Genomic DNA, 144,179 nt, shown 5'->3' with positions numbered 1-144,179 from the left:
GGGAATATGCTGGGTCACAATACAAAGGGGAATTGAGGTTGCAGATGGAATCAAGGGTGCAACTCAACTGATGGCCTTAAAAAGGGGGATTATCCTGCCTTGTCTGGGTGGGCCCACCGTGATTAGAAGGACCCTTAAACGTGGGAGAGGAAACAAGAAGAAAGGACCAGAGAGATGGCAGTGTGAGCAAGACTCAGCCAGGCATTGTTAGAGGAAGGGGCCTTGAGCCAAGAAATGCAAGCAGCCTCTAGAAACTGGAGAAAGCAAGGATAATGGGAGAGGTTATGCATGTGTGAACTAAGAGATTATATGGGAAATCTCCATACCTTTTGCTCAATTTTGCTGTGAACCTAAAACTACTCCAAAAAATAAAGTCTATTAAAAAATAAACCAAAAAAAGTAAGGAGATGTATTCTTCTCTAGAGCAACCAGAAGGAACACAGTCCTGCTGCCACCTTAATTTTAGTCCAATAAGACCTGTGTTGGACTTCTAACTACAGAAGCATAAGATAATGAATTTGTGTTGTTTACAGCAACTAAGTTTGTGGTCATTTGTTACGGCAGCCATTGGCTACTAATACAGATGACCATACACTTTATCATGCAAATCCAGGCAGCTTTGAGAGTGAAGGGGGTTCTATTAATAATTTTGCCAGAAAAATAAGGGTAAATTCCAAATGCACTGGGAACATTCCACTTACTGTTGACATCCCTTTGAATTGGGTTTTCTGACATTTGTGGCAAAAAATATCCTAGATAACTATAGCAAAAACACCAACACATTCCATTGGCATAAATTCATTCTTGAAATGCCTCAATTTTAAGACATCAATTTTAACAGAGCCAACACAACAGGAATTAGCAGCTACCTCAACCTGGGCACCAGCTACAGTTGAAGAAGGGCCCCATCACAATTCGAAGAACTCAATCCTGAAGTTAGCTCAGAGTATGGAGAAAAAGGAAAAGAAAGAAAGAATCAGTTCCCACTTTCAAAAAGTTTACAATCAAGCTGGGAAGACAAATGTCTCAGAACTTAAGGGCCTAATGAACTGATTTCTAGAAGCAGCTGTTTCTTGGCAACACCTCAAAATGTTCCTGCGCCAAGTTGTTTCATTCCCCAAGAGACAAGGAAAATGGAAAACCTGGTATTTTCACTCAAGTATTCCCCTGCCTAGTCTAATCATCCTTTCCCCGAATGCTGTGGGAGCTCCTTTCCCAAAATGAGCTAAAAGAAATGAAGAGCAAAGGTTCATTTTGAAAAGTGAGATTAGAAAGAATTTTATAGACGAGAATGACAGTCAACCATCAAATACGGACACACACACACACACACACACATATATGATTGTGTAAGAATCCCACTTAAAGGAAGTCTGTATTTAATGCAATTCTTTATGCAAGAAAGTAAGGATCAGCACTGAACGGAGTTTAGGGAACGTGCCATGGGTATTTAAGTGGAGAACAGCAGCAGAAGAGGCAAGGGCTAAATGCACAGGAACCCCAAAGGAATTAACTCAGATTATCTATGTTTGAAGGAATTGCAAGAAGAAAGAGGCAAATTCCAAGGCATCCAGCTTGGGAAAGGGATTCCATTTCCTGGAGCCCCTGCACACAGAACCATCAGCCTAGGGGACCATCAGAGAACCCTGTGGCTCTGGACACACTGGGCACCCATGGGTGGAGGGACACCATTGACCAGAACAATTTCCTGCATTGAAAGAAACAAGGAAAGATTAAAAGCTCTGTTGACTTCAGATATATGTAGGAAGAGATTCAACCTCTTGTCACAAAATCTGTCAAAAACCACAAAATGACTTTTTCTTATAATTGATTTGTTCAGGTGTATTAGAAGATGTTTGGAGAAAAGAGAAATGACCCTTTAAGAGAGAAGACAAGTCTGCAAAAGTCTGGAAACAGGTTGAAGAACAAAACACTGAGATTGCTGGGCAGAGTTAAATAAAACTTAGACATCCCAAGCTAGAAAACTTTTATACCAAAGCAAATATGTCCATGGAGAGCATGGCCTTGGATTTGGCTCCTGATGTGCCTTGCTTTTGTGAGAAAGGAAGCAGGGAGCATTAAGGACATGAATATTGATTGATGGGGAAGTTGAAGACCTGGTGTAATCAGGCCATCTAATTGAGTCAAAAAGATCCATCCTCTCCAGCTTAACTCCCACCTGCGCCACCACAAAAGAAACCACAATTCCCATCCAGTTAATGACTTCTTCACTTTTGTAAAGAAAAATGGCTCTGCTCCCTTCTGAATCTTCTTGAACTCTCTGTAGCTTCCAGCCGTTGATCAATAGCTATTATCTTTCTCCTGCTTCTGAGACATCCTCCCAGTTTAGTCAGACTCGTTCGTTCATTCATTCATCCAGTAAATACATATCAATATCATAATTAGTGCCAGGCCCTAAAGGAAGATGAATAAGACCCAGTCCTATTCACATACCAATGTTGCACACTGTCCTTGGGCAACTGAGCCAGAAAGTCCAGCTATATTTGTTTGGATTCACCTTTTCTATGTTTTCCCAGTTGCCATCCTAGTCAAAGCCCTCCCAATGTCACTGGTAGGCGCCTTTCCCTATCTGTTCTTCATATAGGCATAGTGTAAATTTGGCTCCAACCAGTTTCCATCGTCCCCAACTCCAGAGATGCAGGTATGCCTTTCTCTTGCTTAGGAGAATAAAGGACACCTCAGTTTGCTCCTACCAAAAGGTATCTTCCTTGCCCATGTCTACTGACCAGGTTAATTCTTAGGATCTTAGCTCAAAACTCAAGAGATACAAAAAGTGGCCTTTGGCCAGCCCCACTGAAATTATTATCACTCCTGTTATGCATGGTGTACTCTGAACACTTGCATACATGCTTTTTAATCTTCTCTTGCTCATGTCTTGCTATTTAATTGCTCTATGATTCTGCGTATTTTGGCTTCCCCAACAAAGTTGACTTTTGTTCAACAGTCTCAAAACATCTAGTATGGAACTGTACTCACAGTGCAACATTTAAAATGTTGTTAAACAAATATTTGTCTTGCCATTAATTAAATGTGGAAAATAAATTTTCCTCTCTCTTCTCCAACATACCACAGTGCTCTCTTACTCATTACCATGGCAACAGCAGTGTTTCAGACTCTTCCCAGACCAAAAAAAAAAGAAAAATGTCCAAGAGTTATGTTGAGTTCACAGTGTCTTCCATGAGTCCTCTTATGACCATAGCAAATTTGAATGCATCGCATTTTCATATTCATTTCTTTCCTCTTAATATTCACAACCAAAGTGTTCTAATCCTGTCTACCCAAATGACATGCCCAAGTCCATCTCCAGGAATTGGAGACAACATCCACCCATCTCATCCACTGGGCTCAGCAAATGAGATGCTGTGTTGAGTGCTCTGAAGATGGCCACAGCAATGTCAAACATGGAGTGCCTTGGACAATTTCACTCCACATGCCTCCCTCCCTACCCAGCACCCTCCAGAGCAGCCTGGAGTGGCAGAAAATCACAGGTGGCCTGTGAAACCAGGTGGACCTCTGAGTTTGAAGGCCAGATCAGTCACTTACAAACAGGGTGAAATGGGTAACATTACTTAACCTCCCCAAGCCTCAGTTCTCTCACTTGTGAACTGGAAAGAATGCTGCCTTCATTGCAAGATTATTGGCAGCATTAAATGAGGAAATAAATGCCAAAGCTGTAGCTTTTCAATGTTAAGTCTCTTCCATCCCACCCTCTCCCTTCTGCCATAATACCTCCCTCACTCTCTGCTTCTCTGAAGGGGCACAGTGGCTTCTCCCTGTCCCTGGGCAACATTTTTATTTCCTGATATAAAGACTTATTTTTAAGACAAGCATCAGAAAACCTAACTCAAACTAGTTCAGCAAAAAGAGAATTTATTGGGTCCAAGAGCTGAGAGGCCCTGGGATAGAACCAGCCACAGACCCAGCAGCACTGGGGCTTACTGTGTCCCAGGATCCAGCCCCTCTGCTGTTGTTGCAGCAATGTGTACAGCTAGTATTACAGCTCTTGACTTGGGAAAGAACCCAGTGGCACACAAAGAGTTGGAGAACAGTCTTTATTCTTCCACAGCAGGCTCAGCGCACCTAGTGTTACAGATGTCTTCTGATCTCCTGCCCCTTCTGCCTTGGTTTCCTCCTGCTTTTATACCCTTGGTAGGGCTCAAAAAGCATCCAATCAACTACAAGCTTTAACATCCAATCAACATCAGCCTTTAACATCCAATCGACAACAAGCTTTAATATCCAATCAAAATCAACCTTTAACATCCAATCGACAACAAGCTTTAACATCCCATCAAAGACAGTGGAATTCAAAATTTACCCAATCAGGATCACACAAGCAGCGTGGCCGGAAACAGGCAGCGGCATGCGGCCAGGCGGGCTCTCTGCCGGGACCCCGGCCCAGCAGCGTGCCCTCCAACTGGCCAGGCACAGCGCTGGACTGCGGAGCAGTGGGGAGGCAGCAAGCGACCGTGTCTGGATGCCCAACATTTTCCGTATCACTGTGGCTCTTAGTAGGCTCTGCTCTCCTCTGTGTCTGTGCCTTTCTCCAATTCCATGTGGTCCATAGGGTGCAGCAGCTCCTGCCTCACAGCCTCCCAGGTTCAAGTCCAGCTGGAAAAGCAGGCCTCTTTTCTTTTGGGGAAGCCTTACCTTAACTCTGACTGGACTAACTAAAGTAGATCATGGGCACATCCCTGAAACAATACCTGTAGTCAGGGAATACGAGGCTGGAAGGGCCAGGCTGACAAGCCAATACCTGCAGGAAGTACCACATCAGTGCCCACCCTGAGTTTAGGAGATAGGATTGATAAATTAAGATGGCAGCTCTCTGCTTTGAGTTGAGAGGCTGGTTAGAGTCCAGCATTTTAGCGTCTGAAGGCCAGCAGAGGGATGCTTCTAAGGGGAAAGCAGAAAGAGGACCCTGGAAAACCCAGGACAACTTTTGAGGGCGTCACTATTTGCTCTGGCCCAATCGTGTTGATCTGGGTCATGGTTAAGTGAACAGATTCTAGACTGTCTCCCGTTTCTTTGTGAAAAAGAAATAATTGTGAGTCTTAAGCAAGTAAAGAACATAAGACAATGCTTAGCTCTTGTGAGCACTCAGGAAGAGTCCTCTGTTACTAGAAGCCATAGGGAAAGGACACCCACGACACTGCCGTGGGCAGTAACATTTAAAGCCATTCTTGTGGAATCCTCTTAGGAGAAACAACCACTGAAACATGGCAGTCCGAGTTCCCAAATTTCCTGGGATGTGAGCACAAAAACTTTGTATCTTACCAAAAGAAATGTAATTAAAATGTAGTTAAAATAAAAAAATTTAAGAAGAAAGGATGACTATTTAGCTTTCTAGTTCTCAGTTGCCTGTGTTTGCTTAGCTTTTCCATGAATGTGCACCTAACATGCATTTCATTAAGCAAGGGGAAGCTAGAGCCAGCTAATTGCATACCTGGTAGCAGGATTCATTACGAAAGCCCCTTAATCAGATGGTTAGCTTGAGTGATTCCCCCTTGGAAGGTGACCTGACTAGTATCTAAAAACACTCACATGTTCCAGCTGGGTTGATGGAGGGCAGGAAGTGTAACCTTTGACCAAGCAAGTGGTAACAATGTTGCCCTTTCTGCAACCAAGAACCAAAGGAATTAAGATTGAGTCAGTCACCGAGTAGATTGCATTTAGGGTCACCTATAAATCTCTCTAAAACAGTTACCAAAATGTTTACTTTTCTTAGTAATTTAAAACTCATGGGAAAAGGCTTTGTGCCAAATATTGAAAAAACAAATTTGCTTCCTTCCTCATGATCCATTTCACCAGTCTCGCTCTTTACTTCCTCTTCAAGTCCACTTTCCCGAGCACTTTCTCAATATGATAATGATACTGCAAATCATGGTTAATTCTTCCACAAATTAAATCTATTTCTGCCCCTTCAGTGAATTAAGCTGAAATTATTCTTCAATGACATACATGTGTGGATGACATTGAATTTCTCACATACTAAATAAAGCTGAGATAATGAAAATTCGTTTCATGTAATTTACTTTAAATCATTTGTTTTCCACTTCCCCTTTAATAACATTCAGATTGTGTTTTTGCAATGCCACCAAGAATTTGAGTGGGACCAGAGGGACCCTATTCTGTGGTTGTGCCTGTTTATTGTTATGCTGTTTATTCTCAGGGGGGGGTGGGGGGTGGGGGGGTAAAAGGCTTGAATGGAGATGTTCTTTGGCATTTACATTAAAACCAAGTAAATGTGAGTACTAAAGCACTCACACCTGCTTGGCTTTGTCCTGTATGGTAAGATTTGGCTGGTGGAGTGTAAAGATTTAGGTCAGATTGTAACTCCTTGCCGACTGAACTTCCTTTCTCAGATGTTTCAGCATTGACCAGGACTACTTAAAAACTGATGCAAAGTAAATGCAGCTTTGATAATGCTTCCTACTTTGACACGACATCACGTTACCCTACTCAAGCAAGGTATTGATTCAAAAATTGGCTTCCTGACTTCTAAGTAATTGTCAATTCTTTTTTTTTAATGGAGTTCCTGTCTACTGAATGTACATTCCCTTTTGTTTCTCTGCTTCTATAACTGAGGTACATTCTGAATCTCTCAGAATTATTCTTGTATGCTTAGGATGAAAGAAGGAAGGAAAGCAGATGGCACTTGGGTTCATCCCCAGGAGCTGTCTGTGCTGCTTCACGAAGATTCTCTCAGCCCTTCCTGCTCTCACGCTACCCCTACATATAGATTGATCTAGTTGTAAGAGAGGCGACTTTGTTTTCATATAGCAAAAATTTCTGCTTGGATTTCAGATTTGTTTTATTAGGATGGTTCAGTTTCATCTACCTCTTCCCCATAAACACTGCTGTTATGTTATACAAATATACCTTGCCTTAAAATTTCACCTAATAATCTGAACTTTAAATACATTTTCAGGAACAAGTTAGACATGTGTGGATCTAGAAAATACTAGTGACAAAGAGGGAGATAACCTGAGGGTCCTGGTTATGTCCCAGGATATCCAATTTCTGTTTGCTTGAGTCACTACCAAGAAGCTTGGGATTATCTCTTTAGTAGACACCCAAGTAGACGAAACTTTCTCTGCGATGAAAAGAAACATTCTCTGCCCTTAAAAGTTATAGAAAAGTAATGGGGGGGGGAACTAGAGCACAATAAGCTACAGTGAGTGTTTCATCCAGGCTCTCCCACTGCTGCCCCTCAGACCCGCCCTCTCTGCCACGGAAACCTGCTGCACGGCTCCTGCGGCTCAGGGCCTGGAGGTCAGTTTAATATTACTTCTCTGTGGCAGTGCTTCCGCATATTCACTGTTAATCATTTGTTCAGCAGTGCTTCTTGGCTGCTGGAAACATTGGCCTCAAGCAACTGGGGCCCCTTCTCTGGGCCCCACAATCTAGAGAGTTTGCTCCAGCCCCATTCTTCCATGTCTACATCCTGCTCCAAGTACCCAATGGCCCCAAGGAGGAGGCACAGGACCTTGTGGTCAAGTGGAGGAGGACAGAGCTTGAGGATGAAGCCGGGGTGTCCAGTGTGGGAAGAGAAAGGGGGTGACCCACAGCCCAGGGCCTCCATTTGCAGCTCTGCCTCAGGCCCCATGGGCCAGGCATTCAACGGCAAAGAGAGATGGTCCCAGCATACCTGGAGCCTCCAACCTAGCTGGGAAGAGGTGGGGAAGAAGTGATGAGAAGGGCAATGGGTTCTGCAAATGAGAAGAAGTGCAGGGTGCAATGGGAGCCTCTGACACTGGGGGGACAACCAAGCTTGGCTGTGGCGGGTGGAACGGTAGGGACGTCTTCTCCAGGGAAGCCCTGCCCACAGTCTCCCCCCTCGAGTCCCACCAGGTCACACACTAGGACTCAAAGGTGCAAAACCTGTAATTTACTTTATTAGGTAACGTTTTTTCTTCTAATTTTAAGTCCTCTTTTCCAGTCAACTCACTTTCTTTCATATTCCCCTTTATTAACACATATTAAATATATTATGTTGAGATAGATATCGTTCTCCCCAGTACATAGATGAGGTGACTTGCTCAAGGTCATAGAGCTGGGAGTCAAGCCACACCTGAAATGGGAGACAAGGTCGGGATTTACACTCCACAATTTATGAGAAAACGAGTAGCTTTCTTTATTTTTAAAAAAGGATCTTGCTCTTAAGACACCACTCTGATGACGCTGGAAGAAAAATGTAATATCTCAGACAGTTGGTATGAGGGGTAATGGGATAAAGTATTTAAAGCACATAGCAGAGAGCCTAGAATAGGGTAGGTTTTAGTAAATGTTAGTCATACTTCTCTGTCCTCTCATTAACCTTAGAAACTCAGCCTGTTTTTACAAAAACTTTTGAAGTAACAGAAAGAAATCCTGTATTCTTCACACTCAATAATACTCTGAGCTACTTATTATGTTTTCTACAAAGATAGGTACCTAATAATAAATACATGCATCGTATTTAAGAGGGAGACAGAAACAGAAAGAGTGAGAAATATACTCCTTAAAGGTGAAAAGAAATATAATTAATGCCAATATCGCCATCCATACTTCTGTTTTATCTTCTACTAAATTTCTATTTTCAAATCAGACAAATGAATTTGGGACCTGAAATGGTGTTTTTGGAAAGATACTAAATAGAAATCAGGTGGTGTTTCCAGAGCTAGGGTTGCAAACAAGTACACGGATGTGGAAATGATGAGTATTGTGACACTCAGGATTCCCTTTAAATTTGAAAATGTCCGTCTTCTGTTGCTGTTTGGAGTGTGGCTACTTGCATGTTTCACTCATTTATCTTTGTTCCCTTTCCGGCTCGTACCTTCCATACTCTACCTCCTAGTTTTACTAAAAAGCTTCCCAAAGATGAAGTTCTAAGATAAAGAATAAATTCTGGAATTATATAAACTCCAGTAACACTGAAGACATGAAAGTCCACAGAATCATAGCTCTCAGTGGGTTGATAAATAGCACTTTTGTTCTCACGTTGGGTTTCTGGTGTGTTATGGTAATGTAACATGCCACCTTTCTAAATTTACTGTCTCTGCCTCCTTTTATTTATAGGGAAAGACACAACCAGTCATCTGTATTTTTTGCTTTGTGTGGTTTGGGGGAGAAGGTGGATCTATAGGCGTACAAATGTGTTATGTTCTAGATAATGTAGTAAGTGCAGTCTAATAAAGTTTTTCTAACAGTGGCATGACTACCTCCATAAAGTAAATTTAAAGATAAAAGCAGTTTGGAAGTTTGTTTTTAGCTGTTGAAAAAAATAACAGAAGCAGTAAATAAAATGCTAGAACAAATTTATATTTAAAAAAAAATCACACCTGTATTTCTCCCACTCACAAGGCCACTTTCACCACTTTCTGTGCCGTCTTTGTCACATGCATGCATCTTACAAAGCAATCTTCATTTAAGTGCCATTGTGGATTTTGGTCTTTATAAACACATCCTCAGGTTTCTACAGAATAAATAAATTTTGTTCATTTACCATGAGCTTATATAATTTAATTGCTATTAGTAGTCTAAGCCACAATTATTTCTCTTTTGATAGCCCTGTCTTCCATTTTTAAAATAGCACCTTGGAAACTACATCATAGCTCAGAAACCTTCCAAGTGCAATGGTCCACTTTTATGGATGGGGAAACTGAGGTTCTAAAGAGGTCATGGGACTATCCAGAATTATTCTTGGCAGATCCAGTACTACAACCCACTGTTCCAGAACTCCAGATGGTTGCTTTCTCTGCCCGGCTGCCTCCTGCCAGCCCCCAGCATCTTTCTTCAGCCCAGGGTGGATGTCAGAGTAGAAGGGGAAGTCACAGAAAATTATGCAAATCTTGCTGCAACTGAGCCACATCAAAGAGCTGCACCTGCCTCTCCTGGAGGTAACTATCTGGGATATCTCTTGGCACTCTGGGATAAAATGGGCCTGCTGGGGACTCAGAGATATATGAGTTTTCCAGAAACAAGAAGTCAAACTGGGAAGCCAAGTCCCCTATTCATGAGCTCTGTTCTTGACCAACTGGATTCATGCAGGAAAGATTGCCTCTGACAGAACTAGTGCCGTTCACATGGACACAGGACGCGCTTTATCCCAGCGCACGACCTGGGCCTGCAGAGCCCAGGGGATGCTTTAAGAAGGCAGAAAGCAGAGAGCTCAGTAGGCCTGGGTCTCCTGGCGAGTTCAAATTTCCGGGAGAGCCAGCTGAAATGGTGGTCCTCTTAACTGGGTTTTCAGCTTCCCAGCTGTCTACAAGGGAACCAAGAGCACCCGCCCCGCTTTGCAGCAGGCCCCATCGGCCTTCATGTGGAACCATGTTTAGTAAAAGCTGAGCACAGCTGCATTTGAACTGAAGGCCTGGTAATCTGCACTAGAAACGTCCATATCCCTTTACAATCCCTCAAGCCTCACCGTCTATTTGACTTGTTGCTCTTAAAGTTTCACATCATTTTCCAAATGTTAAGCCACCATTTCAAGAGCATTATTGAGTCTAAGGAAGAAAGCAGACCACTTCTGCGGCTCACCCACCCCATAGCTGGCAGACATGGCAGTTTAAGGCCTCAGGGCTGGTTGCTCATTTGGGGGATAAGTCTGCTGGTTAGCTATAAAGAAATCAACACATGAAGAAATGCATTAGAGAACACCTACACCCCCATCCAGACATTTCTTCATGAAAAAATAGTGGCATAGCCTCCTACGAGATGTCAGATACATACAGATGGCTTCTTCTGGATAATCAAGCATTTGTCAAGAATGTTACACAAAGAAACCTTTAGGATCACAACATTATTACCGCTGTGCTGCCAGCAGCATTTGTTTAATATAAAACTAGCTGGCAAAAAAAAAGGAACATCATCTTACTTTTGCTTCATGAGTAATATTGCCCCTCAGTGCATGTTCTTAGAAGTTGATAACTCAGTTATATGCTTAAAAATATGCATCTGCTTCTTAAGCCTTCATCCTACCAATATATGATTATAAATGCTTAGTAAATCATATATATGTTCATTAAGTATATATTTTTCTACTAAATAAAATAAAAATCATATGAAATCTGACACAATTAGAACTTCTCCATACTTCAGAATTTTTTTAAAACTAGTCTTGTTGTTTTGACCACTTGCTAGTATAATACTTTATGAATTTAAAGATACCAAAGTGTATCTACAATCTGACACAACTAAAATTCCTGGAACACCAAATGATTTGAGTTATTCCTTCCATCACATTTTCAGAAGTTCCTGAAATATGTTTGTGTCCATTCTTCAGTATAATACAACATATAGTATAATACAATTTGCCCTAAAACACAGGTAAGATGGGCCATGTTGCTTTCTGCAGTATTTCTATATTATACTATAAAAAGATTTTTCCTTCATTTCTATAATATCCAATATTGTATTCTAGATAGAGAAAAATAAATAGCATCTTTGTGCCCATATTGAGGAAACTAAGCATTCTTTTTTTTTCTTTCCCATTTTCCTTTATTTACATTTTTTTAAATTTTTTAAATTTATTTCATCATATTATGGAGGTACAAATATTGTTAGGGTTACAAATATTACTCCTGCCCCCCTCCGTCCCCCCAATGTGTCCAATCCTCCGGTGGTGTGCATCACACACGTTATGGAAGCATACACCCCTTTCCTCCTCCCCCCTACCGCCTGCCCACCACCCGATAAAAAGTTTTGTTTTGATTTTTTTTTTGACATTTTGGTTACAAAACTAAGCATTCTATGATTAATAACTATATCAGACCACTATGAAAGTCCCTTTCATTTAGAAAAGCAAGCATTGAGAGATACTATAATATCAATTACAAATACTTTATGGAAATAATTGGCAATATAATTGATAATTAATTAATGTCATGAATGAACTGTGGATTGGGGAGACAAGAAATTGTAACTATTAGAAGGTATGGCCTGATACTGGACTCACAGGGGATACTTGATAAAAATATAGATTCCCAGATCTTTCTTTGGAGCTCTTGGATGGGGCCAAGCAATTTTTACTTTAGGGGGTGCATCAGGCTATCCTTGTGACCAAGGAGGTTTGGGAAACACTGCAATAGACTGAAATAATCCTGCTATGTTTTGAATGTGTTTCCCAAAGTGCGTGCGTTGGAAACTTGATCTCTAATGTTGGTGTTGAGAAGTGGGACCTTTAAGAGATGTTTAAGTCATGAGGGCTCTGCTCTCATGAGTAGATGAATGCCATTATTACAGGAGTGGGTGAGTTATCTCTGGAGTGGGTTCCTGATAAAAGGATGAGTTCAGCCTCCCTCCGCACCCCTTCTCTCTCTCATGTGTACTATCTTGCCTTTCCACCTTTCACCATGGAATGACACAGCAAAAGAAACCCTTCTCCAGATGTGGGCCCCTCAGCCTTGGACTAGCCAGCCTCTAGAACTGTAACAAATAAATCTCTATTCTTTATAAATTATCCAGTTTGGATTTTCTGATATATTATAGTAGCACAAAATGGACTAAGACACAGCCCCTGAGAGTGGTAGTAGGAATGAAAAAGAGGAGGGTAGAGATCAGACACACTTAGGCATTAGAATCACTGTGAGTATTGGCTATAACATTTATATTTCTTTGTATTTTATTATGGTACCATTACTCTAAAAAGGGCTTAAAATATATGTAAAGGCCACTGCAGAAGCACCATAAATTCCTGATAAAGCTTCTTTCATTAAAAAATAAAAATCTTTTACTTTCAGGATTCCTAAAAGGGGAAACTCTCTTAACTCACTTTAGAAATTTTCTTTAATTTTTATAGGAACAAAGCAATGGCACATTAAATGTTATTAATTGTCCAGAAAATTTAATTCAAAAAATATTTTTAGGTATTTTTAAGAACCCATGCCACATCCAAGGGCTGTAGAAAATGCAAAGATGGAGTCCTTGCCATCGATAAACTTTCAACCTAAAGGGGAGAGAAGGTTAAATCCCGACTAAACCTAAAGAAGGATAATGTTAAAAAAGGTGTGGGGGGGCGTGGAATTAAAGATATAAACTGCCATGGAGATTCAGAGAAGGAAGAAATTATATATCGTTCAGATATTAAGAAAAGTCCTCATGAGAAAGTGTTATTTGGGATGGTCAGAAAGACAGAAAAAGTGTTAACAGATATTAATATCGAGGGAGGACATTCAGGTTAAAACAAACTGCATGAAGAAAAGCCAGGGGAGGGAAGGCACAGTGTGGATGTGGATGGGTATTATGCCTTGTCCAGTGTGACTGAGAGTCCATTTAGGATGGGAGTGGGTTAGCGTGCTTTACAGGACATCATATCACCCAAGCTAACGTAGGTGGCCTTAACTCAAGGGCAGCAAAGAGCATTTAAAGTTTCCCTGGGAGTGACATAATTGGAATTTTCTTTTAAAAATGTATCTAATGATCAGGAGAATGAATTGGAAAAAAGGACCAGAGGTAGGGAGTTTCAATTTTATGAAGGAACTCATGTTTTCTGTACATTCAAGGTAATTTCTTTCCTAAAGTTGAAACTCACAAATAGTTAAAGGCACTTGTTCCCAAACTTCAGCATAATCAGAACCATCTGGAAGGCTTGTTCAAACACATATTGCCACAATTACATTTGGGGACTTCAACACCCCTCTCAGCAATTGAAAGAACTACTAGACAGAAAATCAGCAAGGATACAGGGGAACTGAAAAACACTATCAACCAACAGGATCTAAATGATATTTATAGAATTCCACCAACAAGAGCAAGAACACATTCTTTTCTTTCTTTTTAGTTATTTTTTATTTCAGAATATTAGGGGGGTACAAATGCTTAAGAACACATTCTTTTCAAGTGGCTGTGGAACATATGCCAAGGTAGACCATATGCTGAGAAATAAATACAAACAGTGACAAATTTTTAAAAATTAAAATCATACATATATGTTCTCTGACAATAATGAAATCAACCCAGAAATTAATAACAAAAAGACAAGTAACTCTCTAAGCACGTGGAAGTGAAACAACACATTTCAAATAATCTATGGTGAAAGACAAAAATCTCAAAAGAAACTTTAAAAAATTAATAGAACTAAATTGAAAGTGAAAATGTGACATAATAAATTTGTAGGATGTAGCTAAAGCAGAGCTGAGAAGAAAATGTATGTTTATATTAGAAAATAGGAAAGTGTCGAATCAATAATCCAAATTTCTACCTCAAAAAAAAAACAAAAACAGAGAAAGAAGATCAAAATAAACCCAAAGCAAATAAAAAGAAAGCAATAATAAAGAAAAGAGAAGAAATCATTGAAATTGAATACAGGAAAACAATAGAGGAAATCAATAAACAAAAAGCTGGTTTTAAAAAACCCATAAAGTTGATAAACTTCTAGCAAGACTGATAAGGACAAAAAAAAACCATGACACAAATCACTAATCTCAGAAATAAAACAGAGTTTCAATATATTAATAGATAATGATGGGATACTACAAACAACATTACGCTCAAAATTTGCCAATTTAGAAGAAATAGACCAATTCCTGGAAAATAGCAAACTACCAAATCTCAACCAAAATGAAATAAACAATCTGAATTTTCCTATAACCATTAAGGAAATTGAACTTGTAATTTAAAAGTTTCTTAAAAAGAAATTCCTGGGCCTGCATGGTTTCACTGGAGAATTCTACCTTACATTTAAAGCATAACTAACACAATTTTATATATTTTTTAGAAAATAGAAGAGGAGGGAATAACTCATTTTATGAGGCCAGTATTACCCTAATACCAAAACCAGGCAAACAGCACAAAAAAGAAACTTACAGATGATTATCTTTCATGAACTTAGACATAAAGATCTTCAACAAAATTTTAGAAAATTGAATCCAGCAATATATTTAAAAAATTATATATCACAACCAAGTGAGATTTATTCTAGGTATGTAAGCCAGGTTTATTATTCAAAAAATCAAATACTGTGGGGCTGGGCATGGTGGCTCACGCCTGTAATCCTAGCACTCTGGGAGGCCCAGGCGGGTGGATCATTTGAGCTCGGGAGTTTGAGACCAGCCTAAGCAAGAGTGAGACCCTATCTCTACTACAAATAGAAAGAAATTAGCTAGACAACTAAAAATTAAAAAAAAAAAAAAAAAAAAAAAACCAAACAATGTAATCCAACAAATCCTCCAGCTAAAGAAGAAAAATCATATGATCCTATCAGTTGACACAGGAAATGCATTTGACAAAATTCAATACTCATTTGTGATAAAAATTCAGCAAACTGGACATGGAGGAGAAATTTGTCTATATCCCAATTGACATAGACAAATATCTGTTAAGATAAAATGTCTTTCAACTCAAACACATGGCTACTCAACTTGGTCCTAGAAAAGACAGAATCAAATAAAATTCACTGGGAAAGGGAGATAGCCTCATCTGATCTGTATCTTAAAATGAATTGACCCTTATGAAACACCAGGCAAAAAAAACAGCCTTTGAAAATCTCCTGTTTGACCAATGCTTGGTGATCCAGAGCTTCACAGTTTTATGTCTACCACCCAAAAGAAGGGTACCCATGATCTCATGGAGATAGAGGCCAATTGTAGTGCAGTGAATAAAATGTTATTTTCTTTTCAGTTCCTTTCTCAGTCACATTTCATGTTCTCTTCTCAGAATGTTTATCAGCACCAAGAGCCATATTTCTGTTTGAGTATCTGGCAAGTGACTCCCTGCTGAACAGGCAGGAGAGAAGCCCCATAAATCAGAGAGTTCTGCAGTCCACATGCAGCCTTTCTGGCCGGTGGTAGGAATCTTGAATATTCTTCAAAGCTAAGTACTTCAGAGCAGCACTTTTAAAAATAAAGATCCAATTACCCAGAGCCAGATAGCGTTAAAAATACCCAAATTCCCAAGTGAGCAGGATTCGAAGGGGCTGTGAATCACTCCCTTGGCTTCCTGAGAGCCCTAATCAGTGACTGACCCAGTGAGTTCAAAGAAAACTTGCCTGTCTGCAATGGCAGCCTTCTCCGTGAGAACAAGGTACCCACCGGGCCACTTGTGGAGGCAAAAATAAAGTACAAAATCATCAGTCTATAATTACCAGTAAGAGATCAAGACAATTCAACATAAGGAAGCTTGGCATACCTGCAGCACTTTTACTCTTAAAAATGATACTTTGGAACATGAATAAATTATTCTGAATAGTTGAAAGCCCTTACTACTCAAGGTGTGTTTCTTACATGAGTGGCAGTGGCTCCTCCTGGGAATCTTCTGTACAATGAGACTCTCTAGACTCACCTAGACCTGCTCAATCAGAATCTCCAGGTTTACAAGATCCCAGGTGACTCCTGGGCACATAGCAGTTTGAGCAGCGTTGCTCTAAGGACAAAGGTAGCATACACCTGTTGACTGCAGTCTGGGAGCTGCTGGACAAGGAGTGAATGGAGAGGCCATATCCCAGGATGACTGGGTCACCACCACAAACACTGCCAGAACAAACTGTAGAACTAAGGGTGCTGAGTCCAGGCCTCAACAATTAGGAAAATTGCCATAAACTGTGCACTGTTCCCTCATCAAGTGTCCATGAAGGCTAGAAAGCTCTGAGACTCAACCCTCAGTTCAGACCTCCTATATCCCTAGAGAAGCACTAATTCAACTGCATTTACTGTTTCATAATTGAATTTCTTATTTCTCAAATAACAAGTAGTTTGCTAATTTGCAAAGGTTTATTGTTATTGGAATAACTAAACAACTTACTTACCAGGTGAAGTATTCTGAAAGGACTGAAAACTTGATCAGGGAATCATTGTGCGTATTGCTTATTCTTTCTTAGCTTTCAAACCTCTTGTTATTAAAGATGAAACCACAGGCATTCACTGAGCAGAAAGAGAAGAGGGGAGTAGTGATGGGCTATCGAGACCTTACTGGGGTCAGCACGTTCCAGATAGTTGAGTTTGGGATATTTAGAAGTTTCTTGGTGTCCTACATTATATAAGTCTTTATGTAAAATAAAGCTTATGTAATAATTATAGTAACCAGAGTTGTATTTTGAATAACTAAAGCTTAGGTTTTAAAGACAGTTTTGGCACTCAGTTTAAAACACTTTAATTGCACAAATATTTAAAATAAATACTGGATGATGATTCCGATATAGGATAGCAGTGACCTTGCAACATCCTCTTCTTTTGACAAGAAGATAAATTAGTTCTTCTTTCCCATGGATAACTATTGTGTAAAATATTGGGGGAGCTTTTCTTACTTACCAAGGAGAATTGAACACCTGCTATTTTGCTTAGAACTTTGCAAGAAACAAAGTTGCATGTGCACATGTGCATCCTGCCTTTCAGGAACTTACCATCTAGATGAGAAGGCAGACCTACAAACATGAGATATCTTTCCCAGGGACAATTAATAGAACTTTAACTCAAGGTGTCAGGGGGCAGATAAAAGAGATATATGAATCTGGCTTACAGACTAGAAGTGCTACTGACGGAAACTAGAATGACAGGTGAGGGAAAGAGAGGTGGGTTGTGAGTAGGAAAAGGATGGACTTGGCTTTTGACCAAGGAGTGGAAGATAGCCGTGAGCCATGGAACAATCCAAGTCGGCGTAAAATTAGGTGTGAAATGGACAATTAGTACCACAGGAAGTGAAAGGAGGATATCAAACAGAGTAGTCACTGAAGGAATGAATAGTGACCCAAAGCTTCATGAAGGAGTTATGACCTGTATTGAACCTTAAAGAAAGATGAATTCGTTCAAGGTGAAGTAGAGTTGGATAATGGAGGGTTTTGAAACTTTTGTAGACCTGTTAGCTTGGAATGGAGAGGAAATAGACACTGAAGATTTTTTGAATAAAAGTGATTAAAACAGTGCATAGGGATTTGGGAGCAGGAAAAGTTTTTGTCCAAAGCTTCCAGAGTTAAAAATCCTTCTTGGGCATAATTGAAATACTCGTGAAAAAAAAGGACAGAAAAAAGATATATTTTAAAAGAAAAATAGATACAACGTTGAGTCAGACTATCAGGGTGCTAGAAAAGGAGAAAAATGAATCTGACAAGATGATTGGTAGTGCTATTGAGAAGGACTAGACATATAGGTAGGGAAAGAGAGAAGGATTGTGAATAGGAAGATGGTGAACTTGGTTTGGGACATAGCAAGTGGGAGGTGACATTGAGATAGCCAAATGGAAATATGTATGAGGCGGCAGGACCTGGAGTAGAGTGGGGAGGGTAAGGCATCCGAGGTATCAAGTTTAAGATGTGGACTTTCAGGGTCTCATGTGGCACTAGCCTGAGAATGATGCCTCCTTAAACTTTGCACCTGAGACCTCAGTTACTTCTTCCGAGTTCCTGCTATACTGGGCAGATAGCAAGATGGAACTTGAGCTTAGATAAAAAACAAGATTGGAGATACAGTCTTTCAGGTAAGCAGCATAAGAACAATTTTGTATTCATGAAGTCTTCAAAGTAGACACCAAAGAGATGGAAGGGCATAGAGCTGAGCTTTAAGCGAGTCTCTCTTAGAAACCTGAGAAGAAAGAACAAACAAACAAGCTTAACGTAAGAAGGACAACCAAAGAGTCAGGGATATGGACATTTCTGTTTAAACATGGTAGGTAACAGATGCTCTTATGGATGCTCTTACTCCCTTCCAAACCATTACTTAAACGGTAACTAATGATTTTTTAACAGAATTTACTCACAAGGATTATGAGAACAGGTGGAGAGATGACAGTAATAAAATTCTGGAAGCTGGAAATCAGGTGGACAAGTCATAACTGTCTGGGCACAGTCAAGCAAACAGAAACCAAATCCAGCAATGAGGAAAGCCTGAGAGCAAATATAGTTGCACCTGAGAACCCTAAAAGGCTCAGGAATTGGAGTACGTGATACCTTTGGAGCTGGGGCTGGGGGGAACCCAAAACAAAAGGTTGGTTAAAATTCTACACACAGTGTTTTTTGTAGCTGTTCTATAAAAAAACAGATCTCCTTCTCCAGCCAGCATGGTTAGGCAATATGCCTGGCAGAATTGTAGAAATCTATTCTCTAGAAAGTTGAATTAGAGTGAATTTGAACACAGGAATACAAGTCGCAGAGGAGCACATGATTTCCTTGCTAGAAACAGAAGGAGTAAGTGAAAGTTTGTACACAGAACAGTATCCTTCCCCAGTTTAATCCCCAAAATGCTGGGAGCCTGGCATATAGCTCCCAGGCTGGATTCCTCTCTGGAAAAACTGACTAAACTAAAGAATAACCAGTATATACACACACTGCCCTAATGAAAGAATACAGCTAGATCACCTAATTGTGAAGCCTAGTGGGAACTTGGGCATACAGATGTGCACATGCACACAGCTTCCAGACCACACAGAAACTCACTCTTATAAAGGGACAGACAGCTAAGGCTCATTAGATAGTAAAGAAACATTTCTAGCATAAAAGATAGGGAAGGAAAGAAGGGAAGGAAGGAAGGAAGGAAGGAAGGAAGGAAGGAAGGAAGGAAGGAAGGAAGGAAGGAAGGAAGGAAGGAAGGAAGGAGGGAGGGAGGGAGGGAGGGAGGGAGGGAGGGAGGGAGGGAGGGAGGGAGGGAAGGGTGGGTGGGTGAGACTTGGAGAAAATAGAAACAATGTAAAAAAAAGGGAAAAAAATGAGAAACAAATAAGATCCTCAAAATTATGTTATTTTAAAAGACATATTCAAAAAGCAGTAAAGGGTTCTTGGAAATTATGATCACAAAATGGAAAAAGAAAACAATAGACTGGTTGGAAGATAAACTTGAGGAAAATTCCCAGAAATCAAATTAAAAAGGTAAACTATACGAATGTGAAAGAAATAAGATGAAAAATTTAGATAATCTGTTCAGGAAGTCCAACTTCTGAATAATAGTAGCTTTACAAAGAAAGAACAGGGTAAGAGGTGAGGAGGAAATCCTCAAAGAAATAACACCAGAAAAGAGCACTGAGAAGAAAAAGACACAGGTTTCTGTCTCAAGAGGGCTTTTCAAGTACCCAGCATAGTACATGAAAAAAAGTCTGATATCAACGTTTATGATCATGGAATTTCAGAACTCTAGGAACAAAGAAAAAGTCCATGAAACTTTGGGTGCATTCAAAGGAATGCTTAGGAAATCTTAATGGCGAAACCAGAAACTAAAAGACAATGAAGGCATACCTTCAAAATATTGAGGGAAAATTAATGTCATAGGAGAAATCTGTTCTCAGCCACACTATTAATCAAATGTAAGCATAGCATAAAATCATTTTTGGAAATGCAAAGACAAAAAAAAAGTATCTCCTCTGCATCTCTTATTACAAATCTAATAGACGAGAGGCTTACTACCCCAAAGGATGGTAAAATAAGAAAGTTAAAACAAGAAGAAGATAAGGGATGAAGGAACCAAGGGATCCAACGAGAGAGAGGCAAAGGGAATCTACGAGATGATGGGATAAGGAGCTTCTAGGGCAACTAACAGCAAGCAGCCGATAAGGTAAAGAGAAAGGTAAAAATTAGCTGGGTGTGGTGGTGTGCCTGTAGTCCCAGCTACTCCAGAGGCTGAGGCAGGAGAATCGCTGGAGCCCAGGGGTTTGAGGTTGCAGTGAGCTATGATAAGAAACTACACTCTAGCCTGGAGGACAGAGTGCGAATCTTATCTTTAGATAGATGATAGATAGACAGACAGACAGACAGACAGACTCTGGAGGGCCATATCCAAGAAAAAGGGTACCTGATTTGTTTGATTGTCGTTAGAGAAAATGTATCTCTCTTTCCAAGATTTGGAGATAAACTAGAACAAAAACAAAAACTAAGCAAATGAAAAGGAGAAGGAGAGTTATTAATTCCAGGGAAAACAATAAAGTATGCAATAAAGGAAATGGTAGGGCCGGGCGCTGTGGCTCACGCCTGTAATCCTAGCTCTTGGGAGGCCGAGGCGGGCGGATTGCTCAAGGTCAGGAGTTCAAAACCAGCCTGAGCAAGAGCGAGACCCCGTCTCTACTATAAATAGAAAGAAATTAATTGGCCAACTGATATATATATATAAAAAAAATTAGCCGGGCATGGTGGCGCATGCCTGTAGTCCCAGCTACTCGGGAGGCTGAGGCAGAAGGATCACTGGAGCCCAGGAGTTTGAGGTTGCTGTGAGCTAGGCTGACGCCAAGGCACTCACTGTAGCCTGGACAACAAAGCGAGACTCTGTCTCAAAAAAAAAAAAAAAAAAAAAGGAAATGGTAGATATATAACTCAGCTGTGAAAAAATTTACATAAGTCATAAACCTTGAATATTAGTCTAAGCAAAATGAGTGAAGACAGAGGAAAAAGACTGTGGAAGAAAGCTAACCTTCATCATTACAAGTAGCAAACTAATAGATAACACCTGAAGTCGGAAAAAAAGCATTTTTAATAGCAGTGTAAGGATGTGTTCAAGAAAAGTAATCACAAATACTAGAAGAACAAGTGAGAAAAGTTAAAAGAAGTTGCCATTGATGAGGACTCAGAGAAGGGTAAGATTGAGTCAGAGGCTGCTGTTTATCAATTTTAAGTCTTCAAAATAATTTGCCTTTTAAAGTAATCCCTATGTATGCATTTATAAAAAATTTTCAAATAAAGAGACAAAAACAATAGATTCAATATGTCAAAATAATTCATATTTTAGAATCACATATAGTTATGATAGTGAATGCCTACTTCAAATCTAATGACAAAACTTAATCTTACAAGTTTTAAAATTTCATATTAATGTACTTTTTTGAAGAAGAAAAATAAGATGATTACGATGGAATTATATAGCCACAGCATTGAAAAGTGGCTTCAAGATACATAGTTTCAATGAAGTGAAGTATGCTTTAAAATCTTAAGCATTTTCTTTTCTTCTTTATAACATATAATCACTCTTTGCCAAGTATGTGTTCATTCTTGTATCTAGAAACAACACTGAGCAGATGACATATAAGCACAAGATCCCCAATGCTCAGAGGCTTAAAAAATTCATTTCACATGTTTTCCAGATGTATATCTGGTAGAATCCTTCACTGATTTTTTTTCAATTCACTATTTGAATAGTTTTTCCCATGTGTAGATATATTTCCAAACAGTGGCTCACAACACATTTCAACTTAAACACATAAAATTTCCGTGGGACAGAAAACTGCACTTTATTCAAACAACAGATTAGGGATGAAATAGTGATTTTAACGTTGTTTTTGACATTTAAAAAGGGCTGAAATATTTTTATCCCTCTGCTGCCTGTTGTTTCGCTAGATACCTAATAACTTTGAAGAGAAGATCCCAGCGCATATACACTGAAACCCTGTCCAATGCAAAGTGATATTTTCCTTTCTATTTTTCATTTCTGCATGCTGGTTCCAGTCAACGATATAATCATTTTCTTTTATTGATTTCCTTATAAAATGTATCCTTGTTAGATTCATTGATGACTATACATTACTGAGGCACCTGATAAAATTTCACTGTGTTATTACCGCTGCTCATGAAATGCTTTTTGCTGGATGAAAATAACTACTTCTCAAAGTGAAGATGAAGCTGGGCTTGATGCAGAATTCTAGAGAATGGAGTCTTTATTTCAAGCTAATCATCAAGAGCTCCTACCTTCAGATCAGTCCGATGTTATTATCTGCTGAGAAGATGTGCTGTAATTTGACCCAGTTTTCCAATTAAGAAAAAGACGAGTCTTCCCACTTTAAATACTTAACAATTCAAAGCCTCAGCTCTTCAAAAGAATTCTGATTCTTTCATGACTGGTCTGAGCAGTGCACTTCCTAAAACCCTTTAGTCAGTCTCTGGTGGTCTGTATCTGATTAACTTGAATTAATTTGGGCCAGAAGATATGTTAAAACAACTCAAGTCAAAGTATGATTTTGCATGTGCACAGTTATATATGTTTCCATTTTTATTTGGGAGTATTATAATAAAGTACAATACCACCCAGTGCTCCTTTTTCCTAAGAAATACTGAAGTGATCTCTTTCATTTTACCTGAAATTCCTAAAGCACCACACTGATAAAAACAATAAATGACACATTTTTTAAAGTTTATTCAAAGGCTTTGGATTGTTCCCAGAAAGTCCAGCCTAAAAGGACATAAAATGTTAAAACTATCACTTAGAAATTTGATTTGACACATTTTTACAAGGTAATTTACTTTTCAGTTAAATTTTATCTCAGCTTGTGCTGTTCCTAATGGAGTGGCTCTTGGAGATACTGTTTTTTAAAAATACAGTTAAATTTTTTTTCTTGGTGGAAAATGATTTTTAAAAAGCAATTTCCTATTTAAAGTTAGAATGATTGATAATTTTAAAAAGTATTCAGACCCTCACAAAGATTAGATGACAGCAAATTTATGGATAAAGCTGATTTTAAAAATTAGGTCACTGAAAGTTAGTATTTCTTGCTACATGAATAATGATATATGATACTGTGACACTTCCTAATTCAGTCTCATCTGAATTAGAGAATATTTTAAATCAATGTAGTTTTATTTCTTTAAACCACACACAATAACTCATTTAGTTATTGAGTATGGCACTGCTAATAAAAGAGTAGGGATCTGGTTAACAAAAAGAGAAATAATTCATAATTATCATGTCAATTGTGCATGACTAGCTGCTGCCCCAGAGTTAAAATAGCATGTCCACTCAACTTTCCTCTTTTGGAGATTATTGGCAAATCCTTTCTCCAGTCTAGAGGTAAGAGCCCATTTCTTGTCTTGCTAATCAAATCTCTTCAGACTACGGAGGTTTCATGATAGTGTATAGGCAGCATATTGGCTAGATTTTCAAATAATCTGACTTGTGTGCCTGCTGCTTTTAGCTTACACTGGAACAAGTCATTTGCATATCTGCAAATAGTAGTGTCCCCACTTGAAAAGTGAGGCTGAGGGTCTATGCAAGTTCAAGGGAATAGATTGTTAAAATAGAATTTGATCCTAAAAAAGATGACCAGGCAGAGAGCACATTCCTTCATAAATCATTTTGAAGGAGTTCTGACCACAGTAACATCCCTCTTGGCCATTGTAGCAAATGAGTGTAAACAAAGCTACTCTTTTAGCCATTCTAAAAAATATGCACTTAGGGACTTATAAACAGCATATTTTTACTCATTAAATCATTTTTAAAATAGGCTGTGAATGACAACTTAAAAGTGCTTAAGAAAATATTATTCATTCTGAAAAGAGTAACTATGGCTGAGAATGCAAACTGGTCATTTGGGACCATTTTAACATGACAAGCAAGAAGAGGCAAGGGCCATTGGCCTCCTCCCTCTCTGACAAGCCAAACCTCCTTAGCCTTGGCCTGTCCACTCTGAAGTTGGGTTGGGCCATCCACGGGGGCTTTTGCAGCCTGGACATGAGCAAGATTTTTGATTTGAGCAATGCAGAAAATCACAAAACTAAAAACAAATTTGCAGTAAAGAAAAAGAGTGTACTTTGTGTTCCAGATTTTATTTTAAAACATTTATTCAGGCATCTCTATGATTTCAAGCACCACAGCCCAAAGGCATTAAACTGCATTGAAGCTTAATGGCCTGAAAAGTTTCCTTTTGAATTAAAGCACATCCAGTTACAAAAGTGAGGGTGGGGGGAGGAGATGGGGGCATCTGCAACTAATCTGAAAATCTTGCTTCTGATCCTGAACTTTGAGCACATAAAAATAGCCAGCATAGTGCTTTCAAATCAGTGGGAGAGAAACATTTCTGGGAGCTGTGTTTCTACCCCAGTGTCCAGTTAGGAGAATGTTCCATCAGTGAAGTGAGGTTTACATGGGTGTTGAGAAGGAGAAAAGGTAACTTACAACAGCTCCTTCAGGCCCTGTTACTCTCACCAAGTGATTCACTTGCTGTAGGTGCAGATTCTAGGACCTTTCATTTTGTAGATGAAAGATGTCCTTGTTTCTAGACCAGTGGAAACCATTCCTATTCCAAAATAGGAATGATAGACTAGGGTCAAGGTAGAAACTTTAAATTTCCTGTTTACATGTACAATTTAGATCATCTTTAATTTTCCGTTTGGCTTAGGTAATATACATGTGATGTACAATGTGCATGTAATGTAAAGTACAATAGTACATATACATCCCCTAAATCTGTGGTCCCTAACCCCTAGCCGCAGACCAGTACTGGTCTGATATGAACCTGGCCTCACTGCAGGAGGTGAGCGGCAGGCTAGTGAGCAAAGCTTCATCTGTATTTACAGCCGCTCCCTATCACTCGCATCACTGCCTGAGCTCTGCCCCACCCCCTCACTGTTCATGGAAAAATTGTCTTCCATGAAACCAGTCCCTGGTGCCAAAAATGTCAGGGACCACTGCCCTAAATAAATAAATGTCTTTATGTTCGGGTACCCAATCATGTAAATCCAGAGGCAACTTCTCCAGACTCTATACCTGGGGCACAGCCTAGGCTGCCCCATGAGATGGGTGAGGACTGAAACTGGAAGTTGTTCCAACTCTTATTCCATCAATGAATCCCTTGAATGCTGCAGGCACAGCTCCCCCACTCCCCTACATCCAGACGGGAGAACCTGATCAACAATAGCTCTACTCATTTGGATTTTCTGTGATGCATTTGCTGTTTTTCCTTTCCTTTTTTTTTTTTTAAGTGCAACTGTGCATTAGTAACAATGGGACTATAACCAAAGTACAAACAGCTGGGTCCTGTGCAAATCTTTATTATCAATGTTCACTGTAAAATATGTGTATTTGTGTTAGTGCAAAACAGAGTCACTCATGTGATCACGTTCCATTCAATGCCTTATTTATTATAATAGATTATCTCATGCACAGAAATAGTGAAATCCTGTCAAAGTGTATGTTTTTAATATCAACTTTGATCTATTTTTGAGACCTATCTTTGTCTCCATGCAAACAGGATATCAAGCACAGCTTTTCTTTTGTTGAGTGCCAGTATTTCCTCTTTTGCGTGTACGTCACCTGCATGCTTGTTCAGTGAAAGGAGAATGAGATGTTCTAAGATTCCAAGTTCAGGATGTTCAAAGGAAGAAAGAGTAACACAAACTACCATTTAAAAATTCAGAAAATTTATTTTAAAATATCTAGATAACAACATTTAAAAGCAAGGAAAAACCTCCACTCTCCAAAAATTGTCACTTTACATTAGGGATGCCAATGATCATTGCCAATAGACATTGTATTTGAACTTTTTTTGCTTTTAAAAAATTTACATTCTCATAAGGTTTAACATCTTGCTTTAAAGATAAAATGCCTAGCAAAGTCTTCCAAAGCTCAAGGAAAACTAGTAACAGTCAACATGATCAATTTGCTGCATGGGTAACGCTTTTCCTCAGTACCTTGTCCTCCTTGCAGGTGGCCAAACACTGACAGATCCCTGTGTAATAAACTCTCAAAGCATGTCTCGTGGAGACCCTTATCAGATCTTTCTTATCTTGGAGACCATAGTATATGATATATGATTGTATGATATGTACTAATATATATTTAAATAATTATGTATGTATTTGATTTAATATTAATTGATTTAACAATTATATAATGTGTATTTGAATAATTAATTGTACTTTTCTGATTTTAAGATAAAGATATTGTAGACTGACTTTTCTGTTCTGCAGAACAGAAAACCACCCCCAAAACACAAAAACAGAAATACCAGCTCCATTTGTGATGAGAATAGGAGTCATATGAAATCTCCAGCCATAATATAATCACATGGAAAGCAGGTAGATAGCAGTAACTGAGTTAACTGAGCGGAAAGGGTAAAAGTCGAGTGCCTGACGAGGAGAAGCCAGCCAACAGAGTCCAAAAACTAGGCAGGCCTCAGAAATGGGAAGCACCAGTTGCTGTGGAGGTAGGAATTAAATGCCAGGTAAAACCAGAGTATTTGGCTGAAATGTACATATGGAGCATTGTTCACCCCCTTCCATGTCCTGGATCCTCACTTCCACCCTGCAAGGTAAGGAGAGGGAAGATGTAGTCTCCGGAGAAACCAACTGGGCGAGGCAAGGCACAGCAGAGAGCAATAGAGAGATGGGATTAACTCATTTCGCATTAAACAATGAGAGGTATCAGGCACTTCCCCCACTGTCTTTCCAAATGCAAACGTCATACTTAAACACTCTTAACAAGAGATTATAGCTTCTTAAGGGACAGCCCCAGAGAACAGAACACCAGAAACACCCCCTACCATCGAGGGGTTGCCAATGAAAAAGGCAGCTCATAATCGGATTATTCTACAGTGACCCTCAGCAATAGACAAGCTCCTCGCAGACACAGGGCCTCACTACTTTTCTCAGCAATTTTCCTTTTAAGAATTTTTTCCTAAGGGAGCAATAAAACAAGTAGACAAAGATGTGCATACAATTATGCCTAGTGCAACATTACTTGTAATAACAACAGTTAAGTTGGAAACCTAAATGTTTCCAGCACTAGATGATTGGCTAAATAAATTTAATGGTCATTAAAAAAGCTATAGTATATGTATTGCCATGGAAAGATATCAATGGCCTAATGATAGTATAAAAAGGCAGGTTTCAAATATTGTGTGTTATGATTCCCTTTATGTAAATGTATATTTATATATGTATTATAAAATGATGGATTTTTCTCAAATAGTATTTATCTTGAGGAGGTCGAATTCGGAGGAAATTTATATTCCTCTGTATCGTTTGAATATTTTATCAAGCATATTAGAAAACCAAAGATAATTCTTATTTTAAAAATATGTTATAGATAATTTATATGACACTTGCTCTTAATTAAAATATTAAAGCCCAGAAGTACCAGACATTTGAGGAAATAAGGAAGAGAAATTTAAATTAATAAGCTTGATGGAGGGAAACAGGATCTTAAAGGTCATAGAAACAATGCAGAAGGCAAAAGAAATCATCCCAAAACTGCAATTAATATCCTCAGGAGGATGAGAGAAAATGTTGCATCCATGAAATAACAGATATCAAAGAGGGAACAAGCAAATAATAAGGAAAAGCTTTTAGAAAAGAGAATTTTTATAGTAAAAAAAAAAATTACAATAGAAGGATCTAAGAAAATCTCCTAAGGAAAGAGACAATGAAAGAAAAATATAAGAAAATTAGAGTATCAATCCAGAATATTGAATAGCTGATAAATAGAACTGAAAAAAAGAAAGAAAAGAGAAAATGATTGGGAGAAAATTATCAAATAAATAATATAAGAAAGAGTCCCAGACAGAAGTATATTCTGAAGAATGAAAGGCCTCTTGAGAAGCCTTGGTTAATAAAAAATGTCCATATCAGGAAATTTTAGATCACTAGGGAAAAAGAGAAAATCCCGGTAACTTTGAAATGGAAGTGGGAGACAGCGTGCACATGAAGAATCGGGAATAAGAATGGCATTGGACTTCTCAAAAGCTACCTTGGAACCTTGAAGACAAAGAAGCAGTGAAGACTATTTTCAATTTGGAATCCAGTAACCAAACTATCATTCTGATGTGAGGGCAGAGGCCAGGTGTGGTGGCTCACACCTGTGGTAATCCCAGCATTTTGGGTGGCTGAGGTGGGAGAATTGCTTAAGGCCAGGGGTTCAAGACCCAGCTCAGGTAGCATAGGGAAACCCCTGTCTCTACAAAACAACAAAAAAATTCCAAAGTGAGAGCAGAATAAAAAAGATATTTTAAGAGATGCAGAATCTCAAAATAATTACCTCCCTTGACCTTTCTTTCTCAGGAAGTCTTTTTCTCCCCCCCTTATAAAACAAGAGAGTAAAACAAGAAAGGAAAATAGGTGCTTCAAGAAGATAGGAGATCAATGTAGGAAAAAGGCAAAAGAAAATCCCAGGACCACAGGCCTCCAGAGCGCCAGCGTCAGATTGGAGCGAGAAGGCTCAGGATCCAAGAGAGATGTTTTCAGGGAGAAAAAACCAGGGGAAGACAGGTGCATAAGGAACCTGATAGAGTATCGGATTGGTTACCACAAGGGAAACAGTACTGACAGACCATTAGAGAGTATGGAAAGAAACATTAATAGGAACAAAGCAAACAAATCCATGACATCCAGGGAAAGTGAAAGTTGCAGATTAGAGGAAAGTTAATCATAACACACTACCTGGTGCAGACAACAATATCAATGGTCATAAGTTTATTAACGCTGAAATACTGATTTAAAAAAAGAATAGTGGGGGAAGTCCAGAGAGTGGCACAGGACAGCTATGTCCCCTCAGTCACAGTGGATATTCAATAGTTGGCGAGCAAAACTGATGACTCAAGAAAGAGCAGCATACATTTATCTAGAAAAATGGAAGCGATACTAGCAGAAACAACCAAAGGAGCTAAAAGTAGTCGAAGATGATATGAGACAGAGCTTTATTACATTGTGAATGAGAGAATTCCTTTTCATGGAAGACTTTTATAGCTTTTGCCTAAAGAGGAACATTGGTTCTGATAATCTACTACAAAGTGCCTTAATTTGATACTTTAAAGAGTAGATTATCAGATCTTTGTTAAACATTTAATATCAAAAGGCAAAGAAATTGCTCCCACTCCAGTCCCTTCCCCACAGGCCTGCGAAATTCTCCACGCCAAGATGAATTGGCTCCGACTAGACACTCCACTGGCCCGAACCAAACACAGACTGTCTCCAATTTGCAAAGGGATTTGTTCCAGAAATTCCTGGGCAAGTTGTTTGGAACATGGGGGTGTTTTTTTCTTCTCCACTCCAATCCCAGAAGACATGTTTTAGATGGTCACTCATCACAGGACTCTGGAGGATAGCATCCTCAGGTGGTGGAGCCAGAGAGACAGGGTGGGAAGAACCATAAATTAGACGTAGGTTATCTTTAAGATTTGAACGTTTGTGCTAAATGTCGGGTTCATCATTGCCTACTATTTTATAAAATCATATTAATAGACAAATACACTGATTATGAGAGTGTGTCATAAAGCAAAAATTATCGTCAACCCATTTCCATGTAATTTGAAGCCCAATGGAGAAAAAATATGAGCCCATAATCCTATTATCTAATAATGAAACAGACAGTACAATTGCCCATACATTCAGTGATTGCATGCAATAAATGTTTATTAAGCAACTCCTAGGGGTGAGGTATTGAGGAGGTCCTATAGCTAACGATAAGCGAGAGAAACAAGGTCCAAGCCCTGTGGATATTGGAGAATCATCTTGATCTTTCAGAATTCAGAAATTATATTTAAGTATATGGACCAATTTCAAAATGTTTTAAAAACAAACGTAGTTTCCTTATGCATCCCATAGGCAGTCACTAAGCAAAAGTGAAAGATGACAGTAAAATGAATTAGGAAAAGAATATTTCTTTTATCTCAATTATTGGCACTTGTAAAAAAGCAGATTTAATTAGGAACATGGAGAGTTCCAAGAAGGTCTGAGCAGACTCTGAAGGGGACACGGGGACACTTCTGAGCCCTACAGAAGCTGGCCGTGCTGGTCCTTCCCTCTGCCTTACTTGTGGGCTAGGTACACATGAGATGTTTGATGGGGACCTCAGCCACCAAGGGCCCTGAGAGTGCCTGAAGGCACAGTCTGCGAGACTGGGAGCAGCAGCGCTTCCCAGAAGCACCACGAATTGGAGCAAAAATAAATAAATAAATGAGAAAGAAAACAGAGGAGCCAATGTTAGCCAAGATAGAGAGAAATCCACAATAGGAAGGTCAGCCACTCTAAGAATAACTGTCCTGCAAAACAAAACCAGGCCAAATAGAACGTCTCCTGCCTCAGCCAAAATCATCCGCCTTTGCAAGTCAGTGTGATGTTCTGGTATTTTTTTCTTCTTTATTCCCTATAGGTTCCTCCAAGGTAGGCCATCCTCTGCGAGAAGATAGATGTGAGCAAGGTTTCATGTGACATCTGTTTTGGAACTATTACATTTGAGATGGTTATTTTTAGAACAAAAGATAGTTTAAGAAATAATTAAGTGCCCATCTGTGGTGCGATCTAGATGGTGGCCAAGGTTTTTACGATTATGTCTAAAAAATTCAAACTGACTGAAAAGTAGGGAAAAAAATCATGTAGATTTGAAGTTTATTAAAAGGATCAATTTTTTAGAATCCAGCAATATAATGTATCTGTACCTCAGTTTCTCCATTTGCATGCCATGCTGTTGATTGCATAAAATTACTCCCCTGACCCCTCCCACCCCTCTGTCTGTGAGGCCGGCATAATCAGTTGGGTTTCCAGCAGTGGTGATGGATTTGCTCTAATCCACCCTCACCCTTTCACCTGCTTCAGCCCTTGATGAATGGACGCCATTACAAGATGGCGACTGGGGTTAGGAGACGTGGGGAGGGTCGTGGGGGAGATGGGGGAGGGGTCCGGAGGAGCAAGAGGAGGGGAGGGAGCGGCACTCACCCCACAAGGGGATCTGTGCTGGCCCTTGGCCTCTTTTGTGTGATGCTTTAACCTACTGAGCTAAGCAGCCACAGTAAAATAAGGATGCTTGTCATCAACTTGCCAAATAGAAGTGCTGTGAGAATATATTGTTTTAAAACAAAAGGAAAAGAGAGATTTTAGAAGCTTTGCTTTCACAGTAAAACAGCTATTTAAATAACAAGTAAATTATTATAAGTCAGGAACAGAGGCAGTGGCAATAAAACTGTTTCTGTAAGTCGACAACTGGCTAGAGACTACACGTGTCTACAAATGAGTTTCATAAGATTATGCTTATTTTAGAAACATCAATACTAAAACAGCAGTAACCGAAAGTGCATTTCCCCTTAGTTTAAGCACTGCTTGAATATGCATTATATCCAGCCAAGTAATAAGTGAACAAATTCTTCTCTTAAATTTCTTCAAGTTCAAGTATATGGCTCTGAGCACGCCACAAGCTCTATAAAACAGCCTAGCTGTAAGTAGGCAATAATCGCTCATTTCCTGGCCATTAATTCAGACATCATGCAATCACTCAAAGGCATCCATTTTCCTCTGCTGCTATTTTGGGGACTGCTGTCCTATTGTCATCCCTGCCTCAGACCCCTGACTTAGTCGTCTTTTAATTAGAGCCAGTGAGAGCGACAGGCGGAGTCGGCCTGCTGAGGGCAATCCATCACATGGCTCTCTTTGCTCACTGGCCTCTTAGATGACTGTTTATAAACAGGACATCTTGGATATCAAGATAGCTGCTTAAGGAAACAGAAGAATGAATGGTGACCATCTAATAGGCTACTTTCCTGAGGTTATAAACTCTAGTCTAAGGCTATCTTTATTAACACTGTATTTACATTAAATATCCAAATAAATTTTTCCAATTCTGATTCTTTGAAAGATGTTTTATCTGAGCTTGCCCTAAAACAAACTAATGCCATAATCTAAGAGTTGCCCAAAGTATTAACTAATATAACTTTGTGGTATTTTTTTTTTTAATAGATGTGCATTGTAGCTAAATCCTTTCCACATTGGTCCACACCAGTAGTTCCAGCCCTGGAAAGAAAAAAAAAAAAAAAAAAAAACAATACTGGTAGCTTCTTTCATTGTCATTACAGAAAGCACTGCATAGTATTTACTATTCAATATTATTTTTCTGGTAAAACTAAAAGACTGATTTATGCCTGCTGAGAGCTAAATCTATTATCTTGTGGAGAAGATGTGTAAGACCCAAAGTTATGTTAGACTGTAATTCAAATCTACAGCTGTGTGGTGAGCTGGCGCGTGTGCTAGGTGCCGGGGTTACAGACACCCAGCCCCCACACCAGAGAAACTCTGGTTAGAGGGAGTGGCCGGGTGGGACGATGAACACAGCAGGGGCCAGGCGAGCGGCAGTGCGCAGTGCAGAGATGCTCGGGTGGGAGCCAGGCCGCCGGGATTTGACTCTTAGATCCTCCACTCGGTAGTGGGGTGACCTTGGGCAGTTTACTTAAACCATCTGTATCTTGGTTTCATTACTATTTCAATGTAATTCTTTCCAATTCTTTCCACTCCTCCGCAACAAAGTTGAAATCATAGCTTTTGCAGATATATTTGTATATATCTTATTTTACACACATCAGAGCAGGACAGTGGCCATAGAAGTCAGAATCCCCTAAGCAGTGTATAACATGTAACAACTCACCTGCCAAATCAACTAGAAAAATAAAAATAAAAAAGTACATCAGAAGTATTTTCCCATAATAATATTATTTTTCATGACGGTATAAGAATACAGAGTATGGATATACATTAACTTATTAAGCAACTCCTGATTGTTGAACACCTATGCTGTTTCCACTTTTCATTGTAATAAATCATGATGAATATTTTCCTTATCTTCTAAAAGATCTTAATAGCATTGGATTGAAATATTCCATGAAGGATTTTTAAATTTCAATTAAAAAATTATCTAGGCCGGGCGCGGTGGCTCACGCTTGTAATCCTAGCACTCTGGGAGGCCGAGGCGGGCGGATTGCTCAAGGTCAGGAGTTCAAAACCAGCCTGAGCGAGACCCCGTCTCTACTATAAAAATAGAAAGAAATTAATTGGCCAACTAATATATATATATAAAAAATTAGCCGGGCAGGGTGGCTCGTGCCTGTAGTCCCAGCAACTCGGGAGGCTGAGACAGCAGGATTGCTTGAGCCCAGGAGATTGAGGTTGCTGTGAGCTAGGCTGACGCCACGGCACTCACTCTAGCCTAGGCAAGAAAGCGAGACTCTGTCTCAAAAAAAAAAAAAAAAAAAATTATCTAAAGCTCAATAGTTAAGGGAGTAATTATTCTTTAACTTATTATTCTTCCATGGTTAGGTACTATTCCATTTTTTCTAATAATGCAGGTTAACAAATACTATATGATAGAAATTAAATTCAATACTGAATGGTGAATATTGATGGACTTCCTAGTCTACTGCCAGACGCTGGGCTAAGTGCTGAGGATCCAGCAGTGAACAAGACAGACAAGCCTCAGCCTTCATGGAGTTGACCTGGCAGGAGAGAGACAAAACAAATGCACACTAAACGTAAAGTACATCAGGAGGTGAGGAGTGCTTTAGTGAAATATAAAGCCTGAGCGGGAGCCAAATAGTGCCAGACAGGATGGGGAATGCAGGCTCTTTTGTTCTCTTTAAATAGGGTAGCCAAAGAACAATTCACTGAGAAGGTGATATTTGAGCAGAGACTGAAGGAAAAGAGATGGGAAAATGGCCCAGGCTGAGTGAACAGGAAAGCACGGAGGTCGATTTGGCTGGAGCCAAGTGGGTGGGAGCAATATGGTGAGGGATGTGTTTAGAGAAGTAGCAGAGTTCAGACCACTGTATGGCCTAACAGGCCTTTGTAAGGACTTTGAGTTGAGTTGGACATGTGTTCTTAACACATGTTTTCATGCATGTTGTGACAGTATCCCTTTCTTTTTAAGATATGGTTCCCAAAATAACATTATTTGGTATGAGTCCCAGTCCATATATTTTTATAGACTTTTCTCTCGTTCCAATCCAACAAAATATGTCCTATTGCAATCATTTGTAGCCAAATGGCTGTTAATGGGTTTAAGAGCTCTGTTCTTAAAAGCCTGATGTTTCAACGAGGAGGCTAAAACCAAAAAGCAAATAGAAATAAACATTTTTCTGGGTACAAAAATGTATTTCCATGGAGATCAGAATTGGGGCTGTCTGGTGTTTTATAAGTAAGTGTCCTGCAGGAGAGCACAGAGAAAGCTCCCAGACTGTAGATAATACCAAGATATCCAAGATGTGAAATGCCTATGGTGGACAAAACAGTAGAAGGATCTCTCACAACTGCGATTTAATATAAAATTATGAGATGAGTGTCAGCATTTAGGAGAAGCCATGCAAAATGTACCAGTGAAATTCTAGTATCTAGGCTTTCTCTGTAGACACCTCTCCTGTCATATTCTTGCAACCAAAGAAGTGCATGAATGTTGGAGGACATCAGAAAATATAACAAATAAACATTCCGGCTTTCAATAAATATGTACTGAACACAAACCATGTGGCAAGCACTGTGTTTGCTGTTGAAAATACAAAGCTTACAGTCTAACAGGGTGACAAATAAATTGATGGAATGTGATGAATTCTTTCCTAGACATAACCACACGATGTTATATGGAAAAAGAACACGTACCCTAGATGGCAGGGCTCAAGTAAGCTAAAAGTGGTGGGAGGTAGCTGGATGTAGATGAGTTGAGAGGTTATGGTGTTCCAGAAAGAAAAAAAGTCTGAGAGAAAAGGCCCATGGGGAGGCCGTGGGGTGCTGACAGGCTGCTCTGTGTGGTTAGAGTGCAGGGGTGGAGAGAGAGAGTCTGGGATTGACGAGGGGAGACAGGGAAAGACTTGTTCCTGCCCTCTTGGGCACAATATCTGGAAATACCCATCAATATGTGGAAAACGGCATGCAGCTCTGGTCCTCACACTCAACAGCCACACATGGCCGCAAACACACGTGTGTGAAGCAGTTTTCACAGGAAGAAAGACTAAAAAAAGATTTAAACTCCCTACCCTATAAAGGCAAAAAGCTAAAATGTACCAAAGTCTATGAAGTTAAGTAATGAATAGGATAACATGATATACTTGTTTATCAAATCCCAGAGATCGAATTCTAGGCGAAATCTGGCCAACTGGGGCACTTTATACATTAACGCCATCTAAAGTAAACGTCCCTAAACTTGCTGATCATAACGAGCCTGGGGTGCTTATTAAAAATACAGGTCCCCAGACCTCATCCCATCAATTGCCACCCACCTCGACCTCTACTGACCTTGGAGACCTGAATCTCCAAGAGATGGGCCTGAGGATTTGTATGTTGACAAATGTTTCAGCTGGTTCTAAATCTGGGGAACACTATTCTAAAAGCAGAGGCTGGAACTCCTCAGGTCAGTAGTATTCTTACAAAAAGGCTCTCACCCACCCAACAGTGTGTCTTGCACGTACCCCAGATAGTGTGGATCCCCCTGAAGGGTGGTACTGATGAAGAGTACAGAAGGTGTTCAATGAAATGGAATATCCCACGGTGGCTGGCGCTATCTGCAGATAACGTCACTCATTCCAGACTTCACCAGCCTCACCAGAGACAAGAAAGGGTCAAGTAACATTAATATTTGATTGTGGCCAGCTCAGTATTCCAAGGGTCTACACAAAACTTCAGCCTCCTTCAAAATCATCCCGGTTTTTTTCTCAATGTCTGCCCCCAGGAACAAGTTCGTTCAAGGTCTTTCGAGAATCATTATGGAAGCTGTCAAACCACGGATTTTCAAGAGAGTCACTGCATGATGGCTGCAGCCCCTGCTGCCTGGCAGTGTCCTCATCCTTTCTCCCTCCAAGTGCTCTGCTCTAAACCCTCTTCCTTCCTTCAGCCCTGACGACCATAAATAACTGGAGGAAGGGATTGGGACTTATACTGCGTCCTCATTCCTGTCTAACTTATCCAGCACTTTGCTGATACAAGGCAATCACTCCCCCCACCCCTAAAAGGCATGGTTTTTACCCGCTTGGCAAGCGATGGACTTTCACATTCAGGATTCTCATTTCAGATAGCATTAAGCACATCAAAGAGAGGATTTTTAAAAACATATCAAGAGTACAAATTGTTTTGCCAAATTTCAGCTTGATGGCATTTGCAATACTTAAAGTCAGAATCAATAAAATTACGGAACTTCAGCATCCTAGGAACCACTACAAGTTCTGGGAAGGAGAACGCCTTTCCTGGGATTTGCATAAGTCACAGGCATGTGGACGACACATGCAACTTAATGAATATGGTACATAGATGCTTCTAAAATGCACTTGGCTTTCAATATTTTGTAATAAGTGAATGCATTCTAAGTAAGAGTAAGTAAGAGCTCATTCTAGAATCCTACGCACGACTGTCTCACAACTCCAATTCAAATTCCAAAGGTTTAGAGTGAGGGTAAGATTTGTATTAGTCTGAGTCAAATTTGATCCCTTGCTTTTTGGTCATTTCACTGCTTACTAAAACTTGCAACAAAAAGTAGAGGAAAGAATACAAATCAACCTAAGACAGATGTTGATTCTCTATATAGTGACATCCACTGTCTGAAGTGTCTGGAAATGGAAGGACTCTTTTCTGGATGAGATAGAAGACCAAGAGAAGTTTCTTCCCAGCAAAAATTTTTCAGATGCTAAACAAGTACAGTTGTAGAAATTATGTTTACAACTTAAAGATTACCATCAATTTGGTCAAGACCAAAATCAACCTACTATGGCCAAGTGACCTCTTAGAAGAATTGCGTGAATTTTAGGTAGGAATAAGAAGCCATCACTAAACAGAAGCACTCTGTATACCACCTAACGTTTTCAGAACACCCATTGCCCTCATGTGATGAGTGTGTAGGCCTTTGATAATGGCAATTCTCCTATTCAGATGCTTGCCAGGATTGGGATATGGTTATTATCACTTCTGTTTCCTGGTGTAATTAAGAACTGGCCACTTGTAGATGTGGACCCTTATTTAGAAAAAGGGATTGTGCTCTAGAGACCATGTCAGCTTTATTTGTAGATAACCTGTTTTCATTATCCAACATTTTGTATTACAAGACCCTTTTCAAAATAAATTATGAGCCAACATATTTTTTCATCTGGCATGTTTGTGGACCCTCAGACCCACATGAATTTTAGTTTCTTACTTCCCCTTCAATTCACTGGATAATAGATCTGAGTGCTGAAATGCTTCTTTCAATTAAACTTGCAGTAGATCTAAGGATTTGGATTGTGAGGTCCTCACAATGGGAGCAACACAGAAGAACAATACCATTGCTGGTGGCCCTAGATACCAGTCTCAAGGGGGAGAATTCCTCCTAACAAGTTTCAAATTGAATCTTCGTGTGAGTGGATTCAGCTGCTACGAAGGAGACAGAATCAGACATCAAAATTCAATAAAAGGAACTTCTGGGCCTGAAAAATCAGTAGTTGTAAAAGATTTAACAAAAGCCAAATATTGAACTTGGACTTGGAGCTTTGTTCCTCTTGTGACCTGTTGGAGGCGAATCTGAAACACCCAGTCTCATACTGATTCAGACGATGGAAGGTAGCTGTGTAATCCAGCTCGGAGAGACTAACTGCCTGTGGATTGGGGGCGTGTTTTCATTCCCAGAATATTTTATCTTATTTAATTATTCTAAAGATTCTAATACTAAACAGGAAAGATGTACAAAAGCCTCTGAATAGGGTTTATAGACCAACCTCTGCTAAAATAAAATAAACACACAGGTTTAGGCTTACTTTAGGCACACTTTTGTGTTAAGCTTTACAGGCATTATAAATGCAAATATTGTAAGAATGTTCTATTTCCAAGAGGCCCAACAACTAGGGTTACCAGATTTAGCAAATAAAAATATAGAACATCTTCTGTTAGCAAGAGTAAGTTTTTTGAGATCTATTGAACAGCATGGTGACTATACTTAATAATAATGTATTGTATATTTCAAAATTGCTAAGAAAGTAGATTTCAAATGTTTTCATCACAAAAAAAATATATTTTTAGTAGAAGCATGTTCAAAGTATTTAAGGTGATGAATATGTTAATTAGTTTGATTTGATCATTCCACTTTGCAGACATATATCATAACATTATTTTTACTCCATAAATATATACAATTGTAATTCTCAATTTATGATAAAATTTTACAGAGAAAAATATTATAATAAAAAATACAGAACATCAGCCAAGTTTGAATTTAAGATAAATGATAAATTATTTTGTAGTACAAGTATGTCTCATGTAATACTTAGAACATATTTACACTAAAAATATATTTGTTCTTTATCTGAAATTCAAATTTAACTGGGCATCTTATATTTTATCTGGTAACTATACCAGCTCACCACCACAAACAGAGACCACACTACCACACTTGAATCTACAGTTAAGAAACTAAATTTAAACTAACTGTCTGATGTCACCTGATGATGTTTGATGTCACCTGAAGACCATGAGTGCTTAGACAGAGAGCAGATCTGGTGCAGTGGAATCTTGTTCCTGCCTAAAGTAGAACATTGCGTGTTGTGCTGTGCTTTTATTTTTGTTAAATTCCCTTGAGTAATAAAATGCAAAACCATAATACTTCACATTTTGAGATAGCCTGTGTGAAACAGGAAGAAAGTCACCTCTATGAGAGTTTATATGCGTTTTCCAATAAGACTATGGTGACAAGAGGCTAAGTATATACCTCAGGTATATTTCACACAGGGAAAGAAGAGATGTCAATGAAGTCCTTATGCTTAGAGACGGGCAATCTTAAGTGGGTTTATTCATTGTGTGGAGTTTGGGGGTTGGTGAGTCTGTTTAAATATGTGTTTGAGGGTTTTACCCCTTACCATAGGGTAAATTTGAGAAAGGCACTTAATATTGCACGGATTGGAACAAATTATTTTTTAAAGACAGCAATAAAAAAATAAAATTATAACTATTTTGGGGTAAAATAGAATATGTATATACCTTTTGATAAATAGTTATCTGTAAAGGGCACAGAACATCTCTGCTTAAACAGCTATTTAAATTAAGAAATTAATTTATAGTAAAAATACCAAGGGAACTTAAGATCAAAGATTATCACATATAATTCATTTACAAATGCATGGAATGTCTTTTAGGCTAAGGGAATTATTTGGCCATCGACTATATTTCTTGGGCACTCTGAGGTTTTTTTAGTATATGTAGAATCCCATTATTTCCCATTCTGCATTGGAAAATCAGAAATGGATGCCAAAATCAAACCGAGATTTAACTTCTTTATTACACATATTAGTCTCCTCCTATTTAGCTAGAAATTACTTAAGTACAAGAACTTCACCAGAAATGTTTTTTATTCTGTACCTGGCAGTGCCTGACTCACCACAGGTACTCAGTAAGTTGTGTTAAATGGGTTATTGGGAAAAGAGTTAACATATTGTACACAGTACTAAAATGCATCAACTGCCTTCTACCCTGGGTTTTATCCAATCAGATTCTGAGTGTTTTTGAAAAATCTCTATAGTCAGAATCTAAGAAAACTGAAGTCAAGCCCTAGCTTCGTTTTAGACTCTGGCTCTAAGATCTCCCAAATTGCATACTGGCTTTCTCTGCAGCCAGGAAGATTCCATTTACATCTGCAAGAGAAGAGCAGCAGATATTCCTGGGTCTGTTCACATATTCAAGGAGACTCTCCGTGAAAAGAGGAGGCTTGCCTACCACTCTCTACTTTCCCTGCTCTTGTTTCAAACACCGTTTTATCAAAGAGACAAACACATTCTTTTTTTTTCTGTAACTTTGTGTGGAGACTAAAGTAACTCCATCTTAGATGCTAATCCATGTGGACTTCCGATTTGTCTCAGTTCTGAGAATGCCTCTAAGATTTCCAGTTTATCTACTGTTCCTGGTGTAAGAGCACATACCTAACTGTAAAGCCTGCCCTTCAGCAAATTCCAACACATTCCCTCTGACGCATTTGTTCCTTTTCCCGATAGTATATAAGCCCTGGGCATGGGGGTAACAGTGTGGAGATCTTCCTGTTTTGCGGCCACCCAAGGCCACACTTCTGTTCGTAAGCTCCCCAGTAAAACACCCTCTACTGACAGACTGGATTTGTCCGACTCCTTTGCTTTCTCAGCTATTTGAGCATTCAGGGGCAGCTTTGAGTATACAGCACCTTCTAAAACACATTCCAACTCCAAGTAAAATGAAATATAAATTAAAATGAGTCTCTTCACCAATACAGTGATTAAAAAAAAAAAGAAAGAAAGAGAAGCCAATAACACAGCTGTGACTCCTGGATGTGTCACTTGGCACGCTACAGAAAAAGACCAAAGAAGGATAATATTGATGCTGTAAGAAGAGACGAGGCTGAAGGAGGAGAGATGGCTGTACGTGTCACATTTAACCGGCTCAGCACCTGTGAAGTAAGTAATAGTATGCTCATTTTACAAATGAAGAAATCAACTTCTTCAGGGTCACATGACTAGGAAGCAGTGGTGTTAAGATTTGAACCCAGATCTGATTAATTCCAAAGGTCCCTGCCCCACGACACCAGAGGCAGATGGCTTAGAGCAGGCCGTCACTGCTGGTGGCTGGTCATTTCAGTGCACGTGTCTAAGACTGGACCAGGTGGGTCTTTTCCTATATGAAAGGGCATCAGACAATCCTGTCCTTTCATGCGATGAGAAATGCCAAAGTGAGGACAAATAAACTCTTAAAAACTACAATGGGGCACATAAATAATGATAGACCATTATTTCTTTCATTGTTATTTTTTGATTTCTGTTCTCTGTATCTTTTCCTACTACTTTGCTGAAACATCAATGGTAATGTCTCAGTCGGGTTCCAACTTCCCAAATGACCTTTATCCCAATTACCCCTCCATGCAGCAACTGCTTCAGAAAAGTTAACCTTCAAAATGTTCCTGAAATAGAACTTTCTCAACACATCTTCACCTTCTGAATAATAATTACCTCCCACCCATTCTCTGCTTCTTTCTGGAGTTAATTATAAAGTCCATTTGAGAGAACAAACAAAGAAAAATAGCCAGGAACACAAAGAGCAACCGGAGGAGGCTAGTCCCACCGGATACGACACACACCGCAGAGCCCCAGCTGTCACCACAGTGTAGTTGGGTGCACTAATGCACAGAACAATGAAATAAAATTAAAAACCCTGAAGTAGGCCCTACTGCATATGGAAATTTAGTATACAATGAAGGCAGAATTTCAAATTGGTGGTGGTGGTGGGGGGTGGAGTGAACATTTTAACAAGTAGCATTGGAAGAACTAGAGAGTTAGTTATATGTAAAAAGATAAAAGTGAATGTATTCCTTATTATTACACACCAGAAAAATTTCCAAGAAGAAAAAAGATTTTATATATAAAAATTATGTTACACAAGTACTAGAGGAAAACATGAATGAATTCCTCGAAAACTTGGGTGTTGGATAGAGGGGTAGAAAGAACAATCAACACTAGTAGCAATGAGCATCTCTATTGTGGTGTCTAAATATCATTCCTCACTAAAAGGTCTAGAACTCTTAGGAGACATAGCTGATTTCAGATCTGGAAAAGGAAATGTGTGAGATGGGTCATAACAAAAGCTACCAAATATTACCCTAGTCAGTCAAAAGCCAAACTGAAGAGGCTCCCACTGCCCAAGGATAGGACAATTTGAGCATCAATAAAGATGATAAATACATGGATTAAACCAACAAATTTTTATAAAAATCCATACCAATGATACTAAGAAAAAAATACACTCATTAGTCACCTTTGAAGGATGTTAGGGAATCAATGCATTAATTTGAAAACTAGTGTATAAAGAGAAAGAAAACAACATCAGCCAATCCAGACTCCAGAAAAAGCTATAGGAGAAACACCTGGGTTTTTTTTTGTTTGTTTGTTTGTTTGTTTTTAACAACTGAATGCCAAGAAAAAGAAAAGAAAGAAAGAGATAGAGGAGTTCTCTCTGATTATACAAGACTCAAGAGATGCATCAACCTGAAGCAATGTGGGGACCTTATTGGAAACTTTATTTGAACAATTTTTAAATACATTATGAGACAACCAAAATATTTTAATGTTAACTGCATATTAGAGGATAGTAAGCTGTTTTGCTAAGTTATAATGATATTTAATGTTTAATAATTAATATTTAAGTGTTATAATGATATTTAATAAGGCTTCAAAAGAATCCTTATTATTCAGAAATACATAGTATATTTAAAGATGATGTATGTTTTATGGTAGCTGATTCAAAACAACGGAACACAAGTGAATGGGTGTAGAGATGAAATAAGATCATCTGTGAGGTCATTATTATTGGAACTGAGCAATGGGTACAGGAAGTTCATCATGCTATTTTTTCTAGATTTTTGTATTTTAAAAATTTTTATAGGAGTTCAAGACCCACCTGAGCAAGAGCAAGACCCTATCTCTACCAAAAATAGAAAAATTATCTGGGTGTGGTGTGCACACCTGTAGTCCCAGCTACTAAGAAGCCTGAGGCAGGAGGATCACTTGAGCCCAGGTTTGAGGTTGCAGTGAGCTATGGTGATGCCACTGCACTCTTACCTGGGCAACAGAGTGAGACCCTGTCTCAAAAAATTTTTTTTAATAATAAAAAGGTTTTTTCAAGTGCCATAAGTAAACAGCTGAACAACAACAAAAAAAGAAGTCTAGGTCTGGATATGTGAACTAAAAATAGATGTCATGTTCAAGAGAGATCAGATTGGTGAAAGCTACAACTCAGTGTAAAGAATTACATTCTAAAACTCAATCTATGCAAAAAACCAAAGCCCTACTGAGGTCAGCAATAAGATAATATTTGATAAGTCCTATTGGGTGATGAATAAATGAATAAATAAATAGGAGGATGTAAGAAGACCAGGAGTTCCCCAGAGAAGAAAGCAGCACATGGACCGTGAGGAGACACGTACCCGACTAGAGCAGAGGGCAGAAATAGGGGACCTCAGTCTGGAAGGAACAGTTAGCAAAGAATGGTAGAAGAACAATGAGGGTCTGAAACCAGGGGAAAGGTAGTGAATGAAGACGAAGAGATGAATTCTAGAGATGACTCATAAGAACAGGTGAGAGTATCTTATGACATTGAGATGGGGAAGAAAAGACATCCAAAGATGATTCAATTTAATTCACCAATTATTTACTGAGGATTGTGTACCTACATGGTCTCAAAGCCCTGGCAGTCTAATTGGGGTGAGAGATAATTAAAATAATTCACTATAATATATGCAAATATTTTAGAGCAGAAATCAGCATGAAAGCTAAGCTATAGGGGAATACAGACAAAGAAGCAACTGGATAGATGTGATTTTCACTGAGCTGGGGGAAATACTGAAGGAGCAGCAGTTTGGAAGGGACGTGTGAGGTGCTTATGGGACATCCAGAGAAATAGGTTCCATAGGAAGTCAGACATAGTGGTATAGAGCTGATATCAGCATGCAGGCAACAATTCCTAAAATAAATGAATTAGTTAAGTTTATGGAAAGACAGTAAAAAAAGATTGCCATCTTTATATGATATTTTGGTCCTATCAATATAATATTTTATTTTATCAGTGTCTTCATCAAGTTTAAATTTTTATTTATTTAAATTTTCCCTGAGTGCTAAGTAAAGAATATTCCAATTTAATGCTACTATAAAGGTTTTCTGAAATCCTCTGAACCTAATGTCAAATTCCCTGATGTAGCACTTAAGTGCCTCATTTAAGGTAGATTAAAGCAATTTATTTGTATGTGCCTGCCTCACTGCGCTTATCAGTACAGATATAAAATAGCATAGCGATAATGGCTACCTTCAGTAAGAAAAAAATGTTATTTCTAAGATGGAAATGTAATAAATCTTTGTTTTAAGGGCTATGTAATGAGAGAAGGTAGATGCCGCCCTGTCGATAGAACTGAGTGGAAGTAACTTTTCCAAATGAAAACAAACTGTAATTCTCTTTTGAAATTTCTGTACCTAATTTTTCAATGCCCTATTTTAGAATTTATAGTTTTCTTAAAAACTCTGAGGAATTGAGAAACTATCTCTAACGTCCATTTGTCAATTGGTCCAAATATACGTAATACGGCAATGACTCAGAAGCGTTTACAACATTTGCTATGTATGGTTAAACTGTAAAACACAGTTTTCAACATCAATTGGCATCAAGAGCTCAATAAGTAAAATATGCCAGATGGCATTAAGTTCATACAACAGAAACGGGGACCAACACCGTCTGCTGTTTGATCACCACTTGCAGTCATTTTGAGGGATTGAGAAAGAAATACAATAATGCCACATATAAAATTTAAAGGTGGCTACAAGGTATCAGTGAACATTTGCATGGTAACTTCTTAAATTTATTAAAAAACATTTATTAAATTTATTAAAAAAACATACTTGAGAAAAATCCTTAAGATGAACTATTTTCATCTTCTACACATTCTATAGGGCTTTTTAGTGAGAATGGAAAGTTAACATTCTCAGAAATAACCCTACTAACTTGAAAAACGAACTGAAGTTGAGTGATGGTATAGATGAGAAGTGTTCTTTACCACCTCACAAAGGTACGAAATGGAAGACCACCTCAAGATCCCCATTCTGTGGAATATGCGTTTTCATTTTTATCTAAGCAATGTGCATGGTACAGTACATGACTAAACATAATCCAATTTGATTTGTGTTGCAGTGGCTCTCCAAAGAACAAATCTGTAAAATTACAACATGTGAAAGCTTAACACAGTGATATAAAATGGCAGTGGCACGGTTCATATCTTAAACTGACAGACTGATGGTGATTATTGCAAGGACAATGCCCTGCATATGTCAAACGATTTGCAAATAATTTATGTCACCTTCTCCTCCATTATTGTTTTTGCAGAGGACATAAACTGTGTCACCAATATTAAACTGTCTGCAAAAAGAGCCGAGCTCAGCTTTCTCCTCTCTGAGATCGCAGAGCCATCTGCACCCAGACAAACATGCATATGGCCATCATTTGTCCAACATCTTACACAGTGTGAAGGTTTTTTACTTGAAATGCCAACCTGTGTGGCAGATGATGTATGTGTTTCCTCAGTCCCGTGATTACCAGGCCCGCGCCGCTGTGCCGCGCTCTCACCTCATCAGTTCCACAAGCCGCACGGCAAGGTGTGTGAAGCATTTGCAGCAATATGGCTTCTGACACGCAGGGAGGTGGAGGCGTTCCCGTGTGAACATCTGACTCCAGATCTTGTTCCAATCAGGGTCAAAGTCTGACCCACAGAAATTAGTGTGGGTAGAGATTTAGGACTCAAAAACAGCAATTTGAAAACTGGAATGAATGTATTTTGATAAAGGGGAAAGCAGAGGGCACCCTCGCTGTCCGTGGTTGACTGCTGTGCCAAATGCCTTAGAAATGACCTGCGTTTTGTTCCTTGGGAAGAGAATGTAGCGTAAGGCATATTTGTTGTCACTAGTTGTAAACAGAAGAGGTTACACCTGCAACTAGCAGGTGTAATTAGTTTAAGGGATTTGCCATTATTACAGACCAGGGAATTGTCATCCTTGTCAAATGACATGACAAGGCAGCTCTTCCCCAGATCTAAAGTTTTAGGAACACTTAAATCGGATTTTCTTTTATGTGCATGTATGCACATATGTGTGCGCATATGTGTGCACACATATACATGAAAGATAAGGGTGAGATCTTAAAATATACTTTTTAAACTATTGAGGTAGCAATCTTTTGTTTTTAAGAGCTATCTAAAATCCAGACATTTGATTGAGGCAGAGTACAGTATTTTTCTCTGACTATAACCCTCTGTCTTTATCGGGGAAGGAAAAGGAGCAAAAGAGGACGACGACCAAGAAGTTTAAAGATTGTCCCAAAGGACTCTATTGAGACATCAAATAGCTTTTACAAAGCTGCACATTTTGGTGAGTTACGTGTAAATTCATTAGAAACATATTAATTCATTTTCCTATAAAATTCACATGGACATAAATATATCTCCCCAACCTCCAATTTTCAATGATGGGAGGTTGGGAAGACTAAAAAAAGACATATGATGTTTAGTTCTCATCGTCTGCCATTTACCATATTCAAACAGAAGAACATTTCCAAATATGGACTTTGCAAATTTGATCAAAATACCTAATTTTAATAAAAAGGAATGTCTAAGTTTTGAATAATTCCTCAAATTAATTTACAAAACAAAAATCTTACTTGTGTTATTTACCAAAACGAAAATATATCTCACTTGGGACCAGATATTCTATGGGAATAAGCAAAACAAAAGCTATCAAGGTCACCTTAGTAGTGAATTGATATGATTTCCAGAAATTGAGTACTCTCAATTGAAAAATAATAGGCAGCCAACAGAATTTCCATCAATATTTGCCACTTCTGATTACCTGCAATGCTTTCAATTAATGACAAGAGGGAAGAAAATGGAAACACACATATGTTAATAATAAAATTGTAGAAAAACAAGCATGATGGGTTTTGTGAATTTATATTTGGGGAATTTTTAAGATGTGGCCAGCAGCCCCATAGGAGCTTCTCCTGACAAGGTTAATTTACATGTTTTACAATGAGCACTGTCAAGGTTGGCAGAGCTAAATTACAGCCAGTTAACCCCTCTCCCATTCCCAGACATCTTATACCTTAAAAATACAAAAGCATGATTATTAAAGATGTCTCATGTCACAGAAGAGTCTTTGGAAGACATGTTAAATTAGACTGTGAAAATTAATGCCTTTTAAAAGCACCTACTGGACAGTTTTATTTAGATGTCCAACTCAACATGTCTAAAACTGGCCTCCAAACTGTTAACCTCTCATGAGTTTTCCCTTCTGCCAACAATAGTTTGGGGCATTGAGGCCTAAGATCTTGGGACCTACCTTTTCATTCACCACATCCAATCTGTTATCACCTGTTAGCTTTTCCTTGCAAATTTTTCTTAAATCTGCCCCTCTCTTTCCTTTTTCTTGGTGACCTTGCTAATCCAGGTACTCACTACCTAAACTTTAATGAAATGACCTTTCATTTTTGCCTCCTAGCTACAAGAGGCATACTACATGTCACTTCCTGAGCAATCTTGCTCATCGGCCAATTTAATCATATTCTTTTCTCCAGTGAAAATAACACTTTAGATTTGTGAAATGCTTCATAATCCACAAAGCAATTTTGCCTTAATTGATTTGTTTGATCTTCACAGCAAGCTTGTGAGGTGGGCAGAACAGGTATTAACATTTCCAATTTGTAAACGAGGAAGCTCAAACTGGAAGAGGGAGTGCCTTGCCTGACCGTGTACGCAGCTACCCCCTGGAGTCAGCAGTCCGACTTAAGTCTTGTGACTTCAAGCCCAGAGCAATTTTCATTACAACATTCAGTCTAGCATGACTGCATGTTGCCTAAATGTCCAAATTACTTAAGTACCCTCCAAGCCTTTTGCAATCTAGTCCACATTTGCATTTATAACTTCATCTTCCATGACTACTCTGTAGAAACCAATCACATTGATTTATCTATTGTCCATGAACTTGCTGGGCACTTTTTACTCATACTGCAACCTTTTAATCTAAAAGTCTTCCCCTATTCAGTCTACCTGTCTACTTTAAAATGCAATTCACTTTCATTTCTCCATGACATTTCATTAAATGTCAATATTTTTTCACGTTTAAACTCGACCTCATTTTTTGAATACTTAACTATATATGACCTGTGTTCCTTCTTAAACTGTTGCTTTTTTATACTCTCATTTAAGTTTTAACACATTTTTGTCTTATCTACTCATACAGATTATAATTTATTTTTGAGAGCTAGGTCTGTATCTTTGTATGTCTTCCAGAATCTAACAAATGCAATATAAAAGATATTAAGTAAAAATTTGTATGCATTGAATTCATTTTGGTTGAATTTTGTTAATAGATGGATTTTATATTTGGAATTTTCATGCTGGCTTTATAATAGGAGATTATATACAGATATCTTAACTACCCTCAATTGGGTGCTTCCAATTTAATTTAATATATAGTATTTTTAAATTTTTACTCACGTCAAATACTATATATTATTAATCATCATCAAAGGAGAATTTTAAAGTAAAGTAACCTTTTTTCATGGACTATTTTAGAAGTTTTCATCTGTCACTATTTGCTAATTAGGTGTATACAGAGATGGTCTTCCCTAACTCCTATTAGAGTATCACTTGAAGCAGATATGTGTCATTAATCAATAGTAATTATTAAATATATTGTGAACAACATACTAAATGAAAAGAACATAGACTTACACTTTTTTCCTTCATACATATACATATAAATTAATATAAATGTGAATCATCTTAAGGTAATTTCTAATACAGCATAAATATGATAAAGTTTAGCATTTCAATTTGCCACTCGGGATAATTTTTTTTCTATTGTTTGAAAATACAATGACAATTTTTTTTCAAGGCTTTCTATACCTATTGAAATGCATCTTCTGAAAGGCTAAGCATGCTAATCCTGGCTTATTTGCATTCATTCGGCCCTTAGCATACTTTCAAAGTTAAAACAATATCAACTGTATATCTAGAATAATGCTTAGTTTAGATAGAATTCTGTTTACCTTCTTGAACATATGGAGTTTATTTATAATAGCTGTTTTAACATCCTTGTCTACTAATTCTTTCATCGATGTCATTTCTAGGTCTATTTCTACTGATTGATTTTCTCCTCATGCTTCTTTTCATGCTTGATAATCTTTTCTTGGGTGCCAGATATTGTGAATTTCACATTATTGGACACTGGAGATTTTTGTGTTCCTTAACTATTTTAAGGCTTTGCTCTGGAATGAAGTCTTGGAATTAATTCAGTCCTTTTGAGGCTTACTTTTAAGCTTTGTTAGGTGAGTCCAGACAGCCATTAGAGTCTAGATCTAATCTGGCCCTAATTTTGAGAACTTTGGCGCCACAGGTATCAGATGGTCTTTCAAACTCCAGCTGATGGGAATACAAAACCCTCAGTGAACTCTAAAGATTGTTCTGCTTGCTCTTGTTCAATAGTTCTTTCCCCAGCCTTAGTAGTTTCTTCACATGCATGTTACAATCAATACTAGAACATGAACTAGACCATGAACAAGACTAGAACATGAACCTTCTATGGATCTCCAGAGTTCTATGTATAGTTTCCTTCTCTTATGTACTCTATTTTGTGAATTCTAGCCACCTTGCCTTCTTGAATTTGGCACTCTTGTCTTCTTGACACAGGAAGACTACTGGACTCTGCTTGGGTGCCCCCTTCTTCCTGTGAAGAAGCCTGGACGTGATCTTTAAGCAGAAGCTGGGTAATTAAAGAGCTCACTTTCTTTCCGTTCATTCAGGGATCACTGTCCTGAACTGGCTATTGTTTCATGTCTCAAACCACTGTTTTATCTATCTTGTCTGTTTTCCTTAGTTGTTTAAATCAGGAGGATAAGTCCAGTCCCTGTTATTCTCATCTTGACTGGAAATTCTTAGCATCATGAAAGGTAAAAATTGCCCTGGAGGTCAGAGTGAAAATGAGCTTTTCTTGTTCAGAATTGCCAAAGAACAAAACACCAACAGAAACAAAAATTTACCCTTTCTAAAATAAGCCCTTCAGCAATGGTATTTAGTTCAAAGTAGAAAAAGAAAGCTACACTGACTCTTTAGAGTAAAATTTTTAATTTATACTCATATGAGGAGATAGCTCAGCATTTTCAAGGTAATTTACCTATCCTATTCCAAAATCACTTCAATTTCTTAAAGGTCACTGAAAACATTGTTTCAATAGCCAGAAATAGTTTCTGATGTCATATTAAAATATAAGTTATTTCTTCATTTCCGTTATTTGGTAGCAAAACAAACAAAAAATAGCATGACTGCAATGCAAGTCTGTGCAAAGAGAGAGAGACAGAGAGAGACAGAGAAAGAGAGAGAGAGAGAGAGAGAGAGAGAAAGGAATGAAATAAACAGAAGAATTGGCCTGAGCAAGCTAGTACTTTTTTTTGTTACATGTCCCACTTTGTATTGGTAAGACCAGATAATGAGTAGCACTTTTTCTTTGTAACAATTCATTAATCAGAGAAATGATCCTTGCTAGTGTTTAGATGTTTTACTTAATTTGGTACCTCTGGCCTGCTGCCCCACTCGTGCCAAAATTATTATTTCTCACCCAGCAGGTGATAAATAACAACTTCAGTCGTGATTAATACCATGAATCCTTCAACCTGACGAATGCAAAAAAAAACTTGAGACCTACAGAACAAGTGGGTGATAATTGTTGTGAGAACTGTTGAAGCTCCGCTCAGCTTGTGAGGGAAGAAATCCACAGGAAATGAAGCGTTTGCTAGCAGTCCAGCTGATCCTAAGAGGCTTCATTAAGCCCATCATTCGCCATTTGAATACCAGTGCTAGGTTTTCTCTCTCCCAACACTAAGTTTTAAGTATCTTCAGAGGAAAGAAACCACTAACTCATTTTTGCATACATTTAAATATTTATTGAATGGATAAATGAATGAATAATAAATGAGAAAACAGAAGTTTTGCCCCAGTACTAGACATTATAATATGGGTCATTTGAGAGCTACATATGGTTATCTCTTGTCATTTCTCTAATAATGCAATTGTGCACAAATGTAGTTTTGCTAAAACCCATAGCAAAATTAGCATTCTCTGCTGGCAAAAGGAAAACTATTAGCAATGGCCAGTAACTAAAGCCACATGGGGCCATCAACTTGGTTATTATCATTTAACACTAGATACCAAGGTAGCATACCAGTGGTCCTCAATTAGACAGATGGTAAGGGGACTGTGTGTTGTTTGAAAAAGCTTCCCAGGATATTCTTTACCTCCTATTTGAGAAACTGCTTTAAGTGGTACTATATATTTTAAGTCACAAGTCAATGGATTCGTAATGGTGGTCAACCAGCTGAATATTGCCTACAGACATGTTTGTTTGGCAGGCAAGTTTTAATTCTATTTTATTTTACTGCCATTAGGTAGAGGGATGCATTCTTCAGTTTGGCACAGCCTCCACTATCCCCTTTGTCTAATACCTGGTCTGACTCACTCTATTCATTACACATCTGGCTTCTGAATTGAGTTTGTGGTCCCTGGCTGAATGGAGGGGTACTAGCAGTAACAACAAACTGGGGCGGGGGAGGGGGCAGTAAAAATTGACTTGGATAGAGGTATGTGAATCACAAATTATCTATGCACCAAGTTCTTCAGTGAAAAAATATTTTATCTGTGTCCACAAGCATTTCCTGGTATGGTATCAATATCATTTGAAAATTGCACAATGTGTATATCATATAGAAACCGAAAAGAGGAGAATATAATCAGTCAGATCTCAGGCTAACTCTTAAGAATAATTTTAACCAGGATTTGAAGTAAATAGAGAAAGAAACAGAATAAAACAAGAACCATATTCCCTCATTAGCCAAACATCTCATAATTCTTAATAAAAAGTGAAGGACCTTGAATTGAAATTCTAGATTGCGGATTTATCACTGATTTACTCTTTAAATTAAGTGGAAATAAAACAACCTAATTAAATTAATGACCAAAAAATGAGTTGGTAGTCAAAAATCTCCTCCCCAAAAGCCGGTGACCTTTGAAGGATAATCCCTATATTATATCAATTTCAGAGAACAGAAGAAAGTGTCACCTAACTAATTTCTTTAAATCAACTTCATCAAGGTATAATTTAAATATAATAAAGTACAGTTTGCTGAGTTTTGACAAATGTAACCATCTTATAAATAAGATAAAAATAATTTTTTCCATTACTCTGCCTTCAATCCAAAGAAAAACAAAAACAAATCTGACCACAGACAATCATTGATCTGATGTCATTATAGATTAACTTTGTCTATTCTAAAATTACATATATGCATTGAGTAGGTGCTTTCATGTCTGCCCTCTTACTCTCAACATATAAAATGGCTTGGAGATCGAACCAGGTTTTTGCAAGTAACCGAAGTTCATTCCTTTTTATTGCTGAGTAGTATTTCATTGTTTGAATGTACCATTATTTTTCACCTGTAGATGGACTTCTGAATTTTTTCTAATCCTAAACTATGAATTAAGCTATTAGGAACATTCAGGTATTAATCTCTGCATGCTCACGGCTTCATTCCTCTGGGGCAAATATTTAGGAGTGGAATTACTGAATCATATAGTAAACTGATGTTTTAGAAACTGCCAGTTTTCCGAAGTACTCACACACAAGCAGTGCATGAGAATTTCAATTGTTCCATGTCCTTGCTAATGCATGGTATTATTAAATTTTTCAATTTTATCCATTTTAATAGGTGTGTGATGATAACTCATTATGGTTTAATTTACATTTCTCTGATAACTAATGACATTAAGCTTCTTTTCGTGCATTTATTGGTCATTCATATATTTCTGTTTGTATGTCTGTGTAAGTATTTTGCTCACTTTTTAACATGGGTTGTCTTTTTATTAATTTCTAAAAGTGCTTTGTTGTTCTGGATACAAGACCTTTTTTATCAGATATATTATTGCAAAATTTTTCTCCTAGTCTGTTGTAAGCCTTTCTATCTTATTAAGTGTCTTGAAAGAGCAGAAGTTTTTAATTCTGATTAAGTCCAGCTTTTCAATATTTTCTTTTTTTCATAAGTGCTTTCTGTGTCCTACCTAGAAACTCTTTGGCTATTCCAAGGTCACAGAGATTTTTTTCTTCTAGAAGCTTTACAGTTTTAACTTTTACATTTAAATCTATAATACATTTTGAGTTAATTTTTTGTATGTGGTTGTGGTGAGGGTTGGAGTTTATTTTTCCCATAATGAATGATATCAAGTTGTTCCAGGACCATCTGCCTAAAAGCCTATTGATCTACCCATTCCCCCCATCAACTGCCTTGGGATTATCTAGAGTTTTATTGATTTTTCTCTATTGTGTTCCTGTTTTCCATGCTATGTTGGGTTTCATTTATTTTCTCTATTGCTTGTCCATGTCCCATTTCATTGATTTCCACTTATTATTATTTCTTTCTTGGCCCTTATTTTGAGTTTAATTGCTCTTCTTTTTCTAGATTCTAGAAGTAGAAGTTGAGATCAAGTTGATTGTAGACTGTTCATTTCTAATATGAGGATTTAAAAATGTAATTTTTTCCTCTAAGCACTGCTCTAGTTGAATCGCACAAACTTGAATATATAGTTGACTCTTGAACAACACAAGTTTAAACTGCACAGGTACAATTATATTCAGATTTTCTTCTGTCTCTGTGCCTGAGACAGCAAGACCAACCCCTCCTCTTCCTCATTCTCCTCAGCCTACTCAACATGAAGACACAGATGAAGATCTTTATGATGATCCACTTCCAACTAATAAAGAGTAAATATGTTTTTCTTATTATTTTCTTAATAACATTTTCTTTTCTCTAGCTAACACTATTGTAAGGATACGGTATATAATACACATAATATATTGGCAAGACTTCTGGTCAAAAGTTTTGGGAGAGTCAAAAGTTAGATGTGAATTTTTGACTGCGTATTGAACAACCATGTTGTTCAAGGGTAAACTGTATTGTATTTTCATTACTTTTAAATTCAAAAGTATTTTCTACTTTCTTTTGTGATTTCATCTTTGACCTTTGGCTACTTTCAAGTGTGCTGTTTAATTTCTAAGTATTAAGGGGTTTTTCATGACCTAAATTAACTCAACTATTTGTTGAGCACATCTGCTCAAACTAATGGCGTTTATTGAATGAATTAAAATAATCACTTTGGGTGATGTAAACATGAAACCTGACTAGAACTTAACTCTCAAGAGTATTAGGCTATTGATAAAATAAGAATATGATACTGAGAACTAAAGACTACATGGATATTGAAGAACTTACTAAAATAATGCTGCTTGTGCTATCCAATAAGAAATTCAGCAATTCTAAATTCTCCAAGGGAACAGATAATGTAAGCCTAATAAGTCGGAAAAAACTTAACATCACATAGTCAAATGATACCGATGAACAATACAGTGGATCTACATAATATGAATATATTACTGTTTACACAATGATGGCCTTATGATGGCCAGAAATATATCATAGATTGTTAACTAATTTTCGAGTCTATTTAAAACATGAACTATTTAACATGATAAACACCTGGATGGCTAGAGAGTGATCTTTTCTATTTAAAAGACTTTTTAAGTTTATTTTCTATTTTAAACATTTTAAAGAATTCATTAATTGACTTAATCTCATGAGTTTTGGCTTTTCACTTTGAGATTCCATGTATAGTCAATAAAGAGATTCTCTTATATGCTTTTCTTCATAGCATTTTCATCTTGTCTTTAAGTTTCTCTGTTTGCTGTGTTAAGTTCCCAATAATATCCTTAATTTAAGTACATAACTTGCTTGTTTCAACAGAAACAAGTAAATAGGACCAGGAATTCAAACTAAATGTGTACAAGAAAAAGCTAAAAATAGCAATATTCTTAATGCTCTATCTTTATCTCTCATATTATAGGAGTGAAACATCTCACTGATGAAAGTGTATTACATTAAACTTAGTAAGCCAACATTTCTGATTTAACGCAAAAAAATCACTATAAAATTAGTAGTTTTTCTGGTTTAAGTTATATTATCGGGTTTTTTTTTACACATTTTTTTTACACATTATTTTTAAAACAACTTTTGTTAAGTTTAGTTTTAAACCATAGGCAGTGAAAAACAGTAAGGAGTTAATCCTCCACAAGCAACTTTGTGTGTACTGTGAATGATATTTCTTTTGAATGTATGATTAAACCAAAATAATTACATGATCAACATTAACCAAATACACATGTTATTTGGGAGCAGAGAGATACAGCCCTCAGGAACACACACATTTCAACTCAATAATCATTAAAATTTCATATATTAAATATTTGGGCATGAAAATCAGAAAGTACTGAATAATGTCTAATATACCAAATTTAGGACATTGCTCTCAAGAGTCAGTATAAATTAATCCATCATCTAAGTTCATATCTTAGTAATTTGATATATTTGGTAAAGTTTTCAAAATACTTAGTAAATGAAAAGTTCCTTCCTCCCTCCCTTCCTTCTTTTGCTTTCTTTCTTTCTTTCTTTCTGAGTCTATCACCCCAGCTAGAGTACAGTGGCATCATAGCTCACTGCAACCTCAAACTCCTGGGCTCAAGCGATCCTCCTGCCTCAGTCTCCTGAATATATGGGACTATACAGGCATGCACCACCATGCCTGCTAATTTTTCTATTTTTTGTAGAGACGGGGGTCTTGCTCTTGCTCAGGTTGGTCTTGAACTCCTGGCCTCAAGTGATCATCCCTCCTCAGCCTCCCAAAATGCTAGGATTATAAGCATGAGCCACCATGACCAACCTCAGAATAGTAGAAGCTGCAGGGAAGACACAATGCTCTTACCTGGATCTCCCCTATCTCTTACACAGAATAAAAGGTGCCAAGGAAAATAAATTGTATAGCCATATGCAAAAAACAAACAAACAAACAAAAAAGAAAATCTGTTAGACTCTTATCTCCACATTAAAATTAACTCAAAATGGATCACAGAACTAAATGTAAAGATGTCAGAGATAAAACAAGAAAACTTCTAAAAAAAAAAAAAAGAAGAAGAAAATTGTTGTGACTTTGGATTAGGCAAAGATTTCTTACACATGATCAAAAAAGCACAATCCATAAAAGAAAAACTGATAAATTGGACTTCATCAAAATTTAAAACTTCTGCTCTTCCAAAGACACCACTGAGAAATGAAAAGACAAGCCCCAGATTGAGAGTAAAGGAACGTATTTCATTTGACCATAAGCTATGATTAAGATATATATTGTAAACCCTGGCCACTATAAAACATTTTAAGAGGCATAAATAATAAGCCAATAATAGAGACAAAACGGCCTCATTAAAAAAATCAAAAGAATAAAGAGTTAAAAGAAACAAAGAACAAGGGAACAAATAGGAGACACCTGGCAAGATGCTACATTTTAGTCTATCTATATCAATAATTACATTACATGTTAATACCCTAAATACACTACTAAAAAAGACAGGTTGTCAGATAATCTAAGACCCAATTCTAAGATGTTTATAACAAACACATGTTAAATAAAAGGATATAAGTATGCTAAAAGTAAAATAAGATATACAAACCTTGCAAATGTTAATCTAAAGAAACCTTGAGTAGTACTGAAATAACTAAATTAATATCAAATAACTTTTTAAAATTTTTCTGTAGAGAAAGGGTCTTGCTATGTTGCTCCCAAAGTGCAGGAATTACAGGAGGGAGCCACCGCACCCAGCCAATATCAGACAAATAATTTTAGAATAAGAAATACTATCAGGATAAAGGACAGTACATATCAATAAAAGGATCAATTCTCCAAGAAGAAATAATAACCCTAAATAATACCTAGCAAGAGATCTTCAAAATGCATGAAGCAAATTGATAGAAATGACAGGAGATAAAGAAGCCACAATTCAACACTCCTCTCGCAGTAATGAAGAACAAGGAGGCAGAAAATCAATAGGATGTAGAATCCTAAACAACACTATCAACCAAACTGATGAACTTAATATTTATAGAATAGTCCTCCCAACAATAGCAGAATATATTAGGTCAATAAATACGAAATGTCCAATTTCGAATCAAAAGTGTAGTTTATTATATATCAATAAGAAGCAGTACAATTAATCAAAGTATGTGCCTATTGACACAATTTTGCCATCTTAACAGTAGCTTGTTCATGCCAACAGTAAAGAAGCCTGGAGAATGGGTGGTGATGAAATCAAGAAAGGCATTTTCCACAGCTTGTTGAGAACTGAATATTTTTCCTTGCAAGAAGTGGTGCAAAGCCTGGAAGCAGTGTTACTCAGTTGGTTCACGATCTGGTGAATATGGTGGATGACAGAGAGTTTCCAAATCCAGCGTCTGTAGTTTGAGCAGCTTTGTTTGTGCTACATGTGGTCGAGCATTGTCTTGCAAGAGGATTGGCTTGTCTCTATTGACCAATCTCAGCTGCTTACTTGCAAGCATATTCAAACTCATTTGAAGTAACTCGAATTTTTGACTTATATATGGCTTCACAAAAATTGTTCTAAAAAAATCTGAATGATAATAACAAGCCAAAACGTATGTTTGCAAGATGTACCTTCACAATAAACATAAAACAAGAAGTATCAAAGTGTCAGACATATATATCAACTGTCACCCTTAGTACTTAAGTACCTACCAAAGGAATCTTGGAGTATATAATACAAATTACTTGTCTTAGACACTGTTTATTCCACATGCATAAAGCTCTTAAGTGGCTTTCAAAAAGATCAAAAGAAAGTAAATATAACATCCATATGGTTAAGCTTTATTTTTATATGCATACGTTTTGAATATGAGTTCCATCATGGAACCAATGCAGTGTAGACATCTCAGCTAGAAATATCAATGAAGTGTTCAGGAAGGATGTAGCTAATGAACACACAGTACATCCATGGTTTGAGAAGTTCTATTCTGGTGATTTCAATCTTGAAAATGAGCCACGTGGGTGACCTGAGTCCAAGGTGATAATGATGAGCTGAAAGCTATAGTGGAAGCGAATCCATCTCAACTGATGCATTAATTAGCAGCAAGGTTTGACATTACTATTTGAACAATATTGGATCATTTGAAACAAATGGGCAATGTAAAGAAGCTGGATAGATGGGTTCCACATGAATTAACTGGTGCAACCTCTCTGTGGAAAGCAGTATGGAGATACCTTAAAGTGATTCAAGTAGATCTACCATTTGATCCAGCAATCCCACTACTGGGCATCTACCCAAAAGAACAAAAGTCACTCTATAAAAAAGACACCTGCACTCGAATGTTTATAGCAGCACAATTCACAATTGCAAAGTTGTGGAAACAACCCAAATGCCCATCAATACATGAGTGGATTAATAAAATGTATATGTATACCATGGAGTACTATTAGGCTTTAAGAAACGATGGTGATATAGCACCTCTTGTATTTTCATGGATAGAGCTGGAACCCATTCTACTACGGTGATTCCCTGAAAATAAGACAGGGTCTTATATTTATTTTTTTCTCAAGAAGACACCCTAGGGCTTATTTTCAGGGGATGTGTTATTTTTCTTAAGTACAGTACAACAATCTACATTTATTCAGATATAGTTAAGTTGTTGTCTTCTGGAACATCATCATAACTCTCCAAACCCCGAATTTCATCCTGAATTTCTTGCAACTCTATTTCCTTTAGAACCATTGGCCCCAATCTCTCATGTTGAGCAATAGAGCTCTCATGGGGCAGATGAGAGGGCTGCTTGTCTTCTTTACCACTCCGCAACAAAATGCATGGGTTGTGCAGATGCTGCACAGCCACACCCATCACTAGGTCTTAATTTCGGGGTAGGGCTTATATTGCGCAAATGCTTAGAAATCCTTCTAGGGCTTATTTTATGGGTAGGTCTTATTTTCGGGGAAACACAGTAAGTGAAGTATCCCAAGAATGGAAAAACAAGCACCACATGTACTCACCAGCAAATTGGTATTAACTGATCAACACCTAAGTGGACATATAGGAATAACATTTATCGATTGTCAGGAAAGTGGGAGGGGGGAGAGGAGGATGGGTATATATATACATAATGAGTGAGATGTGCACCATCTGGGAGATGGTCACGCTTGAAGCTCTGACTTGCAGGGCGAGGGGAGCATGGGCAATATATGTAACATTTATACCCCCATAATATGCTGAAATAAAAAAAAAAAGGCCAAACTGATGCCAGAGTGCCTGGGTTTGAATGCCAAATTTAGACTAACTCTGTGACCTTGGGCAAGGTATTATCCTTTTTGTGTCTCCATTTCCTCACCTGTAAACTGGAGATAAGAACCTTCATAGTGATTTTTTGTTATTGTTGTTATTCAGTTTTTATTTCATAATTATAAACTTAACTCTGCAATCCAACAAGAGGTGGAAGGGAATAAGGAAAATATGGAACCCAAAGAACTACAGTAATAGCACAAAGATTATAGGGTATTAATAGTAAATGGGGTGGAGGGGTGCTCTCCTGAGCTACAGAAGGAATGGTCTGGTGGTTAAGATAAAACACAAGTCAAATTTATTAAAGTTGTTCACAGAAGGCAATGGTGACCTTCTTGCTGGTCTAGGCATTCTTGGACCCAAAGTGCTCCAAGGCTTCCATGATATTCATGCCCTCTCTCACCTTGCCAAAGACCACATGCTTGCCATCCAACCAAACTTGTCAATGCAGATGAAAAACTGGGAACCATTTGTGTTGGGTCTAGCACTTGTCATGGACAAGGTGTCAAGACCTACATGCTTCAGGTTGAAGATCTCATCACCAATTTCTCCCCACAGACAGACTTGCTGCCAGTGAAACTATGGCATGTGAAGTCACCACCACGGCACATAAACACTGAAATAATTCTGTGAAAGCAGGAACCCTTGTAACAAAATCCTTTCTCTCCAGTGCTTAGAGCTGAAAGTTTTCTGCTGTCTTTGGAACTTTGTCTGCAAACATCTCAAAGGAGACATGGCCCAAGGGCTTGCAATTGATGGCGGGTGGTAACTGCAAAGCCATAGTGTTTTTATAAGGATTAAATGATTTAAAAATCCCCAGTACATAACAAGAAAATATAAAAGTACTTTTTTTCTAGACATTTTTAAAAATGATTTTTTTATATCTGATTCTTTATAGCATCCTTGGTTTTATAAGATATGAAATGTCAGAAAATTTGAGAAGGACACAACATACAATCCTTTGTGTTTATATGTAAATTCCCATTGATATTTCTGTGAAAATTATCCTCTCTTTCCCATGACAGGAATAAAAAAATTATTAAAATGTTCTTGTCTCAAAAAAAAATAAGGTCTCTCAGCCTATTCCTTTATCAAATGTAAATGATAGCTGCTCTGATGAAATGTTTTTTAATTCAATCAAGTTTAAATATAGAGAATGCTCTTAAATGTTAAATCTATGTCAGGATTTAATCACCTTAAAATCATATCCATTTTCTAAATGCACGTTTGGTAAGAACATTTTTTCCCATTACAGCTTGACCATGTACCTAGCAAAGGAATCTTCAAGTATATAACACAAATTACTTGCCTTAGAAAAGACACTATTCATTCCACATGTGTAAAGCTCAATAAGCAGCTTTCAGAAAGATCAAAAGAAAGCAAATATAACATCCATGCAATTGTTTAAGCTTTATTTTTAAATCCATACAGTTTCAAGGAAACAAAAATTTTAAGACATGGAATACAATATATCAAATGAAATAATTCAGAATTATTTTAATGTCAACACAAATAACAATATAAAGTACATACATAGGATACATTATATAATTTGTTTTGAGGTTTCAAAAAGCAGTGATTTGGCTTTAAAATTTGGATACAGTATCTATTATAACATTCAAGTAACAAATTTCAAAAGTTTGATTTTTTTTAAAATCAAATTACCTAAATTAATACATAACTCTAAGACAACCTGCCTCTACCATGATCTTCAAAATAGTGCTGTTCAATTCTTCTACAGAAAGCAAGGAGGTTGCTATAGTTTTTCACCTTCTCAGAAAGTTCATCATTGGTCAATTGTGTGGTAAGAATGGTGTACAAATGGCCAAATACCAGCGCATCAAGTTCAGTAGGCCTAAAACAAAAGTAGAAATGAGAGTAATATGAGTAGAATTTAATCTTTTTTTTTTTTTTTTTTTTTTTGAGACAGAGTCTCGCTTTGTTGTCCAGGCTAGAGTGAGTGCCGTGGCGTCAGCCTAGCTCACAGCAACCTCAAACTCCTGGGCTCAAGCGATCCTTCTGCCTCAGCCTCCCTAGTAGCTGGGACTAGAGGCATGCGCCACCACGACCGGCTAATTTTTTATATATATCAGTTGGCCAATTAATTTCTTTCTATTTATAGTAGAGACGGGGTCTTGCTCTTGCTCAGGCTGGTTTTGAACTCCTGACCTTGAGCAATCCACCCGCCTCGGCCTCCCAAGAGCTAGGATTACAGGCGTGAGCCACCGCGCCCGGCCTAGAATTTAATCTTTATAGTAGGAAATACCACCAGGTTCTCTGCACCCACAGGTCCCACACCCACAGGTTCAACGAACCTGGGGTCAAAAAAATAGTTTAAAAATAAAAAATAACAATACAACAATAAAAATAATACAAATTTTAAAAACAACATAGTGTAACAACTATTTACATAGCATTTAGATTGTATGTATTAAGTATAAGTAATCTAAAGATGATTTAAAGTATACTAGAGGATGTGCACAGGTTATATGCAAATACTATGCCATTTTGTATGAGACTTGAGCATCTGGGAATTTTGGTATCAACAGGGGTCTTGAAACCAATCCCCCATAGATACCAAGACACAACTGTACACTACTTTAAAAAACATTTTATTCACCAATTTAAAAGAAAAACGCTACATAAGAAATAAATCCTACCACAACTTGAGAGAATTTATTCTGTCTTAACTTGGAGTTTGTTTTAAGATACAAAAAAAAAAAATTTAAGTATGATTTGTTAGTTGTATGACTTGTTTTTTGAAGTAACAGTAATATTTAAATGTGTTAAAATAATGTAGGGGAATAGATAGATAGGTGAATAGATCATATTCATTTTATTCACTAAATAAATATAGCAGGTCTCCAGCATGCCTGATACTATACCAGATGCTGGAGACATAAAAACAAGAAAGATACTCTAAGACATGGACACAAAACATAAATTACCACAACATAATTTATTAAGTGTTTTAATAGAAACACAAAGTGCTATCATTGCTCAATGATAGTGCTATAGTTGAGCTGCTTTCACAGAATTAGCAGAATTAAAATACTCTTACTCTGGCTTCACGTTGCTGGCTACTTTTTGTTTTTCAGAATAAGGCTTAAATGTCACATGTTAACACCCCCCGCGCCTCAATCAAATTAAAGTGGGCAGTCACTTATTATCATGGGATGCTACATGTGGCACTTAATACCATCTAATATTTGTTGCTTACTGTGCAACTCCTCTATCAGAAAGTTCTATGAGAAAAAGGACCTTATCTACTTGTTTTCTTTTCTTTTCTTTTTTTAGACAGTCTCGCTATGTTGCCCCAGCTAGAGTGTAGTGGCATCATCATAGCTCACTGCAACCTCAAACTCCTGGACTCAAAAGACCCTTCTGCCTCGGGCCACCAAGTAGCTGGGACTACAGAGGCATACCATGACGCCCAGCTAATTTTTCTATTTTTAGTAGAGACGGGGTCTCGCTCTTGCTCAAGCTGGTCTCGAACTTGTGAACTCAAGCAATCCTCCAGCCTTGGCTTCCCAGAGTGCTAGGATTACAGGTGCGATCCACCATGACTGGAGTATCTACTTGTTTTCTGCTATATTCCCAACACCTAGAACAATGCCTGGCATGTAGGTTCTCAATAAATATGTGCTGAAAGAATCAATAAAAAGGTGACACACTTCTCATAACACACTAAAACTTGTTGACTTAACTGTTTCCCTCATTATACTCTATGCCCTTTATAGGCAACACTGTATATTATCTTTGTATCTCCAGTTCATAGCACAATACCTAAGGAACTGAAATGACATTTGCTTAATAAATAAATGATATAAAAAAGCATCTTGACTAAGGTTTGTGGGATATTTTATTCTCTCAGTTATAGTTATTCACATTCTTTCAAAGCCTTCTCTCTTTTGACACATTCATGAAGTATTAATCAAAGTCAGATGTGCAATATATAGCCATGTTTAAAAGCACAGCTGACAGTATAGCCTTAAAAAAATCTCGTTGTTAAACTCAACAGCACCATAATCTTATCATCACAGATGAGTCAATAACAAATGGATCCCTGAAAAGAACCAAGGATGTACAGTGGATAAATGTAGAGCTAAGGTACTTGCAAGAAGTAATATTATGTAAAGACCAACTCTTCCACATCCCTAAACATATTTCTTAAAAGATACATCTTAACAATTCAGGACTTATTTTCCTAATCTTTGTTTAGTGCCAGCTACCCTTTGTTTCTTGTATGAGAGCCTAAAAAAGGTGAACGTATTCCCTATGCAACTTCCAATAGTGTAGATAGGCATCCTTTATCAATAAATGAAGGCTCTGAGGCCGGGCGCGGTGGCTCACGCCTGTAATCCTAGCACTCTGGGAGGCCGAGGCGGGCGGATTGCTCAAGGTTGGGAGTTCGAAACCATCCTGAGCGAGACCCCATCTCTACTAAAAATAGAAAGAAATTAATTGACCAACTAAAAATATATATACAAAAAATTAGCCGGGCATGGTGGTGCATGCCTGTAGTCCCAGCTACTTGGGAGGCTGAGGCAGGAGGATCGCTTGAGCCCAGGAGATTGAGGTTGCTGTGAGCTAGGCTGACGCCACGGCACTCACTCTAGCCAGGGCAACAAAAGTGAGACTCTGTCTTAAAAAAATAAATAAATAAAAATAAATGAAGGCTCTGAATGAGTTCAAGCATGAATGTATGCTCAAATTAGAGTGCTTCAGAAGTACTCCTGAAGTGGTCAAAACATTATTTGCTGTAACTATATATCCACGTAAGTCTAAAGATATTGAATTATATATGGGTATGAGCAAATAAAAATTGATCTGATATTACATAAAGATAGCAACTTTGTGACAAGTTACTTTAGAACATCAACAAGAAGTAGAATTCAATAGATTAAATCAAGCTAAGCACATATAGTCACATGTTGCTTAGCAATAAGAATACATTCTGAGAAATGCATTGTTAGGTGATTTCATCGCTGTATGACATGATAGAATGTATTTATACATATCTAGATGGTATGGCCTACTACATGCCTAGGCTATATGGTATATCTTATTGCTCCTAGGCTACAAACCTGTACAGTAAGTTACTGTATTGAATACTGTAGGCAACTGTAACACAATAGTAAGTATTTGTGTATCTAAACATATCTAAATTTTAAAAAAGTACAGTAAAACAAGGAATTATAATGTTGTAAGACTGTCATATATGTAGTGCCCCATGGACTGAAATGTTATTCGGCACATGACTGTCTATATATATAATGACTCTGACAATAAATTAGTAATTCTAACAATTCTTTCATTGGAAAAAGTATACCTGTTATGGTGGTTACACAACTGTAACCTTTGTTAAAACTGAAAGAACTATACACTTAAAAATGACAATTTTATTACATGTAAATTACATATCAATAAACCTGACTGTTTAATCAAGTCAAGATCTTGACTGAATTATCTTGGTATACCATATGAAGAGAAAACATAATGTTCCACCTGTCCTTTAATTAGCTTTATACCATGTAAAGAGAAAACATAACTTTCCACCTGTCTGCCTACCAAATAGTTTGTGGATTATATAATTTGTATGTCGATAGCAATTCCCCTCCTAAGAGTTCTAAGATATGTCATATATATTGTTACATTTATCTTTATAGATTTTTTAATTAGAAAAACATTCTGGGGTGACAAATACATTTTTAAAGTCCAAAAAATTTGATGCTTCCTTATCTTGTATCATCATTCTTTCCACATTTCTGTTGGTTATCTACTGTTCTTTCATTTGAAAATTAAAATAAAAACAGTACTTTAGAACATCAACATTTTCCTATCTGTTTCCATTTAAAATTTTTCTGGCATGCATCCTTTTTGCTTTGTTTATTCATTATGATTTCGTATTTCTTTTTTTTATGATTTTGTATTTCTTTTTCTCTGATACCTTTTATAGTATCATCTAATTTCAAAAATATTAATTTTATCTAGGTGTTTCCTAATTTTTCTTGCCCAATATATATATATGTAACTTGTCATCTCCTTATACTAATAGAAATAATCTACATATCCTTCCTTTATATGTCAATCACTGATCTTTAGGACTGCCACACAAGTATGTAAATCAAGCCCCTCACATCTTGGTCCTCTTTCCTCAATTATTATCCTTGCTGTAAGATCTTCCTTAACTATCCTTTTCCTTTGGTTTCTTTCATGAGTCCTCCCAACATCCCTTGTAGGTAAGCTAGGAGTAAAGTTGATTCTAATTTTAAGGAGTAAGGGGAAGAGGATACACAGAGAATTAAAGTAACTTGCCCAAGTTTGGTATATTTCAGAGCCAAGAATAGAATTGAGGGCCTCTAACTTAGAGTTCAATACTATATAGCTTGATTTAAGCCAGGGCTTTATTCACTAAGGTATGGCGTCTTACAAAGTGATAACTCCTACCACAAATAAAGAAATGAGAAAAATTTTGCCAGAACAAAGTGAAAATACAAGTTACATTTTCCTAAATGTACTTTATTTGCATTTTAATATGAAATGATTGAGTAAAATTAAATTTAAATATTAAAGCTATTCTCATCTTCAATCATAATTATTTCCTAGGGAAAAAGGTTTATCTGCCTAAATATCATATAAGGTAAAATTATTTCAAAAACCTGAACCTTAATATCAATTAAACAGTTCCTCAAAAGCAAGCCTTTAGTTTTATAACTGTTCTAAATTAGAATTTCCATTATAAGTTTAAATATAACTGTGCCCTTATGAAGACAAATGATATCTTGATATTTACATTGAGTGGCATGCCAAATGATTTCTGGTTACTAACACAGTGACAATGAGTTTAAATGAGAACAAAAATAAGTTAGATCTACTCTCTTGGACGCCCCTAAAGACAAAGTGTATAACAAAACTAACTCAAACTAACTTGTAAAACAGAAAAATGCACTTTAAACAATAAAACACACCTCTTCTGAGCTTTGTAACTTCTAAGCATTCCTATATCAGAAAGAAAAGGTGAATTACAGAATACTAACATTTGGATACATTTCTTTTATATTAGAGACTAAACAAATAGAATCTGCATAGCAAACATCACTAGAAACAGGAACAGAGCTGTAAAAGCTTTACCTACCAGGATTTCATGATTTGAACTCTGTGACCTTTCCTTTTCAAAGACCAACAGATCCCAAATTTTATTTTTATTTATTTTTTAATTTTTTTTTTCTTTTTTTTTTTTTTTGAGACAGAGTCTCACTCTGTTGCCTGGGCTAGAGTGCCGGGGCATCAGCCTAGCTCACAGCAACCTCCAACTTCTGGCCTCAAGCAATCCTCCTGCCTCAGCCTCCTAAGTAACTGGGACTACAGTCATGAACCACCATGCCTGGCTAATTTTTTTTTCTATTTTTTTTAGTACAGATGGGGTCTCAGTCTTGCTCAGGCTGGTCTTGAACTCCTGACCTCAAACGATCCGCCCGCCTCGGCCTCCCAGAATGCTAGGATTACAGGCATGAGCTGCTGTGACTGGCCCCCAAATTTTACTTTAATATCAGTTATATATAATATTCATTATTCATGCTATGGAATAATATAACTTAAATATTTCCAAGCTATCATCATAATCATTTTTACTACAAACATTAATATCTTTACCACAAGCTGTTTGATATGGCTATAGAAGATGAATGCTTATGAAGATATAATAAATAATAGCAAATAAAGCCTTTTAAAAATTATCAATCTTTTAAAAAGCAAAAAATTTTTATTAAAAAGCCAAGTAAAATTCAGACCTTCTAAACAAACCATTGAGATTGACATGCTAATTTAAGCCCATCTTGTACTGAATCACAGAATAGACAGCTGATTCTGATATATCAAAAATGGTAATTTTTAATAAAAAGTTCATTCTTTGCTTATATTAGAGATTCTTTTCAAAATTGCAAAAAAATCTATCAATGAAACATGAAGTACTCAATTTACATATATACAGATATAATTGAATCCTTTCTTTTCTATGCTTTATGAATGTTTCTATTAACATTTAAAAGATAATCTGAAAATAGTGCTTGTCTATCCAAGAATATTTTTTATTGTATAGTTCTGATGACTTTTCTAGTCCCCAGGGTATCATCCTATATGGGGTATCATCCTAAACAAACAACTATACTTACACTAACAACTTCTTCATGTTGTTATAGTACTTTACAAATTTAGAATTTTGTAGGATTTTGAAGTTATATACAACACCTTGAACTACCTCTATTACAACCTTTATCATATCATACAATAATGACTGATTTACATCACTGCCCTTAAGAGAAATTCTTAATGACAAAGACCACATTTTAGAAATTTTAATTTCCCAAAGCCAGGCTTTCTGTGCCTGGTAGCCAAGAAGTGCTAAATGCTTAATGAGTATAAAAATTTGAAAAAATAACTAAATATTTTCATAAATATTTTTTTAAAAAGCCATTTCTTTATGACAAAAGAAATTTGCAACCCAGAAATACAGGGAAAAAACTAACTTAAAAATGTCTTACTGTTTATTGAAGAAATAGGGCTGTGTTCCCAGTCTTTGAGAAAGAGCTTGACAGCACTGGTCTACATCTTCTAAAACCTGATGCAATGGGCCACAAAGAAAAATATTTAAATTAGCAAAACAATAAAGAGTATCTAAAACTTAATTTATATCAAAATTTAAAACAAAAATATAAATTTAGGTTAACCTTTTATAATATATTTAAATCAGACTATAGACCACATATAATACTTTCTACATAAGAAATAGAAAATTTGAAAATAAATTTCATTTAAATACAAGTAATTTTAAGTTACTTATAAGAACTCTGTCAAGAAAATGTTATACTGAACCAATATATTCAAATAACTCTGCAGATATAAAAAAATTTGCTTCATAAAGATGACACTGCTGAACCACCATGAGTAAAAACATTAGAGTTGTTTTCCCACTAGTGGAAATAGATTTTATTTACTCCTTCCCTATTTATTTACTTAATCCCCCCTGTGGCCAATGACACACATCAGTGAAATAGCTGGCCAGGATTAAGGGTAGCCTTGGAAAAGACAGACATTTATTGACTTGATAGTGGACAAGACATGTATTTTAAAATTTTACTAAATTTAAATTAGTAAATTTAAGACCAAAGAAAAATAGATATATAAAGTACATTATTTAACAGGCTTTCCTTTTTAAGCCCTGATGCTGCAGATCTGTATTTATTGACATAAAAGATGCCCGCAATGTATTGTTCAATGGGAAAAAAATCAGGTTATAGAGCAGCAGGCATGAACTGACCTGGTCCAGAGTCTTCTTACCCCATCCAATAGCTTTCATCTTACGTTTGACTTCCCACTGCTTCTGATAGGCCAAAATATGATTCAGAGGCCAAGGGTAAGGAGATCCATACCTAGCATGAGTAATCTAAAGCAAAAAGATTTTGTTAAAAATGTGATCCTTCCTAAAAATGATGCATAGTTTTACAAACAGAATTCTAAAAGAAATATATTTTCAGAGAATATAAATATAGCAATCTGAGAAAAATATATAGCTTGCAATCTAAAAAATTAAAATCTTAAACTGTACCCTTTAAAAAATATATAAACTTTTATGTACTTCGCAAACAGTTATATCAAACAATGACACACAGCTTCCCTAAAGTGTATGTGCAAGCAAAATTAAAGTAAGTGAAAAACTGTATCACTAATGGTATAAACCACAATGTTTCATTTATGAGCAGGGACTTACGATTCTGAGCAAAAGTGTTTTCTCATTAAATTTTAATTAAGATAAATGCTGCAGAACTACTCACCTCCCCTACTGTAGCCTCATCACACCACTGAAGATACAACTAGGAACAAAAGAATAGTCACTGAAACTTCAGAATACCAAAAAGAAAAAGGATAAAGAAAGTTATTTCTTGCCATAGTAATTTTTTATAAACCAATTTTATAAGTCATATATGTGAGGGTTTATTTTCCTTAGCTACTACAGAGAATTATTAAATTTAATGGTGGAACTTTATGAAAATATTTCTTATTTACAAGATACATCTCTAAATACCATTAAGTAAACTTCAAAAGGCCAAAGTAAAATAATGAGTAGGCAAGAATCACTCCTTTTTACAAACAGAAAAACTAAAAGTGAAAATGCCAGGTAATTTGTTCAAAGATAATGATCAAATAATTTGGGTAACTGTCCCAACCCTAAAATTATGAATACTTGACTATTTTCCCATTTCTCAATAACTTTAAAATAATCCATAGGAAAGATTATATTTCATGAGAAGAAAAAAACTTATTTTTAAGCTATATTATCTGGTATAATATTATACCTCTGCAGTCAGCAGCATATTGTTGACTAATTCCATGTAAGCTTTCATTTCTGCTTTTTGGACTTCATCCAGCCTGTCACTAAGAGAATGGCCCTAAAGAGAATTTAAGAAAATTTAAAAGAACATCATGTTAAATATACAAAAACTTTCAGTTATCTTAATAACAAGTACTATAACATATAACTGTCTACTGGATTAATTTCCAAAATACCTCTCAAAACAAAATTATTTTATATAAAAGCATATAATATTCTGTATCACTACAAAATATTAATTAATAGCATTTGCCATTATACCAATGCATTTTCAATAGACAAAACTACATTATCAGTTACTTCACTGATAAGAAAGATGAAAAAAATACAGTTAGTAAAGATATAGAGAAACAGGCACTAATTTTAAAATTCTAAAACACTATAGTAACTAGTAGATATATGAAATGGTATATATATCCTTTAGTTCGATCTGGCAATCTATTGCAAGATTTTAAAAATACGTACCCTGTGACATCCCAAAACCACTCTTAGGAATTTATTCTAAGGAGACAGACAAATGTACAAAGGTGTACATACAAGACAATTTATCTTAGCACTCTCTAATAGCAAAAAATTGACTACAACCTAAATGCCCATCAATAAAGACTTGAGAAAATAAAATTGTAATATAGCCAATACAACAGAATACTATCAAATAATTTAAAAGGATAATATATATTTATATATCTGTAGTCATTAATATGGAAAAATGTCCAAACATATTAATGATTGTAAAACGTAGGCTGTAAAATAACACACACTAGTATCATCTGTTTTTCTATATATGCAAAAAGAAAAGTCTGGAAGGATGTTCCCTAAAACATTAATGGGGTTGTTCTTTGATAAGTATTTAAAATCTAAACTGAATAAATGAAAAGTAGAATCATTCAAATACATAAATCAATTTCTGAACATATCCTCTAACTCCCTTTTCAAAAGTCAACTGGATACTTCATAACCACCTAACCATTTTAATTTATGACTAAAATTCTCATAAGTTAGAAAATTATCTACAATTTATAAAGATCAAACTACCTTGTTTGTCCTTAACTTACATTATGAAAAAACACCAACTTATACTTCAGAGATATTTTTAAGTAGTTTGTATCGGCATTTTATAAAACTAGGTTAAAATCAATGTAAATGTTAAGATACACTAAAGAATGATGAATGACTTATTTAAGAGGAACTGTAATCAAATACATTTAATATTTTTTATTACCTTGGCTTTAACAAATTGGACTATTGGACCAAGTTCTGATACTACTTGATTTCCCACATGAATAAAAGGTACTTTACCTGTTGAGGGAAAGAATATGTAAAAACACTTTTAGTAAATTAAAGTCTGCACTAACAAAAAAAGAAATTAACACAAAACTAGGATGTTTTAATACAGAGATTTCATGAAACCATAACTTTTGAAAATAACAGTCAGATGTATATGTTAAATTCTATAAAGTTTTAAATATTAATTACTAACCAATTTTAAAACAAAGAAAAAAAACAAATAGATTAATTTCTAGAGTACTCACTTGGATATAATAATAGATTACAATATTCTCTTTTCAGAGCTAATACTAATAAAATATTTGTAAATAAAGTACATTTAGCTACAATTTCCCATTTTCCCTATGTATGGCAAGTTTTGGGACACCCTGTATAGTGATAAACACTAATTGTCCAAAATACATGAATCAAGCCAGGACATTGGTTCATGACCACTGATAAATTTCAAAGAAATTTAACTGGGCTTTCTCTTCAGAGTACAATGAAACAATCTACATTATAAACACATTTAAGAAGTCTTCTTTTTACATATTCTAATTTTAAATCTTTGATACTCATTAAGGTCAATATTTTAAGTACATATGGTGTATTAATAAATGTTTTTCACTCAAAATATCAGGAATTAAAAGAATTAACAATCTCTGAAGGTATGTTACTTGGTGAGTTATAATACAAAGTATGTTCCCAATACATGTGGGAAAAAAAGAACAAGTAGTACACTTATAAAAACGGGCTTCTCTAAATACACATCACATTAAAAGAGTAACATTTCATTTTAATAAATACTAATACTTAATGAAATTATCAGAGATGAGAGAACAAAATACTCTTCAAATAGCAAGAAGGTCTACTCCAAATGCTAAAGAATGAAACGTGCTGTCAGATCTAGTTCAAATAGAGTTCACACTAACAGCAGGCTTCTTCCTGCTCCTTTTCAATAGATTCACTCCTCTTTGGCTTAGTCAGCCTGGGGGTAATGGATGAGGTGCACAGCACCAACAAAAGCTTCATCTGCATCCATAGGATAACATGCATTACAAAGGAAAGCCAGACCTTGTGGAACACAACAACTCTATAAGATGTATTTAGAAGACATTTCCCTGTTACCAATTCTGCATTTCTTCCTTCTATTGCTTTATAAATCTTGTAAAAAAAAAAAAAAAAAAAAAAATTTATCTGGGTAAGCATTAGGCCATATTGTTTTTTAACTTGGGATAAAATCTTTGTAACTACTATACTACAAGAATTAGTGCAAGCCTTCTGAGATAAAATGATCTAAGAATGAAAACTATATAGTGCTTAGACTAAAGGGTATTTTGAGGTATAACACTATTACAGCAAAGTGCATTTGTCATTTTCAATAACTAGTGTCAGGTTCTTGAAAAAAGAGTTTGTATTTTATTTCTTTTCTTATAAAATACCTTAAGCATTGTAGATTCTAAAGCAGGGAAGAAGTGTGGGTAGTCAATTGAGTATCCATCTTATATATCTCTAAATATAAAGAGACATATAAAAATCAAGGCACCAAGTTAGAAGTGAATAATGTTTTCTGTCACTAGCTTGACTTAAAATGAAGCCAATGTTATATCCTTATTATTGCAGGTATCAGGCAAAAGCACAGTGAAACAATTATTCTCTGGTACCAATCAAAGGTCATAAAAGAAAACCAAGCCCTCTGTTTTTCATTTTAGGCAGAATAATCACAGAATAGAACTTTTATTTCTAAAGAAAGCAAGACCATGTTGCCAAGCAAACTTGCAGATTCAGAAAATGTTAGAAATATAAAGGACCTTGGATGTCATCTAATTTATCCACCTCAGACTACAGATAAGTTACTGAGGCTCAGAGAGGTTAACTTTTCCAAGGAAATAGTTAATATGTGACAAAGTCACAGAAAGGATAAAGATTTCCTAACTCTTAGCCAAGTGGTCTTCTGACTATGCCATGTTATCTGGTTTAAAAATCTACCATGAGATCAAACAAGCAAATAAAAAAAACATTTCCCCAATCACCCCAAATCATTTGATAAAAGAGAATACCAATTTGAGATATGATGAAATTTAAATATCTTAGTAGAAAATACCATTTTCATCTACCTATAGTCTCCTTCATAAGGAGACTCCTACTTATGAAAGAATGTTTGTATGCATTGTATATCTCTAACATCTATATGTTTGTCTTTCATAGAGTCTGTAAAAAGGTGATAGATATCTACCTAAGTGCTACTAAGTATAGTAAATTTAGGCAACAGGCAGATGAACTATATTGACTTCTCATTTGCTAAAGATTTTAATTTTTTAGTATTAGATTACCACCTTTTTGTATGTAAATACACAAACTCTTTTTGTATGACTATGTAGAGGAAAAATATGGACAGAATACACTGCATTTCACCAGAACTCAGTAAAGTTTGTAAAACCTGTGTATAAAATCAGCATAAAAATGAGTCAATGAATGGCCTCCAAGAATCTAAAATATGTTCATGTTTATAAATCTAGAAATTCTTTTATGGAAATGCTTCCTACATATATATTCATAAACCTGTATAGGTATATTCATAAATATTCAATATGTATGAGGTGGGTGTTTTTGACAATTATTACCACCCTTAAGAACTTAAGGTGAAAAAAAAATGTTTAAAACAAGTCATTCCAAAGTTATCATCACATCACAATGAAAAGATAGATATCTCCCTAAAAAGCAACGTAACATACCAATCATACTTAATGATTTATTCAAAAAGGAGTGATTTTATTATTACTACAGTAAAACCATAATTATGACAATGCATGCCAATTATACTTTACATTTATTTATAAGTTTTGTGCTACTATATTTTAATATTAAAATTATCTGAATCATATTTAAAACAGTAATTTAATATACTAACATATAGAAAGATTATACTGATTATAAAAAATAGAAACACTAAAACTTTCATAAAAATTTCCTTCAAACTCGTTAATATAAAGCATTAGAAAAAAAAAATAGAAACCAAAACATTCAGTGATGACTTTAACAGCTAATGACAAATTAATTATGCTATAATCTTTTTCTGCCTATATTATGGAAAGGTATAATTTAGAGAAATGTGTTGAATAATAAATGGATTCATTATTAACTGAAAAGTAAAGTCTTATATAAGTAAAACTGGGGAAATCTGAGGTCATGTATTTTCTTAATATTTACTATTTAAAACAATTCCCATAACACACCAATAACTATCTCTGACCAGAATTGAAATAAATACACATGCTGAACCCCAAGATTGTCAAGTTTGCTGTTCTTACCTTATAAAACCATGGAATCTTCCTCAAAAGGTAAACAAAACAATCAGGCATTTTTAACATGTAGGTACAAACTGGACTATCACTATAATTTTACCAATGTAGAATTTTAACAGAAAAGAATAAAACACACTTACCAGATGGAGACATATATTCTGCATTTGCCCTACAAACTACTTTGATAGGCAGATTACACATTTGCAAAAAGGCCTGTGAATCAAGGAGACATACAATAAACCTAGTGAAGGTATATGCATATTTGAACAGAACTTTCCATTCATTTATTTTCTAAACTTAATTAAGTTCATACTGCAGTCCTCCACTGGAAAAGAATGAACCAATTTAAAGTAAAAGATTTGTTTTCCAAACAAAAATAATATGTCATTTCACTATTTAAAAATCAATGATTTAGATATCAGTAAACATATGAAACTTAAAGTATGTATATATACTTAAGGAAGAAAATGTAAATTATCCAAAATTATTTTCCTGTATTAATTTATATAAGTCAGCAATACTGTATATTGCTTTAATTTTCTTAAATAGATGACTAAAATCCAAATGTTATAAGCTATTCATTGCTTAATTCTACTACTCTCTATAGGATAATCATTTTTCTCATCTTAGGGGAAAACTCAAAATGTTTATTTTTGCTACTTCAAAGTTTTCTCCAATAATACTCTAATATCCTAACATGTAGCTTCTATGCTCACTAATTCACTTTTTAAAGACTTAAATTATTATTTTCACTATGCTTATAGTAACAAAAATTTCATAAGCAAGTTAAATATCTAAATGATAAGGGGAAGGGATAAATCATTATAGTAAATCTAAACTATGAAATGTTATATAGTCCATTTAAACTTAGGCTTTTGAAGAAATTTTTATGACAAGAAAAAAAATGTACACATTATAATATTAAGTGAAAAATACAAAATTGTATTACTATATTGTACTAATTCATTTTTAAATGTTTTTAAGACACTAGTAAACTGTATGATAAATCCACTATTTTTTATAATACTCAAAGCTTATTCCCCTTGTTTTCTCTTCTCTGACTTCTTGGTGGCTTCTTTTCCACTCACAAAATTTATCTATGCTTCTAAAAATAATTCAATTACTCAATTGGGAGGTCATAAATTACAATGGCTCTAATTACCACATACAAATTAGAAAACAAATTTTTTATCTCTTTTGAAACTGAAGGAACTCCTAAAAATGTAAGAAACTACCAGTCAAATGTAAGTTGAGATGAAACTAATAAACAAGGCTATTACTTATCACATAATACCAACAGAGATTTCTTATAGGTTTATTACAATTCCTTCCTCAGTTCTACATTAGTAATCAGTTTTAAAGACTCTTGTTAAGTAGTAAGAGTACTGAATAGTGATTAATATCTTGTACAAAGAACTCCATTTACCCAAAAGTATGTCAATTCTCTTCTTCAAACATGTCTTCTCTTCTTCAAACCTGTCTTCAAACTAGAGAACTCTAGTCCTCTAGAGATGGTCCCCTCTAAAAATAAATCCCACATGAGTCTGATCCCTTCCACTTACACCCTCTCATCCCTGCATTGCTTGGTAATTTGTATGTGCATCTCTGGTCTCCCCAAGTGAATGGCATCTTTCAGAAAGCCTAAAAGCAGATTTTAATTTTTTTGTAATTCTGTCTTCCTCTCCCAAATCTCCCTCATTTTCCCACAACTAACCTAAAGTGGTTCACTACTTATAATATTAAAGTATTCAATGTTGTTTACTGATTGGACCAAGCAAAGCTCCCCAAGAGTTTATCATGGCAGAGGCTGTTAGTTATCCCCACAATATATGTTCACCCCTTTCCCCACACTAGTAGAACCTATGAATTACATCTGCACACATGGCTGCCAGAAATAAAAACTCTTATTTCCCAGTCTCCCTTTACAACTGGGTGTGGCCAATATCTAAATTCTGGTCAATGGGACTAAACATTCTGGGCAACTGCTTTATAAGGAGTAGATATCTTCTTTTTTTTTCCTCCCTGCTGACTATAATATAATAAGGATGACTATAGCTACAGCAGCCAAATTGAACCATGAAATAGAAATTAAGTGTTGGAAATGGTAGGGCAACAGGAGTAGAAAGAAGCCTAGGTTCCTAATAATCATGTAGTCATCAAACCTGGATCACCCATGTTTATAAGAAAGAAACCATCTTTTTAAGCCACTGCAATTTAAAGTATAGCGTTACTCATTTGCTGAGCAACTCCAATTGATAAAATGATCAGGCAAATGTATTAACATATGAAACTAAAAACTAAGGAATAAATAAATTAAAACTATAGCCCACAAATATATTCATTCTTTGAATATAAATTTATGCTCACTATTACAGCACTAATAGCGAGCTTCTTGACTGACGCACAAAGACAGGCTAGGGTGGTGGTTCTCAAACTTCAGCATGCATCATAATCATATGGAAAGCTTGGTAGGAAAGAATTAGAGAAAATAAATATAAACTACTCTTTCAAAAAACATGGATCAGAAGAAAAGAAGAAAGGAGTAGAAGGGTCAACTCCCTTCTAATACATACATATCTATACTGGTGGAGAAAAGTGGAGCTCATTAAAGCACAGAAAGAAAAAAACAAAACAAAACTGGAGATAGGCTAAAATTACAAGAAACAGGTATAACAGCTGCTATACAAGATCCATGAGTAGGTAAAAATGGGATGGATTAAGAACACAGGTGAAGTGATCTGTTTTTGTCAGGAAACAGGACACTTTTTTCACTGTATTGCAAAGGGTGGTGGGAAATCAGTGATGATAACTGTAAGCTGATCACAGAGAAGGATGAGAAAATAAGCAAGTGTTCACATTCTGGGAAATAGGAGAAATCATTTGCTGAGAATGAGAAGCTAAGAGGGGACTGAAGTCTTCAGTACAGCAAAAAGAGTTTGAAAGAATTGTTTAATATATCTTCTCTAAGGCCTGGATATTCTATTGTTAATTAATAATTATTATACTATATAAATAGTAAATATGGTATATTTTGCTAAACTACCTGTACAGATGTAACTATACTAATCAATATTTCAAAATGCCGTATTTCCCAAAAACAGAAGAGGATTAAGCAGAATCATAATGTTCTGCAATCAAACTCAAGCTTTTTACTTTTTTGAAAAAAAAAAAACTGATTTAATTTTTACCAATTTAACAACACTCAACTTACCACAGACCTCAAGTGATAGCATAATTCTCATTAGCCAAAGATTAATTTTATAGCATTTACTACAATTACTCTTCATCACTGATTCAAAAGAAATTTTCTGAATTAATCTATGGTTCACAAAGAAGTTTGATGTCACAAACACATTTTCATCCAATATTAAAAATGCAAAAACAAAACATTACCACGCCTACCTTCAACTAAAATGAAAGGAAACTTTGATTCAAACAGTAGTTCTTTTCCTTTCCCTTATAGGATGGAAAAAAACACCTGAGAGGATCCAAAATATTACTTTCACCTTCGACTTTCATTTTCAATACCTTCTCAGCACACAAAAATACTCCAAATAACAGGTATGATACACTAACCTAAAATATATTTTATTTTCAATTGTGAAACAGCAATCTGTATATTTTATTCTCATGTAAATCCAAAGAAAAATGTAGTTCTAATAGTAATAATGAACTTAGGATAACTTACATAACTCTTATTCCTCAGTTGAAAACTTTATTCTAAACTAATTGAAATGAATGACAACATAATTTGAATCAAAAACTTAACACATACTATCAGAATAATATTTTATAACTATGCTGTCCAATATGGTAGCCACTACTCACATGTGGCTATTTATCTTAAGTTTAAATTAAAATTAAATAAAATTTTAAATTCAGTTCCCCAGTCACACTAGCCACATTTCAAGTGCTTGATAGACACATGTGGCTAGGCTATGTATTTATTGGACAACACAAATACAGAACATTTCCATCATCACATATGATGATGTCTATTGGATGTCTATCAGACAGGATGGGTCTATACCAATGATAATCAGTACATAAAAGAGATATTAGCAAGAGAGACTGACATCATCTAAAAATTGTTAGACTAAATATTGTGAAAACAACCTACATAATAATAGTGTTCAAAGATCCTGCAAGTGATCAACTTTGGATGATGGTGATATATTAAACACCATAACATTTCCAATTTCAGAGAGAAAGAACTAATATAGGGTTACTCATTACCAAGCAACTACAATTGATAAAATGATCAGGCAAATGTATTAACATGTGAAAACTAAGAACTAAGCAATGAATAAATTAAAACTACACCCAATAAATAAATTCTTTCTTTGATTATAAATTTACTAAGTACCTATGCATAGCATAAGACAGAGAATTTTTTAAACACACACGCACACAGAACATAACAGCTAATAACTGATTTCTAAGACCCTGAAATTTAATAAGCTTGGTGTAGTTTCAACATATTTATTAGTAAGTTAATTGAATTCATAATGTCTAAAAATACATTGAAAGGGGGTAGGGTGTCAGTATATTTTTTAACTTCAAAAAAATCCAAAGGAAAAAAATAATACCAGATCATCAATCAATAACCATTTAAACATGAAAGATTGAACTAACACATTTATCTCTGCAACCTTTCAAAAAATCTATTGAGAGAACAGTGAAGAAACAGAAATAGAAAAGGTATAAACCCAGAAAGACACAAAGAATGGGAGAGGAGAGAAAAGCAGACCAGGATGTGAACCCATTTTTTGAAAGATGAAAAGCAGACTTAGCATGGCAGAGGGAAGCTGAAACCTAAGAGTGTGCAGAGAAGAAAAACAATATATTTGCATCACAGAAACGAGGAAGATTCCAAAACTGAAGGAACCATGTAACACAGAAGGCAGAAGTGAGGTACATGAATGCAAATAGAAGGACTGGCTGAAAGTCTATATAAGCATCAGCCCTCCCCACATTTGTTACCAAAAATGTGACATGTTATTTGAGAGCACACATGAAGACATATCACATCAGAGAATGGAAGCTTCTTTAATACAACTCTCACCTGAAAACTACTCCTAGACTATCTGACTCAATTTTAAATAGATTAATATCTGTCGGCTGTAGAAAAAAATCAGGTTCTTTCTGAAAGCAACAAAAAAGACAACCAGAATAGAAAAAGATATAAGCTTTCCCTATTAGAATTACATATAAATAAAATAAAGTTATAGGATCAAAATAAGCAAAAAAGTTATAAAATAGCCAAATGTACAGAAAGAATAATACTTATAACCCAAGAACCTAACATAATACCAGTTACATAGCCGGTACTCAACTGGGGAGTAAAGAAAAAAACATTCTTTTTTTTTCTGGGTTCCCATAATAAATGTTTTAAAATACTGTTATTTACACACAAAAATATTCCCAACTAAGAAAAATTACAAAAAAATTAAAATTCTTGGGATAAAGATAAGCTAAATAGTAGATGACAGGGACACAGAATACATTCATTTCATTTTAATTAATTAATAATAACTCAATGTTGAAACTTTGCCAATAAGCAGTACCAACTATCTTCTTTCCCCTTTTTTATTCTAAAAACATTTGTCTTACAAATTAAATAAATAGCAATACTCTCTTTAATTGCACCTAAGCAATTGCATTGTTTGCCAATAAAAATATAATTCAAAATTTTAAAGAACTGTCCTTATTAAGTCTTTAAAAGATTGGATGCTTTACACTAATTAATAATACCATGGAATTCAAGGGATTATAAACAACTTCTAAATTTATGTAAGCCACATTAACAAAGTTATTCAAATTCCAGATAGGTAACAATCCATTTTCAGTCCAAAACAGGTAAAGCTATCCTTAGACAGCAGACCTCAGGTTTTTCTTCTTTAGGACAAAGCTTCTATTCATTCATAATTAATTTTGAAATATTTTATGTAAGAATTCACTAAGGACTATTCTCAAGCATGCAATGCCATTTTCAGGGCACAAAATACAAATGGTTCTGAATTTTAATTCATATCCTGTTTCAGCAGGACACAAAGGAAAATCTGTGACAACTGAAGAATTATTTTCCACCTTACTGAAGAGGCATGTTTTAAAATTAAAAACCATGAACAAATCTATCTACAAAATAATTCATTTTTATATCAAACAGCTGCAGACCCTGTAATTGAAATAATGTATCTAAGGTTACAAATGAAAAGTGTTAGGTATCATTCTTGAAGTGACAGATTAAGTTCCTAATCTAGTTACGGTAATAGCCATATTTGTAGTTTAACATAAATTAAGACCTTAATTATATTTGTGACTATTTTAAACAAAATAACAAATTCCTTTGTACCTGTGAATGTAATTTATAGCAAAGCCAGGTTCATTTTCCAAACCAATCTATTTCACACTGCAGAAATACTCTGGTATAATGGTATAATGTAATTCTTGTTGTAGAATGTTCAAAGAGTAGATTCACTAAAAGCACAGAAGAGGTTTGAAGATAAATGAAGATGCTATTCATTCAAGGGTAATTTCATCTCAGAACTATATGAAGGATGTTTCACTCACGCAGGATAGTGTATAGCCTCAAATTTAAGTGTATTTTCAGCTCAAATATAATGCTGCTAGATCGATTATGTTGATATTGTATATCTAATAATGGAGAATTCTAGCCTTTTTCTGTTTAAAAAATAGGCTGCTGTTTTTTCATCTTACTACTGTCTTTATTGCTCTGTTTAACAGCAACAAATTTTATTTTTTTATTTATTTATTTTTATTTTTTTAGTTTAGCATATTATGGGGGTACAAGTGTTAAGGTGACATATATTGCCCATGCCCCCCTCCCCCCTCGAGTAAGAGCTTCAAGCATGTACATTCCCCAAATGAATAGCAACAAATTTTAAAATCCTGTTTGGTATTCTTTTTTTCCATTTTTTTTATTTCAGCATATTATGGGGGTACAAATGTTAAGGTTACGTATATTGCCCATGTCTCCCTCCCCACTCAAGTCAGAGCTTCAAGTGTGACCATCCCCCAAACATTGCACATCTCACTCATTGTGTCTGTATATACAAGTATGCAGTTGATGTTCTAACTTGCAATCTCTCAGAACATATAACAGTGTGAATTTTTGCTAAGTTAACCACATATTTATATTAGTAAACTATTACCCTTTATAACCATTTCCATTATTTTACTAATTACTAAAAATGACAACTCTAATAGGCACCTAATTCTATTGTGAATATACTTCATTTCCACAAATCCTACAAGACTATTTAAATGTTTTATATAAACCATAACATTTATGTGTTGAGGGACCGATATTAATATTGAGATTTTTTCAATCTGCTAAATTCTGTTTGCAGTTTAAGTTCACAATTATCTATAAAGATCACATTTTATATATTTAAATAATTCCAGGTATTATAAACATAAATCACCAAAATACTTTAATACTTCTGGCATATAAATTATAAGACAATCAATCTGAAGAATTTAAACACAGTGCTAGCAAAGTAACATCAGCATCCTCCATTTTGCTTGCTTTAGAATACTAAAAAGGATTTTACAAGTCCCTTTACCTAATAAATATTCACTAAATTCTCTTTATCCCTTAGCTTTCCTTTCCTTCTCCTAACCCTGACAGTGAATATGGAAGCCTCAATTTGCAGAGGACGATCAAAGTGACAGGGATATATAAACTTGAAAACTCTGAAATTTTACACTTTATGAAACTTTACACTGAGGAAAGAAATCACAGATGACACAAATGGAAAAATAAGTCATGCTCATGCATAGGTAGAATCAACATTGTTAAAATGTCCAAATGTCCATTGTTAATACTACCCAAAGTGATTTGCAGATTCAATGCAATCCCCATCAAAATACCAATGTCATATTTCACAGATCTAGAAAAAAATAACTCTACGTTTTGTTTGGAACCAGAAAAGAGCCAGAACATCCAAAGCAATCTTAAGAAAAAAAAAACAAAAAAAAACCCCTGGAGGCATCACATTACCAGACTTCAAACTATACTACAAAGCTATCGTAACCAAAACAATATGGTATTGGTACAAAAAGAGAGACACAGAACAGAGAACCCACATATAAACCATCCAAATACCTCCAATTGATCTTTGACAAAGCAGACAAGAATAAACACTGAGAAAAAGAAGCCCTGTTCAATAAATGGTGCTGGGAAAATTGGAGAGACACATGCAGAAGAATGAAACAGGATCCATCTCTGTCACTACTCCCAAAAATTAATTCAAGGTGTATAAAAGACTTACATGTAAGGCATGAAACCATAGAATGCTAAAAGAAAATGTTGGAAAAAGTCTTTTACATATCAGTCTAGGCAACGAATTTATGAAGAAGACCCCAATGGCAATCACAGCAACAACAAAATAAATAAATGGGACTTTCCTAAATTAAAAAGCTTCTGCATGGCTAAGGATATAATCAACAGAGCAAATAGATGACCCAAAGAATGGGAGAAAATATTCGCAAGCCATACATCCAATAAAGGGCTAATAACCAGAATCTACAAACAACTGAAGCATATCAGTAAGGAAAAAAAAACCCCATTAAAAAGTGAGCAAAAGACATGAACAAAAGCTTTTCAAAAGAAGACAAATAACCAATAAACATGAAAAAATGCTCATCACTAATTATCAAGGAAATGAAAATTAAAACCACAATGAGATACCACCTTACCCCAGTTAGAATGGCTTTTATTAAAAAGTCCAAAACAATAGATGCTGGTGTGGATACAGAGAAAAAGGAATGCTGACACATTGTTGGTAAGACTGAAAATTAGTACCTCTGTGGAAAACAATATAGAGATTCCTCAAAGAATTTAAAAGTAGACCTACTATTTGATCCAGCAATCCCACTGCTGAGTATTTACTCAAAGGAAAAGAAGTCATTTTGTCAAAAAACATACCTGCACCTGAGCGTTTAGTACAGCACAATTCACAATTGCAAACATATGGAATCAACCCAAGTGCCCATCAATTCAAGAGTGGATTAACAAAATGTGGTATATGCATACTGTGGACTACTACTCCACCATGAAGAAGGATGAATTAAGGCCTTTTGCAACAATTTGGATGGAACTAGAGACCATTATCCTAAGTGAAGTACCTAAAGAATGGAAAAACAAACACCACATGTACTTGCTATTAAATTGGAACTAACCAATGAGCACACATGGGGACAGAGGGAAGTAAAACTCAGTGGAAATCAAGCAGGGGGGGAGGGAACAGAAGGGGATGGGCAAAAACCTAACGGGTACAATGAACACTATCTGGGTGATGGGCACACCATAGCCCTAACTCAAGCATAACAAAATTGATACATGTAACCAAAAACATTCATACCCTCATAATATTTTGAAGTGAAAAAAAATTATATCAATTTTTTTAATATTTTCATAAAATATTATTCTATTAATTCTTTTTTTTTTTTTTTGAGACAGAGTCCCACTCTCTTGCCTGGGCTAGTGCCGTGGCATCAGCCTAGCTCACAGCAACCTCAAACTCCTGGGCTCAAGCGATCCTCCTGCCTCAGCCTCCCGGGTAGCTGGGACTACAGGCACGCGCCACCATGCCCAGCTAATTTTTTCAATTTTTAGTTGTTTGGCTAATTTCTTTCTATTTTTAGTAGAGACAAGGTTTCACTCTTGCTCAGGCTAGTCTAGAACTCCTGAGCTCAAGCAATCCTCCCACCTTTGGCCTCCCAGAGTGCTAGGATTACAGGCCTGAGCCACCATGCCTGGCCTCTATTAATTCTTTATTATAATACATCCACTGGTATCATCCTACTTGTATTTACATCAGGTTTAAATGGAGACTTTAAAAATACATACAATCGTGAACAACTTGTTTAAAGCAAAAATGTACCCAACCAAACTGAAAATTCAAAATAATTTCCTCTAAAATTCTGCAAGTAAGCTGTCTACTTTGGCCATTCGAATGACATGACAAGTTTACACAAGCTGTATTTTCATATTCATAGTTGCTTCTCCAGTGTAACCTGCAACCTGAAAGAAAAGACAGATACTCCTCCCTCCTGCTCTTTCCCAAACACTACATTAGGACATTATCATTTAACTGCTAATTAATATGTCCACCTAAAAAGCATCATTTGCTAGAAGGAAAAAGCAAGGGTCAGCTAAGTATTTATCAGCAGATCTGACATGTTAGTGTTCATGGCCCAGCATTAATGGGGCCTATAAAATTGCTGACTTTTTTTTTGATGATTTAACATATTCAACAGAAAGGAAATTTTTTTTTTCTGTTGTCTTCCCCTTTAATTTTTAGAGATAAAGTATTTATTCTCAAAGGGTAAGGAACAATAAAAATATTAAATGGAATAGGGATATTGCCTTTAACCTGAGCTTAAATGTTGTTCTTTGAAGTAAAAAGATTACTTTTTCATGCAGAATTCTATAATATGATCATCAGTTTGAGCCACTGTCTAAAGAACAAATTCAAATTTTTATAATATCTAGAGTAAGCCATACAAAAAAGGAAACCAGTTTCTTTTTAAATTGGCTTCATCTATAATAACTGAAATTCTTTCTAAAACTTAACTAGAAAGTAAATTTTTATTAAAGACATTCACAAAATATGTACATAAATCTTAGAAGTCAAAATCAGCACTAATTCTACATTCAACATCATCTTGCATTCCTATCTCTTTCACTTTTTTCAAAAGAATTTCCAATTTATTACCAAACTTAAGCTTTATAATAATCCATAGTTAAAGGTAAGACTGCCTTTATCCCATTTCAAAGATTCAGAAGCTGAGACATGTTTTATCTTTCAAAACTTAATGTGAACTGTAAAATTGTAAGATATAATTTGCTAAGAATGTCAGAAATAATTGTGATTAAATGTTCACTTATTGTTGGGTATAAGTTCAAAGATCTGTGTCACTGGACAGGATGGATATGCAGCAAAGTGTTATATGAGTGCTCTGCAAAGTACTACTTATATAACTTTGGGCCTATTGTTTAACCCTCTGTCTTAGTCCTTCCTAATCTGTGGGGAAATGGGAATAGTAATAGTACCTACCTCAGTGTTGCTGTGTGAGAGCATTATCTATGATACATACCTCATATAGCCTCTACCTCATTCAGTTGTAAGAAGGATTAAATGAGTTAAGAATTAAGCACTAAGCACAGGGACAAGCACATGTGGCACTCAACCAATGCTAATGTTTCTATTACTTCCACAATTTGTGGGCTCTATGACTTTGGGTAGAGCCTTTGAGCTTCAGTTTCTACATCTTTAAAATGAGGGTAACAATAGTACCCTTAACTAGGGTTGTTAATTAAGGGTAACAATAGTACCCTTAATTAACATATCACATTAAGCTGGATATGGTGGCTCATGCCTATGATACTAGCACTGAAGTGAAGAATTGAATGCAATACTCCATATAAAAGCTCTCAGTGGTGTCTTATATTACAAAAGCATTCAACAAATATTAAATTTTAAAATAAATCATATTCAGTATTAAAATAACATTTTTTAATTAAAGCATTCAATATTAACTTTTTTAGACAAAGAATGATTACAAAAATTAATGTTCACACAAATATAAATATGTCCAAAAAAATTCTTACACATAACACTTATTTTCAATTACTTTGAGTGTGTTTAGGCATTATCAAGCCTGTAAGCTTCCATTCCTCTTGCTGGCATCGATTATATGTGTTTCAGTCAAAGACTCAGTACAGAAGGAAGTAATTACCAATAGAAGTAATAACCAACAGAAGTAATAACCAACATTCATTGCATATTCACAACATAACAGGTACTTTCCTAAGTGCTTTAGATATGTTAGCATATTCAATCCTCACAACAACCCAAATAGGATAGCCTCTGTTAATATCTCTATTTTACAGATGATCAAATTTAAAACAAAGAGTTCTATTTTTTTTTTTATTTAATGAGGTTTATTCTGAACCAAATTTGAGGACCATACCCAGAGCCACACCCAAGAAGTCTTCAGCAAGTGAACTCCCAAGAGTTCAATTTAAGGTATGCTATATTTCAAACAGAGACTAATTGCCCATTTCATATGTAGAATCTGCTATAAAAGACAGCATATACTGAATCAGTCAACGTGAACTTCTTAAAGAAAACATTGTTTTTGCAGAAAACTCAGAGTCCTCATGTATTTGTTAATACTATATTTCTAAATCTGCACTGTCTAACAATAGCCACCAGCTACACATGACTACGGAGCATGTAAAATGTGGCTAGTACAAATTGAGATGCACTGTAAGTGTAAAATACACATCAAATTTTGAACTTAATATGAAAAAAATATAAAATATCACATTAAGCTGGATATGGTGGCTCATGCCTATGATACTAGCACTTTGAGAGGCTGAAGCAAGAGGATCACTTGAGGCTTGAGGTCAGGAGTTTGAGAAGAGCTGAGGCAACATAGCAAGATCCCTCCCTCTATAAAAAAATTAAAAATTTAGCCAGGTGTTGTGGCATGCACCTGTAGGCCCAGCTACTAGGGAGGCTGAGGCAGGAGGATTGCTTTAGCCTAGAAATTTGAGTTTAAAGTGAGCTATGATGGTACCACAGTACTCCAGCCTGGGGGACAGAGCAAGACTCTGTCTCTAAAAAATAATTTTAAAAGATATCTGGCTGGGTGTGGTGGCTGATATCTATAATCCTTGCACTTTGGGAGGCTGAGGCAGGAGGATCACTTGAGGCCAGAAGTTCAAGACTAGCCTGAGCTAGTGAGCTAGTGAGACCCCATCTCTACAAAAGAATTAAAAAATTAGCTGACTGTAGGGCTAAATGCCTGTTGTCCCAGCTACCAGGGCGGCTGAGACAGGAGGATCACTTAGGCCCAGACATTTGAGGTTACAATGAGCTATGATGATGCCACTGTACTCTAGCCCAGACAACAGAGTGAGACACTGTCTCAAAAACCAACAAAAACTCAATAAATTTGGTATTGATTACATGTTAAAATGATAATATTTGGATATACTGGATTAAATAAAATACATTAATAAAATTAATTTCACCTGTTTCTTTTTACTTTTTTTGATACGGCTACTACAAAACTTTAAATTACATATGTGGCCAACATTGTATATCTATTGAACAGTTGGTTTAGGTCTGGGGTAAGAGTAGGAACAGAAAACTATTATCACACCTCTTTGTCCAATCAATATAAGCTTAAGTCCTTTGAAGTCGAAGTATAGAATGGAAGATTCTCATTCTCATTCTGTGTGTGTGTGTGTATTGCATACACACAGTTCATGGAACCAGAGAAACACGCTACACTAATACTTCACTGTATTCAACATACAAGATCATTTTATGACCAGGCAAATACTTTAAGTAATACCAATACTTTGTGGATGAGAGAAGGAAAACAAATCTAAGGAGAAATAATAGGCACAGGAAAAAAACTGATTTTCTTTTAAACTGAAATCATAAAGGCTCCTTTACTCAGAAAAGATCTAACCATTTAGTTTCAGGGGTATAATAAACACCAATCTATGTGGGGAGTAAAATTTAAATTTCCTGATGGCTTAACTGGCAGACTATTAAAATATCTGATGCTTGATATCTGGTATCTTCTGGAAAATATCCAGTTCATGGATACCTGTCGTATTGTTTTGATCAATTTTATACATCAAACATAAGGCCTTTAACTGATTCTTCTAAAGGGATGCCGGTCCACTATATAGAAGAAAATTACTCCATAAAGTTTACATCAGATATCTGGAAAAGTCACATTTATAGTCATGGCTACTATCAGCTGTCAAGCCAAAGAATATTGAAGAAACCAAGAATTTTTAATATATGCTGGTTAATTTATCATCTAAGTGACATATGTAGGATAAAAAAATTGAAATGGTTAAGTAAAGTTCTACATTTTAAAAGGTCCTTTTTCTCTGGTTTTATTTTTAACTGCTACTATGATTTGAGGGTGAAAAAGCAAATTAATAGAAATGATAAAAATAGAATCGATAAAGTATACTACAATTTCTTTTTTCTTCCTTTCCCCAGATTATTTAAAATGTTCGTTTTTTTAAAATGGTAATATATTGATATCTTGGTTTGCACTGCACACTGGATAAACCATCTCAGATTTTGTCAACCTTGACATTATTTTGGGGACTAGCTAACTGTTTTTTGTGGAGGAACTGTCCTGTGTATTGTAGGATTTTTAGCAGCATCCCTGGTGTCCACAAAATGGATGCCAATAGCAGCCCCACCCAACAGTTTCAACCAACAAAATGTCTAATGTCTAAAATTGGGGGGGGGAGGCACACAGCTGGGGGATAAAGATCTCCCCGTTGAGAACCACTGGTCTATTCTTACTCAAAATACCTTCCTATTTGATGAAAATTACTTCAGTCTTCAGAATTTCCTAAAGTACCATTATTTAGTTTTAGGGGCTCTTCTTAGGGTATCCCCAGATAGCTTCAGCTGGGAGATCAATAAACCTACTCATATGCAGAATAGCCTGGGTATGTTTTTATTTTTGTGTGTACAATGGAAATGCTTTTTGGAAAAATGTTCTGTAGCTTTTGTCAGATACTGAAAGAATTATCCCCAAAATAGCAATTAAAAAGGGTTAAGGATCAGTGCTTCAAATAAAATATTCACTATGCACTGAAGCTATCTTTCCAAAGATATAAAGATTGAAAATACTATTTTATACACAGCAAATAATTTACTTGTGCTGTCAGTTATTAGGCAAGATTACTTTCACCACACTTACATACCATTCATACAACAAACATTTACTGGGTACATTCTATACACTAAGCACACTGTTATTAGTATTTGATAATAAAATTTAAATTCCATGTCCCTCACCAAAAACATCCCAAAAATCTAAACTGGATTAACAAATAGCAATATAAAGTTCCTACTAATTTATATGACTAAAAATTTCTGCTTATCAAAAGTTAACATAAAAAAGAAACTAGTTATAATAATAGCATCTAAAGAAAAAATAAAGGTAAATAAATAATTTATATTCTTTGTAAAAATATATAAATCTAAAAGAAACTTAAAGATATTCATACTAATAAATTATTATCCAAGCACATTTCTTTCTGTCTTATTCTTCCTTCCTTATCTTAAACAAAACAAAGATATACTGAATGACATGCTATCATACTGTCACACAGAATGACAGTATTGGATACTATTATTAAACCCAGAGGATATCAAGTTGAATAAAAAGTATAAATGAGATAACCTAAAATAAAATGCTTAGCATTATGCGTAGAACACAACAAAAGCTCAATAAACAGTTCCTTTTCTACCATTTCATTCTTTCCTCAAGAAACTCAGTCTTACCTCCAATAAATGTCACATATCTTACATTTCTCTTCTGAATTATCTTTTAGGTGCTACACAATAAAATCTCTGTAATTCAAACTATACAAACTAAGTAAACAGCAACTAAAATATAAAATGTTTGAATAAGTATATTACAATTCCATAACCTACATAAACATTTCTTTTTTTGTCTAAGCAAACCATCCCCAAGTATCCTATTCTTCCTACAGTACAGTTTTAAGTGTACAGGGCCAATAATCTTTTTGGATTATTCACTGTGATATACAACTTGAAGAGTTACTATATTCCATAAATGGTTTGGGGGATAATAAGTGCTCATGTAATCAATAAATATTTAAGGAGTGGCTAGAGACAAACATGTCTGCTTCAAGATTACCAAATAGATTAATGCTAGAATGAGTACAATGAACAAAATGATGCTTAAAAATATGTGGTATATAAATCTTTACAAACAAATAAAATAATTCTAAGTTCACAAATGAACATATTACCCCAAATAATCACTACCATCATACTTAGCCAAAAATAAAACTGCTAAAACACAGAATGCACCTAGCATGTTTACTTTATATACTAACAATTAACTGAATAATATTAAATAACAACATTACATTTCACAGAGATAAGTCACAAAGAAAAAGTTCTAAAGATTACAGTGTCAGACTTTCTGGGGAGAAAAACTGCAACTCAAAATGATGCAAATCATCTAGGTGCGGAAAAAATATTACATTATTTACATATTTACCTGCACAGCAAGAGAAGCTGCATTGTCAGAAAGCAAAATTTGCTCCCCTGTGGAAATACAATGAAAGGTCTGAGTCAAAAGTATAACTGCTAAAAAAGTAAAATATAATATTTTTATTTTAAAAATTAGTTCTCTCTTTGAAAAGGAAAGGTATAGCCTAACACTAAAGTAATTATAAAGTTCTATATCAATGCTATTGTGTAATTATAATTTTGACTAAATGATCATAGTGTGTAAATAATGGTAAGATAAGACTATTTCCTCTAAAACTATTTAATCATTTATTGCATTTTATAAGCAATATGTAGTTAAAATCACTCATTTAAAATCAAACTCATTTTTCAAGTTTTTAAGAAATATTCCTCCTTTTCATTAAAATTAAGTAAAATAGTATGTGCTCAAACCTCTCTAGTTAAAAGTAAAAGCATTCACAATCATATAAAACCAGCTTGCAGTTAATATTGCACAGTGTGTCTAGGTCTGTCACACAAAAGAAAGATGACAAGTTCTCTGCAATAAAAATTCCATGCTTAGAAGACCAGGGCTGCTGCCTATTAGTCTTCATTACTTTGCAGTCTTCTGACAACTGTAGCAGGCTGCTGAGCCCCAAATGGGGTCCATAATGTGATCTGATGATATATGAAGAGCTGCTAAAGGGAGCCTGAACCATCCTAGCCTATACATTTTAACAGTTCCTTTTTACTGAGAGCCCACTTTACCACAGGACTTCAAAAATCTGCTGTCTCAGCTATTGGTGCAGTAAATCTGCCAACTGCTCCTGCAACCACATCATTTTACACTGCCTACAGCAGCCAATATAATGAGTCAATAATAAACTAAGGACCTTATAGGCCATGAATAGTTGGTTTACACTGGCAGATACAAGTTTAGGTAAAACCTCCTAGACAAATTATACTAGGGAATCCCTTCTTTAAGTTTTATGTTCTCTTTGCAATAAATTATATTACTGAGGGATTGTTTGGTAATAAATATATTTTGATACAAAGCCATGTTAATTGTGAACAAGAACCTACCTTTCAGTTGCTGATATAATGTAGCATTTTCAGGCCAAGGTTCTGTAGCTACAAAAACAAAGCATGATAATTAGGCACACAGGGCAAAACATATCAATAACCAACCAAATTGATAAGGATGCACATTTGCCTAGCTAGAGCATTTACAGTCAATAGCTAAGGTTTCCTTAAATATGGCAACTAATCACACCATCTTAGATTCTATAGTAACCTGTATAAGCAGGTTAGATAACTTGCTGTAAATGCACGTTTGGTTTATTGTTTGGTGATAGTTTGTTTTTTATGTCATTTATAGGGGGATTGTTAGAGCTCAGGAGTTCAAGACCAGCCTGAGCAAGAGCGAGACCCCGTCTCTACTAAAAAAATAGAAAAAAATTAGCTAGACAACTAAAAATATATTTTAAAAAATTAGCTGGGCATGGTGGCACATGCTTGTAGCCCACCTATTCAGAAGGCTAAGGCAGAAGGATTGCTTGAGCCCAGAAGTTTGAGGTTGCTGTGAGCTGGGCTGAAGCCACAGCACTCTAGTCCATGCAACAGAGTGAGACTCTGTCTCAAAAAAAAAATAAAATAAAATAAAATAAATAAAAATACAGAGGAATCCTATTGTATTCTAGAACATTTCATTGCCTTGACCCTACCACCACCACCCCACAAAAACAATTAAAGCAAGGTAGCCTGATGAAGCATTAAATACGTACAAAGTAAAATAAAGCCAGTAACCGCTAATCTCAGGCCTGCCTTGAAGCTTGACCATGACCCTTAATCTCTCATCTAGAGAAAATTCCAGCTACAGAGAGAATATTAACAACCTACCAGTGCTTGAGAAAAGCACTAGATTTGAATTTTGTCTAAATCAATTGTACTTAAGAAGCAATGGCTCCACTGATACAATATACAAGATATCAGGATATCATTTTTTGGATTCTTCTTTGTAAAAGCCATAAAACATCAGAATCACCAGTTCTAATATAGTAACTATATTTGCTATTAGCAAGAAAGTAAATTAAATATATGAGATTTGATAATAATCGGTATTAGTATTTTTTATTGTGTTTATACTAGTCCAGTCTCTGTGATATAGCAATAAATAATTTTTAATGTATAATTCTGGTTGTTTTTTAAAATAAATTTATATATGTGAAACATTTTTTTCTCAAGATTGAGAGCATTCTCAAAATGCTCTAAAACAGTGCCTGGGCTGAGGAAGATGAACCCCTTACTTTGCTTTTGCTTTAGAATAAAAAGAAAAACACGGTAGTATTATTATAAACTACAAGTGCTACTTTTGGTTTGATTTGGTTTTAGCTACACAAACTTAAACTTATACGTAATACCACAAAATCACCAAGTAAATAATTAACCACACAGTTTTGTATGCTGTTACCTACAATATACACTACACAATACTACACTATAGGCTACTGAATTTCAACACACATACCAAAAAGGCAATGAAAACAAAATATTATATTTTACTGTAAACTTTTTAACAAATAAAATTTCAATAAGAACCCAATTAACCTGTATAACATAGTTTTTAAAATAAAAGTCAGGGGAACAAAACAAGCTGATATCAGCAAATTACTCAAAAATAACCTTTTAGCATAAATTGTATGGTCAGCACACCTATGCTGTTTACATCTATACTAAAAACAATACAATGAGGTTCATTTGTTATAAGTTCCTAAATCATCAAGATCCAATTACATGCATTATATTAATCTTATTAAAGCAATAAAGGATACGAGCAAAATTCACAAAAATTCCAAAGAATAAATATTGAAACTAAGTTCCTTAGGACACAGATGTGTCATATGCATCTGTGTATCTCACACTGAACCATGTTTTGCATATAGTTGGTGTTCATTAATTGTGTGTGGAAAGAAAGAAAAGGGATATGTGATTAAACCTACAACCTCAATCCCTAAACATTCTGGCTAATCAAAGACTTACCAAACTTAATATTATCACCTATGTGGAGGCAACAGGATGTTCTAATTAAATATTCTGGTAATTAACTGTTGGTTAGCTATTTTGTGTACATACTTGACATGCATTATAATTTTTAAAATAATAGAATAACATGCACTTAGCATTAAATATATGTGGAATATAATTTAAGTGTTCTCTGATAAATCACAAGCTATTTCACTACTCTGTAATATAACAGAGTTCTCGTATGAACAGCAATGTATGTCTTCAGTAATTTCAGTTAAAAATTAATTCATCATTACCCCCATGGATTCATTCTCCAGATCTAATCCAACAGGCTACATTGCAAGTAACAGAAATGTTGCAACATATTACCTGACTGAAATAAGGCTAAAGAAGTTGCCTTTAGATACCAAAAGCTCTGTTATTAAGAACCTAAAGCTGGAAACCTGGGTGGAAAAGGGCAAATGTTTTGCTTAATCCAAGATATAAACTATATTTCAACTCAGAAATTATTGTTAAAAATAAATTCTCAGAAAGTAACTCTACCAAAACATCTGGTGTTTACTTCACAAATAGAACCTATGATTTACAAACACAAGGCAAGTAAACCATGTTATTTTAGCAGCTAGGAAATGCAGTCCATCATGAGTCTATAGAAAAGAAATAGTAGGGTATGCAGGGAATAACCAGCTGCCTATCTTACCCACAGAGTACACAAATATCACTGATTTAAGTACATGGTCTATGTGACCTAGCTCAAATAATTACATGTAAAGCATGACATGGAAGAAAAAAAATGCTAGTGTTATTTTTGGCATAAGAATGCCAAAAGTAAAAATTTGGCTGGGCTCGCTGACTCACACCTGTAATCCTAGCACTTTGGGAGGCTGAGGTGGGACCACTGCTTGAGGCCAGTTCAAGACCAACTTAAGCAAGAGTAAGACCCTGTCTCCATAAAAAATCAAAAAATTAGCCAGGTGTGGTGGTACACGCCTGTGGTCCCAGATACTCAGAGGCTGAAGCAGGATTGCTTGAGCCCAGGAGTTTGAGACTTTAGTGAGCTATGATGATGCCACTGCACTTTGTGGGAGGCAGGAGACGGGAAGCAGAAGGGAGATGACAGAGACCCTGTCCCCCCCCCAAAAAAATGTAAAACTCCTAAATGGGTGGCATGGCAGTAGATCTACAAATCAACCATTCAGGTATCTTTCTAGGAAATGAGCTCTTATAACTGTCTTCACAAGTAAGTTCATGAATCATGAACATTAATACCCACACAAATAATACAAAGCCTATTTCTCAGTTTGGGTATTATTAATTAAAGCCTTTTATTGAGAATATCTATTTTGTTAAAGACAAAGTCCAAAAAGACAACTTCGGCCCCACTCTTATCTTTCCCAAGGTCAGGCAAGTCAATACCCACCCTTGCTCCTCACCCTGTGTAAAAGAGAGGGAGATTAAAAATTTTAAATCATGGTGCTGATAATACACTTTGTAAATCTAGCATTTTAATATTTTAGCATTTAAAAAGAAAAATCCTTTCAAAACAATAACAAAATATTTTTGTCTTTTGATAGTTTTTCTTCAGCTCACCTGAAATGTTTTAGATAGACCACGATCTATTCCAATAGTAAATAAAATTTCATGACTCACCTACTTTACCTATTTTCAGTTTCTACCACCAAAAGCACTCCCTGATATAAAGTGTCATTTTAAGTAATCCTTAAGGAAGGGCCAGCCTTAGAATAAATACAGTAGGTGAGAGTAAAAGTTTCTGAAAAGGAAGTTGCTAAGAAACAGAAGTTGAAGAAGAAAGCTGTCCAATGTTGTCAAGCTGCAAGTTACTGGTATTATCAGCACATCAAAAGTAAACTTTATGCTTAAGACATATTAATAGTTATGTGTACCCGTTGGAATAAAGACCAGAATCCTCAACATGGGTTGAGGATTCCACTTGGCCTTTCAAGTTACCCTCTCTACCTCTCTCATCACATACACACACACACCCTACTCCCTGCACTCCAGCCACACTAGCCTTCATCCAGTTTCTGAATGTACCACTTTCCTTCCTGCTGAGACTCATTTGTGCTGTCTTCTCACCTGAAACAATCTTCCCCTCCTATTGTGTCGTCACATCTTAGCTCAAACATCACTTCCACAGGTAGAGGCAGGTTCATGGGCTTGTGACCTGTATGGGTTCACTGGGCTGGCACTTAGAAGGGCCCCATGGTTGGTTTAATGTTCCTCTGTCTCAAGTCTCGAAAGTCTTAATTTTTGAACAAAGGGCCTTGCATTTTCATTTTGCACTGGGCCCTACACATTTTGTAACTGGTTATATCCCCCGAAAGTCTTCACTGACCTCCCCAAATAGTTCAAATACTCCCTTTGCAGGCTTACAGCATGTACATCCCTTTATACCACTGATCATAGTCAATATTTTTACATCAGTTTAAGTTAACTATTTGACTTTGTGTCCTTCACTAAAAAATAAGCACCATGAATCCAGTGTTCCTGTCTGATTTTTGCTTACCACTTCATTTCTAGAACCTACCACATAACAGGCAATCAATAAATGTTGGTTGAATAAACTTTTGTTTTTATTATTACCGCCATCATTACTGTTGTTATTACTGTGTACCATTTAGGCTAAGAATGCAGCAGGGAAGATAAGGAAAAAACTCTGCATGGCAAAACATGAAAAATAAACCTTACTCAGATGACTTTAATACTATAACCAACAACACAACTCTAAATATTAAACAGCTGCCTAAAAATAACTGGAACTTGGAATTTTTTTAACCCTTTCTACTTTCTTATTTTATGATATATTAGCTCAGCAATTAACAATTATATGATTTCTGTAACTATATGTGGGCCTGAGCGTAGAAATATTTTATTGATGAGGACATGAAATTTTTTAAAATGGTGATCCTTGGGTTAGAGTCATGAGATGTGCAAAGGGAATAGTGAGATAGCTTGTCAAATAGTTGAAGGCCTTAACTATGAGCCTTAGGAGTGGTACAACAGTAACATCGGATGAAAACTATATATTTAATATAAAACATTTAATAGAAAGAGATTTTCAGTTTTAGGTTTAGTGCATATGGAAGAAATGCATAGGTAATTTAAATACTTTCTTCCTGTACCTCAAAGGATTATCTTGCATACTACAGAGGGCATGTATCCCACCCTACATTGGAGAACACTGCTCCAATTAAATAACTACTTACGTGAAGTTTTAGCATGGAACCCAGACATTCACGTATTCTTGAACAGGGAAGAGTCTCCTCTCACCTGGTAAAATCACCCTTTTTAACCAAAGAAAAGGCTTGGGGAGGAACATGAATGAATTAGTGAGGAGGATGGGGATCCCTGCTTGCCTGCCTACCTACTACCTACCAAGACACTTATATCCAACCAGAGTACTTTTAATTTCCCCCATACTCTTCATACTTTCCTATCTTCATAACTTTGCTCAAATTGTCCCCCTCAGTCCAGAATATTCCTTCACTGCCACATACGTAAATCCTACACCTTTTTTAAGACCAGGTTTAAATGCTACCTCTATCAAGAAGGTTTTTATAACTAAACAAATCTAATTTCTCCTTTATCTATACTGTCTATAGCAGTACATACTTGTCTTATGTCACATATTATTTTTCTCCTCTATTATATTGTTATGTCAATATCTTATCTCTCTTTCTAGATGGTAAGTTCCTAGAATGTGGTAAATTCCTAGGTCCAGAGGTTATTTATTAAAATTTTTGCTTCTCAACTGCTCTAAACTGAAGATGGCTTTTACAATAATATGCCAAAATACGAAATGTGAATTAAGAGGTAAATGTTTTGTCTAATTATCATTTAAAGGTATTAACAATATCTTTATTACAAGAGCTCCAAATTAAAACTACCCACCTTTCAGAAACCAATTCTTTCATGATAAAACTATGGTATCACTCTCATACCAAAGCAGTAACTTACTCTAAGGTACTCTTAGTGACCTACATCAATTTACTCTTTAAAATTAGAATTACTATTCTAATAGTATTCTCTAGCACAAGATATATTAAATTTTTATAAAGAAATATATTCCTATTTTATAGATACAAAGAATACCTAGAAATAATGCAAATATCAGAGCACTTCATAACTAAGTGTGTATCCAATTACTGTTATTAAAAGTCCAGTTGGGCCAGGCATGGTGGCTCACACCTGTAATCCCAGCGCTTTAGGAGGTTGAGGCAGGAGGATCTCTTGAGGCTAGGAGTTCAAGAACAGCCCGGACAACATAGTGAGACTGAGTCTCTATAAAAAATTAAAAAATTAACTGGTAGGGTGGCACATGCCTATAGTGCTAACTACTGCAGATGCTAAGCCAGAAGGACTGCTTTAGCCCAGAGTTACAGTAAGCTATGATCGCAACACTGTATTCCACCCTGGATGACAGGGTAAGACCTTGTCTCTAAACAAAAGTCCAGTTTAGTCCTTTACCTACTTTCCAATTTTGCCGAGACCCTGATTATTTTACGTTTAGTGTTTTCTTTACCAGGAGCAAAAGAAACACCTCTTAAGTTTCAATCTTAGTGGGATAGAAAGTATTTTTTTATCCAAATGAGTATTTCTTAAATTTTTTAAAGAGATTTTTTCTACTAAGTATTTATGTCAAAGAACAAAGTAAAATTAAAAAGAGAGGACACATATTCCTGGGCTTTTGAAAACCATAAGAAAAAATAAATAATGCATAATGATAAAGTAATAGTCACAACCCCCCAAAACACATATTTGTTTCTCATTCATTTTAATTATCTTTAAGCTACCTACTTTTTAAGTTTTATCAACCAATGCAATATAACAAAAAACATCAATATTCTTTACTACTAATCCATTATGATTTTTAGTGAAATGACTGCTAGCCAATAAATTCACATATGCATACCCCTAAGTCTCTTAAAGATTTTTATATATTCCTTGCAGTATTCTCTCGAATTATCAGGTTAGGTGATAAGTCATTCTGGTGGCAGATCATCTATTTATTCCACTCAGTTCAGGGTATTTCACAGTATGAAAGTGCTATGACCTAATAATCGAGTCTAATTCCAAAGTCCATCTCTTAACAATCTAATGTAAGAGAAACAAGAGAAGGGCCATGAAGAGAGGTACACTCTGCTGATGGTTTCTTTTTTGTTGTTGTTCTGCATTCTTAATGTACAACACGACTCCTCTGGCATATGAATGTAGGTGAAGACATAATTTGTAGAATAATAGGCACTAATATTACACGCTGCTTCAGTTCTGTCGTATTTCCAATCCATCAAATTGATTAATGCTATAATAACTCTACACAAACCTATCATTTGTGCACTAATGAAGTCAAACTCAGTTTATCCTTAGGCAACTAGATTCCAAAAGCTCATAGATGTCATCTCTTCAGCCTTGCAAGACTATTTAGACAGTGCTATATAAAAGGAATAAGAAACATGTATAGCCTATCTCCAAATTTGGATGGCTTCCTGCCAAAGGTGTAAATGCAAATACTAATATAACAAAATGCTCCAAGAACATTTGGCAGCTCTTAAAGATGGACAAGTTACTGCAAGACACAGAGAAAAAAATGAAAGAAATTTGCTAATTTGGTATAAATATACCGACGAGCTCAATGATATCATCATAAACACTACATTCAAACCCTTTCAAGTTTTAGGCAATTATAATGTGAAGGTTTCATATTAAATAAATTTTTAAGATGTTTAGACTTAAAATATGATGATACGGGACTTTATCAAAACTGGAATTTTAAGGACTATGTATTAAATTCAACCTGCAAACTATAGTACAAATCAAATGTAACACTATATCCCAGATAATAATGATCATGAAATGATTGAACAATGATGCCCCTGAGCTAATGTTTCATAGGGAATATTTAATATTATAGAGGATGTGTAAGCAGGAAGTGATTCTTCCCACAAAAAGAGTTTAAAACCATTCTCCCACCACCTCAACAGTCATAAATCAGTGTTTCAGGTCAGAAAGTGGCTCATGTTGAAAAATGGAGAAGCACGGTTCACACTTTCATTTCCATAAACCTAAATAAAAAACAGGCAGGCAGCATTGTGGTTAGGCTACTAAAAGAATGTGCAGCAAGCAAGTGTAGATACAAAGATTAAAGGCTACCTTAGATTTAAAAAGGGCCCTGAGGCATGAAGCAAATATTCTAGGAAAACTAGAGAAGTATAAGACACAAACACAAAAGGATTCCCAGACTCTGGAAGATTCTTCTAGAAGAAGGTTCAGACCAGAACTATTCCCTTGGCTATAAGTTATCTTAAGCACTTAGAGAGAAGAAACTTGCTGACTGACATCAGAGCAATATCCTTTATTGCTTGTTGCATACAGGCTGAGTATCCTTTATCCGAAATGCCTGGGACCACTTCTGTGGTCCCAAGCACTTTGAATTTTGAATTATTTTGAATTTTGGAATATTTTCTTACCAGTTAAGTCTCCCTAATCAGAAAATCCAAAATGCTCCAATAAAGATTCCCTTCGAACACCATGTCAGCATTCAAAAAGTTTCTGATTTTGGAACATTTCAGATTTCCAATTCTCAGATAGGGATGCTCAACCTGTATAAATACATAAATTGCACAAAGTTCTCATTTCAGAAAATAAATTTAGCAACATTTTCCAAATTGGTTTTACCACTTACTCAATAAGTATTCATTGCATATAATGTGCTACACACTATTCTAAGCAGCAAAGACACAATCAGAAAGAAAAATCAAGTAACTTCCCTTAAGGCACTTATATTTTAGAGGTACCACATGGCCTATCACCATTACATGCTACTTTTATAACATCTTAAAAATTCTAACAAATACTGTAGTCTACCTCATTATGATAAGAAATATCATTTGGTATACCTATAACAAGGTTTATTGGCCTACATGCTACACCAGGACTAAGAAAAAATTACACACAACAGTGTATAATCTGAAAAATGCTAAATGAATACCAATTTGCTAAACCATGGCAAGTAATTCAAATAATATCCCACAAATCACTCATCAATATCTCCAACACCCATACATTCAGAACTGGTAAACAAAAGATTAAAATAACCTAACGTGAGTCACATGAATGAATGATGCAACAGAATTAATCTCCAAGACAGCTGGAAGCAGAAGATGGAAAGCAATATAGATTGAAAATGTAGGAAACTAGTAGAGAGCAGAACTTCCCTTTCATGACCAAAGTTGGAGAATAAATAAAACTACAGAATGAGAATGTATCTCCTGATCAAACAATAACTGGATTTCTATCTAGGCAGATGATGATGATGATTATGATAACAGCAATTAAGATTCCCAAGACTCACACAGCTTATATCTAGAATGTATAAAAAACTCTTCCAATCTAATAATAAAATAACAATATAACCCAATTTTTTAATTGGGCAAGGGATATGAATAGACATTTCTCCAAAGGAGATATACAAATGGCCAACAAGCACATGAAAAGATACTCAACAGCATTAGTCATTAGGGAAATGCAAATAAAAACCACAGTAAGATACCACTTCATAGCCACTAAGAAAACAATAATCAAGAAGATAGACAAGACAACAGCCAGGATTTGAAGCCACATAATCTGGCTCTAGAGCCAATGAACACACAACTAACCTCTTGTAGAGCTCACAAATAAACATTCTTGGGTAATAATTACTGGAATTAAGGCAATTATTATCATCCTACAACCGTAATTTTCAACCCTTAGTGTACCAGAGTCATCGGAGGAACTTGGTAAAGTTGTGTATTTCATAAACTCAGAGATTCTGATACTATAGAGATGAGGACCAAGAATCTGCACTTGGCCAAGTGCGGTGGCTCAGGCCTGTAATCCTAGCGCTCTGGGAGGCCGAGGCAGGCGGATTGCTTGAGGTCAGGAGTTCAAAACCAGCCTGAGCAAGAGCGAGACCCCGTCTCTACTACAAATAGAAAGAAATTAATTGGCCAACTAATATATATAGAAAAAATTAGCCGGGCATGGTGGCACATGCCTGTAGTCCCAGCTACTCGGGAGGCTGAGGCAGTAGGATCGCTTGAGCCCAGGAGTTTGAGGTTGCTGTGAGCTAGGCTGATGCCACAGCACTCACTCTAGCTAAAGTAAATACAAACCAAATTTAAAACCTTTCATTCTTTCTTAGTAAGTATGCATTTGTCGTGTTCTCAAATAGTTATGTTTAGATTTTGTTCCATTATTAAAATGATCCACCACAGCTGGATGTAGTGACACACTTCCATACTCCCGGGAGGCTGGGGCAAGAGGATGCCTTGAGCCCAAGAGTTTAAGGCCAGCCTGAGCAACATAGTGAGACCCCATCTAAAAAAAATCCACCATTTTTTACTAATTTCCAATAAAAAGCAGATTAATTACATATGATTATTATGAATTGATAGATAAGAATCTTGTAGCTAGGACTCAAAATCTGAATTCTCTTTTTAAAAATGATAATCTGAAATTTAGAAAAGAGGAGGCACTGATATCATTCTGAGCTTTTCTCAGAAACAGAAATGAATATGAGATCAATGGCAGAACACACAAAAAACCGTTGGTTAAGATTAAAAGTGCAATATCTAGCCAAAAACTAGAGGTAAGAAAACAGCCCTACACAACTACCAGACCTCAGCAATGTTAACTTGCAAGGTGCAATAGTTTAGTGGTTCTCTAAATCTAATTCTAGAGATGGAAAACAGGTATCCCTCAAACTAAGGAGCAGCTCTCCCTAGTACTCTAAACCAAACACAATAATTATAATAATACTACCTATTTTTTTAGGTATCTAGTATGTGATTATTGTTCTAATATTATACTTTACATATACTATTTCACATCGAGCTAGGTAACCAAAAAACTCTCTATTCTTCCCTACTCCTCCCAGCTAGCTATGAAACAAATGATCCCCTACAAAGGATCTGATTTATTATTACACCTGCTGAAATCTTGGCAAAACTGCCAAGATTATCCAAGAAGAAAAAACAATAAGATAACATAGGCTTATCATTACAGAATTCCTTCATGAATAGGAGAACAGGGTAGGAAATCCTAAGATTCTCCCAAAAATACTAAAAGCATTTAAGTGAACAAATAGATTATTAAATGTACTAGGAACTATAATAAAAAGACAAAAATGAATATAAAACTGTCATTGAATCTAATTTTGCTGAGGGGGTGAGGGAAAAGGAAGGTAGATGAGAAGAGGAAGTGACTGAGATACACATAACCATTTACAATACATCAAGTGAACACATTAAGTGTAGGGAAAAAAATAGGTCTTAGAGTCAGACATTCCTCAGTTCCCCTTCCAATTCTATTAATACAACTTATGAGTGATCTCAGATAAGTTGCTTAACCTCTTCGTGCCTCACTGTAGAAGAGGAAAATATTAACTCTCTTATAAGGTTGTTTGAAGAATAAAATGAGATAAACTATGTAAATGTCCTATATAGTCCCTAGCTCACAGAACACTTTCAATCAATAATTAACAATATACACATTAAACCAGAAGTGTGTATAGAGCCATATAGGAATACTCTTGAATAACTAAATCTTTCCAAGAAAGAAAGGAAAGAATTCACAGGATGAAATCTGAATTGGTCCAAAAAATAATCAGAAGCATGCCAGAAAGAACATGAGGGGCAGGGAGAGGACTTTAGATGTTTACCAAAAACCTAACACCTCTAATTCAGTTTGAGGAAAGGTAGGTAAAATACTCAGCAAAGACTTCCTGAACTAGCTATCTCTGTGTAGATTTCTAGCATAGGACATGCATTTATATTGAAATTATCTATTTTAATGGATATGTCCAGCACAAGAATATAAGTTCATCAAAGGCAAGAATTGTGTTACTAATTTTTGTACCCCCAGCACCTGGCAAAGCACCTAGCACAAATCAGGTATTCAACAAATAAATATATTCTATAGAAAATACAAGCAAGTGTTTTGCTATCTAAAGCCTAAAAGACATCTGACAGCAAAAAACTACTATAACTGAAAATAAAACCATTGAACCAAATTAAGAAATAATAACATCTCAGTAATGGATACTAAATTCAACAATAGAAACTCAAGAATTCACTTTCTCTCCAAATTGTTCAATCATTCCTAACCAGAGATACACAGCCAAATCATCTATGGAGTATTTGAAAAATAAATGTGCCTTATTGCCCCCTTCAATCTTCCCATAAGAGGTCTTCTTTGGTAAGAAAAAAAGAATGTGTGTGTATACATACATGTTGGGGAAGGGGTGCAATGCAAGGCAGGCATCAGTAGTTTCAGGTAGCTCCAGATAATTGAGCTCCCTGTAAGTACTGTAAAGTACAATATCAGCTTTCCACAACACTCTATTCATCCCTACCTCCCATCTATCCCCATGCTGTTTTAGAACCTCTCTTCAGTCATAAGTTGGCCCAGCTCTAATTAAAACAGGTTAGCAAAGCCCTCTGCACACTAATATGAGGCCTGCCTCTCCTGTGCCCTGTCTGAATTACTGACCCAGAGGATCCATGAACATAATAAAATGGCTACTTTACACTCCTAAATTTGGGGTGGTTGGTTACACTGCAATGGTAACAGTTTAGAATTTTAATGCTTACTATTCATTACATATTTATCATTAGAGATAAAACTAAATGTTGGTTCAACTGAAGCCTCACAGAACTCCCTGCTCATCTAAATCAGTTATCAAACTGACTCCTGACCATATTATGTTCACAAATTCCACTTTACTGCTTCAGATATAGCTGTTGAAATTTCCATTTTCTCTCTAGTCAGTTTCATTTTATTAATCCATTATCTTGAAACTTTTATCTTCCTGATATTTCACTCTATCTTCAACTTGCTGACCATATCACTATGACTCCTTGGCCTCTAGTCCTCAGAATTTGGTACTCCATGGCTATAATGGCTTACATTCATTATGAAAAACTGATCTGAATGGCAATTGTTATATTATTCAGAGATTAAGGGAAAAATAGGAGAATCCAAGAGAAAAACAACAATGACTTTAGCTAAACTCAAATCTTATTATATCTTTTCTTAAAAGGCAAACCCATATAGTTGTCTACTTAAGATACAAAGATAACCCAAAACAGTAAATAATGAAAACATACTTTATATTTGCCTTTAATCTGCACTCTATGATTTCTCAAACATATCTCCCTTTCTAAATATTTAAAGTAGAAATTACTTTACATTTTCCAAATAGCCACCCAATTATAGTAAGATACTAAGTAAAAAGGATCATACATGGCAAAAAGGAGAAATACATGGCAAAAAGGAGAAATCTGTTTGGGGAGAAAAATACATCAAGAATAATTCACAACATCAACTGAAGAACAAAGGTCAATCAACCACTGAAATAGTTAATAACATGTAACTAGTTCTTGTCCACTAGCCAAATTAGAATCTTAAATTGATGAATAGTAATAGTAAAAATAATGATAATGTTTAATGAAAAAATAGACAGCAACTTTTTTTTCATTATTTTTGACATATAATTTATAAAATGAGAAAGTTAGAAACATTACTTATAATTCATGATGCCAAAACATTTTCCTATAACATAATGCCTAATAATCAAAGGAAAAGGAGGTCAACAAAAGGTTAACTCATTAAAGAATTTGCTGCCAATATTACTTTACAGAAACAAATACTAGAGTAATGTTGGCCTCTTCATGTTAAACATATGATACAATTTATCTGTATAAAGTTCTACTTAGTGGTCTAGGTTGACCAGATTATGAACTATAACATGTGGGGTGAAACTCCATTATAATACCTAAGGATACTGTATCCACTGGGATAAATACACACATCAAAAGTCTTTTTGGCAGGTTAAATTATAAAGAAACTTCTTTGGCTTATACAAATTCTTAGAGATAAAAATATATAATCAGCACAAAAACACAGCTAAGTATATAAACACAACGAAATGCATTTTATGGTTTCTATTTTGCTAACACAGTTACAGTTAATGGGAATTGTCATGACAAAATGATTGTTTTTATGAAAAGAACCTTCTTTATTACAAACCAATCAAATTTCATTTTTATTACTGATGTAAAAAAGTTCAAAATCATGATTCATTTATAGAGCATACAAAAATAAGAAAAGTGTTCAAGAATAGAAGAGAGGATCATTTACAAAGCAATAAAAAATTAAAGCATGCATTTCTCTTACTGGCAAGGCATATACTTCTCTTCTACATATAAATGTCTGTAGCTAGATTTGCTGAATATTATAACTTCTGTCTTTGAACAAAAAATGAGAAGACTGAGTTTTCACTATCTCATCTATACTTGATGTATTCAGTTTATCTTGATAACTACTTATCAAGAAATTTCAAAAATGTTTCAAAAATGTTAAGAAATTTGATGTTTTCTGTTGATTTTCAAATATTGAATGCTTGAGCTAACATTAACACTCAAAGTCTTCACAGAAATAAGACTGACAAATTTTATGAGGCACCCATGACCAAAGTCTTTTAAGTTAAAAACTAAAAATCATGTAATTTCAGAGTATGAAATGTTAATAAAGCAACTTAAGGAAATTAAAACTTACATTATAGCTTAACTATGGACTATTTCAAGATCAGAAAACAAGCCTTTCATGGGATCTTAACATCATATCAAAGTTTTCAAGTCAATAAAACATTGCCTCTAAGAATTTAGTTTCCAACTTATTCATGAATACACTATGATAAAATAATAGTGCACACTGCTGTCAATAAACTACACTTTATCTCGAATCTGAAGTATAACCTATTTTGTCTTCGTTTAGAATCTTGCTTCACTATCTTCCCTTTCGCCCTTTAATATCAACTTCACATCTACTAAAGTGACAGATAAGCACCACTATATAAGACTATTCATATGACTAGTATGAATGAAAAATAATTCTCTGAAATGTGTGGCCAGTTCAACAACTTTTTAGTAATTCCTTAGTGCATTCCTCAATACTGCAGAATCCTCAGAATACTAAGTAAAAATAACAAAATATTTTAATTTTCAAGAGCAGAAAAATTTAATGCATTATATTTCTTCAATTATCTGTTACAATCATCTTTATTAAGTATCCTGATAATGCAGATGTTAGAGTCTTTACTACCATTCACTGTGAGCAACAGCATCACTTCTCTTTCACAAAAGCCTTTTCTAACCTATATTTTCCACTTATTTCAGCCTCTAGAACACTTCTGAATGCTTGTAAAGACCAGATTCCCCAGTACTCATGTGAGGAGAGACAGAATGGAAAACACTTTACTACTGATATAAAAATAAATTTTTTAAAACATGCCTGTTTTGATCACACTTATTTTCAAGATGCTTTCATATAGGTTCCACAGAACCTTGCAAAACTACTTTCCTAGTTCATGCTATAAATTAATGCTACTGCTAAAATGAAGTTATTAATAAATTTAAATAATTAAGCACCCAAATGCCCACAATGAGATAATGGAATATTCCAAGTATTCTTTTTTTTCCTTTATATATAGTTTACTGAGCTTCTAAATAAAGAACAGAACAGATATTGTCCTCATTTCAAAAGATTAATAAATTACAGTATGATAAAATTAACCAATGTGCTTAAAAATAGCAAGGCATTGATGAAGTAATAATTCAGAAAAGATGGTATAAGGGTAAATAAACATAAGAACACTTTGGACCTTTTCTGCTGTCCAACATGGTAATAGGTTACCAGATGTTGAAAGCTAACATTCTCAAAGGACCCCTTACTATAAGGTGAAAGGCTCTTGGGCAATAAAAGTAATAACAGAAAGAAGCATGTATTGAGCATTTATTGTGTACTACCCTATACTAGATGCTTAATATACATTATAAAATACATTACCTACCTTTTACAAATGAGGAAACTGAGAACCAGAAAGGCCCCAGCAAGATCATAGAACAAGAAGCAGAGTTGAGCTTAGAACTCAGTTCTGTCTTGCTTCAATGACTTTGTTCCTAACTTTTATACTCTGTTACCTGAGTTTCAATTTCCTTATCTACAAAACAAGAATAACACATAATAAGACCAAATTGTTAATATTAGCAATTATGTATATAAATCATTTTTGCACAGTAGCTCAAAAATGGAAGCTTACTCTTATGATCAGTAACCACCTATGGCAATGTCTAATTAATATAGGTCTCAACTATGACCTATACCAAGATTCGGTTTTATAATGAAGATAAACATGGCTGAACATATCAAATGTATAATCTTGAAATACATTTCCTAGAATAATTTGTTATTCTAGGAAAAATTACTAAGAGTAATTTTAATAATTATAATAACTTTATATTTTGTATTATTGAATTAAATTATGTATTCTACCTATAAATTACTTTTAGAAGCTTTACCAAAATTGCATCTGCACACAGGAAGTAGGAGGCAAAACCTAGAAGAGAAAAACTAATAGGTAAACAGCTAAAAATAATATTCATGAACATTTATTGAGTGCTTACTACATGCCAGACATTACAATGCCAAGCATTTTATATACTTCCTTATCCTATCTTTAACATATATAATTATCTTCCCTATTTTACAAATGAGAAACCTGATGCTTAAAAAAGGCAGGTAATCTGCACAGGTTCACACAGCTAGCAGGTACCTGAATAAGAACCCAAGTCAGACTCTCACTCCAAAATCCGCAGAAAGTATAAAATGAAAGTGAAGGAAGCAATCAACACTGTAGCAGAGTTTTGCACCTCTCTCCCTTCTTTGTGTATCTGGTGGTTCTGTGCAGTCCTTAAGCCTGAAGCCACTTCCAGCACAGGGCATTAGTCAGGCCTATCCACTATAGTATTCTACCCTTTTGGCTACAGCAACTGCTCCAAATGTGGTCACATAACCTAAATAGGGTTACTCAATTGTCCCCTACAATATATTTATGCCCAATAAATTGATTAAAAATTGAAAAAACAGAAACTCAAGTAATGTATTGAAAACTTTTGCCATTAGAAAAAGGTAAAATTTAAATACACAGGTTGTTATAAAAGATTCTGAAAACAATTCAATATCCAGGACTATTTTTATCCTCCTTTTAAAATTCTAAATCCAGCATATCATCATCTATCCAAGCTATTTTTTCAAAAACATAATTTGCCATTCCTTTCCATATTATTGAGTTAAAAGAATAATTCAAAATCCTCTTCCACTTTAAAAAATTTATCTTAAGAAATTACTGGATACACAAATATGTATATACTGTTTACAAAAGACAAAAATCATATATACCTGTGATGACTTTGGGACACATTGACTTAGCTAGACTGAACTATACTTGCCAAAATTCCATTTCTACTAGGTCTCTAGTTAAAGTGGGCTACAAGGTAAACTCCCTGGCAGGTGGTGGGAAGACAAAAGAGAGGCAACATGCATTTTGTAGCATACAAACACCTTCTCCCAGGTATCCTAAAACTAATCTAGGTGCTGCTGTGAAGGGACTTTGCTGATATAACTAAAATCCCTATTTAGTTAACTTTATGTTAATCAAAAGGCAGATTATCCTGAGTGACCTGATTTCCTCAAGTGAAAGTCCTTTAAAAGAAGGTGTAAGTCCTCCCTGAGATCAGACACACCAAGCACTGCCTGGTCCTGCAGTTGTTCTTTCTCCTGCATCTTACCCTCCTCCCTGCCTTATGCACTTTGCACTTACTTAGCCAGCCCCCACAGTAACAGCATAAACCAATTCCTTAAGCGCACGCGTGTGTATTTGTGTGTGTGTGTGTGTGTGTGTGTAAACAGAGAAGATCCTGTTGCTTGTTCTTCTGTAGCTGAATTGACCAATACAACTTCCTACATACCCATCAGAGTAAGACTACATAAGTAAATTATGGTTTCTTCATTACTATGAAATACTATATAACCACTTAAAAATGATGATGTATAATTCCATTCTCAGACATGAAAAAAAAACCCAATAGGTTATATGACAACAAGTTACAAAGAATGTATGCATATTATATATTCTGTTAATTTTTTTAATTCAGAGAAAGAGAATGAGATAGCTTTGTTCACCAAGTTTTAATGATGAGGATGGGATTTAAAAGTCTTAATCTGGGTGGTGTGATTTCAGGTGATCTATACTTTACACTTCTCCAGATTGTTTTCATTTCCCATAATGGCCATATATCATTATCATTATTATCAGGAAAAACCACAATAAACCTTTCTCATTTGACAGGAGAAGAAATTTCAGGTAGATTTACTTTAAATGGTTAAAATGGTGCCCAGAGTGTTAAAGGATGAATAGGAGTTATCCAAGCAGAGTAGAAATTTCAGGCAGAGGGCAATATGTGCCAAGAATAGACACTACAAATACTTTAGGAAGGCTACTGCTCAAGTAAAGAATTGACAAGAGATGAGGTTAGAGAAAGAGAACTGGACTAAGTTAAGGAGGGTCTTCTATGCCTCACTACACCATACTGACAATGGGAAACAGATGAAGGTTTTAAAACAAGAGTAGTCACATCAACATTTTAAGAAAATAAAAACAAAACAAAACCACTGAGGCTTGCAGTGTAGAGACTATTGGAAGGTATGTCAGACTGGAAGCAGAGAAACCAATTCAGAAACTACTACAGTAATCCAAGTAAGAAATGACAAAGCCTTGAATTAAAGTAACAGCAGTAGAGATGGACAAAATTAGTCATATTAAGGAGAGAAAACTGAGAAAACTTGGTGGAGGATACTGGTAGTAAAAAGATAGAAGTGGTTCACTTAAACTGAGGAATTCAAAGCAGGCTTTCAGAAAGATGTTCTTATGAATAATGGTCTCAAAGAAGCCACTTTGAGAATACCACAGACAGATGCCAGATACCAGATATCTTTCTTTAAACGTTTCCAAAATGTCCACAGGAAGGAAGGATAAAAGCAAAATGTTAAATACATTAAAAATCAGAGTTGTCAATTACAAAAACACACTCATAATTACTTATCTATCCTATGTAGATATATATATATCTAACCTCTTGAGGTTGACCACTTCCAAGAAAACCATATTACTATCAGAAACAGAATATTGTGAACAGTTATTGGATTTGAGTCCCACTTATACGTCACATACAAGTCAAACACAGGGTTTCAGATAAATTATTATTTTAGCCCCTGCTATAGTTTGAATGTCCCCTATAAAACTCATGCTGAAATTTCATTGTCATGGTGCCAGTATCATGAAGTGGGACTGTTATGTGGCTAAGAGGGCTCTACCTTCATGAATGCATTACTGTTATCTCTAGAGTAAGTTGGTAAAAAGCAAGTTTGGCCCTCTCTGTCGCTGGCTCTCACCCTTGCTTGCTCTGCAGCATTCTGCCATGGGATAATGCAGTACAAAGGCCCTCCCAGATGCCAGCACCTTAAAATTGGACTTTCCAGCCTCCAGCACTGTGAGAAATAAATTAATTTTCTTAACAAATTACCCAGTCTGTGGTATTCTGCTACAGTAACACAAAACAGATTATGATGGTTTGCTTTTTTTTGCTTCTGGACAAAATATAATCTTTTAAATTTTTTAAATTACAACTGTTTAAATTATAAAAGTAAAATATGCTCGCTATAATAATTCAAACAATTCAGATACATAATTCCTCTTCCCTCCACCAACACCCTATCTTTATTATCCTGAAATTACTAGTTAAAATTAGGTGAATATTCTTCTAAACGTTTTTCTTTGCATATAAAAACATATAAATGCTTATATAGGATTAATTTTATGAGTTCACATAAGATATGCATTATTCTATAACTTCTTTTTACTTAACATAATCACAGCTTGCAAGTCAATATATTTAACATGTGTACCTCTTCATTTTTAATATCTGTAAAAATGTGAGCACACCATCTTTTTACAAATTTTTTCTTTGACAAATAATTGTGTATATTTATGAGGAACAATGTTATGTTTTGATCGATGTATACATTGTAGAAAGATTAAATCTAGCTAACTAACATATTCATCACCTCACTAACATCATTTTTTTGTGGTGAGAATGTTAAAAATCTATTCCTTTAGCAATTTTGAAATATATAATACATTATTATTAACTGTGGTCACCACGCAGTGCAAGAGATCACTAAAACTTATTCCTCCAGTCTAACTGAAATTTTGTTCCCTTTGATCAATATCTCCCCTTTCACCCTCCCTCTCCTCCTCCCTGCACACTCCACACACACCCCCATCAGCCTCTCGTTACCACCTTTCTACTGTTTCTATGAGATGAACTTTCTTAGATTCCAAATGTAAGTGAAATCACACAGTATTTGTCTTTCTGTGCCTTGTTTATTTCACTTTGCATAATATTGCCCAGGTCCATCAACATTGTCATGAAAAACAAAATTTCCTCCTTTTAAGACTGTATAATATTCTACTGTGCACATATACCACGTTTTCCCTATCTATTCCTCTGTCATTGGACACTTAAGTTGCTTCCATATCTTGGCTACTGTAAATAGTGCTATGATTAACATGGGAATGCAGATACCTCTTCAACATACTGACTTCAATTCCTTTGTATATACCCAAAAGTGGGATTTCTAGATTGCTATACCATAATTTAATATACATTTAGGATATTTCTAGTTTTTGCTACTACAAATAATGTTGTAATTAATAGCACTGTATATTTCTTTAAAGTACTGGTCCTTATATATCTATCAGATAAATCTCCACAGAATTTCTGGGTCAAAGGATGGCATTTTAATCAATATTGTTATATTAAGTTCCTAAAAAGTAACATAACTTATAGACCCACCAGTAGTTTGAGGAAAACTGTTTTCTCCATGTCCTTGTTAGTACTAGAAATTATCATATTCATTTTTCACATTCATCATCACATTGGTAGTGATAGAGAGCACCTTTTCACCTGTTCATTGCCATTCGCATTTACTCTTTTGTGAATTGACTATTCAATCCTTTGCCCTTGATTCTCTTGGGTTGTCTTTTCCTTATTAATTTGTAGAAACTTACTTATGGTGCTTTTTATCATACAAAGCTTTTAAATTTTTTCTACAATCAAATCTGCCAATTTTTTCTCTTATGGATTATGAATTCTGTGTTTTGCTTAGGCCTCTTTTGCTATCCAAGATTACTATTAAAATAATCTCCTATGTTTTCTAATTACTTCATTCAATTTGGCTGTCGTTATTTTACATTTAGATCTTTAATCCATATTGAATTTATAACATTCATGTGGTGTTGTGACTTAGGAGTTGCTCTAACACCATTTATTGAACTATCCACCTTTAAATGTTTCCTCCTAAAATAACAGATCACTACAAATAGTTAAGACCAAGGAGACAAAATGCCTAGAAATTCTTAAACTTCACTAATTGAGACAATATTCCAAATTTATCAAAAGTCAATTAAAAGGCAACATTTTCTCTTTAGAAGAAATCACACATTAGGACACAAGCATACGGTATAGCAATATCAGCATTCACTGAAATTATTTTTTAACAGAGTAATCTAAGTTAAACCTCTAATTTAACTATACAATCCTGATTTTGTTTTCAACATAAATGGTAAAAATAGAAATATTCAATGCTTGAAATCTCAAGATTATTCATTGATTCAGGTCACAATTATTCATTAAGCACCAACTGACAGGTGCTCAAGATACAATGGGAAATAAAACAAATATGATCCTGCTTTCACAAAGCTTGCAATCTTGTGGGAGCTTCTCTCCTAGGAAGCAATGTATATAAGTGGAAAAGGAAAAAAGAAATGTATGCTCACACAAATATAATGCAGTGAAAAACATTCTGGCAAATTTTATGACACATTCTATACTTCTCATTTCAAAAATATTACCTTCTTATTTCAAATGCACCTATTTATCCTGGTGACTGTCTCATTTCTGTACTCATGTTTAAAACACTGCTAGGGAGTTATGATTAACTCCATCAATCCACACCTAGAAATATCTATGCTTAGTCTCCTCACTTTTGCAACAATATTTAATTTCTTTCATTATAGTAAATAAGAACCTTAATAAGTGAAATTATAAATCCATTTACATAGCCATATTCAGTCCATAAAATAAAAGGTATTTCTTTAAAGCACATGTAGTTTTAAAATATTTCAGTGAATCCTAGAGAGTTTGCAAATGGCAGTATTGTGTTACCTGGAAAGGAAATAAGAACTTTGGTGGCCCTTCAACAACAACAGGTTACAACTTATTAGTGACAGTCACCTTAAACTTGAGGGACTACGACCAAGAGACTGCTCCCACTCTTAGACTGAAGCCCTAAAATGCCTGGTCCCTGTGGCCACGCCCCCCACCTCAATCCCAACCCACGGCCTCTCACGCACTCCCAAACCATTTTCAACTGGGAGCTGGAGCAAGCACCGCCCAGGGGGAGCAAACCGGGCTCCTGCTCCAGCGGGATGACCTTGGCCAAGTGTCTCCTCAGTTTTCCCACCTGTGAGACAAGGATGGTATTCTGTGCCCGCCTCCACCCTCCAGCTGGGTTCAGAATCTAATGACGCAAGGCTGACGGAAAGCTCTATCCCCCACGCTGCTCCCCACTACTGCCCCACGCCGCCCCCGCCTCCGTCCGCAGCCCGTGGCCACGCGCGCTACCTGCGATCTGGGAGACGAAAGCTTCCGCCACTAGAGACATGTCGGCTGGGCGGCCCCGCGCCCGGGTGCCTGCCCCACGCAGCCCTCAGCGTCCTTCTCCGCAAGCCGGGCGGCTCCCAACAGCTAACGAGCCTACCTTGCCTGAGGCTTGTACTGGCAAAGCCCACCCCCGGCAGCAGCGAGGCCCCCAAGGTTACCGCGAGGCCCGGCCAGGAACTTCCGGCGCAGCTGACAGCGGCGCGAGAGCGCTTCCGCTGGCCCCGCCCCCGCGCCCTATTGGCGCGCTGGGCCCCACCAGTCGGAGGCTCCACAAGGTCTGGCGGGTGAAGGGGCGGGACTGTCTCCGATTTAGGGGACGGGCGGGGGGACCCGGAGATTTTAGTATCCGTTCTGTCAGCCAGAATTTTGTAAGCAAGTAGCAGTTTTAAGCATCCATTAGCTACTACGCACTTTAAAAATATATATCCATATGCAGAAGAATGGAACTAGACCCTTATCTCTCTCCTATAGAAAAATCAAATCAAAATAGATTAAAGACTTAAATCTAAGATCTGAAACTACTAAAAGAAAACAATGGAGAAACGCTCCAGGACAATGGTCTGGGCAAGGACTTCTTGAGTAATACCCCCAAAGCACAGGCAACCAAAGCAAAACTGGACAAATGGGATCACTTCAAGCAAAAAAGCAGCTTCTGCATAGCAAAGGAAACATTCAACAAAGCGAAGAGACAACCCACAGAATGGGAGAAAATATTTGCAAACTACCTATCTGATAAGGGATTAATAACATAAGGATCTCTAACAACTCAATAGGAAAAAAATCAAGCAATGTCATTAAAAAACAGCGACAGGATCTGAATAGACACCTCTCAAAAGAAGACATACACATGGCCAACAGGTATATGAAAAAAATGCCCAACATAATTAATCTTCAAAGAAATGCAAATGAAAACTACAAAGAAATACCATCTCACCCCAGTTAAAATGGCTTTCATCAAGAAGATAGGCAATAACAATGCTGGCAAGGAGGTGGAGAAGGGGAAACCCTTGTTCTCTCTTGGTGGAAATGTAAATTAGTGTAACCACTATGGAGAACAGTATGGAGGTTCCTCAAAAACTAAGAATAGAACCATATGACCCAGTAAGTCCACTGCTGGGTATATATCCAAAGGAGAGGAAATCAGTATATTGAAAAGATAATCTGCACTCCCATGTTTATTGCAGCACTATTCACAATAGCCATTTAGAATCAAACTGAGTCCCTCAATAAGTGAATGGATAAAGAAATTGTGGTACACATACATAATGGAATGTTTTATAGCCACAAAAAATAGTGGAATCCCGCCATTTACAACAACATGGATAGAATTAGAAAACTTATGTTAAGTGAGATAAGCCAAGCACAGAAAGACAAATCTTGCATATTCTCACTCATATGTGGAAGCTAAATATTAAAAATGATCTTATGGAGATAGAGAATAAAATGATGCTTACCAGAGGCTGGGAAGGGTAGCAGTGAGCAGTGGGTAAAGTGGGAATGAGTAATGAGTGCAAAAATATAGTTAGATAGAATGAAAATATTTGATAGCACAACAAAGTGATTAAAACCAACAATAAGTTAGGGTATACTTTAAAATGACTAAAAGAGAGGAATTGGAATGTTCCTCAGACAAAGTAATGATAAATGCCTGAGATGATGGCTACCCATATTACCCTGATTTGATTAATTCACATTGTATACCTGTATCAAAACATTACCTGTATCCTGTAAACATATACTTCTATTATGTACCCATAATAATTAAAAAGAAAAACAGTAAAAATCCATGTCATAGACACTGACAAACCTAAAACTGTTTCTTTAAAAGTTAAAGAATTTCTGAAATGAGTATATATTTTTAAATAAGCTGAAAACAATTCAGTATGCTATTTTCCTTATTATAGATGCTTTCCTTCCAATCACAATTTTGTTACTTTCAGTTTTATCTTTGTTCCTAAATTTTGGTGATTAAACATTAAGGATTAATTTATTATATTATAAATCTAATATAAAACTAAATAATGTAATGAGATGCTGACAAGCTGAAAAGAAAGATACAGGAAAACATTATAAAGACAAATGAATAAGAACACTCTCAAGAAAATGCAAAGAACCTAACTACAAGGGAAATAAGTTGTTTTCACATAAAGTGGCAAGCTGTTTGATGTTATTTTCTTATTTCCATTGTCCTCCTACCTCTTTAACAAAAAGAAATAAATGGATACAACTTATATATGTCTGCTGAGTAAAAGAAAAAATATATATGTATGGAATTCTGTTTTATTTCATCCTCTAACGACCCATTAAGATGATATTGTTATAGCCATTTTAAGAAAACAGGCTTAGAGAGTTTAAACTGCCTTCCCAGGGACTCCACTGGGGCCTAGATTGAAAGCCACATGAATTCCCTCTATTCTACTATACTGCCGGGTTGATTAGTCCAGAGACAGACATTAATGTTTAACTATTTCTTTATTCAAACATGCTTGAATTTCTTGCTTTATTCAAACATGCTTGAATTTCATTTCTTTCTTCAGAAAGAAAGAGGCTTGAGCAGCACCTAAGCTGAAAGATAGTTTTTCCTTAAACTCCATACACCTGAAAAGAAGCTCAGCTTGGAGAATAAGGTACCAAATTGTCTTATATGTTTCACACACTTCTCAGCTTTGGAGGGTGAGGAGAGGACACTAAATCCCATAAGTGACTTTTTCCCCTTAACCTAATCAATTCTTAAGTTATACAATTGAAAAATCATATACATTACAGATTTAGTAAAATATTACAAGTGGAACAGATTTCAGAGATCATCTGGTAAGCTAAAGACCCTTTTCACTGATGAGAAGCAGGTTCAAAGAGGTGAGTTGACTCATTTTAAATCACATAGTAAATCAAAAAGTCAGATAGCTTACGAAGTTTTTGCAAAAGAAACCTTATATTTTAAGAATTGCTGTCCATGACATTTAGAAAGCTGTTCCACGCTCTTTATATCCATAGATCTCTGAATCTCTGTTACGGTTTGTTGTTCATATTTCTGCCTCCTTAACTAGTCAGTTTACTAGGGCTGCTCAACAGATTATTGGGTAATCTGTAGTTTACCAGGGCTGCTCTACAGAAATGTATTCTCACAATTCTGGAGACTAGAAGTCAGAAATCACGGTATCAGCCAGGCCAGACTTTCTCTTAAGGCTCTAGAGAAGAATCCTTCGCAACTTCTTCATAGCTTCTGTGGGTTGCCAGCAATCCGTGGCATACCTTGGCTTTTAGAATACATCCATCCAATTTCTACCTCCATCATTACATGACATTCTCCCTGCGTGTCTATGTGTCCAAATTTCCCTCTTCCTAAAGGGAACCAGCCATTGAATTAAGGCCCACCTTAATCCACCATGACCTCATGTTAACTTGATTTCATTTGCAAAGATCCTATTTCCAAATAAATCACAGACACCAAGGGTTAGGACAGGTGTGAGGAACCTTTTCATGTTGCAAGGCCACATTAATTTGGCTGTAATCAAATAAGGCCGCATTTAAAAAACTTTAATTAGATATACTTAAAAATGAACATTATTTTGTAAAAATCTAACTACTGTATACTTAATAATTTCAAAAAATGAAAACTATTTGTTAAGTTTAAAGTTAACTAACCTTTTAATGACTTTGTTGTGTCTGCTTTTTGTTGGAAATCATTTAAATATTTGGTTGCAGCATGAAGGTTTGCAGTTTTGGTTTATCCTCTAGATAGGTGTCAGTCATTTGTGACCCTAAAGGTGTCTTGATTTGGATTAGGTAAGAGAATGGAGATTCTCAGCAATAAGTGATTGAAAACCAAGAAAACATTTTTTGGGAGTGTTGCCAAAGACATGGGTATTCCACTGCATTTTTCCATATTTCAACTGGATCTTTCTTAGCATCAAACAATAACTTTAAAATATCATCTTCTGAGAGCTCAAACAATTCCATCTGTAGTTCTTTATGTACCTTGGTGATATCAAATAGATCAGGCTGAAATGCTAATTTGAGTGTGATGTCATGATTTTCAATCAGTGAACCTTTTGTTATATTCTCCAATTATTAATCGGTCTATGACAGCTGTGTATTCTTCAAGTGATTTGCATATATCATCCTGCTCATTAGTGACCTTTGCTAACTGTAGAAAATTGTTCATCTGAAATTTCCTTTTGAAGAAGTGTTTTGAAAAAAATAGCTTTTTTCAAAATGCTTCGATTTTTTTGCCACATATCTTATATAAACTTAGTTTTACCTTGCAAAGAAGTATTCAAATTGTTTTGATTTGACATATCACATGGAAATGCTACATTCCTGTACAAATCTTCTTTCAATAATTCACATTGCTGATTCTGTTTTTCATAAAAATTTAACTATCTGTTCTCACAGAGATAAAATTTTGGCTAACCCCTGTTCCTGTGATAGCCAATGCACTTTAGAATGATATAGCAAATCCACAATGAATACCTCATCCTTCAACTTTAGCATGTTACAAAACTGATGATGATGTATTGCATTTGCACTAATACAGTTAACGATACTTATAACTTGTTGCAAACTGTCACTTAAAATAGTAGCTTTAGAACAGAGATTTTGCTGATGCAAGATACAATGAAAAGAAATGAGAGCATCTGTATGTGTTAATACATTTTTTTAATCTGTGCAATAAACCCTGCATGTTTTCCTGTCATGGAAGGTGCACTGTCTGTGCACACACTCACTCAATTTACCAAATTCAGTCCAACTTCACAACATTTATCTTGAAAGTTGTTGAAGATATCTATTCCCCATGTTCTGTTCAAAGATTGCCCAAAGCGAGTAACTCTTCCTAGCAAAGAAAATTTTCTGTTATGACCCAAATGAAGTATAAAATCTGTACAGAGTCAGTAATATCAGTTGATTCATCCAAAGTGATTGAATAATATATATTTTCCTTTTGAAGTATTGTATGAAGTTGTTCTGTTAAGTTGAAGGCTAATTAATGCTGCTAAGCAGTTACAGTTCTCTTTGAAAGAGTCAGTTGTTAGTACTTTGAAATGTTATCAGGGTTCTAAGCTTCCTACAACTTCGACAATGTATTCTTTCACAATTTCTACATCACAGAATCGCTTCCCTTCTTTCTGGGTATATAAGCTACTTTTAAGTTGCTTTAGTGGCATTATTTTCAGGTCTTATTGCACTTGAAAGAATTGTCTTTGCTTTTGCTTTTCATCTTTTAATTTCTGTAATAAAACCTTTTGCTCCTCTCCCTGTAACTTAAAATATTTGTGGTCCTTATAAGTGTTATAATGCTGATGAGCATTGAATTTCTTCAATGTTGGTACTGCAGTATCACAAAACAAGCAAATCATCTTATCTTTAGCAGACACAAGATAATATTGCAATTCCTAATCCTCACTAAAATATCCATTGTCTTCCTTCAACATTCTCCTGGTCTTTTTTGACATCATGGGCTATTAAGCAGACGGAATTTTAAAAATACTGTTGAGCTATGCAACTATTCACAAATTCCACTTCAAACAGAAACACAGTGCACCACTGTCAAAAGCCGTTAACAGACTGGTGTATTCAACCCCCATAAACTTTCTCCAACCAGCCTTATGCAATAGTGGCACCAGTCAGGCAGGGGAAGTTAGAAGTAAATCATGAATGTAGCAGCTGTCAGCTTAGTCGTTAAGGCTTATAAACATTCTAATTGTGCTGGTCAATCTAGGAGGATTATTTCATTGAAACTTATTTTATTCTTCGGTATTTTAAATATTTTATTTTAAAAATAAAGTAAAAACATAAAAGATGAACAAAAATGTGTTAATAAAAATAAAAGGATCTGTTCTGTAAAATTTGGTTTCAGTCAAAAAGCTGCACTGAAGGACTTAGAAGGCCACATGAGGCCTTAAGGCCACAGGTTCTCCACCCCTAGGTTAGGATGTGAACATATCTTTTGGAGAGACACAATTCTACCCACTACACTAGATAGTAAGTTTTTAAGGATAAGTCTTACCAATATTTGTATCCCTCTCAGCAACTAGGAAGCTTGTTAAACAAAATTTAAATTTACCCAATATCTTACATGGACATAAACACAGCAGTGTCTTAGGAAGTAGTGTCTTCTCTTTGGCTAAATTCAGAGTTGACAAGGAGCTGCGGATGGTAGAAATGCAAGGAAAAGAATAGGTTTTTCTTATTTGTGTAGAGGGAGGTAACACTAATAGTAAAGAGTACTCCATGCCCTATTTCCTCCTCATCCCATAGGTGATATTGACCAAGGTAAATGAGCTGGTCCAAGTATTTTGATATAAATCAAAAGAAAAGCTTTCTGGCTGTGCATGGTGGCTCACATCTGTAATCCTAATACTTTGGGTAGTCTGCGGCCATACTACACTGAATGCGCCCGATCTTGTCTAATACTTTGGGTAGCCAAGGAAGGAGGATTTCTTGAGGCCAGGAGTTCAAGACCAGCCTAGATAATGTCAAGACCCACCATCTCTACAAAAAAATTTTAAAAATAAAATTAGCCAGGAGTGGTGGCATCCACTTACAGTCCCAGCTACTAGGGAGGCTGAAGCAGAAGAATTGTTTGAGCCCAGGAGTTTGAGGTTACAGTGAGCTATGATGATGCCACTGTACTCTAGCCTGGGCAATAGAGTGAGAACCTGTCTCAAAAAAAAAAAAAGCTTTCAGTTTCTGTCTGTCCTCTGCACAGTGGAGAATTACGTATAACTTTGTAAAAATGAAGATCTGTCATCACTTCAAGTTCTATTGCCAACTTTGGTACATCACCTTTAGAAAGCTGAACGATACAGTATTTTTGACTACTTTTTGACAGATTTGAAGTTTTTAAGATTTCTCCACATCATAGAGCCTGTATGGGAACTTGAGCCAAAGTCCTTAGAGAGAATTGGACTGGGGAAACCAAACCAAAACCAAACAAGTTCAAAGAGTAGAGGTGAGCCCCAAAATGGAAGAGACTGGCAAAAGCCAGAGACTGGGCTACATGCAAGAGAAACAGAGCAAGATCAGAGGCAAAGTAAGATGTATCCTCACAATTTCAGCTAAGCATCCATTACTTAATGGATGGTATATGGGTGAACTAGGCTGGCTCAAAGGTACTGGGTTGGGACAGACAGCAATTATAACAAGTGTTTTAGCCATTAGGGCTGCTGTAACAAAATACCTTGGTCTGGGTAATTTATAAATAACAGAAATTTATTGCTCACACTTCTAGAGGCTGAGAAGTCCAAGATCAAGGTGCCAACAGATTTAGTGTCTTGTGAAGTCCTGTTCCTCATAGATTGCACCTTCTACATGTCCTTATATAATGCAAGTGCAAAATAGACAAATTAACTCTCAGACTTCTTTTATAAGGGCACTAATGCCACACACCAGGGCAGAACCCTCATGACTTAATCACCTCCCAAATGCCCCACCTCTTAATTCTATCACATTGGTGATTAAGTGTCAACATATGCATTGGGGGGGGGGGTAGGGCACAAATATACAGACCACTGGAGCAAGATTTTTAGAGAGAAAGAAAAAAAAAACCCAGGTCTTTGCTGAGGACACAGTCTATATTCAACTCTTTCTTCATTTTACCCAGAGAAGCAGAACCAACAGCACCATATGGATTCACTTTTTCTCCCTGACTGATGGTTCTTTTGCTTCCCACACAGGCAAATTAGGCTGGAAAGAATCTGTAATGTGGGAGGTCTTTATTACTAAAACTTAAATCCAATAAAATGCAGATGTCTTAATGGTGCCCACAAATAAACTGTCTTTGTAATAAATAGCCAACTGGAGAAAATACATTTATGCGTCTGTATTAGAAGGACTGGCAGATTTAAAACTGAAGATCTGTTTGAGATCACCACAATTAAGGGAAATACAAGAAAACAAGCCACTGGAATTTTTAAAAATGAGATTATAAAACAAAAGTGCTAGAGAATACATATGTTACTAAAAGCATAATCATACAATTTTTAAATTAAAATATTAATGCATGACACTAATGATCTTATTGTTTACCCTAATGAAATCACTTTTCTTGTAAAACTGTTATAGAATATTTTCATGTCCCTAATCAAGATTTTATGTTACTGTATCAAGTAATAAAAAAATAGTTATCACTAAGAATATATATTAAGATTAAGATATGAAGGCATTTTATCTGCATTTCACTTTTCTCTGACAGAATGTTAATATTTTTAATGTAAATATTTTATTTTTAAAAAGATGCCTGCAAGGGAAAGTTTTTGTCTAGGATTCCTTCAAAATTACACTATTTATTTGACAAGGATATGTAAATTCAGAGCTTTTTATCAAATTAGTTCCTCCCTCCCCCATCAACAGAATTAACTATGGTTAATTCAAACAGCCAAAAGAGAATGGTAATGCAGTTAAAAACACCAAGGTAACCATGTTATGCCCTAGAGCTTTATGTTCATCTATTAACAGTCTTATTTCAAAACAATGGAACTGTAGACAACTACAAGCAATCTAATATATAACATTTACAAAGATATTTTTCAAAGGGTATATAAATATGACAGTCATTTGTCCTTATATCTGTCAATTCCTTTCCTCCATTTTTTAATTCCTAAGAAACCATACCAATCCAGGACTATTAAATTCTTACCTTTCTCTCACTTTCTGATATTATGTTGTATTGTAAGCTATGGTATATTTGACCACACTTTGGGAAATATCTACATTATTGATTGTAGTGGACCTAGATCCTTGAAATATTAACTGGTTTTCAAAAGAAATTAAAATGCTAAATTTCCAAAATATTCTTCTAAAATTGGGCCTGTATGTTGCCTCACTTTCATAGTTTTGCCTTATTATTGGGAGTTGAGTCTTTTTACTGTATCTACTTACAGTCCCCTTCACTGGTGGTGATAAATGTTTTATCTACAGTTACAGAAGCTGTGTCAGAATGTTTCTGATTGCTAGTTATAAAAATACAATTAAACCCTCTTAAGCAAGTTTAAGATTCTTGCCTCATACTGGTAGAAAAGATATGGAGGTAATTCATATAACTAAATGAAGGGCTCTAGGAACCAAGAGCTTAATGCTTCCTCTCTCTCTCTCTCTCCATCTCTTATCTCTATTCAGCTTTATTCTTTTTTTAAACTGAAGACACACCTTCTCCTAGGTGGCAGGAAACATGGCTGCCAGCAGCACCAATTTGACATCTTCCAGGCTTGACAACTCCAAGTGTAAAAAGAGTTACACTTTTCCAACTTCCGTATTCTGTATTTATCCCAGGAAAGAATTGTAATTGTCCTTGCTTGGGTGTTCTCACCCCTGGATTAAATAAATTATCCAAGTGAATGGATTGGTTGATTTACCAGGCCAAGAGGGAATGGGGCCTGTGACAAGAATGGAAATGGGAGAAAATATGGTCCACAGCTGAAACCATACTACCATTGTCCACGGTAAGAAGAGAGCTATATTGTGGCTACCATTTGCTTTAAGAATTAGACAAGTCATTTAAATTCTTTAATAGTTTTCATTTCTATAAAAGGAGTAGTAAAATGTAAGGATGCATTAATTACAGCCCCTGGGGTGGAGGGGGAGGAATTCAGGTGAGTATGTTAACTAAAAGAACAGAACTAAGGGTGCCTTCAATAGAAGTATTGTATTTATGTCAAAGTAACTACTCAACACTTAGTGTACTAACTCAACGCCAAATCACTGTAGCAGTAAATTTATAGGTTTTCAAAATATAAAGGAAAACCCACGCATAATTGTCTCATTTCTTATATATTACCCTTCCAGACCTGGCTAACAAGGAGGCACTCTTTCTGAAGCTATAATTAATATGTATGAAGTTCATATAACAGAATGAAAATCGTGAATGATGCAATGTTAAGTAAAAACAGCTGAATGCAACATGTATTTTATTGTGACTACAACTATGCCAGGACATGTATATGAAAAAAACTGGATGGGATTTCTCAAATATGATAAAGCCACTGTATCAAGATAGTGTGGGGTTTTGATTTTCTTTCTTTATGTTGTCTTCTAAACTTTCTGTAATATTTTTTGCCACTTTTACTATTTGGAAAAAAACGTTATTTTTATCACACTGAGTAGAACTTCTTTAAAGGTGAGTAATATGGCAAGCACTCTAACCTGTCCGCATTCAGGTCTTGGATAATAGGGATCCCGCCAATTATACTGCTGAGAACCTATCTTGAAACAGCTCCATGTTCCATGGCAGAGATTCATTCCTCCAGTAATAATATGAGAGCATGTGCAGACAGAACAATATCCAAGATACATTATTGTTTGATTATACAGCCTTATTTAAGACCGCATACAGAAGGACAGGACACATCCCAATGTGCGATTTCTATTGTTGAATATTGAATAAAGTGCTGAGCAGGGAGAAACTGGCAAACTTTGTAGACCAGTTGTAAACACTCTTGCTTTTGATCATTTGATATTGGTTTCAAACCTTATCAGAGGTGTCACGTTGAACCTTATAACCCTTAAACAAAGCTGAAGGGATGGTGGTGGTGATTAAGGAGGCCTGAAGCAAGTGTGCTGACAAATAGCTGATAAAGAGGTAAGCCTAAGACAGAAGAGGTTTGAAAGGACTCTGGAACACTTGAAGCCACTTGGAGTAACAGGCTCCCATGGTGGAGAAATAGGTCACCTCTGATGTAAAGCCAGCATCTAGAAGGTAGTGTCAAATGGCATTGCCATCACCATCTTCTTTTGCCTTCTTTTCAAATCAGAATCTATATTAGAGTGTGAGATTGGCTCATTCATTCATTCATCAGGTAATTCTTGGATCCCATTTTGGAGTGCTGGGTCCTTAACCAGACCCTGGAGATACTACCGTGAACAAAATTCAGTGTCTGTTCTTGAAGAGTTTATCATTTAAGGAGATGGCTGAGCAAACAGGCCATTTCGACACAGCGTAATACGTGCTATTGAAGAGTGTCCAAACTCATTCACAGTCATAGGCAATGTGACCTAAGAAATGTTTTCAGTTGCTGTTTTGCAACAGCTACCACAATTCTTGCCAGGGTACCAAATGACTTTCTGAAATTGGGATATCTGAAATATAACTACCTGGGATGATAGGAAGCACATCTTCGGTAGCCTAAAACCTCATCAAATATCTCAGCCTTTGCAGGGGTAATGATCAACCTTATTTTGGCACGTGCTTGAACTTTACAATCCCTCTAAGGCACAATATGCTTCTTTTCATGGCAATTCTTTATTCTTTCCTTTCTAGATAAAATGAAAGCATTGTACCATATAACTCTTCAAAATTATGCAAAGTAACTATTTTAAGCTGTTAGTGAGTGTGAAATATTTGGTATCTTGCCAGCTTCCTTTTTTATTTTTTAACAGTATCCAGGAAATAAAACACAGGAACTCAAAAAGAATATAAGTAACTAATGTCAGATAGCAGTACCTCCTGCCGATCACAGCAATCATGTCCATTTTTTCTCTGGATAGTTTTTTTAAAATTGACTGAATATCCTCTCTTCCCGGCTGAACCCAGTCATTCACATGAACTTTATCTAGATTTTCTACTTAAACAAACCCTTTGTTTGTTTAAGATTCTGTTAAATATAGATTCTGATTTGAAAAGAAGGCAAAAGAAGATGGTGATGGCAATGCCATTTGACACTACCTTCTAGATGCTGGCTTTACATCAGAGGTGACCTATTTCTCCACCATGGGAGCCTGTTACTCCAAGTGGCTTCAAGTGTTCCAGAGTCCTTTCAAACCTCTTCTGTCTTAGGCTTACCTCTTTATCAGCTATTTGTCAGCACACTTGCTTCAGGCCTCCTTAATCACCACCACCATCCCTTCAGCTTTGTTTAAGGGTTATTTTGTCTATATTTTACTGGAAGTAAAGAACCTAATTGCAAGTATTAAAAAATCACATCTGCCTCTACTTTGTTTAAAGTTGTATTTATAATACCATTAGGGCTGTCAGGCTACTACTCCAATTCAAGAAAATAAGATACTGCATACAAATAATATACTCTAAGTATGTTATTTGCATCTAAACCTCAATTTAAGGCTAAAGTATTAAAATATCAAATAAGAAGGCATTTCACTAGTTTAGGAGGGGATGAGAGAATTCAATTTCTCATCCAGTTTTCTCCAGAGGATTTGTAACTAGACCCCCACATAGCTGAGAAAAGAGAACCAGCTTATATATCTAGGTAAATGTAGTTGTGCACATACATAAGCACAAATATGGAAAACAATCTCAGTGTCTTGAAATGGAGTCTGGGAACAAAGAAAATACCTATGAGAATAAATTCTAAAAAAATAGTTATTAAATTTCTCTAACAATTTCAAAGTCATATAAATAGCCTATGTATTTTCCTTTTGATAAACTAAAAATATTTCTCCTTATTGCCCATTATCATGTTGTCAAGTGTTTCATTAACAGCAAAACCTATGCTTTTATGAAAAGATTGGCATACTGAAAAACACTTTAAGCTTACCAGCCCTGCCAGATTATGTTGCAGTAGGAAAATACATTAATAAGTTGGATTAAAATGCACTATAACAGGCCAAAAATGAAAATTAAATATCATAGCCTTCACAATAGTTTTTTAATTTCAGTTATTGAGTATTAAAATATCTCCTCCTTATAACTGAAAATTATGTCCTGATTTATCTAATTGTTTTTAAATTGTATTTTGAATAATTTTAGACTTATAGAAAAGTGGCAAAAATTCTACTGAGAGTTCTTATATATACTTCACTCAGTTTTCTCTAATGTTAATATCTAATAATTAAATATAATTTTTATTTTCTATAATTACAAAATTATATTTGCAAATACATTTATATTTGTATTATGAAATGTGTGTGTATTTGTAAATGTAAAATAGAATGTAGATAGATTATCAAAACCAGGGAATCGATACAATTTAATCATCTAATCTACAAAGCTTATTCTAATTTCTGCAATTTTCTCACTAACTTCCTTTTCTGGTCCAGAATCCCACATTGCAGTTATCACTTTCATCTAAAATCTTTCCTTCCTGCAGAGACACTCTGGTTTGAAGGTGTTTCTCGTCTGCCATCTTGCATCTATTCCCACTCTGCAGTTAGTTGTCATGTTTCTGGTCTTCAATACGTGACAGTTTCTCTTTCTTTTATCTTTGTCCTCCATGACATTGATGCTTTTGATAAATACCGGTGAATTCTTTTGTAGCATGTCTCTCAATTTTGGTTTGCCTGTTATTTCTCATGATAAATGAGGTTCTATGTTTTTGGCAAGCATACCACAGAAGTGACATTGTGCCTATTCCAGTACATTATATTATGAGGTATACATCAATATATCTAATGACTGATAGTGTTAAATTTGATCACTTGGTTAAGGTAGTGTCTGCCAGGTTTCTCCACTATGAGGTTAATATTTTTTTTCTTTGTAATTAATAAGCACATTGTGGGAGTTACTTTGAGACTATGAAAAATCCTGTTTCTGGTCATACTTTAGTCCACTGATTTTAGTATCCATAGATGATTCTTCCCTGGACCAATGATTACTTTGGTATTTGCCTAGTAATGATTTTCTATTTTCAGCATTCCTTCTATATTTATTAATTAGAATTCTACCCTAAAGAACAGCTGTGTCTTTTCCCCCTTTATTTATTCAATTATTTATATCAGTATGGACTTATGAATATTTATTTTATTCTATTGGTTATAATCAAAAACTATCTTTGTCTTTGCTCAAATTTATTCAGATTGGTTTATTGGTAGATCTTTCAAGTGGATTTCTGTGCCCTATCAAAACCCCCCTATTGTTTTTTGAGCATTTTCTTATTTTCTGGCACTAGAAAATGATCTAGGCTTATTTTCTATTTTTCCTGCCCCAGGCACAAAATCAACCATTTATAAGGAACCTAGGTTTCTTTTTAGTGGAGAATGACATTTGGAAACCAAGTGGTTATTAGATATGCCCAGTGCTACCAGGTTGTTGTTGCTTCTGGGCTCTCTCAGCAGATAAAGACAAGAAATATTAACACACACACACACACACACACACACACACACATACATCTGCCTTTATTTCTAAAAATGTCTGTATGCCTATGTGTATAAAACCATGAGTTTATACTAATACCTCCAATTTTAATCCAGCACCACAAAGTTCATTTTAGCCTCCCCCCATTTCCTTTTTTGTAACTTTTTTCTCAGGCAGCGAGAAACCTGCTGTCATTATCCGGGATATATTTTCTTATTGGCTCAATCATAGTACTGTACACACATAAGTACTTTCAGAATTAGAAACTCATCTCCCCATGAGAAACAAACTTATTACCTAGAGTACGATATTTCTGTGCAGGCTTTTTGTCTTTAGTCTTTCAGTTTATTGTCAAAATATTATTTTCCAAGGTCACTAAGGTTAGTTCTTTCCTTACTCCCATCCCCCACTTCAGTGTGATTACATTATTCCTTTAATACACTTGGGTTCATTTATCACTTTTCATATTGCATTTGGGGTTCTCCCTACATCTTGGCTGATTTTAATTATTTATTTGGGAGGGAGGAATGGAACATTACCATGGCTCTGAGAGAGCTACACAAAAAGCTCTACACAGAGAAGTGTCACCACCCCTCATCCTTGCTACACATTCTTTCTACCCCATTCCCATCCACTCCCTGTGGGTAACCAATCTCGTTATTTCTGGTTTATCCTTCCTGCATTCTTTTGCAAAAGTGGGCAGATAAATGTTTATTTTAAAATCCTTTTCTTTTCTACATGAGGTACCTTATCTTCTTCAATGTTTTTCTTTTCTTATAGATTTTTGTTTTTCAATGTTATCCTGACTTTTCTTACATGTTTGTTTTTCCACGTGAACTCTGTATCAACTTATATAGCTCCATAAAGAAAAGCTTCTTGGTATTTTTATTGGAATTGCATTAAATTTACAAATTGATTTAAGAAGAACTGACATCTTTATAATGTTGACTCATCCTGTCCAAGAATAGAGGGTGTCTTTCTGTTTGCTCAAGTCTACTTTTCTGGCTTTCAGGAGTATTTTAAATTTTTCACATCTAGGTTTTGCACATTTTATTATGTTTATTCCTGAGTATTTAATCTTTTTTTATTTCTACTAAATGGAGATTTCTCTAACTTTATGAACTGTAATTGGTTATTGTTTGTATATATGAAGGCTGTACATGTTTGACATTTTGCCTTACATTTTAAATGTTAAATAACTTTGGTGACAAAATAGGGGTTGCCCTTTGTGATTTTTTTTTTAAAAGGGAGCATTAAGAGTGGTGTCATTTCTATCACCATAGTTTCTCCTAATCTAGTATCTATAGTACATCATGCATGCTTGACAGTCCTAGGTCTTGAGCGGTTCCTACCCCCATTATCTGTGTTAGCAAAAACAATGCAAAATGGCAGAGTCCTATTTGAGTGAAGCCTTTACTTAGTATTTCTAAAAATACAAAAACCAAAATCCTAACCAAAGTGGCTAGTCCTTGGGGGAAGTCAGAAAGGGCTGCATTTTGTGGAAAGTGAAGTATAGACATGTTGAATTTGAGGTGCCAGCAAGATATACAAGTGGAAATATTCTATAGGCATTTTGAGATGTAGGAGTAGAGCTAGGAAAGATATTAAGGATTGACTTTTTTTAAATCCATATATGAGTGATGATTGAAACTAAGAGATAGAATGTGATCCCTAAAGAAGAGGATATAGAGAAAGAATAAAAAGACTTAAATCTTGGAGAACACCCAGGTTTAGGACACCAAGAGGCGGTAGGAGGAACATCAGAATAAGGGAAGTCACAGAGGCCAAGAAAAAAGAAAGGTCCAGAGAGTAAAAATGAGCCTCTATGACAAAGATGACAGTAGCTGCAAAGAAAATGAGGTTTGAGTCAATGCTATTAGATGCAGGTGGTTCTAGTGTTTTCCAAAGTGTGGTCCCCAGCATTCTGGTTCCTTCAAGATGATAATATGTATTATTCCAAAAAAGTTACAGAGGTCAAAACATTTGGAAAGTACTGAATTAATCAGAGTTAAACAGGTTTCCTTACTACAGGACTTCTTGGAGATATTAGTCCCTACATTTGGTCAAGTACTGAGCAAATCCTAACCGAGCCTGGCAGCATACTGGAAACCCCATTTCCGACAGTATTTAGGAACTTAGTCTTGTCATTCTAAGTCTGGTGTCCAGGGAACCCATAGTTCAAACTCTGAACGATGTTTTTCCTGTTCCCTCTCTTTTTCATGCATGCCTAACCTGCATACAGGACTTCTTTCCCAATTTATTTTGTAACCCATTTCTGTCCTAGGATGAACATCCCCCCTAAACTCAAGCCCTCTCGGCTAGGGTCTTGCCAATCACCCTACTCCTTGGCAGCTGCTATCCTCAGCCCAATTTCACTACCACTTCTGCACTCTACCTGATGGCTGGAGTCTTGCTTCCAACTGAACAGAATCTCACAACCACTATTCTTCCACCATCTAACTTAAATTATCACCACTTCATGGAGATCCCTGCCACTAGGAATCATCCAGAAAATCTGACATTTTTAGTATGAGCATTAAATGAATAGGGTGGAAGTTCACACCAGCCACTTGGACACTATGATTTGAAGTACTAGCAGTTCCCAATCACTAGTCTTAGCCCTGCTGGCGCCCACCTCTCTCCCCTTTCCCAACAACCTGCTTAGAATGAAGATCTCAGACCACCTTCACAACATGGTAATGACTTGTTCTTTTCTTATGTTTTTAATTTCTTCTTTGAAATCTATGTGTATAAAAATTTCGTGATATCTTAATACTTTTATTAATTGAAGTTCTTGGGATCTATTCGTGTCATTTGTTATGCCTGCTAACTCTCACAGTAATAATAATCTGCTAAATAATGGTAGATTATTTCCTTGTGTATTTTGTAAATTTTCATCTGTGCAGCTTGCTCTATGGAACTTAGGTGCAACTAGGGTTAAGGATCTATCCCCTCCAGAAAGGTTTTGCATTTGCTTCCACCAAGCACTCTGGAGGTATTCCCAGCCTAGCCTTGACTACTTTTTTGTTTACAGTTGATTTCTCAGTGTGGAGGAGCTTCTAGTCTCCTACAAGTGGTGTAAATTCAAATGATTAGTCCATAGGAGGGCTTGTGGTTGTGAACTTTAAGAGAATATTATTTCGGTCCACTCAGAGCACAGGTGAAAATCAAGTTTTCTTGTTGCTTTCTTTTGTTAGTAGGACAATTACTGCTAGCCAGCCCTATCTCTGAGGGCACACCTTTCAGGTATTATGTGTTATGTAAGGGTGTAACCTGTCACTGGCCCAACAGTCTCTCATGCTCTTGCATGGAATAGTAAACCCAAGGCTCTAGGTTAACAAGATCAACAAACTGTTCCTGCCTTCCAGGGCAGGAACGTCATCTTCCACCATTCCATTTTGGTTTTCAATTCCCTCTTCATTTTAGGTAAATGGAGATGTTTTACTTTACCCTTAATCTACAAGTGTTTTGTAATGGGAGAGTTTTTCAAGTTATCTAATCCATAATTTTTCTGGAAATATAAGTGTCAGTGTGTCTTTTTAATAATGGAAAGACCAACTGATAACTCCATCAGTATAATTATATATCATTTAAAATATTTTTTACATAAACAGAGTACCTTCAAGAGAAATAATGCAAGATCTTACTAATGAAGATTTCGGAGAATATCTCACTGTAGTTTATATATTGGTTATAAATCAGAAGGCCTAGATATGATTTCTGCTCTGTGAAATAATAAAGTATCATTCATTTCCTATGATCTTTTTCCATTTTCTTCATATATCCATGAGCAGTGTGGTTTGGAACATTATCTCATGTCAGGACTTATGAAATAGACTCTTAATTGATTTTCCTGTTCCCATACTTGCCCAACTCCAAATCACAACACAGATAACCACCAGATTAATCTTGATGAAACGTTGCTCTTGTAGTAACTTGTTTTCTACGTGTCTGATATTTCCGTATGCAACTTAAACATTTACTTGTTATCTCCCTGTACTCCTTGTTAATTCTTGCTTTTGCTCCTAATTTTCCTGTCATCTAGGATCCCTTCTTCCGTCTTGCTGCCTTTTCAACGCTCGCCCATTCTTAAAGGTTCCCCATTAATCTTCCACCTTGAAGAGTTCTCTCACCTATCCTGCTGGAAGCAGTCCTGCCCTCTTTAGTACATCTCTAGTGTTCAGTATCTGAAGCATCCATTTAACATTTATCATGATGAATACAGGGAACCCCCAGGTTACAAACAAGTTGTGTTCCTAAAGCATCTTTTTTTTTTTTTTTTTTTTTTTTTTTTTTTTTGAGACAGAGTCTCACTTTGTTGCCCAGGCTAGAGTGAGTGCCGTGGCATCAGCCTGGCTCACAGCAACCTCAAACTCCTGGGCTCAGCGATCCTACTGCCTCAGCCTCCCGAGTAGCTGGGACTACAGGCATGCGCCACCATGCCCGGCTAATTTTTTGTATATGTATTTTTAGTTGGTCAATTAGTTTCTTTCTATTTTTGGTAGAGACGGGGTCTCGCTCAGGCTGGTTTCGAACTCCTGACCTTGAGCGATCCGCCCGCCTCGGCCTCCCAAAGTGCTAGGATTACAGGCGTGAGCCACCGCGCCCGGCCTCTAAAGCATCTTTATAAATTGACTGTTGGAAATGCTAAATACTGTTTTCCTCAGAAATCAGAGTATATTTCGAAGCTAGCTTGCAAAAGTCTATTCAGCCCTTAATGAAACTGAACCAAAGTATTAATAGTCCCAGTTCAGGAATCTGTGGGTCATAGTTTAAATTCTCCAGGAAAGAGCAAAAAGATGAATATTAATATATTCCCCCTTTTTGATAAAACAATAAGTTCTATGCTTGAGCAAATTTCTACTTAATCTAACAAATATTTATTGAATAATTACTAGGTGCCGGGTACTATGTTAGGTCCTGTAAAAATACAGTGAACAGGACAGACACATCTCTTGGCCTCATGGCAGTCCTATTTCCCTAGCCCTTCCTGTGCAGAGTCCTCCCCCATCTCATTGCATCCTTCTCCTAGGGCCCAAATTTTCTTTCTTTTTTTTTTATTTTAGCGTATTATGGGGATACAAGTTTAAGGTTACATATATTTCCCATGCCCCTCTCCCCCCTCAAGTAAGAGTTTCAAGCATGTCCATCCCCCAAATGTTGCACATCTTACTCGTTGTGATTGTATATACCTATCCCCTCCTCCCCGCTCCCACCCTCCCGACACCCAACAAATGTTATTCCTATATGTCCACTTGGGTGTTGATCCGTTAATACCAATTTGCTGGTGAGTACATGTGGTGCTTGTTTTTCCATTCTTGAGATACTTCACTTAGTAGAATGGGTTCCAGCTCTATCCAGGAATATACAAGAGGTGCTATATCACCATTGTTTCTTAAAGCTGAGTAATATTCCATGGTATACATATACCACATTTTATTAATCGGGCACTTGGGTTGTTTCCACAGCTTTGCAATTGTAAATTGTGCTGCTGTAAACATTCGAGTGCAGGTGTCTTTTTCATAAAGTGACTTTTGATCTTTTGGGTAGATGCCCAGTAGTGGAATTGCTGGATCAAATGGTAGATCTACTTGTATCGCTTTGAGGTATCTCCATATTGCTTTCCACCGAAGTTGAACTAATTTGCAGTCCCACCAGCAGTGTAGGAGTGTTCCTCTCTCTCCGCATCCACGCCAGCATTTGTTGTTTGAGGACTTTTTGATAAAAGCCATTCTCACTGGAGTTAAGTGATATCTCATTGTGGTTTTGATTTGCATTTCCCTGATGATCAGAGATGTTGAGCATTTTTTCATATGTTTGTTGGCCATTATTCTGTCTTCTTTTGAGAAGTTTCTGTTCATGTCCTTTGTAGGACCCAGATTTTCTGACCTGGGCACTGGCTTGTTGGAAGTAGTGTCATTCACCAAAGTAGGAATTGTCAGAGAAAGGATGATTTGGTTCGTTATTTTATGTGTGTGTAATAAAGGTGGCAAGGGAAGTGGTTTCTGCTTTTCTTATATTTGCTTGTGGGGAGTGTGGGAAAATGGTGTATTGGGGAGAAAAAATATGTATTCTATTTGGAACTTAAAGTTTGGCATCTTTGGGGGCTACCAGGTAGAGATCTCCAGTGTGATAAAAGTAAAGGAATATTGTCCTGTAGCTCGTGGAGAGAAGTGACCTGGACCAGAACTATAGGCTTAGGGGTGTCAGTGTACCAAGGTAATCTTTCCCATCAGGGGAATGGATAAGATCATTTTTTGCAGGTTGCTTGAAGGTTTACTTTTTAAAATGCTAAATTGGATACATGGTCTTGTATATTATTTTATTTTTTTCCTTGAGGCCATTTTATCACGACTAGTTTGTTCCCGTAGGGCAAGAAACGTCCTGATCCAGCTTTATGCTCCATGAATACTTGCACACTGTATGGATTCAATAAATATTTGTTGATTGTTCTGCTGTGTCAATGTTACATTCTGAGACACATCAATAATTTCCCTAGGGTTAATAAAAGTAATTGTAAACAGTTGGATACTCTGATGTACCACAGGTTGGCTAAATATAGCAATAATAGCTACCACATTTGCTAAAATAACAGCTAAGCTGCTGTACACAATTTGGGATTAAAGGCTCATTAAATAATAATACAATTCTTTCCAGCAAAACTGCCCTATTCATTATTCCATGACAGGCATTGACTATTCCAGCTCCCATGTTCCTGGGGACTCCATTTATCCCATTTGTTAAGACCATATCACCCCATTCTACCTTGTTAACCACTCAAAAGTCCTCTCTGTGAAGGCCTTTCCAAACACCCCGGGCTTAGATTATCATTCCCACCCTGTTTCCTTAATTTCATTGCTCTAACCCATCTTCCCAACCAGACTGAATAGGAATCTTTTAAACTTTTTAGCAACCCCTTGCCTAACATAATATGATAAAATAATACATATTCCATTACTCTTTGTTGATGGTGGAAGGATAAGCACCAAATAACTCATAAGATCATAGACTGTTAAAGTTGGAAGGAAACTTTGGGAATTCAGTGATCCAAGCCTAATGCCTAATAGACATTGTACATGTGTCCTCAAATTGACCACATAGGCTAATTGAAGTTTCCCAACCAGGTGTCCCCAGATAACTGCTGGAGCAAGGTACTCCGGTGAGGAAGCAGGTCAGAAAAACTAATCTAACTCAACCTTCTTATATTGAATTTGAAGAAAGGTAGTTTCAAAGAGTTGAAATTAGTTTTCCTAGGTCACACAACTAGTGTGATAGAATTTAGAAACCTAGTGTATGGACTCCTGCCTTGAAGGTCTTACATAATGCCAAGGTATCTGGAGACTGATATCTCAGCTATATCACCTATGTAAAAGACATACATACTTGACAACTTCCCCTTTCTGCTTTCAATAATGATATTTTGAGTTCAAAATCTTTTTAATAATTGAACTAGACAGTGACTGGATAAAAATGGCTTTTCGGGTTAACCAAAATAACTTTGTACTTAAAAATGTTCCTTATGGTTATCACCACTGAGGCTCAACTCCAAATGGAGTAAAGTAGGAGAAAGTTTCCAGAATGAAACTGTTTCCTCTATTCTATCTTTGCTACCAAGGGTAAGAAGGCTATGAATTACTAAATCCTTCAAAATAGTTTTTCAATGTAGTTATGATTTCTTTGATGTTGTGAAATTATCATACTTCATTTTGAACATTCTAGATAGAATTCAACCAATTATCATTAATTCATTGCATCCTCTCAAAGGTCCCGGAATGGGAATAATCGCCGTCAAAATAAAAAGCTATTCATTTCAGATCTATCTTTTTTGTTTGTTTTGTTTTGTTTTAGCGTATTATGGGGATACAAGTGTTAAGGTTACATATGTTGCTCATGTCCCCCTCCCCCCTCAAGTCAGAGCCTCAAGTGTGACCATCCCCCAAACGTTGCACATCTCACTCATTGTGTTTATATACACCCATCCCCTCCGTCCTCTCCCACCCTCCCGACACCCGACAAATGTTACTCCTATATGTCCACTGAGGTGTGATCCGTTAATACCAATTTGCTGGTGAATACATGTGGTGCTTGTTTTTCCATTCTTGAGATGCTTCACTTAGTAGAATGGGTTCCAGCTCTATCCAGGAATATACAAGATGTGCTATATCACCATTGTTTCTTAAAGCTGAGTAGTATTCCATGGTATACATATACCACATTTTATTAATCCACTCATGAATTGATGGGTGAGTCATTCCTACTCAGCACTTGGGTTGTTTCCACAACTTTGCAATTGTGAGTTATGCTGCTATAAACTATGCTTTCTAAGATTTTGAATACTATATCAATTTTTGAAATGCCAACTATTAGAGAAATTAGCTTTCTTGCTCTCTCCTTTCCTCCATCTTTTAAGCGAACAAAAAGAAGAAATATGTATTTTACTTTTCAGACAATTTATTCAGCTTTGCTATTGTTATATCTCCAGAGACTAAATTTACATTTTGAAAAAAAATATTATGTACAAATGTGCATACTCTATTCAGCCAGCATATCATAGATACTGTATAATAACATCTGGGAATATTAAACTTTGCCTTTACTGGCAATCCAATTGGCATCTTTAATTTACAGTGCAGATGTTTTATACTGATGTGTTTTGGAAATATTTGAAGTATTCTCAAGACAGTATTCTGAGGTTTCTGCAGTGGTCCACTTTAGTCTTTTGAAGTTCTCTATACAATAGGATACATACATCGATTTTCCAAAACAAATTTTAGTGAGAAAAGAAGAAAAGTTCAAGTTGGCAATATACAAATCTTCCCTGAGTCGTCTGTACCTAATTCCTGTTTGGCACTATTGTTTCATCAGCCAGTAAGCTTTATGAGACCGGTCTGATAAAACTGTTCCTCTTTCCAGACTGCTTTGTAGATTCTAAATGTAATGCCCAGTATCTGTGAAACATGCATATTTCGAAAGTACAGATATGCAATTTTAATTTTCCCTCTGCACATGGTATTTCAGCTGTGCGGTATCCAAAGGGTGAAGCCCCGGGTGGTAATTATTGCCTGTGTGTGTGGAAATGCTGATGCGCCCCGACTTAAGGAGGCGACGGTCCCTCCACAGTGCTAGCGCTGGGCATTGTTCTTTCATTCAAAGCCACAGCTGCTTCTTACGGAGCCTGCTCCTGTTTACACCGATGGCTCCTCCACTTGAGCACAGTATGGCTTTTGTTTAAAAGAAACTGCCTTAACCGTCTGTGGCGAGTGCTCACCAGGGGCCCACGACTGTGCCACAGGCTTAAAACACGGACTTCAGAATGTTTCCAAAGCAGACTTTACAGCTCCCTATTTCAGTGTGGTGTAGAAAGCACATGGCTGTGCAGACACAGATTCCTGGGTATAATTCCCAGCTCCATTACTTACTAGCTATAAGTCTCCTCAATGAGGCTGTGGTGCGGAATAAGTAAGAGGATGAGTACAGAACACTTCACAGCGTCAGACCATTGTCAGGGTTTGCAATTGCCATTCTCTGAATTCACTTGGATTAGCCAGTGTTAAAATGCACACTGCTTCAATTCTGTTTTTTAAATGCAAAACATACACAACATAAAATTTACCATTTTAATCATTTGTAAGTGTGTAGTTCAGTGGCATTAAGTAGTTCACATTGTTGTGCTACCATCACCATCATCCACCTCCACAACTTTTTTGTTTTCCCAAATTGAAACTCTGTACAATTAAACACTGTGTTTAAACACCACTAAACACTGACCTCCCATTTCCTCCTCATCCCAGCCCCTGGTAACCACCATTCTACTTTCTGTCTTCATGAATTTGACTTCTCTAGGTAGCACATATAAATGAAATCATATAATATTTGTCCTTCTTCTTCAATTCTTATAAACTAGCTACAATTTAGGACTTAATTATTGATGACCTTGTTTGGGCATTAAATAATATTGCCACATGTATAGTGCACTCAAGATGTTAGAGTCCAACCCAATACACCTATATGTGTATCCATCTTCCTGTCCTTCTAATGGAATATTAGACTGCATGATGATGATGATGATGTATCTTCCACTATTATCTCCCCAGCATTTTCCTTCGTGTCCTCTGGAGCAGTAATTTCAGTGTTAGCAAAGTCCTCTCATCCTCTTCACAAAATATGCCTCACCTCTTTCCTATGGACAGCTGGAGAACTTTCTATGCGCTAGCAATCCCCTGCAGCCCTCTAGAATGGGGCTGTTCATTTTCCATCTCCCATATTCAATGAGCCCAGAGGCAATATTGGCATTCTCCTAGTATTTCTGTTTTCAAAAAGGCATTGCTCTTTGATCTTTATGCAAAAACCCTTCATCCTTTAGGTCTCTTGTAAACTAAGATTAGCTAGCAAGATTTGCTAAGGCATTGGATATGTAGTATGGGAGAGAGAGATGTGAATGATGTTGCCCAGGTTTTAGGCTTTGGAAGGATGGAGTTACTATTAACTAAAATAGAGAGGACTGCAAAGGTAGTTTGATGAAGAAGGGAATACCTGGAGCTATGTTTGGACGTTTTAAATTTGCAATGCTCAGATGCTCATTAGAAATCCAACAGAACATGGCAAGTAGGCAGTCTGGGGATCAGGAAAGAGGTAAAGAAATTTGAAATTCCTCAGCCTCCAGATGGCATTTAAAGTCACAAAACTGAATGAGATTGTCTAAGGAATAAGTGTTAGACAAGAAAGAGAAGAGGTCCAAGAACTGACACTTCAATATTTCCAAGTCAGCCAGAGGAAACTTAGAAGGAAAGGCCAGAATAGCAGAGGGGAAAGCAAGCTAGAATGGTACCCTGGAAGAAAGGAGAAGAAAATATTTTAAGGAAGAGGGTCATCAACTGTCAAATGTTGCTAATGAGTCAAGTTAGATGAGGACTGAGAAATGACCATTGGGTTTGGAAATGGCCATTAGTAACCTTAAAAATAGCAGTTTCAGTGCAGTAGGAGTGAAAACCTTCCTAGAGGGAGTCCAAGAGAAAATTAGGGAAAGAAATTGGAGGTGGATAGTATAAACAACTAAGTCAGAGTTTTTCAGGAAAGGGACAAACAGATAAGTGTGGTAATTGGAGGAGGTGGGAGGTTTTCTAAGGTGAGTGGAACAAAACAGCATGATTATATGTTGACGGGAATGGTGTAGTAGAGAGGAGGGAAATGATGCAAAGGAGAGGGAGAGGATTGCCAAAGCAATGTCCTCAAGTTGAAGGGTGTGACACTGGTGTGCAGACAAAAGTATTGGCCTTTGCTAGGAGCATGGCAGTTTGCTCAGAAGTAATGTGAGAAAGGGTAGTGAATGCAGGCACAGATACTAGTAGATAGAGCAGAAAAGCCAGGGAGAGCTCTTGAAAGTTCTCTCCCAATTCCTGCAAGTGTCTTGGGGAAGCAAAATCATCAGCTGAGAGTGAGGAAGGACAAGGAAGTGGTGCAAGTTTGAGGAGAGAGAAAGCACAAAATATTCTAGTCACTTAGAGCAGCATAACTCAAAGGGGAGTCTGCAGACCAGTGCTTTTTTTTTTGAAAATTCTTTGTTATCTGTCCATGAAAAGATGACAGAAATTAAGAGCAAGCATTTTGAAACTTTTATAGCAATTTGACAGAGTAATTTCATGACTATTAAATTTAATAATAAAAATTGGGGTTCTTATTTTGCACGTCTTTCTTTTATTGCATTTTTCTTATAGCTGATTTGTGTTGTTATTACAAAACTATTATTCCAAAATGGATTTAAAATTATGAGAAGCTAGTCCTTCACCACAGATAATTTGAGAAACACTGGTTTAAAGAGTGAACTATGCAATTATAGTATAATTTATGGGAAGCACCAAGGGCCCACTTGATATTAGTAATCTTGAATTTAAATCAGTCAACACAGTTGATTTTGTCTTGTCTTATTCAATAGCACAGATAAATTTTTATTGGAAGGAGAGTGGGATTTCATCAGGGTTTGGGTTTCTCCAGGTGAGTATGTGAGAGGGAGAAGGGGTAGAAGTGTTAGAGTGTAGCAAGGAATCAGTTATGAAGAATTACTATATAATTTTCTAAAACTCAACAAATGTAAACTTCAGATTTATGCATTTCTTCATATGTAAATTTTATAAGGAAAGAAAAAAACTATAAGCAAATATTGACCTTGATATGCATGCTGAAGTATTTAGGAGAAATGTAGGGATGTCTGTAATTTACTTTGAAATGCATTTTTAAAACAATGAATTGATAGATGGGTAGAGAAATGGATAAATATGTGATAAAACTTAATGGTAGAATTTAAGTTATGGATATATGAATGGTCACTATAAAATCCTTCCTGTTTTGTTGTTTGAAAATTATCATAATAAATATTAGAAAAAATATTGCCTTGAATTTTTTTGTGATCATTCATTTTATCTTTCCAGCCTGATTATTAACTCCAGAAGGACAGAGGCAGTTATATCTGGAAGGTTTATCCAGTATATTCTTCTTGTTTCACAGATGATGAAACTGAGTCCTGAAGATGCTGAGTGAATTTGTCAAGATCAGATAGCATGTTAGGGGCATAATTGACCCCATACTCAGTTTCTTCCCATTACAGTAGGGACAACTGAAGTCTATAACTCACTGCTAAAGGATGCATGGAAGAGCTTCTGGAAAGCCCATGAAACCCCAGTAATTGAATGTAAAATTTTGAGTATATGTTCAAATGTGCGTTTTCTGCAGAGAAAAATCATAGCCTTCAAAAGATCCTTTAGTGGTCTATGATTCAAAAGAGGTTCCTGTCTCTTTAAAAAGTTACTAGGACAAATTTTATTTCTATTGCATTCCTTGAACATACTGAACACAGTGTTAAGACATTCAAGAAATATTTTTAAACTGATAATGTTTTACTGATAATCAGTGTTAAACTAATAATATTTTAAAACTGAGTAGTGATAATGGTATTTAAGAAAACTTTTTATAGTTCCAAGACAGATTATAAAGATGTGTATAATGTAAGATACCCAAGCCCTTCGTGGTTTTTAATTATTGTTGAGCTCATCCCACATAATGTTGTAGTGGCTCACATAAAGCTGGCTAAGTTGTGAAAAAATATTTTTCTTTTTACTTTCGATTTCTTTGACATTCACAGATTGTTGTGTTGCTTAGCAAAATCCATCCAAGGCTTTCACTTCTCAATTTCCAAGCAAAATACTTTATTATGTAACATCCTTCAGGTTCAGACTATACGTTATCTTGCTTCGAGTATGCAATTGGTGAGGGGTTGCCTCTGAGTACAGAGTTATGCTTGTGTGCTCTAGTCTAGTCCTCTGCTCTACCATTAGTTAGAGGAAAACCATCTTCCAGAGCTGTAACTTTTTTCTAACCTATAAATTAAATTTACTACCTCCTGAAGTATCCCACAAGGTTATGTTAGTATTAAGTAAATTAATATTTTTAAATCATTTGTAAAATATGAGCCAATAAATAAAATACATGGTGTTATATTTGGTCAAGTCAAAGAAAAAATATGTACATAGTTTATATACTTTAAGAGACCAAAGATGCTTTGAATTACTAAAGAAATGAATGATTTGGCAGGGCTTCTATCATCAGGGAAAAATATTCTGTATCTCATAGGAGCACTTTCCAGAGTGACTCTTCCATCTACATGTGCCTGAGTTTGCCATCCCTCTATTTTTCTTATATCCCAACTCACTCAATGCCTAACATATGTTAAATTAATAAAACAAAAGCTTATAAACAGTAACATCAACAGGTTTCTCCTGAATCTCCCAAGACAAACTGAATAGATACATCAGCACAGCTAAAATAGGACTGTCTCTAAATCTGCTTGGGTTGTCAAAAAAAGAAGAGAAGAAGAATTGTGCAGGAAGTAAAAGAGTCAATGAGACAAATTAAAGGAAATAAAGAATTCTGATGTGGATTGAACTGACAAGCTCAAGAACAAAATGATAAAGACCTTTAATCACTTCAGAAGGTCTATAAAACTATGTTAAGTACAAGGACTAGAAAATGTTAATAATAAACCTTATTCTATTACATAAGAGACAAAATGAACTGCCAAAACTCCAGAAAGGTCAGATCTATCATATATTGTATCTGTATTGAATGCTCATGCTGAAAACTAATTGGAAGTCTAATGAAGAACTTGCTTTGCTAAGAAAGAATGATCTTTTAATGCATCAGATGATTTAAAATGTGGAAGACTCTTGGAACCCTGTGACTGCCAGAAGATTGTGCGTGGGTTAGCCTGCCGTGGGATGAGACACAAGAAGCAGAGGAGTTGTTCCAGTGTAGGTCATGATAAATCAGACAACGGCTGGCCAATTAGCAAGTGGTTCCTGGATGAGACCAGGAAAAACATTTGGCTCTCCCTAGCCATCGGCAGCAGAACTGTGCGGCCAACACGTAGCTCAGTCCCCCCATAAAGAATATCCTTTGTGGGGTGGGAGCAAGGACAAAGTGGGGTGACCAGTAAGGAGGCTACTACAATGTGCTATGCTAACAGCCCCTAAACTATTGATTTATGTTAACGTCACAAGAGAGAGACAACAAGCATTTTATGCCCCTGATATAACGCATGGGGAGCGCACACCACCACTTAGGAAGTTGTCTTTCCCCAGAATAGAACCTGCTCTGATACAACAACCATTATCTAAGTACTAATTTACAAGAAATACAGGGGACAGAAAACATGTTAAACAATAACAAGGGGTTGGAACGAGCATAATCCAAGTTATGGAAAACCCTACGGGACAAATTACCTATTTCATCAACAAATAAAGGGTAAGCTAAAACGTAGGGAGGGATAATCTACAGACTAAAAACAGCCTATAGTCTATAAACAAATCAGCTGTAAAAAAAAACACATTTATAAGATAATTGGGGAAATTTCAACAATGACAGGATATTTAACAATATTAAGAAATTACTGGGCTTTTTAAAAGATGTGGCAATGGTATTGTGATTACTTTTTTTGAGTCCTTATAGAAATACATACTGAAATGTTTACAGATGAAAAGATATATTTGGATTTGCTCCAAAGTAATTCACTTGGGAGGGGGAGGAGAGTGGGAGTACAGTATAAACAAAATACGATTAGGCATGAATTGATAATTATTGAAGCTGGTTGATGCTTACATGGGGATTCATTATATTATTCTTTCTACCTTTGGGTATGTTTTAATTTTTCCATTTAAAAAAATGTTTTAAAAGTATGGAAGAATGTCATTTATATACAACAGATGACAGGAAATGGTTCGTGGATACTGCTCTTCCTCATCATTGACAAACGCTGCTATTGCAAAATGCCTTTCTCCCTTTGCAGATGTATTTGTTCCTCTGGAGACCCTCCCATGATATTACTAATGCAAATATCCCTCTGGACTAGAGAGTGGCTTAAACCAATAGAAGAATGAAATGAGATCTAGCAATCTTTAGATTGGGTTTAAATCTTTTTAAACCCAAAAGATTTAAACTGAGAATGTCCAAGAGATGTCTGCATTCCCATGTTCATTGCACCACTATTCATGATGCCAAATTATGGAATCAACCTAAGCGTTCATCAACAGATGAATGAATAATGTGGTATATATACATGATGGAATACTATTCAACCATAAAAAACAGTAAAATACTGTCATTTGTAGTGACAGGGATGGAATTGGACAACATGCTAAGTGAAATAAGCCAGGCACAGAAAGACAAATGCTGAATGTTCCTACTTATATGTGGAACGTAAAACAGTCAAACTCATACAAATAGAAACTAGACTGGTAGTTGCCAGAGACTGGGGCATGAGGGAATGGGGAGATGATGGTCATAGGGTACAAAGGTTTAATTAGGAGGAATAAGGTTCTTTTTCTTTTAGAAATATTATACAGCATGGTGAATACAGTTCATAATAGTGTATTGTGCATTTCAAAATTGCTGAGTAAATTTCAAATGTTCTTACTATAAAAAATGATAAATATTTGAGGTCATGGATATGTTCACTTACTTGATTTAATTATTCCACATTGTATTCATAAATCATAAAATCACTTCGTACACCCATAGATATATACAACTATAATTTTTCAATTTAAAATAAAAATTTAAAAATAAAAAAAATAAAGTAAAATAAGAATTTTTTAATTTAGAAAAAAATTTTTAAAAGAATAAAATGAAAGCATGCTAGAGACACATATGTACAATATGTTCTGTGGGTTGTAGTATGAATTTTAGTGTGTA

General features: G+C 35.8%; 1 protein-coding gene and 1 pseudogene across 1 annotated transcript; both read right to left on the bottom strand.

The window, feature by feature from the left end:
* Positions 1-56,999: 56,999 nt before the first annotated feature.
* On the bottom strand, positions 57,000-60,474 carry LOC105865072 (peptidyl-prolyl cis-trans isomerase A pseudogene; annotated as a pseudogene).
* Positions 60,475-60,573: 99 nt separating this feature from the next.
* Positions 60,574-114,125, bottom strand: MTX2 (metaxin 2). The gene is made up of 10 exons (XM_012753411.2): positions 113,876-114,125; positions 91,293-91,340; positions 90,259-90,305; positions 74,280-74,352; positions 70,791-70,867; positions 69,534-69,626; positions 69,012-69,050; positions 68,498-68,623; positions 67,722-67,798; positions 60,574-61,033 (listed from the first exon to the last, which is right to left on the bottom strand). Exons 1-10 carry the CDS (start codon positions 113,913-113,915, stop codon positions 60,862-60,864), a joined length of 792 nt encoding a protein of 263 aa, XP_012608865.1. The 5' UTR covers positions 113,916-114,125; the 3' UTR covers positions 60,574-60,861.
* Positions 114,126-144,179: the final 30,054 nt, after the last annotated feature.

Source organism: Microcebus murinus, chromosome 8, assembly GCF_040939455.1.
Source record: "Microcebus murinus isolate Inina chromosome 8, M.murinus_Inina_mat1.0, whole genome shotgun sequence".
NCBI classification, from domain to species: Eukaryota; Metazoa; Chordata; class Mammalia; order Primates; family Cheirogaleidae; genus Microcebus; species Microcebus murinus.
The sequence above is the reverse complement of the archived record's forward strand: the minus strand, read 5'-3'. Positions and strand labels throughout refer to the sequence as shown.

Bases quoted from the DNA above. Each gene is read 5' to 3' on its own strand.
- MTX2 (XM_012753411.2), bottom strand. From the start codon at position 113,915: ATGTCTCTAGTGGCGGAAGCTTTCGTCTCCCAGATCGCAG. The intron at 69,051-69,533 runs GTATAATATTAT...TTTTGTTCCTAG, and splicing joins ATATGCTGCTGACTGCAGAG to TTGTATCTTCAGTGGTGTGA. The intron at 61,034-67,721 runs GTAAGACATTTT...CTTTTGTTTTAG, and splicing joins CCCTATTTCTTCAATAAACA to GCCTACTGAACTTGATGCGC.